The sequence below is a fragment of the Stenella coeruleoalba genome (assembly GCF_951394435.1).
Source record: "Stenella coeruleoalba genome assembly, chromosome: 1".
Taxonomy (NCBI): Eukaryota; Metazoa; Chordata; class Mammalia; order Artiodactyla; family Delphinidae; genus Stenella; species Stenella coeruleoalba.
The window spans coordinates 97408746-97550513 of record NC_137169.1 but is presented as its reverse complement, the minus strand read 5'-3'; the positions used below and the strand labels follow the sequence as shown (position 1 = coordinate 97550513).

The 141768-nt window shown below is 41.1% G+C and overlaps 4 protein-coding genes and 1 pseudogene across 5 annotated transcripts; 2 read left to right on the top strand and 3 right to left on the bottom strand.

Moving 5' to 3' along the window:
* Positions 1-11034: 11034 nt before the first annotated feature.
* OVGP1 (oviductal glycoprotein 1) lies at positions 11035-22133 on the top strand (the record flags this gene model as incomplete). Its single annotated transcript, XM_079940896.1, has 11 exons — positions 11035-11131; positions 11587-11616; positions 12025-12229; positions 13211-13267; positions 14939-15104; positions 15589-15713; positions 17000-17108; positions 17209-17394; positions 18963-19079; positions 20283-20418; positions 21405-22133. 11 exons carry the CDS (start codon positions 11035-11037, stop codon positions 21869-21871), a joined length of 1695 nt encoding a protein of 564 aa, XP_079797022.1. The 3' UTR covers positions 21872-22133.
* A 27477-nt stretch (positions 22134-49610) lies between these two features.
* On the top strand, positions 49611-100259 carry LOC307196073 (acidic mammalian chitinase-like; annotated as a pseudogene). Its single transcript has 7 exons — positions 49611-49670; positions 68565-68689; positions 69312-69433; positions 69600-69781; positions 70496-70612; positions 98678-98816; positions 100108-100259. The product of its transcript is annotated as an acidic mammalian chitinase-like (transcript).
* LOC307195943 (ciliary microtubule-associated protein 3-like) lies at positions 73263-77853 on the bottom strand (the record flags this gene model as incomplete). Its single annotated transcript, XM_079940590.1, has 6 exons — positions 73263-73331; positions 74362-74479; positions 75875-76005; positions 76739-76837; positions 77459-77601; positions 77835-77853. 6 exons carry the CDS (start codon positions 77851-77853, stop codon positions 73263-73265), a joined length of 579 nt encoding a protein of 192 aa, XP_079796716.1.
* Positions 100260-102514: 2255 nt separating the features above from the next.
* On the bottom strand, positions 102515-108406 carry LOC307193927 (ciliary microtubule-associated protein 3-like; the record flags this gene model as incomplete). The annotated part of the gene is made up of 6 exons (XM_079936537.1): positions 102515-102583; positions 103624-103741; positions 106364-106494; positions 107278-107376; positions 107994-108136; positions 108388-108406. 6 exons carry the CDS (start codon positions 108404-108406, stop codon positions 102515-102517), a joined length of 579 nt encoding a protein of 192 aa, XP_079792663.1.
* Positions 108407-131582: 23176 nt separating this feature from the next.
* On the bottom strand, positions 131583-137182 carry LOC307191420 (acidic mammalian chitinase-like). Its single transcript, XM_079931506.1, has 7 exons — positions 137017-137182; positions 134308-134432; positions 134003-134126; positions 133529-133714; positions 132897-133016; positions 132668-132809; positions 131583-131919 (listed from the first exon to the last, which is right to left on the bottom strand). The coding sequence occupies exons 1-7, from the start codon at positions 137170-137172 to the stop codon at positions 131678-131680; spliced, it is 1095 nt and encodes a 364-aa protein (XP_079787632.1). The 5' UTR covers positions 137173-137182; the 3' UTR covers positions 131583-131677.
* Between the last annotated feature and the right edge of the window lie 4586 nt (positions 137183-141768).

Here is a 141768-nt window from a genome sequence, read left to right as displayed (position 1 = left end):
ACCTAATGAGAGCTAACATACGTGAAAGAAGCTGAAAGAATTCATATCAAATCACCATTCATAGCAACTTTCTTACTGCCAATCTCTGGGTCACACTGAAATTTAGAATCACTTGTGCAGGGAACTGATTTTGTTTGGAAAAAGGGTGAGGAAGCTCTAGTCTCTATTTTGATGTAATTAAAATCTCTCAAGAGCATCAGCAGTCTATATAGCTTGATTTTGGAAAAGTAAAGGAAGCAGACCAGTTTTGAGCCCCAAACACATTTTCTTATTGAGTTCTCCATCAAAAACGGGCAGTTGTGGAGTTTTTCATCTTCATTACATGGTTGTAGGACTAGTGCAATCCAGGGAGTGAAGGAGGTGCAAAGATCAGGACAGGAAACGTTAACTCATTTTAAGTTATAGATACAGTCACTGATCGTAAAATCTTTTATCATCTAGAGTAAGGTTTAATGTAGTCCTCAACGTATTCTGGAAACTCTCCTTGTCTTGTAAATGATGTTCTGCTTCTTCAGTATATAAGAGATCGTCAGAATTCAAAAGGTCAGTAAGTAAAGGGTTTCACCCCCAAACACCATCCTTTCAACTTTCTGGTGGGAAAGCCAGTGCTACTGGGTGCAAGTTCCTTCAGTGAATGTAGACATTTCATTGTCACTGTGATGTTGGTTGTCAGATTCTGGTATATTTCACTTAGGGAGGCACCATGTTATAAGCATTAGGAACTTCAAACTAAAATTTTCCACTCCAATGGTAACCCTTATCTAGGATCTCAGCTGAAAGGAATGAAGCTTGTTTGAATCAGAAAATGTACTTTACATGTTTAAGTATATCACCTTCAAATTCTGCCAGATCTTTAACAAGCAACTTGTCTCTCACAGAAACCCTCTGATTAGGATAGAAACTGGCTCATGTACAGGCCCCTGACCATTATCCAATGTCAATTTGCCTGGCAGAGTTAGCATTAATGCTACCTTTGACCTCGGCACCCGGAGACACAGGCTGGGTGCCCCACACCATTCCTGGGCCCCTGTTGCAGTCTGTACTTGGCAGGGCCAACATGGGCCTTGTTTGTTTTTCTTAAGTTGTTTTTTAAAAAAACATATGGCAAAATATAAAATTTACCATTTTAACCATTTTAAGTGTACAGTTCCCTGGCATTAAGTACATTCACATTGTGCAACCACCATCCATCATCCCAAGTTGAAACTTTGTGCTCACTGAACAATAACTCTCCTTCTCCAAGACCTTGACGACCACCATTCTACTTTCAGGTCTATGAACTTGACTATTCTAGGTACCTCTATGAGTGGAATCGTACAGTGTTTGTGCTATGTGTCTGGCTTATCATTTGACTTCATAAGGTGTTGACTTGCTCCTCCAAGTGTGGTCTGTGCACCAGCAGCATTGGCATCACCTAGAACTTGTTAGAAGGGCAGAATGTTCAGACCTCCAAAATCAGAGTATATTTTCACAACTTCCCCAGTGACTCCTGCATGTTAAAGTTTGAGAAGCATTGGCTTTATCTACTGAGAATTCTAGATGGGTCAGGAACCAGGCAGGGAAGTCACCAGCCATTCAAGAGTGAGCAGCTGTGGTGTATCAGAAGCTTTTGGGCATTGTGTGTGGTAGCGAGCAAGACAGACATGGTCAGTCCACACTTCGGCAGCTTAGTCTAGAGAGAGAGACAGGAAGGGAATAATGTTTTAGTGCTAGCCAAAAGAAATAAAGGTTGCTAAACAGAAGGATGATAGCCAGACATGAAGAAGTGGCAAATCTTCCCTGATGAAGTGACATTTGGATTGAGTCCTAAAGGTTGGATGTGAGTTAGCTGATGCTTGGGGCTGGGGAAGAATTCCAGATGGAAGTGGCAGTGTGAGAGTCCTGCTGTGGAAGGAGCTTAGAGCTTTCTAGAGAAGGAGGTCACTGCAGCTAGGGCTAAATATGGAGGTGGGGGTGCAGGATAAAAGGAGATGAGGTTGGTTGCCACCGGATGGTGGGTGCTGTGAGCCATGCTGAAGATCTCAAACAGCGAAGTAACCTGTTGCATGCGCTTTTGAAATGGATTCCACTGATGTGCTTTGGAGGGGAGACTATGGAAGCTTAAAGGGGCCTAGGTTTTGTTTTTTTCTTTGACCTAAGCCACCAGGGTGTAGGCAGCTGAACTAGGCTTGGCCATTTGGCTGCTCCCATGTAGGACTTAAATCTGGAGGCAGTGCAGCAAAGATTCAAAGAATAGGTGTCTGGCAATGACGAGTGGACAGCCCAGTGGCGGCAGCACCAGTTCCACCAGTGGAACTTTCTAACCAGACTTCCCATGGCAGGACCCCGGCAGTCTTTTTTTTTTTTTTTATAAATAGTCTTTCTTGGATCCTGACTGTGTTTTAAGACTGGTTCTTGATACTGAGTTGTATGAGCTGTTTATAAATTTTGGAAATTGGCTCCTTATAGGTCATATCATTTGCAGGTATTTTCTTCCATTCAGTAAGATGTCCTTTCATTTTGTTGATGGTTTCCTTTGCTGTGCAAAAGCTTTTAAGTTTGATTAGGTCCCCTTTGTTTAATTTTGCTTTTAATTATTTTGCCTTAAGAGACAGATCTAAAAATATATTGTTATTTATGTCAAAGCGTGTTCTGCCTGTGTTCTCTTCTAGGAGTTTTATGGTTTCAAGGCTCACATATAGGTCTTTAATCCATTTTGAGTTTATTTTTGTATATGGTGTTAGAGAATGTTGTAATTTCATTCTTTTACATGTAGCTGTCCAGTTTTCCCAGCACCACTTATTGAAGAGACTGTCTTTTCTCCATTGTATATTCTTGCCTCCTTTGTCATAGATTAATTGACAATAAGTGTGTGGGTTTATTTCTGGGGTCTCTATCCTGTTCCATTGATTTATGTGTCTGATTTTTGTGCCAATACCATACTGATTTGATTAACATAGCTTTGTACTCAAGCTTTGTGGTATTATTGTTCTGAACACCTGAATTAAGGAAGTGTGATACCTCCAGCGCAGTTCTTTTTTCTCAAGGTTGCTTTGGCAATTTGGGGTCATTTGTGGTTCCATATAGATTTTAGGATTACTTGTTTTAGTCCTGTGAAAAATGTCATTGGTATTTCGATAGGTATTGCATTAAATCTGTAGATTGCTTTGGGTAGTATGGACATTTTAACAATGTTAATTCTTCTAATCCAAGAACATGGGATATCTTTCCATTTCTTTGTATCATTTTCAAATTCCTTCGTCAGTGTTTTGTAGCTTTCAGAGTATATGTCTTTCACATACCTGGTTAAGTTTATTCCTAAGTATTTTTTTATTTTTGATGTGATTGTAAATGGGATTGTTTCCTTAATTTCTCTTTCTCATAATTCATTATTACAAACAAAGAACCCAATAAAAAATGGGCAGAAGGCCTGAATAGACATTTTTACAAAGAAGATATATAGATGGCCAACAGACACATGAAAAACTGCTCAACATCACTAATCATCAGAGAAATGCAAATCAAAACCACAATGAGATACCACCTCACACCTGTTAGAATGGCTATCACCAAAAAGTCTACAAATAACAAATGTTGGTGAGGGTGTGGAGGAAAGGGAACCCTAGTACACTGTCAGTGTGAGATTGTGAATTGACGGAGCCACTATGGAAAACAGCATGCAGGTTTCTCAAAAAAACTAAAAATAGAAGTACCATATGATCCAGCAATTCCACTCCTGGGTATGTATCCGAAGAAAACAAAAACACTAATTTGAGAAGAATCTTGCACCCTAATGATCATAGCAGCATTATTTACAATAGCCAAGGTACGGAAGCAACTTAAGTGTCCATCAACAGATGATGGGTAAAGAAGATGTGATGTACGTACATACAATGGAATATTATTGAGCCATAAAATGAAATTCTGCCATTTACAACAATGTGGATGGACCTAGAGAGTATTATGCTTAGTGAAATAAATCAGACAGATAAAAATAAATATTCTGTGTTATCACTTATATGTGGAATCTAAAAAATAAAACAAATGAATGTATATATCAAAACAGAAACAGACTTGCAGATACAAAGAACAAACTAGTGGTTACCAGTGCAGAGGAGGAAGGGAGGGAGAGGTGAGATAGGGGTAAGGGATTAACAGACAGAAAAACTAAGTATAAAATAAATAATCAACAGGGGTATGTTGTACAGCACAGGGACATATAGCCATTCTTTTGTAATAACTTTAAATGGAGTTTATAAAAATAATGAATCACTGTGTTGTACACCTGAAACTAATATAATATTATAAATCAACTGTACCTCAATTAAAAACAACAGACTGATTCTACAACATGCCCATTGATTCTACAACATGCCCATTGATTCTAAGTTGCCTTACAGGCTTTCCTTTGAATTCCTGTTTTGATTGATTTAGCCAGAGCTGGTGTCTGTTGTTTGCAGCCTCACCACCCTGACAATTACTGTCTTGGTCCAGTGGGGAAAATGCTGCATGTTCTGTGAGGTTGGAAGTGAATAGAAGCTGTTGTCAGAGTTACGGGAATCTTCCAGCAAGGTCATCACTGTCATCAGGAATAACAGCCCCTCTTCGTTGATTTCTATGAAGGGTATTTTCTGTCTTGTTCTGACCCTGCTCTGCTGACTCCACCCCCGCCCCCTTCCCCAAGAGTCTTTCTGGGCCCCATCCACTCTCATGTGCCACCAAAGGTTGGGCAGCTGCTCATTAACATACACTTTAATAACAGTGTAGCAGGCGCAGTTGGCTGTCGAATAACTATTCTCCCTCCTTCCTCCATATTTACCAACAGGACTTTGATTTTGTTCAGATACAGGTGACCATGTCCTTTAGAGAAGAAACACATCAAGAACTTGGGTCCTGGATGATTGTGCTGAACACCTGAATTAAGCAGTGCTGATTAAGCCACCTCTTTTGGATTTCTTTTAATGTGAGTTAATAAGTTTTAATTTTGATTAAATTGCTTCTAGTTGAGTTTTCTGTTGCACCTAACAAATGCAAATAGTTAATAGTGCATTATATTTTTGAGTATTTACCTTTTAAACACTCTATTTAAAGTAATACTTTTAATCATCTGGATACTCTGAAAGGTAATTATTACTACTTTTGTTACGTTGATTCACTTTTTGTTTTTAGATTCCACATGTAAGTGAAAACATACAGTATTAGTCTTTCCTTATCTCACTTCACTAAGCATAATACCCTCCAGGTCCATCCATGTTGTTGCAGATGGCAACATTTCATTTTTTTTGATGGCAGAGTAACATTCCATTGTACATATATACCGCATCTTCTTTATCCATTCATCAGTTGATGGACACTTAGGTTGCTTCCAAATCATGGCTATTGTAAATAATGCTGCTATGAACATTGGGGTGCATGTATTTTTGTCAAATTAGTGTTTTCATTTTCTTTAGATACATACCCAGGAGTGGAATTGTTGGATCATATGGTAGTTCTATTTTTAATTTTGTGAACAACCTCCATACTGTTTTTCATGGTGGCTGTACTAATTTACATTCCCACCAAAAGTGTACTAGGGTTCCATTTTCTCCATATCCTTGCCAACATTTATTTTATTTTATTTTTATTTATTTTTTTCCAACATTTATTATTGTTGTATTTTTGGTGATAGCCATTCTGACAGGTGTGAGGTGATATCTCATTGTGGTTTTGATTTGCGTTTCCCTGATGATTAGCAATGTTGAGCATCTTTTCACGTGCCTGTTGGCCATCTGTATATCTTCTTTGGAAAAATGTCTATTGAGGTCTTCACCCATTTTTTAAATTGATTTGTTTGTTTTTTGAATTGGCTGAATTTTTTGTGTATTTTTGAATTTACTCCCTGGTCAGACATATCACTTGCAAATCTCTCTCCCATTCAGTAGGTTGTCTTTTCTGAAACATAATTATTAATATTTTAATGTTATAGGTGGGAAAACAGGCTCATAAAGATTAAGCAACATGATCCAAGATTATATGGTCTGTCAGTCAGGGTCCTAAGGAAAACAGGTGGTATACTCAAATTAAGATAATGTGAAGAGGGTTTATTTACAAAGAGACTAACTACAGAGTTTTGGGAGTGGTGTAGGGGAATCATAGAGCTAGTATAGGAAGCCAGGGCTAGAAGAGTGGAGCTGTTACAGGGCGAGGTTACCTGAAACTGGAAGAAGAGATAGTCAGGTCGAGCAGTCTTCCTTGAGAGGAGCAGTGAACCTCGAAGGAGGGTTATGGTCACCTTGATGTGACCTCACAGGGAGTGATCCTTAGGGGAATAAACACCCTGACCTCACTCTCCTTCCTCCCTCTACTCTTCTGTTAGGCAGAGCCCACTGAGCTATTGGATGTAGTCCAAACAGACTGACTTGCAGGGGCAGAGAGCAAGGTGGAGAAGGATGGGGAGTTAGAGGGACAATTGGAAAATATCTGTTGTGGTCCAGCCTGTTTGCCCCCTACTGTCCTCTCTTGTCCGAAATGCAGGTCAAATGTCGTGACCTCAACACAAGAGATGCCCAAAGTTCCATCAGCTATTTATCATCATGGGATGATGTTCATTTGTTCATACTTTCACGTTAAACCTAAACAATTAGCCATCAACAGTGCCCTCATATAAAGTAGCAGGAGGGAAATGGGAAGATAAAAACAAGTAATATAAAATATAGCTGTTACAATCCCTGCTTCTATAAGTGGACCCAATGCCAGTTGCCTCTTTCTAAGCCAGAGTGTGCTCCTTGGCTGTGCTTTTCCTTAGCTCATTCATTCCAAAGGCAGACCATTTAATTGCTGGTTCTGGAGCTACAAAGATAAATCAGTCACGTATTCTGACTAAAAGAGCTCACAATAGATGAAATAGTTATTTAATTTTAAATTTAGGGTAATAAGGGGTAAGTAGATACCTGATCTCTGGTTTGTGATGAAATTAAAAGAACAAGAACAACAATGAAAGCAACTCTGCTTTAACTGGGTTTTTTTTCACCCTTGGGATTATTAATTATCAATAATGGATTATTCTTTGCTGTGGGAGGCTGTCTTGTGCTCTGTAGGGTGTTTAGCATCATCCTCAGCTTCTCCCCACTAGGTACTAGTAGCACCCCGCCTCCATCGTGACAACCAAAATGTCTCCAGACTTTGCCAAGTGTCCCATGGGGAGCAAATTATTGCCCAATTGAGAACAACTGGCTTAAAAAGTAAAGAAAGAGGCCACTGCATGGATGTGTAGCAACATATTTATATGTCTCCAAATAATGGCTATTTAGTCAGTTGGGATTTCCCTTTTGTTTTGTTTGTCTTTTGTTGTTACAAGTAAACCTGCAGTGAACATACTTTCTTTGCGTACTTGGGCAGATATGTCTGCATGGCAGATTTCTAAGAGTGAAGTTTCTGGGTTATAGGATTGTGATGTTCTCAAAATGACTTCTAAGGGGATTGAATAAATAGTGTTACCTTTACTGCTTTATTAAAATATTCTTTTTCAAATTGCCTCAAGTTTTACACTTAAATAATATCTAAGAAATAATGGCGTTTTTGGATAATTACATTTTATAACACAAATTAAAATAAACACATAGGGGCTTCCCTGGTGGCGCAGTGGTTGAGAGTCCGCCTGCCGATGCAGGGGACACGGGTTTGTGACCCGGTCCGGGAGGATCTCACATGCCGCGGAGCGGCTGGGCCCGTGAGCCATGGCCGCTGAGCCTGCGCGTCCGGAGCCTGTGCTCCGCAACGGGAGAGGCCACAGCAGTGAGTGGCCCGTGTACTGCAAAAAAAACCCCAAAAAAACCCCAAAAAACCCACATAAATATTAAAAAATCCTAACGTACAACAAAAATCATCTTTTATATTAAATATTGGGAAACAATGCTCTAGTCTATCTCCTTCATTTTAGAGATGTGGTAAAGCTATTTCAAGTTTACACTGATCTGGAGTCAACACTCTTTGTGTTCTTATGTTATTCAACCAATTGCTTTTGTTCGAGTCATACTTCTCCAATTCTTCCACATGAGAATCATGAAAAGTTTGGTCAAATGCTTTGTTAAACCCACAGCCCTTCACGTCTGTGATCCTGCCTTCATCTAGTTGAGTGTGTAGAATGTGGAAGAGGTTGTGCTGCAGTGGGGATTTCTTCAGCAAGCCAGCTAAAAGGTATTGTACGTGCCTTTTCTCATTTCGTGAGAACAGGCTGAGCATTGGGAAGGAGTGTTTCCTAAGCATCTGGGTGGGTGTGTGAAAATACAAAGCAACGGTCATACTTTTGACAGCAGGAACCCAAGGAGGAGGATTGGGAGCGAGCAGTGCAACATGGCACAGTGACTTTCAACCTGACCCTCACTCAGCATTTCAGTGTTCATCATCTCCTACACACAGAGGCTTAGTTGCCAATTCTTTGGCACAGTCATCCCTGAATGAAGCAGATGTCATTCCTGGGCATCCATTGTTATATCTTGCCGTTCTTCTCAGCATCATTAGTCACTTTTGAAAGTATGGAAGAGGGAGGTCTGGGATCCAGCCTTGCCCACTGCAGCAGACTAGGAGCCCAGAACACTGAGCCAGGTGCAGGTGAAGGAGGTTCAGTTGGCAGGCAGATCTGGCCCTGTGATGGGTACAGCATGAACAGCTAGTGCCCCTGGCAGGAGTCTGGGTGGAAGGGCACAAACCTCGTGGGAAATCTCAGTGATGTGGTATCTGGGGAGCAGGAGGTGGGGTGAAGGGAGGCTTTGAAGCAGAGAGAAGCAGGCATTCACATCAGGGTGGTCTTAAAAGACAGGCAGTAAGGCCCCAGGAGCCTGGCAAGAATGAGTCAGGACCCAGGCCCTAGGAACCAACTGTGGTGCCTACAGTTATAAATCAGGAAGAGAAATCAAAGCAGAGACCCAGAAACAAGACTTAAGGCACATGGGCTGGGAATTGGGAAACAAGTAAGAGCTTGGTCACTAGAGTTAGAAACCGCACCAGGGGTGATCTACCAATGGTGCGAGATGTTGCCAGATCTGATCCAGCACTGCATTCAGGGACTTAATTATCTCCTGATTCAGGTTAATATTAGCTCAAGGTATGGAGGGTGGCATTGAACATGCAGGTGAGACCTAATGGTAGTACAGAGCGGGAATTGGATCTCAAGGTTGTTTGGAAACAAAACTCATGTGCTTTACTCTACACTCATCCGAGAGATACAAGAGAGGGACACACACTGGCTCTGAGGAGTGTGATTCATGTGTTCACTAAACTAGAAGCTTCTTGAGCAGAAACTGTCTTCATCACCACATACCCAGGGTGCCTATCAGGGCCTGGCCTGTGCTGAGTGAATATTCATTGAATACATAAAGGAAGGCAAAGAGGGCTGAACAAATGGAGACACAGCCTCTGTTGGGTGGGGTATTCTCTGGCTTTCCCAAGTTTCAGTGAAATATCCTTGCCCTAAACATTCTATACCAATTTATTGTTCTTATTCCATGATATCCAAGCAACCTGCTGATACAAGTTAAACTTTCCTAGTTTCTTCATATTGGAAATGAAGTGAGTTCAACCACTAGTCATTGTTACTTCCCAGTGTCATTTATTATATTGACATCTGGTTAGCACCTCAGTGGCACGTGGATTAGGTGAGCTGTGTAAGTCTCCAAGAGGATGAACATCGTGGATACATTGAGAACATCCAGTTTCTGGTTCCCCCTGATTGAGGTTCACACCCTGAAATATGGGACCTACTCATGATCTGAGAGCCTCGATAGCAGAAAAGAAAACTAGTAGATCATGCAAACACTGGAGTATAGATCTATGTTATTTATCCTTCATATTATTGTTATATTTTTAAAAAATTGGCTCCCAGGTGTCCAAAATTGGGTTCATTATATTGCTTAGGTTCATGACACCTCTCATGACAGTGTCACCATTGGCTCATATACTGGCTCAAACATTGTTGACTCAAACAAAAATTCAGATTTCTGTCTTCTCTTGAGAAATTGAAGAATCCTCCAAAAGATTGGTTCTATTTCACTGCAAGGCAGAAATTAGTGGCTACTCAGTGCTGTCCCTGTTCATACCAATCTCTGTTGTCTCCTGATAAGAGAAGTTGAAGTGTATCACTGGACTTGAACCGTTACTCTAATCAAGTGGAAAGTAAACTATTCTCTTGTGTCCACTTCACCGATTTACATTACCTGCCTGTCAGCATTTGAGTTTGAGAACCCTGCTCTGGGAGGAAACTCCTGTGCCATCCCTAATAACTACTACCATTCACTGAGCCCTTACTTATAGGCAAAGCACTGAACTAACAGTTTTTCACACATTATCTCTATTCATATAAAACCCTATGAGGTAAGATCAAGTGTTATCTCCATTTTACAGGTGTGGAAACTGAAGCTCAAAGAGCTAAATAACTGCCCAAGATGATAAAACTTCTAATTTTTGACACTGGAATTCAAACTTTGGCCTGCCTGAGTCCATAGCTGGGCCTTTTTTGTTTGTTTGTTAACATCTTTATTGGAGTATAATTGCCTTACAATGGTGTGTTAGTTTCTGCTTTATAACAAAGTGAATCAGTTATACATATGCATATGTTACTGGGCCTTTTAAACTTTACATTACACAGCTTTTCTAACCACTAATCTTATAACAATAGAATTACTGCTGCCCTTCAGTGTTTCTTCCTCATACTCAGTCCACATGGGGCTGAATTCCAGAAAGAGGGGCTGAGTGCCACCCTGCCCTCGCCAGGGCCCATGGTGGACACCCGCTCTGTGCCAGTGTCAGAGGGAGTTGTTGCTTTGTTGGATCGGAGAGCTATAGCTCTGCTGGACGGGAGGACGGGAGATGCTGGGGTCACTGTGACTCTGGGGCAGCTGCCCATTAATCACTGTTCCTGGTTTTGTGTGTGTTTAGCTGGGCTATCCCAGTGTTGTCCCAGGGTCATACCTGGGGAAGAGCATATAAAGGGGCTCGAGGTCTAGACCTGCAGCTCTCAGACCACGGAGATGGGGAAGCTGTTGCTTTGGGTTGGTGAGTGTGGTGGGTCCCAGCCCCACAATGTCTCTTAGTTCAGGAGGTGCCAGGCTTCATAAGCTCATTGTCTCGCTGGTTCCTGGGAAGCATTCTGCGACTCGGGGCCCTGGATTAGGTAGAGGTAGGACAGGACACAGTGAAGGGCCAGAGGGGCCCAGGGAGGAGAGATCAGAGCAGTGGTGGTACCCTGGCTGCACATTAAACATTTTTATGCCTGGCTTCCACCTCAGACCAGTTCATTCAGTATCTCTGGGGGAGGAGCCAGGATATCACTACTTTTAAATTAGCATCCAGGGTTGAGAACCATTGACCTAGCGCTTTTGCTGGGACTTCTAAATGTCATGGTTGTCCCTGTGCAAAGCATGTGTGTATACGTATGGTGTTTACTGAAGTGGAAAGGAGATCAGATAGATCTGGCTTCACCTGCTCAGTGCAGAGAAGAGGAAAGAGGGAAGGGTGTGTGTGTCTCCATTTGCTTGAGTTGGTGGGTGTACTCAGAACTGGAGGGTGTGCTGGGGTGTGTCACTCCGGGTGTGCCTGTGAATCTGCGTGTGATTCCTCCTTTGTGTCCTGCAGGGCTGGTTCTTGTGCTGAAACACCACAATGGTAAGGACCCTGTGTGGTCCTCTCCAGAGCCAGGGAGAGTGTCCACCTGAGAAGTGCTCCATGTCTAGCGCTCTTGCAGCCCCGCCCTGCCCTGGCTCCGTGTCAGGGATCGCTGACTCAATGCAGTTCAGCAGACGATTTTCAGTCACCTGCTGTTTGGCTCACTCCTTGTGCCAGGATCCAGACTCGAGGATCCATTCTGAACAGGGTTTCACAAGGCATTCTTCCCCCCGCCCCCGGGGACCCCAGCAGTGGGGGAGGGACCTGCCTTCAGTGCAGCTCTGGGGTGTGAGTGGGGGGGGTGTTACTGTGGCCTTGCCTCTTGAGCTGTGTCCACGCTGCTCTGTGGAAGCTGAGCTCCATCCCCACCTTGGTTTCTGCCAACAAATGCCTGCTCTCCCCTGCCAGGTGCTGCCCACAAACTGGTGTGTTATTTCACCAACTGGGCATTTAGTCGGCCCAGCCCTGCTTCGATCCTGCCCCGGGACCTGGACCCCTTTCTCTGCACCCACCTGGTATTTGCCTTTGCCTCAATGAACAACAATCAGATTGTTCCTAAGGATCCCCAGGATGAGAAAATCCTCTACCCAGAGTTCAACAAGCTCAAGGAGAGGTGTGTTCCCTTTGGATGTGGGGCTGTATTTTACAAATGGAAGAGAGTTAATCCTTTTCTGCTGTGAGTCGTCCACTTTCCTCTTATTCTTGTGTCCTAACCTCCTGTCCAGGGCTCTCCGGAGCTTCCCTGCCTTGGGAGCTCCCCACTGACCAGCCTTCTCAGCTCGTCCTTGCCTCCTTGCCTTCGTGGCTGCTGTGGCCCCTGCTTGGAATGCCCTCCTCTCTCTTCTCTGCCTGGCATCCCCCAACTCACCCTTCAAGCCCCGTGTTGAGGATTCTATGTGTTAATGCTGTTCAAGCGCTTCAGAGAGGGCTGTGCATCACAAATGCTTCACAAATGCTAGTGTTTCTGTTACCATGTATCACCTGCAAATGAGCCCCCCAAGGGAAGGGCCAATGTCTGTGATATCTTTGTTCACCAGTGGCTGGGTCAGTGCCCGGCAGAGAGCTGGTGCTCAGTACTCCCTCCCCAGGACTCCTGGGCTCTCCTGTCCAGGGGGTGGTCTGTCACTGCATGTGTGGTTATAGAAGGGTGGGGAGAATCCATGTCACTAGATTACACGCTCTGGAGAGGAGAGCAGGGAGCTTATCCTCTGTTCACTGCTGTATCTCAAGCACCTAAAGCAGTCAGTGGCAAATAATAATTGTTTAGTAAACGTCTGTTGACTAAGAAAGTGAGTGAAGAGAAATTTTAGGAGGCTTTTTCTTTTCCTTTTTATGGGACTGTCATGGGAGCGGGGAGTTTGGGGGCCTTTGGGCAGCCTTGGCGTTCCTGGGTGTGATGACTTTTGTGTGGGCTGGTTGTTCTCCCTCTTTTCCTTCTTCCCTTCTTGGGTTCTGCTGGGCTCTGCTCTTTTCTTCCTTAGGTTCTCCCACCCGTCTCCCGCCTTCCGTTCCTGTCCTCCCATCCCCCTTACTTGCCACAGTCCCCAAATAAATGAATGAGAACCCAGCTCACAGACTCTGTCCTGCATCACAGGAACAAGGAGCTGAAAACACTGCTGTCCATCGGGGGGTGGAACTTCGGCACATCGAGGTGAGACTGTGCTGTTAGGTCTTCTCTCTGGGGTGGGGGTGATGTATGGGGGAGGAGCAGGCAGGCCGGAGGTGAGGACAGAGTGGGGAGCCAGCTGGGCCGTGGGGAGACACGCTAGTACTCCCCCGAGTCCTGACCTGGCCCTGGAGTCCAGGGTCCCCCGACCTCTCCTCCATGGTGAGTGAGGGGAGACAAGGCAGGTTCAGGAGGTGGTGAGAAAGGGGCTGGAGGGAAATGAGGGGAAAATGGGGTGCTCACAGTTGTCCCCTCAATGCTTCAGAAGAGGCAGGGCTTTTGCCTCAGAGAGGGGAGGAGTCTTGTTTAGGACATGGATAAACCCCAAGCCTCCCAGGGCCTGGGTTTCCTCGCTTTATAAATAGAATCAGTGGTATCAACCTGAAAGGATGGGAGGAAAGAAAGTGATAGAAACCAGATGCTCAGCTGAGCACCTGGGCACATGGTCTGTGTCCAGTGCATGGTGGCTACTCTTCGTTACCCTCCACTAGGCAGTGTGGAGGTGACAAACTGCCTTCATGTTCTCTGAAGAAACTTTCCCCCTATTTCATGGCTGAGGCCAAGGGCAGAGAGTTGCCTCCCTTCCTGCCTTAGAGGAAGGAGCTGTAGGAGAGGGGCACCTGGAGGCCTGAGAGTGGGGGACTGTGAGGAAGCACCTGGCACAGAACCCAGGAGCAATGCAGGGAGGATGCAGGGAGCTGGGTGAGAACTGGCTCTGCCTGACCCCAGGCCTCGCCTCTCCCTGGGCCACGACTTCTTGAACATTCGCTGTGTACAAACGCTGGCCAGAGACTTTGCATGCATTATCTCATGGTTACTTGGGAGAGGTTTACAAAGTGGCTGTTTACATTCTAAATTTGCAGAGAAAAGCAGGAACACGAGCTTAAGAAACTTACCATATTTCACACAGGTGACCATGAGAGATGGCCCAGCTATGGGTGGAAACCAGATAATGGAACTAGGCCTGCCTAAGTCTGAATCTGGTTAATTTTCTAATCATTGCACTCAGGACTAGTCCCAAATTGCTTAACATTCAACTCCGATAAGTTACAAGTTTTCCAATAGTGTCTTCACTGTGGAAGAGAAAGCACTAGAAAAAAAAAAAGGAAAAGAAAGAAAGAAAACAATCAAACAGCCAAAGAACAAAAGAGCAAAGAGTACAGAACTCCTAGTCTGAGCATGGCCCTCCTGTGCCACGTTAGCTCAGAGGTCTTTCTGGAAATGCTGGCCCTTGGCTCATGTTCCCTCCGCTAATCTGTTCACGCAGAGAAAGTCAGTGCCAGGACAGGGTGTCAGGACTGAGCTGTTACCCACGAGGAAACAGCAGAGGGACAGTGCGTGGCTAGGGGCGGACCATGTTTTCAGAGGCCAAGCTGGCCTGAGCCTGCTCTCTCCACCCCAGGCTGTGTGCTTGTTTCCATCTGGCAGGGGAAGTTGTGGTTTGCAAATCCTCCCTGGAGCCTGAAGTCCCCATTCCTGGGTATTGGAGCCCCGTGCTGGGAGGGCTTTAAGAGGCTCTGAGAGTTTCAACGACCTGCCTTCCTTTCCTCAGTCATATCCACTGTGCCCTCCATGGGGTGCGAACCAAGGGGTCTTGTAAGGGAGGCTGAGGTTGTGCAGAAAACACTCCTGGCCTCACCTCTGGTCTCCCTGCAGGTTCACCACGATGCTGTCCACATTCGCCAACCGGCAGAAGTTTGTCACTTCAGTGATAGCCCTCCTGAGGACACATGGCTTTGATGGTCTGGACCTCTTCTTCTTGTACCCTGGACTCAGAGGCAGCCCCAGGCATGACCGCTGGACCTTTGTCTTCTTACTTGAAGTAAGGCCAGCCTGGCAGCTCCCGAATCCAGAAATGATTCTACTTTGATCATATCTGGGCTCAGGGCACAGGGGAAGCCTAAGGCCGGGGACAAGGGCAAGACAGCAGTAACAGAAGGTTGTTTACTGCCATCACCTGCAGGTGTTGGACAAAGAGCTGCCTAGCAAGGGCCCTATGGCGGCTCTTTCTCTCTGTCACATCCGGGCCTTGGCCCAGCCCTCCAGCCTGAGTGATGCCTTCTCTGTGCAGCCCCTGGACTCCCTCAGGTGGGCTGTCTGAACTCTGCTCCTGGGCCTGCTGCCAGCCTTCTGTTCAATGACTTACCACATTGGCTCACGTCCGCCTTTCTCACGAGCCAGTGGGCAGGGCCCGTATCTGACTCTCCTGGTTCAAGGGGCTCCGTAAATAAAGGTTTCTTGGATGAGTCTTGTTTTCCCAGACTCTGCTTTGTCTGGTTCTCGCGTCTGCCTCTCTTTCTTCCCAGGAGCTCCTGCTTGCTTTCAGGAAGGAGGCGCAGCTCACCATGCGTCCAAGGCTGCTGCTCTCCGCTGCTGTCTCTGGGGATCCCCGTGTCATCCAAAAAGCGTATGATGTGCACCTCCTGGGAAGGTGAGTGGGTGCTGCGTTGGTGGGCAGGACATTGGAGGGAAGGAAGACTCTCAAGCTCAGAACCCCAGAGGTGCCCAAGCACTGTCCTTGAGCTTTTCAAGTTCCTGCCCTGCTGTAAGTGCACCTTTGGGAGGTGGGCTGATCAGGAGCATAGGTGGGGACAAGGGTTTTTCCATTATATTCTGGGCTTTCCTTAGGAGATCAGAGGGAGGTGATGTAGTACCAGTCCACACCACAGCATCCTCTCGGGTAGAAATCTGTATCGCCTATCGCTGGGTCTCTAGGAGAAGAATCCAGGAGTCTGGCCTCTGCTGTCCCAGAGTCCCCTTAGACATACACTGTGCCAGATGGCTGATATCATAGAGATGGATTAATTACCAACTACTGCCACTGAAACAAAAATACGAATGCCCAGTCAGGCCCAGTTTTCAGAGCACAGGTCTTCATGCAAAAGTTACAAAATCAGGCAAAGAGAGCTCCTAACTTTCTGGACAGCTCTGGACTAATTTTCTCAAAGCTCAAGAATCGGGTATTCACAGATGTGATAACTGAGGTAGAGGCAGAACACAAGAAATCACACGCAATTTTTGCATGTGATTACACTTAAGGAGAGTGGTTCCATGGTGGCAGGAAAGGTGAGAGACATAGTGGGGCACAATTGGCTAGTGTTGGTCTTACAGCCAGGCAGGGTTGAGTGAGACCACCTTCACCTAGCTGGGTCACCTTAGACAAATTAGATAACGGTCTGAGTTTCAATTTCTTCATTTTAAAATGGAGACAATTGTAGTACTTAGGGCATTGGACAGATTAAAATTAAATTAGATAATCCATGTTAACCTGGACACCTGTGACCTGGTAGGGCTCAATTATACTTTGTCATTTGGAAAGCTTTCTGGAAGACATAGGTTTCAATGGTTCCTATAATGGTAGAAGGACAGAAGCTTTTTCATGCTGTGGGTCAGAACTGCTTACACATGACGATTTATGCAGACCTCTGTTGCACTTCTATCAGCCTGAATGCCTTTGTTTTCTGTTCTGACCCCTGCTCACTCCCTTGGTTACTCTCAGCATGGCATAGGTCCTGATGCACCACTGTCCCTAACCAGCTGTGTGTTCCAGGGGCAGCCTCTCAAGTGGAGGGCACAGCTTGGGCCGTCCCCACAGGCAGAAATGGCAGGGAAGTTGGGTGCCCAATTTACAGCTAGTTAGCTAGTCATCGCTGTGATGATCGGACTTGAAAATCTAGCTAGCACGATCTTCATATCTCCTCTTCCTGCCCCTTACAGACTACTGGATTTCATCAGCGTCTTGTCTTATGACTTACATGGAAGCTGGGAAAAGTTCACAGGACACAATAGCCCGCTGTTCTCTGTGCCCAAGGACCCCAAATCTTCGGTAAGAAAGAGAAAGCTCTCATGTGGCCCAGAAATCTGTCCCTGAGTCAGGCCATTGGCTCCTGGTAAGAAGGAGGGGTTTGTGTTCTTCCTGCCTGCAGGCATATGCCATGAACTACTGGCGAAAGCTTGGGGCAGCACCTGAGAAGCTCCTTATGGGGCTCCCCACCTATGGACGTACTTTTCGCCTCCTCAAAGCCTCTGAGAATGAGTTGTGGGCAGAAGCTGTGGGACCGGCATCTCCAGGGAAGTACACCAAGCAAGCTGGCTTCTTGGCTTATTATGAGGTGACAGGAATGGGGAGCTCTGTCTATTAGTTAGGGCTCTCACACCCCAGCCCAGGGCAAGAGCAAGGACAGGGAGAAAGGCAAGAGTGAGGGCTGGAGACAGGACAAGGAGGTGGTTTCCTGGGGCAAGGGAAACCCACTCTCTGGGATATTCTCTGTTTCTTCTGGGGAAGTTATTTGAGTCCTTTGTTAGGGGTGAGGGACTAGGTGGAGTCTGAATGGAGCAGGACAGATAATTTTACCCCTTAGAAGAATCTTAAAAGATATTTAAGTCAATCCTGACTTAATATATGGCCTAAACATAATTAATATTTGCTATATATATATATATATATATATATATATATATATGTCCTCTCACTCTCCCTGATTTCCAGATACCCCTCACCCAGCTTCAATCAATAACCACTCATGGCCAATCTTGTTTCTTCCCTGCTCCCTGAATCGCTCCCTCCCACTACTAGATAATTTTGAAGTAATTCAAGGCATCTCCCATCACAGATTCTTTCTCCTCTACCCTAATTCCACTCCCTAATCCCCATCTCAGCAAAGCTTACTGTTGACTGAAGGAAAGAGACATGGACCCAAGGGATGTGAAACAAAAGAGAAGACAGTAAGGGGCACTGAGTGGGTGGCTATATTACCTGTGAATGTCTTATGGCACAGGTGGATTTTGAGCAGATCTTTGAAGCACAGGTAGAGTCCTGATGGGCAGGAATGACAAGATGGGAAGGACCTCCTAGGCAGAGAACAGCAGGCACATAGACACAGGTGTGTAGGGGCACCAGGGGGTGAGCTGTGTCTTTACCTGAGGTAGTAGTGGAGATGCTGGTGTCTCTCCAATCTCTATTCTGTGCTGGCTGCCTGGAGATGTTTTCCTGCTAGTCCAATGAAGCATGGTTATGAGTGATAACATAGTTGAAGGAGTGTTCTTGAAAGACATTATGGGTCAAAGAAATTTTGGTAGACTAAACCTTTAATTAAAAAAACAAAAACAAACCTTATACATTAACTTCTGCAGCCCAACTTGAACACATCTACGTCTTTGCAGTCTATGGTCTCCAGCTCAGGGATGGGTACCCAGTCCACACTCAATGCTTCTTTGATTGTAATAACCTAGTTCTCCCTACCTTCGAGACCTTTATATTTATTATAGATTCGAAAGTTAGTTTGATAACTACCTAGATGGGGCAGTTTATGTTGGTTTTAATGAACAGAGGAGATACTTGTTCATGAAAATTCTTTGTAAAAGATACAGTTTGGTCCAGAGTCAAGTCTGTTACTGTAGTAGTTTGGTATTGACATTATTTACCAAACCCTGGTTTGGTTACTTAAGGATGTCAGCCACTCCTTGGTTCTCTCTCTGTTTATCCATCGCGGATGTCAGAGGAAGGAATGTGCAGTAGTAGGAATTTTGCAGAATAGAGAGAAGGTCCCTTGTGAGTGGCTTCCCCGCCCCCTCTTTGGTCTGCCTTCTTCTCACTCCCTGGTGGGGGATTCTTGGGTTCTTTATCCTTGCTGGCGCTTCCCTCCGTGGCACAGAACTGACCTGGTGATCTTCTTGGCAGATCTGCTCCTTCATCTGGAGAGCGAAGAAGCGCTGGATTGATGATCAGTATGTCCCATATGCCTACAAGGGGAAGGAGTGGGTTGGCTATGATGATGCCGTCAGCTTCAGTTACAAGGTGAGACCTTGTTCCTTTCTTGCTCCAGCATAGAGTTTCCCTCTGCTTCCATGAGGCCTTTGTCTGTACAGTGTGTGAGTGTATGTGTGTGTGTACCTATAAAACTGGCAGGTTAACTTGTTAGCCTGTAAGTAGAAAAAAATCTCAGAATCTTCAGTTTCAAACTTAACAATTATGGGGTTCATTCTTATTTTACATTTGGGAGAAGTAAAGCCCAGAAGGAGCCAACTGATTTGGCTTTGGAGCTGTTTGGATGTGACAGATTGTATCTTTTCCATCAGCCTTACAGAAAACACTCATAAAGTAATAATAAAACCTGGATTCAAGGCTAAACATCCTCCTTTCAGTTATATCTGAAGTTTAAAAAATCATGGATAAAAGCCTTTATTTTCTTATATGTGTAAAGGGTACAATATTATGTGCTCTACTCCTCCTTTCTAGCATCGCTACGGTATAAGGTATGTTGATGTGATTTTTAAAAACTAAAGCAATATCTATCGTTTAATATGATGATAGTGGTGATTAGCAGGCTGGGGAGCCAGACAGTATTTAACATTTATGAACATTTACTATGTGCAAAGCATTGCTTCAAATATTTTACATGTAGGAATTTAAAAATTGTTTTTCAAATCGTGGCAAATTATATACAACATAAAAGTCACCATTTTACCCATTTTGTTACAGTTCAGTAGCATTAAGTACATTCACATTGTTGTGTAACCATCACCCTTATCCATCTCAGAACTTTCTTGTCTTCCCAACTGAAACTCCACACCTATTAAACAACTGCCCGTTCCTCCCTCATGCAGCTCCTGCTAATCCCAGCTCTACCTTCCATCTCTATGAATTTAACTACTCTAAGTACTTCTGTGAGTGGAATCGTAGTATTTGTCTTTTTGTAACTGGCTCATTTCACTTACCATAATGTCTTCCAATTCCATCCATGTTGTAACATGTGCATGTAGGAGTTCTTTGGATCCTAAAAATGTTGGAAATGTTATTATCCATTTTTTTTTACACATGAGGCAACTAAGACACATAGCTTTATGTAACTTTTTCAAGATCCCATAGCTAATAAGCAGTAGAGGCTAGATTCAGATCCAGACTACATGCCTAACCATCCTGCCATATTGCCTTCTGAGAGCCCATCTGTTTTTGCCATTGTACCTAGTACAGTGGGTTGACTGACTACTGCTTTTTCAGGCATTTTTCATAATGAGAGAGCATTTTGGGGGGGCCATGGTGTGGACATTGGACCTGGATGACGTCAGGGGCACTTTCTGTGGAACTGGCCCTTTCCCCCTTGTCTACACGTTGAATAATCTCCTGGTGAAGGCTGGTGAGTAGCTATGACCTGGAAACTGGGGTTGGCTGTTGCACACCCAGCTACTGGTGCGTGCTTTCTGTTAGATCTAAAGGCTTTGGTGAGGCAACATGACACTGAAAGAGGAGAATAAACTTTGATGCCACGCTAGTCTGCTTTCTCATCTTGGTTTGAGTGCATGCTCTATTTGACCTCTGTGAGCTTTGTTTTCCCCATCTACAAAATGGGAGTAATCCTTACACTCAGGACATTATACAAACTAAATGAGATATGGAATGAAAACTTGCTGGCTCATAGTGAACACAATATATGTTAGTTTATTTCTCTATTTCTTTTTCCTGTTTTCATGGGACAAGAGCCAGAAAAGGAAATTAGGTTTCTTTTTGATATCTCTTTGATAGTAGAGACTGCCTTGGCAGTTAGGAGATGGAACCTGGCATGCTAGAGCTGCAACAATCTTGGAGGTGGTCTATAACCCTCATTTTGTGAGGAGACTAGGGCTCAGAAAGATAATACAGCCAGTCGGGGTGGAAATGGGACTCCAACCCAATTCTTTACAGCATGCTGTCTAGAGCAGCTTCCTGGCCCTCAGCCTTGTTCCTGGTGCCTCCCAGGATGGGGGGACACAAAAGGGTTCTCCTTGAGGATTCCACAAGTAAGAAATAGGCTTTGGGGGGCAAGGTCTTACTCAAGGTGCAAAGGTCAAATCAAGGGCTTAAGCATAGAGAACTGGCAGACTCATCCTTGGGGTTACTCACTGGAAATGTAACAGACCCACTGAGTGCCCATGGGTCCCTGGGATCATGTTAACATGATGAGATGGGGGAGCAGGGCTTCTATGTATTGAGATTTTGTCTATGTCCTCAAGTGGATACATTAGGAAATCCTCCAATTCTGGTTTGGGAGCAGGTACTTCAGCCCTGGAGTGGGTCTAGTCCTGCCAGTAATAGGATGGGAAGGAAGGGGTAGGAATCTCAACCTTTTCTGATGATTCCCTCTAGAGTTCAGCTCAACTCCTCCACCAAAATTTTGGCTCTCAACTGCTGTGAATTCTTCAGGAATTGGCCCAGAAAGGCTGAATGTGATCAAGGATTTGACCACTGATTTGGGGATCTTGCCCCCAGGAGGGGAGGCTGTGGCCACCGAGACCCATAGAAAGTCTGAAACTATGACCACAGTCCCCAGAGGTGGGCTTGTGACCCCTACAAGGGAAACTCTGTCCTTTGGAAAACACCCCCTAGCTCCAGAATGGAAGACTGAAACCCCTGGAGAGGAGACCATGACCCCTGTGGGCCACCAGGCTGTGACCCCCGGAGGGATAACTGTGGCTCCTATGCATCTTCAGACTGGAGAGAAAACCATGCCCCCAAGAAGGAAGGCTGAAGCCCCTGAGAAGATGACCATCCCCTCAGGAAAGATGACAGTCACCCCTGCTGGGCAGACTGAGACTCTTGAGAAGAGAATTTGACTTCTGAGGTGGACCCTGAACCCCTGGTGGGTTACTTTGGTCTTCACACAGAAGCTGAAAACTGGATGCTACTCTCTGGTCCTGTCATCTCACCCCCAGGACACACTCCTCTTGCTTTTGACAAGCCCTTTGTTCCCACTGATGGAATCATTCCTCTGATGACTCAGTAACCCTTCCAGTGAGTCCTCTCTCTCTAAAGAAAGAAAATCCAGAAAACTCTGCTGTGGACCGAGGATCTTAAGATCTGTTGTTGGCAGAAACTGGGGAAAGTCCTTGCCTTTTCTTCTAGGTCCCCTGACCAAAGCTGCCTGTGCCCAGCCATTCATAAACCATTCTTGGGGCAAAGCAGGCCCCAGGCCACACTGAGTTAATCTCTCTTCTGTTGAATAAACTGGAAGCATAAGAATTCATTTGAGTTCTCTGAAGTTCTTTTCTTGAAATGACCTGTGCTAGCCAGTTATCAGCTTCTCCCTTTCAAGGTCACTTTCCTCTCCTGTTATTTTTGGAAAGAGAGAGTTTGTGTCTAGCCTATGCTGATGTGGATTCCAGTGTCCATTATGTGCTTCCCTCTCTGCCATGAACAACTGCTGACTTCACTGTTGGTCAGAGCCAGAATCTCCTCTAGAGAAGTTTTCTATACTCCCCAAGGGGCCTGAGAGAAGGAGGAGGGGGTTGTGCCTTCCAATTATATTCCCTACTTTGTAAAGTCTTAGTTGTCTCTGAAAAAACACCCCCACCTATTCTCTCCATAAGAAGTGGTGGAGGGGAAGACAAAATCATTATTTTTTGTGTTACCTGCAAACTTCTAGGTCTTCTCCAGAAACACCAGTTCCTATACTACACACTGCAGTCCACCTACAGAGTATTTTCCTGGGCATGATTGACCCTCATAGTCAATATGGACACAGGACCAATTTCTAGCCCCCCTTTTCTGGGAAACAGTGATGCTAGTGAGTATCAGATCTACCACCAATATTACCTTTTCTTTTGCAAGTGCAGCCTCCCAAGACTTTAAGGTAAGGGTCTCATTAAAATACCTGTGGGAGCAGGCACCTATCATAAATGATTAAAGCAGGTGTAGTCTGTATCCACACATGTGTGGGCACATGTTCCCTGGACCATGTTGCCACACCATAAATCCCAAATCAGTTAAGCTGCGAAAGAAACCAACCTCAAAACTTAGTGGCTTACAAAACAGCTATTTATTTAGCTCATAGATCTAAAATTTGGTAACTTAGGCTGTGTTCAACTAGGTGGGTTTTTTTTTTTTTTTTGGATTGAAAAACCAGGTTGTTTTTATGGTCTGAACTGGTCTTGGCTGGAATGGCTCAGGCATCTTCAGTCAGCTAGTGGGTTGGGTTGGGGTGGACTGGTTTGTCATGGCCTCAGCTGGGCTGACTGAGGTCTCTTTGCATGAGAACTTGCATTCTTCAACTGGCTAGTTTACATGGTTGTGGTCTCATTGTTACTAGAAAGCAAGAGAGAAATCTCCAATAGACAATTTTTAAGTCTTTGCTTGAATCTTATTTACTGTAGTTCCATTGGCCAAAGCAAGTCAAATGACCAAACCCAGAGTTAGAATGGTAGGGAATTATCCAAGTGGATACAGGGAGGCAAAAATAAACTGGAGGATATTACCGCAGTAACCTACCATACAAGCTCAATATTCCTGTGTTTAAGAGAAGCTAAACTTACAGGTGTGTGTGTGTGTGTGTGTGTGTGTGTGTGTGTGTGTGTACACGTGCTTTGATAGCGCAATTGGATCAAAGGGTTCCATGTTCGTATTAAGGTTTGATGGAATAGAGGTGGGTTGTCATTTCATTCTGGACACCGGATTATCTTGTTTCTTCTTCTACTTTTTGTATAAACCCTATACTCATCTCCTTAAAGGTTAGGGCTTATATATTCAATTGGTCTTTCTTATAGTATAGAAAAGAGATAGAGGTGGAGCTTTTTCCACTAGCTCCTATATGGACAATAAATATTTCTGGTGAATCTTTGTGATTTTTTTTTCTGTCCCCTTTTCTACATTGTGCTTTATTCAAGGGTAATTTGTCTGGCCGTTTCTATTTATCTCTATATTTTAAAAATCTCACTTATAAGCTTCTGGGAACTTATCTTTTAGCTGTAAATTGGTTGGAACTTCCAACTTCATCATCTCTTTCAAAACATAGATCGGTGGGCAGTCAAGGTTCTACCCTGTACTGGTCACAAGTAAAGGGGAAGCGGGGAGTTCAATGTTGAGGTCACACATTCTCTTGTGAACTTGTTCTGAAAGTGAACTCATTCTGCAATGAAACCTGACAAATACTGGTTTTATTCTGGTAGGCCATGGACTCAGGTAAATATTAGATTTTTATACTATGACATATATAAAAGTAAGAACAGATATTGGGGGTAAATAGCAGTCTTTGCCATACATCTGCCCTTTTGGCCATTCAAATATCTGTGCAAACCCTTCTTTTATGTTTAGAACCACTTATTATCTTCCTGGAAATTGACTCCAAAGTCCCTTCAATTACTGCCTGCAGCTCAAAGGCCAAGGTTTTTGGGTGGTTCACAGTCCTCGTGATTATGTCCTAAGTTGACCCCCATGGCCTGATAACCTATAAACTACAAGGCAAGTTATTTTCATCTCGCCCAGTAAAAATTCCCTTTGGAAAAATAAAAGAATGGGAAACATTACAAAGTTCATATCCTGTTGACTATGAATTACAAAGACTCCCTCCTTGGCAGGGTGTGAGTTCTTTGGTTAGTTCACCTGCCAGCCCCTAGTTCTCTCTGATAGGAATCTCTTGTCCATTTCAGAGAAGAAGCAGAGTGTGTGGTTCATGTGTGTATCCAGGCTAGACTGTGTTTATTCTGATCTTTGCTTTTTTGTGACCTTGGGTAGGTTACTTACCTTCTTCAGGCTTCAGTTACCTTGTTGGTAAATGTGAGGACTCAGTGTGTGAATTAATATGCTTAAAACACTTAGAAGAGTGCCTGGCACGTGATACGCATGCCATGTTCCTGACTGCTGTCTCGGAGCCTTCTCTTGCCCATTTCCTTCATGACCGCTTCTGAAGCAGGCTGTGGAGAGTCTACACTTCCAATGGGCTGTGCAGTATTTGTAGCTTGTTTTTTTTTTTTTTTTTTTTTAACGTGTACAGCATTATTATTTCTACTTCTGTATACACTACAGTGTGCTTACCACCAAAAGTTTAGTTTCCATCCATCACCATGTAGCTTGTTTCTTGATGGTGCACTTTTGGGGGGTGAGGAGTTGTTTTAAGATTTGAAAAATCACAGAATTTTCAGGCTGAGCTAGAGTGCTTTAGAAATACAAATTCCCCAAAGCATGGCAGGGATAGAAATATACGAACGGAATCCAAATTTAAAGTAAGATGATGCTAATAATTGTCAGGCTGAGAAATCACACAACCCAAGATGAAGATGTTCATTTTCTGTTTTACCCCACTGTACCTGCTCTGGGGTGGTCAGTAGAGCTGGATCTCTCTCTCTCTCCTCTCTCTCTTACGCACACACACACACACACACACACACACACACAAAATCTCTGCCTGCTTTTATTTGCCTTAATTTTGCAGACAATTTTCTTCTTCATCTGATCAAGTCGATTGCTGCTGGAATCCCCAAAGTAATATCTTCCCAGTGGAAGGAATACTAATCTCACATGATAACTCTATGTCAATTGCAAGAAAGACCCTGGTGGCCTCATGAGGGTCATGTGCTAATCCTGGTATCAGTCATTGTTTCTAGGGAATGAGGCTCCAAAATTTTTCTGGGCCTAAATAATGTACCCATCACTGAGACCAGAAGTGGGAGAGGGAGCACTAACAAGGTTTACCTCTCTTGAAGGAAGTGGAGGTAGGGGAAGGGTGAATTCCTAGGGAAGGAGTTTGGAGCTGAAAAAATCTAATATAACTCATGGTATTGTTGTGAGTGCTTGTTGAACTATAGTATATAAATACTATATCTAAAATGAAAACAAAAACACTAATTTGAAAAGATACATGCACTCCAGTGTTCATAGCAGCATTATTTACAATTGCCAAGATATGGAAACAACCTAAGTGTCCATCAACAGATGAATGGATAAAGAATATGTGGTATATATATACACAATGGAATACTACTCAGCCGTAATAAAGAATAAAATTTTGCCATTTGCAGCAACATGAATGGACTTGGAGGGCATTATGCTATGTGAAATAAGTCCAACAGAGAAAGGCAAATACTGTATGATATCACTTATTATATGTGGAATCTAAAAAATACAACAAACTAGTGGATATAACAAAAAAGAAGTGGACTCACAATTATAGAGAACAAACTAATGCTTACCAGTTGGGGGTGAGGGAACAAAAAAGGGGTAGGAGAGTGGAGATACAAACTATTGGCTTAAGGATATATTGTGCAACACAGGAAATATAGCCAATATTTCACAATAACTGTAAATGGAAACCTTTAAAAATTATATTAAAAAATTAAAAATATTTAAAAAATTTAAAAAGTAAAGAATTATGGAGAGCAATCAATGAAATACCTTCTAACTACACTTAATATATGCAAAAAATAAAAATTATAAAAATACAAAGCCTATAAGTTATATAATCATGCTGGTCTATAAAGTTAATTAATATAGTCTATCCAATTATAAATAAAAATGTACCTCTAGAATTCTGAAAGTAAGCACGTATTTTAGCTGTTCCTCCAGAGGGTCATTTGTTCATTTATTAACAGCAGAGTCAATAGCACAATGCTTTAAATAAACATGTATCAATAGGCCTTACAATCATGCTTATATTGGTATCAAGTACCGTAGTCCAGTAGTGCCACACATGGTGCTCTGGTGTGGTAAGGCATGTCATAAATAATTTGACAGAATAATAGTTAAAATACTGAAGGTAGTGACTATGTACTGCTTTAATATAATTGAAGACTCAAGAGTTTTCCTATTTTACCATTATAGTCCTTTTCATTTCAAATGTTTTCTCGAGCAGAAAATAATTTTCATAGCTACAATTAGCATGATGAGAATTGCGCAGATCCAGTGCAGGTCCTTTGGTTGTGTCTTGGCTGGTGAGGAACCATGCTGAGAATTGCCCTTCTGGCTACATTCATTCGTCATAATGTTCTTTGAACTCATCACACAACTTACTTTCCTCTTTTATGCTATTGCTTAAGCTTTTCTTCTGCCTCCAATGGCTCTTCCACTTCCCTTACTTCCTCATCTAGCTTCCTGTAGGATTGTTACTCAAATGTTACCTCTTCTGTGAAGCCTTTTTATCCCACCAGGAGCTATCACTTCCTCTCTGCTTGCTTTATGAATACTCTTAATTTCACTCTCATTCATTCAACATCCATTTGAATGCCTAGAGTGATATTCAAGCCACATAGACTCCTAATTTGAATATGTTTCAGTCATTCCAGAAGGAATGCAGAGGTTTACATACAAGGACAATTTCTTAATTATCTTTGTACTCCCAGAGCTTAGTGCAGAGGTGAGCACAGAGTAGGCATTCAATAAATTCATGAACTAAAAAAAAAGAACATAGTGTGTCATGGACTATGAGAATCATATATGAAGGCTATAGGTGAGACTAATCAAAGCAAGAAGGAGGAAAAGGAGAAGCAGTAGAGAGTACACTGTAAATCTCAAAAAAGCACATACCTTCTGGAGCCAAAGAGCAAATTGTTCCATTGTTCTGGCATAAGTTGCCAGCAGCCATTTCCCAGTAGACAAGGGTGCCAGGATCCTTTGTCCCCAATGCATTTTACATTAGTTATCACATCTTAATCTTTAGTTTCCATCAGCAAAGCCATTAACTGCCTTTAAAATTGGCTACAAAGTGGATATTAAAGCCTGTGCACCACAATGAAGAGTAGGCCCCGCTCGCTGCAACTAGAGAAAGCAACGAAGACCCAACGCAGCCAAAAATAAATAAAAAATAAATAAATTTATAAACAAAAAAACATGCAGCAGTGTTAATTATATTTATCATGTTGTTACATGATATTTTTATCATTATATTACATCCCTAGTATTTATTTATCTTGTAACTGAAAGTGTATCTTTTGACCACCTTCATCGAATTCCCGCATCCCCCCACCCCTTACCTCTGGTAACCATAAATCTGACCTCTATTTCTATGAGTTTTTTATGTGTTCATTTATTTTTGAAGTATAATTGACCTACAACACTATGTTAGTTCCTGGTGCACAACATAGTGATTTGATATTTCTATATATTACAAAATGACCACCAATGATAAATCTAGTTACCATGTTTCACCACACAAAAATATTACATTATTATTGACAATATTTCTCACTCTGTACATTTCATCCTTGTGACTCATTTATTTTGTAACTAGAAGTTTGTACCTCTTAATCTTCCTTACATTTTTCACTCATTCCCCTATTCCCCTCCCCTCTGGCAAACACCTATTTGTTCTCTGTACCTATGACTCTGTTTCTATTTTGTTATGTTTGTTCATTTCTTTTGTTTTATAGATTACACATATAAATGAAATAATATTATATTTGTCTTTCTCTGACTTATTTCACTTAGCATAATACCCTCTAGGTCCTTCCATGTTGTTGCAAATAGCAAGATTTCATTGTTTTTTATGGCTGAGTAATATTCCATTATATATATATATATATATATATATAATATTTTCTTTATTCTTTCATCTACCAGTGGATACTTAGGTTGCTTCAACATCTTGGCTATTGTAAATAATGCTGCAATGAACATGGGGTACATATATCTTTTTGAATTAGTGTTATTGTTTTCTTTGGATAAATACCCAGGAGTGGAATTGCTGGATCATACGGAAGTTCTAATTTTAATTTTTTGAGGAACGCCCATACTGTTTTCTATAGTGGCTGCACCAATTTACATTCCCACCAACAGTGCACAGGGTTCCCTTTTCTCCATATCCTCTCCAACACTTGTTATTTGTTGCCTTTTTTATAATAGGCATTCTGACAGGTGTGAGGTGATATCTCATTGTGGTTTTCATTTGCATTTCCCCGACGATTAGTGATGTTGAGCACATTTTCATGTGTCTATTGACCATCTGTACATCTTTTGGAAAAATGTCTATTCAGGTCCTATGCCCATTTTAAAAATCGAGTTGTTTGTTTTTTGATGTTGAGTTCTATGAGTTCTTTGTATATTTTGGATTTTAACTCCTTACCAAATATATGGTTTGCAAATATCTTCTCACATTTAGTAAGTGGCTCTTTTGTTTTCTTGGTAGTTTCCTTTGCTGTGTAAAAGCTTTTCAGTTTAACGTAGTCCTATTTTTTTGGTTTGTTTTTGTTTTTGTTTCCCTTGCCTGAGGAGACATATCTGAATAAATACTGCTAAGAACAATGTCAAACATCATACTGCCTATGTTTTCTTCTAGTAGCTTTATGGTTCCAGGTCTTACATTAAGTCTTTAATCCATTTTGAGTTTATATTTGTATATGGTATGAGAAAGTAGTCCAGTTTGATTCCTTTGCACATAGCTGTCTATTTTTCCCAGCGCCATTAATTGAAGAGCCTGTTTTTTCTCCACTGTATAATCTTGCCTCCTTGTCATAGATTAAGTGACCATAAAAGTGTGGGTTTATTTTTGAGTGCTCTATTCTGTTCCATTGATCAATGTGTCTGTTTTTGTGCCAATACCATCAAATGATTACTGTAGCTTTGTAGTATAGTTTGAAATCAGGGTGCATGATATCTTCAGCTTTGTTTTTCTTTCTCCAGATTGTTTTGGTTATTTGGGGTCTTTTGTGTTTCCACACAAATTTTAGAATTATTTTTTCTAGTTCTTTGAAAAATGTCATTGGTATTTTGATAAGGATTGCATCGAATCTCTAGATAGTCTTGGATAGTGTGGTCTTTTTAACAATACTGATTCTTCCAGTCCATGACCTCGGTATACCTTTACCTTTGTTTGTGTTGCCTTCAATTTCTTTCATCAGTGTCATACAGTTCTCTGAGTACAGATCTTTTACCTCCTTGGTTAGATTTATTCCTAGGTATTTTTTCTTCTTGATGCAATTGTAAATGGGATTGATTCTTAATTTCTCTTTCTGATACTTTGTTGTTAGTATATAGAAATGCTACAGATTTCTGTATATTAAATTTGTATCCCGCTACTTTACTGAATTTATTTATTGGTTCTAATGATTTTTTAATGGCATTGTTGGGATTTTCTATATATGGTATCATGTCATCTGTAAACAGGGACAGTTTTATTTTTTCCTTTGCAATTTGGACTTTTTTTATTTATTTTTCTAATATGATTGCTGGGGCTAGGACTTCCAATACTATGCTGAATCAAGATGGTGAGTAGAGGCACCTTTGTCTTGTTCATTTTAGAGGAAAAGATTTCAGCTTTTCCTTATTGAGTATGATATTGGCTGAAGATTTGTCATAAATGGCCTTTATTATGTTGAGGTATGTTCCTTCTATATCCACTTGGTTGAGAGTTTTTAATCATAAATGGATGTTGAATTTTGTCAAAATCTTTTTCTGCATCTATTGAGATGAACATATATCTTTATTCTTCAATTTGTCAATGTGGTGTATCACACTGACTGAGTTGCAAATATTGAACCATACTTGCATCCATGGAATAAATCCCACTTGGTCATAGTGGATGATTCTTTTAATTTATTGTTGGATTTGGTTTGCTAATATTTTGTTGAGGATTTTTGCATCTATGTTCATCAATGATATTGGCCTGTAACTTTCTGTTTTTGTGGCATCTTTGTCTGGTTTAGGATCAGGTGATGCTTGCCGCATGGAATGAGTTTGGAAGCATACTTTCAGCTTCAGTTTTTAAAAAGAGTTTGAGAAGGGTAGGCATTAACTCTTCTTTAAATGGTTGGAAGAATTCACCTGTGAAGCTAACTGGTCCTGGACTTGTGTCTGTTTGGAAAATTTTTTTCTTATTCAATTTTCATACAGGTAATTGGTATTTCTTTCTGATTCAGTTTTGGGAGATTGTATGTTTCTAGGAATTTATCCATGTTTTCTAGGTTTGTCCATTTTATTGATATATAATTGTTTATAGAAATCTCTTATGATCCTTTGTTTTCCTGTGGTGTCAGTTGTAACTTTTCATCTTTTGTTTCTAATTTCATTTATTTAGTTCTTGTCTCTTTTTTTCTTGTTGAATCTGGCTAAAGGTTTATAAATTTTGTTTAACTTTTCAAAGAACCAGCTCTTAGTTTTATTGATTGTTTCTATTGTTTTTTGTCTCTATTTCATTTATTTCTGCTTTTATCTTTATTATTTATTTCCTTCTACTAACTTTGGGTTTGGTTGTTCTTCTTTAGTTCCTTTAGGTGTAGGGTTAGATTTTTCTTGTTTTCTAAGGTAAGCTCATATTGGTATAAACTTCCCTCTTAGAGATGTTTTTGCTGCATCCCATGGATTTAGGATCATTGTGTTTCTGTTTTCTTTTGTTCTCTAGATATTTTTTGATTTCCTCTTTGATTTCTTCAGTGACCCACTGGTTGTTTAGTAGTATATTGTTTAGTCTCTCTGCGTTTGTGTTTTATGCAGTTTTTTTTTCTCATAGGTGATTCCTAGTTTCATTTTGTTGTAGTCAGAAAAGATACTTGATATGATTTCAATTTTAAGTTTATTGAGACTTATTTTGTGGCCTAGCATGTGATCTATCCTGGAGAATGTTCATGTGCACTTGAAAAGAATGTGTATTCTGTTTCATATGGATTGAATATCTGTCTATCTATCTATCATCTATCTATCTATCTACCTATCTCTCTATCTATCTACCTATCTTATATATATATATCTATTATATATATAAAAATTCATCTGATCTAATGTGTTGTTTAAGGCCAGTGTTTCCTCATTGAATCTGTCTGGATGATCTTGACATTGATGTAAGTCAGGTGTTGCAGTCCCCTTCTATGATTGTGTTACTGTCAATTTCTCCCTTTACATTTGTTAATATTTGCTGTATGTATTTAGGTGCTCCAATGTTGGATGCATATATATTTATAATTGTTATATCTTCTTCCTGGATTGATCTTCTCATCATTATGTAATGTCCTTCTTTGTTATCATCTTCATTTTAAAGTCTATTTTGTCTGATATAAGTACTGATACTCCAGCTTTCTTTTCATTTCCATTTGCATGGAATCTTTTTCCATCCCATCACTTTCATTTTGTATGTGTCTTTAGATCTGAAGTGAGTCTCTTGTAGGCCACATATGTATGGGTCTTGTTTTTGTATCCATTCAGTCACTCTATGTCTTTTGATTAGAGAATTTAGTGCATTTACATTAGAAGAAATTATTGATATGTATGTATTTATTGCCATTTTGTTAATTGTTTTGGGGTTGGTTTTGTAGTTCTTGTTCCTTTCTTTTTCTTTTGCTCTCTTCCCTTGTTATTTGATAACTACCTTTAAGTTATGTTTGGATTTCTTTCTTTTTGTGTGTATGTGTGTCTATTATAGACCTTCAGATTTTGGATTGTGGTACCAATGGATTGTGGTACCAAAGTAATTTATATATATATATATATATCATGTAACATATATATAATATATATAATATATTTGTAATATATATATAACATCTATGGAAAAAACCAAATGAACTTTTTGGCCAGCCATATATATATATATATTTTATATATATAAAACAACCCTATATATATAAAACATAAGTAATATATATTATATATAAACATAAGTTATATATATAAAACAACCCTATATATGATATATATAAAACATAAGTAATATATATTCTCTCTATATATATGTATGCAATTATTTTAAGTTAATGATCTCTTTTTTTTTTTTAATTTTTGGCTGCATTGGGTCTTTGTTGCTGTGCATGGGCTTTCTCTAGTTGTGGCAAGCAGGGGCTACTCTTCATTGCGGTGCTCGGGCTTCTCATTGTGGTGGCTTCTCTTGTTGAGGAGCACGAGCTCTAGGCATGCAGGCTTGGTCCTGGGACCAAATCTAGCCCACTGGTAGCTGCAGCCAAGTCCTTGTGCAGCTGGCTGCAGGGCCTGGGTGTTATGGGTCTAGTGACAGCCACTGCTGGGTAGTTATGGGTTCTGGGGCAGCTTTATGGGGAGCCTGGGGGAGCTCAGGGCTGGTGCTGGTCGGCTGGTGTGTGAGGCTGAGTTCCCACGTGGCTGGCTCCTCAGTCTGTGTGGTTCTGGGACTGGTATCCACTGGCTGGTGGGCAGGTAAGCCCCTGGCACTAATTGGCTAGAGGAAGAACTCCAAAGCTAGTACCAGTGTCCTCATGGTAGAAGGAGCTCCACCAAATGGCTGCTGCTAGTGTCTGTGTCCACAGGGGGAGTCCCAGTTCCCTCCTGCCTCCCCAGGAGGCTCTCCAAGATCAACAAGTGGGTCAGACCCAGAATCCTTTCTAATTACTGTCTCTGCAGTGGGTCTCAGAGTGTGTGAGATTTTGCATGTGTTTTATAAGAGTGGAGTCTCTGCTTCCTACAGTCCTCTGATTCTCCTGTAGGCAAGTCCCACTGGCCTTCAAAGCCAGACATCCCGAGGGCTTGGCTTCCTGGTTACAGGATCCCCAGTCTGGGGAGCTCAATGTGGGCCTCGAACCCCTCACTTTTTGGGGGAGAATCTCTACAGTTGTGATTATCTTCCTGTTTGTGCGTCACCTTCATGGGTGTGTGAGTCTTGACTATACCACATCTCTGCTCCTCCTACCCATCTCATTGTGGTTCCTTCTTTATATTGTTAAATGTGGAAAATCTTTGCAACTAGTTTCCAGGTCATTCTCATCAATAGTTACTCTGTAAATAATTGTAATTTTGGTGTGCTCATGGGATGAGGTGAGCTCAGACTCAGAGTAGAGCTCCTACTCTACCATCTTAGCCACTCCCCCAATAGAGGATTTTACTTTTGAGCACTTTTCCTGTTTGAAGTAAGCCCAATAGCTGAATTTGCAACACACTGTTATCAGTAATCATCTGGAACAGGTTCTTCCCATGCAGAAATGCTGCCTCCAGGGAATTAAAAACTGTTATTGCTCTGGGACCTCAAAACTTCAACCAATATAATTAGGACATATCTGGAAAGAAAGATGCAAAGCATTATCAATTCAGATGTATGTGGGTTGGTAGTGGTGGATGTAGGTATGTATTTTTCTATGTCATTTCATCAGCGGTCTCTACTAACACATAGTGCATTGATTTTATTGAACTGAGTTGTCTCTGCACTTGAGTCATTCCTTCTTTCTTTTCTGCTGCATTTGTCTAATGGAAGAAATAGATTCTTTTTGTCAAAGGGAAGGGAGTTGCAGGTTAACCCCAATTCACCTCCATCCTCATCCCCTGCCTTGTCAGCCACTGTTCCTGCCTCAGTATCACTTCTATTCATGTTCTGGCCTTTGACCTCAACTATTCAAAGCAAAGATCTTGAGTTAGAGATATAATTTCTGGAAAGTTCTCAATACTGAGATACAACAAAATGCAAGTTATCTTGAGTCACCTGAAATTCATCAGCAGGAATCAGCCTGCTGGAACAACATATGAGGTATTGGTAAAGCCAGAGCTAGAAAATTCTATCTGCTCCTGGATTCTAGAAAATAACACCCAACAGAAACTACTCCACAAGTTAAAGTCTGTTCTGCCTTGACTATCACTGTGGAATGGGGACATGATTTATTAATATGTGACTGTTCCCTCACCTTTTACTAGCACCCCTCTGTCTCTACTACCCTAAATAAAGATCTTACCTGCCCAATTATCATATCTTCTGTGACAGAGAATTGGAGGACTGGGAAGAGAGGGAGAGAGAGAACAAGTCCAGAAAGGTAGGAAGATAGATGATAGTATTTAGATAGAAAGAACTGGGAGGTAACATGGAAGTGAGAAGGGATAGTAACTATGGAGGGTGGAGGTGAAGATAGAGCTCTGTTGGGGAAGATGTTCCAGAGCAACATCCCTGGAGGGGAACGTATGATGGAGATTTTGAGGAATGTTACCTATGCTTACAAATTCTAATTTTTAATGTTCTTCAAGAGCTATAAGTAGAGATTGGAATTCCCCTTTATTTATCATTGGCAGATGTAATGTGCTTTTTTTTTCATTTTTAAAAATTTTACTGAAGTATAGTTGATTTACAATGTTGTATTAATTTGTTTTGTACAGCGAAGTGACTCAGTTATACACACACACACACACACACACACACACACACACACATATATATATCCTTTTTCATATTCTTTTCCATTATGATTTATCACAGGGTACTGAATATAGTTCCCTGTGCTATATAGTAGGACATTGTTGTTTATCCATCCTATATATCACAGTTTGCATCTGCTAATCCCAAACTCCCAATCCATCCATCCCCCAACCCCTTCTCCTCCTTGGCAACCACAAGTCTGTTCTCTATATCTGTGAGTCTGTTTCTGTTTCATAGATAAGTTCATTTGTGTTATATTTTAGATTCCACATATAAGTGATATCATATGGTATTTGTCTTTCTCTTTCTGACTTACTTCACTTAGTATGATAATCTCTAGGTCCATGTTGCTGCAAATGACATTATTTCATTATTTTTATGGCTGAGTAATATTTCATTTTGTATATATATACCACATCTTCTTTATCCATTCATCTGTCAATGAACATTTAGGTTGTTTTCATGTCTTGGCTATTGTAAATAGTGCTGCTATGAACATAGGGGTGCATGTATCTTTTCAAGTTATAGTTTTGTCTGGATATATGCCCAGGAGTGGGATTGCTGGATCATATGGCAATTTTATTTTTAGTTTTTTGAGGAACCTCCATACTGTTCTCCATATGGCTGCACCAATTTACATTCCTACCAACAGTGTAAGAGGGTTCCCTTTTCTCCACACCCTCTCCAGCTAAATTGTCTTCATTTTTTCCCTCAAAATGCAAAAGTAACACACTAAAAGCATAACGTAAATATTCCATAATGTGGCCGATGGAATTTGCTATAGTTTCTGTCCACTGATTCTATAGTCAGCAAACACTGCTTGGACCCAGAGATGTGCCAGACAGAGGAGAACCCAGAAATAAAGCACATGGCCCTGGTAAAAACTGAATTCATGAAGACAATGGCCACTTGGGATGCTAGCTTATATTTTGGTTACACTTGTTATACTTAAAACAGGTTCTAGACATTTCTTTCTATTTAACTATTCCTCACGATGTCATCTCTGGTCAAATATCACTAATTCATAAATATTGATCAAAATCTCAGTTTATGTAAATAAAATTTTCCCTGATCTCTGACATTTTTCTCCCTTTCCTGTGCCTACTGTCCCACTCCCTATGAAGAGGTACAGCACTTGGTATCTCTGATAATGCATTACACAGTGCATTGGATTTTACCCATTTGCATGTATATCTCCACAACTAGATTATGATCTTCTAGAGGAAAGAGGCTGTGTTATTTTTCTCTTTAAATCACCAGATCTTAGGTGTCTTGCAGATAAGTACTTAGCAGACATCTGTTGTACTGCCAAATTAATGAAAATACAAGTGAGATAAATGCTGTTACAGTGAATTCTGCCTGAGAGTTTCAGGAAAGAAGAAGGTATCACAGAGGAAATTAACTTTGGGCCTTGAAGTGTAAGTAGGAACTCATCAGGTAGGGAAAGTAAAAAGGCATCTCATGCAGAAAAACAGCATAAGAACAACACAGAGGCTTGGAAGAGTTTGTGCCATTGTAGATCAGTGGGGACTCTGAATTGGCTGGAGCACACAGTACCTGGAAATGATAGCAGGGAATGAGACTGCCAGGTGGGTTGGATCAGATGGGCAGGGCCTTGCTAAAAGTCTGGACTTTATTATCTAATCGATGGGAAACACAGTGGGTTTAGAAGAAGAGAGAGAATGATCAGAACATTGTTTGAGGAAGAGAGGTCTGCTGGCAGGGCCCCCCTGTTCCACAGCCCTCAGTTGGGGTTCCTCAGGTTCCCGTACCTGGTGGAGACACAACTCCAGAGAGATGCATATTCTTCATTCCTGGTAGAGCTTCTGCCTTAGGACCCTAGCCATTTTCCTAGCTCATGGTCATGGCTGAGAGACCTAAACAGAAGTGAAAGACCCCAAAGCCCAGAATTTAGAGCCAACCCAAATCAGGGAGCTCTCAGCTTCCCTATTTCTTAGTTCCACTGTGACTCTTCACTTTACTATCCAAAAGTCACAGGAACCACAAAAACAGCTCCCCACAGTCCTGTTGGCATGTTGACCAAGGCCTCCTTCCCTGTCCCTCTCACAGTCAAAGACATGGCAAAAGGATTTTATCTTCTTGAGTTTTGACACATAATGAGTTCTCTGAACTTGGCCACAGCTGGTGAGGGGTTGACAACACAATAGGCTGCCCAGGGACCTTGGGAATGGGACAAGTGTGGAGCTGGATGCAGGCTCTGCAGCTGGATTCTGGTACAATGCCTTGTGCAGCTGTTCTACTGTCACAGGGATAACGAGACCCCTCTCAGCTCAGATCTTACACAGAGTGACGGGCCCCAGGTCTTTGTGTGGGGACTGTATTAGAGATGGGGAGGATGCTGCTTTGGGCTGGTAAGTAACACAGACCCACTCCCCTCTTCTCCTCTAAATCCAGAGAATCCTTTTCATCAAGGCATCAGAAAGCAGGGATCCAGCCCCTAGCTTCAATACAAAAAGGCTCTGTTTGGATTTTTCTATTGTCATTTCTCTCTTGTCCTGGCATGTGCCATCTCATCAAGCCCCTGCTTTGTTAGGCTATGGCTTTCTCTCTCTTTTGCATATGCTCAGGGCCCAGAATGAAAAGAGTGACATCCTCTGTGCATTGATAGAAAGTGCTAAAGCAGCAAAAAACTGCATTTCAAAGTCTAAGCAGGTGCGTCCCAGAAAGTCATCCATTCCCTGCATGTCTCTGGCTCCCCTGGGTGAAATGATTGTGCCTCAGAGCCATCCCTACGGACATATTAGGTGTTTCTTCCATTTTCTTTCCTCTTTCCTTCTCTCTTTCATCCCATTAATGATGTGCCACTTTATTCTGTTGCCTAAGTACAAGGAGGAGGCAAGTAGGGAGGGGGAAATATGGCTCCAAGGGAGTAGGAGATATCTGGAATGAGATTGGGGGATCTAGGTCAGGGCAGATTCATATTCCTATTCTAATCACACCACTCATTCAATCAATAAGTATTTATTAAGAAGTTACTATAGGACAGGTACTGGGCCATTTTTTAACCAAAAAACAAATCTCTATATTATCAGACAGTATTTGACTCCCGTTCAATCCCTTGTGTTTTTAGAGCTCTTTCACATTCATTATTTAATTTTATGGCATGAAAATCTAGAGTTGACAAAGGTCACAGTATTACTCCATCTCTGACAAGGGAGTGAAGACTTAGTCCAGGGCAGTGAATCTACTTGCCTGAGTGCTTGCCCTGAGCCCAAGCCCAAGCAGGGCCTGCATAATGGTCTCCTAGAGACAGGACATCTAAGCCAAGGCACTGCTTCTATAGCTTCCAATCCAAGTCCCATTTCCTCTCTCTCTCCAATATTTTACTTAATAGAATAATTTTTACAACTCCTAGTCTCCTTCATCCATCACCTCTCTCACCACCCATTTGTTGCCCAATGAGGCCTTCTGTAAAGGAAGAACTAATGCTACCCTCAGTGCTCAGATCCATGAGCTGGCAACACCCCACTCCCAAAGAGCCTTGGAAGGCTGTGGTCCATGAACACCTGAGGATGCTGAACACCACCAGGGGGAACAGCTCATCCAACAGGCTCTGGGGTGTCCTGGGCATCAGTGAGAATGCAGAGCTGTTCAGCTGTTGCCCTCACTGAACATTCAGCTGAGTTAAGACAAGAGCAGAGGGCTTCCCTGATGGCGCAGGGTTGAGAGTCCGCCTGCCGTTGCAGGGGACACGGGTTCATGCCCCAGTCTGGGAAGATCCCACATGCTGCAGAGCAGCTAGGCCCGTGAGCCATGGCCGCTGAACCTGCGCGTCCGGAGCCTGTGCTTCGCAACGGGAGAGGCCACAACAGTGAGAGGCCCGCGTACTGAAAAAAAAAAAAAGAAAGACAAGAGCAGATAAGCTGGATCTTGGCTTAAGGTCATTGTCGAAAGGTGAGAATCCAGTCCATTGGAGCCTTGATGAACACGCCAGGTAGATGGGCTAATGGTTTAATTAACACGCATTGGGAGAGACCTTCAAGTTGGTGGAAGAATAAGACGTGGAGATCACCTTCCTCCCCACAAATATATCAGAAATACATCTACATGTGGAACAACTCCTACAGAACACCTACTGAATGCTGGCAGAAGACCTCAGACTTCCCAAAAGGCAAGAAACTCCCCACATACCTGGGTAGGCCAAAAGAAAAAACAAAGACAAAAGAATAGGAACGGGACCTGCACCACTGGGAGGGAACTGTGAAGGAGGAAAAGTTTCCACACACTAGGAAGCCCCTTCACTGGCAGACATGGTGGGTGGCTGGGGGTAAGCTTCGGAGCCATGGAGGAAAGTGCAGCAACAGGGGTGCAGAGGGCAAAGCAGAGAGATTCCTGAACAGAGGATCAGTGCTGACCAACACTCACCAGCCTGAGAGGCTTATCTGCTCACCCACCAGGGCTGGTAGGGGCTGGGAACTGAGGCTCTGGCTTCGGAGGTCAGATCCCAAGGAGAGGACTGAAGCTGGCTGCGTGAGGACAGCCTGAAGGGGCTAATGCACCACTGCTAGCTGGGAGGGAGTCCGGGAAAAAGTCCACCTCTGGACCTGCCTAAGAGGCAAGAGACCATGGTTTCAGGGTGTGCAAGGAGAGGGGATTCAGAGCACCGCCTAAACGAGCTTCAGAGACGGGCGCGAGCTGTAGCTATCAGCACGGACACTAGAGAGAGACATGAAACGCTAAGGCTGCTGCTGCAGCCACCAAGAAGCCTGTGCGCAAGCACAGGTCACTATCCACACCTCCCCTCCCGGGAGCCTGTGTAGCCCGCCACTGCCAGGGTCCCGTGATCCAGGGACTATTTCCCCAGGAAACACACAGCTCACCTCAGGCTGTTGCATCGTCATGCTGGCCTCTGCTGTTGCAGGCTTGCCCCGCATTCCATAACCCTCCCTACCCCCAGCCTGAGTGAGCCAGAGCCCCCTAATCAGCTGCTACTTTAACCCATTCTGTCTGAGTGAAGAACAGACGCCCTCAGGTGACCTACACAAAGAGGCGGGGTCAAAGCCAATGCTGAACCCCAGAAGCTGTGCAAACAATGAAGAGAAAGGGAAATCTCTCCCAGCAGCCTCAGAAGCAGAGGCTTAAATCTCCATAATCAACTTGATGTACCCTGCATCTGTGGAACACCTGAATAGACAACGAATCATCCCAAAATTGAGGCAGTGGACTTTGGGAGCAACTATATATATATATATATATATATATATATATATATATATATATATATATATAAAATTCCTTTTTCTCTTTTTGTGAGTGTGTATGTGTATGCTTCTTTGTGTGATTTTGTCTGTATAACTTTGCTTTTACCATTTTTCCTAGGGTTCTATCTGTCCTTTTTTTTTTTTAATATAGTTTTTAGCGCTTGCTATCATTGGTGGATTTGTTTCTTGGTTACGTTGCTCTCTTCTCTCTTTCTTTTTTTTTTCTCTTTTAAATTACTTTTTAATTTAATTGTTTTAATTTTTAATAATTATTTTTTATTTTAATTATTTTATTTTTTCATTCTTTCTTTTTTTCTCTCTTTTCTTCTGAGCCATTTGGCTGACAGTGTCTTGGTGCCCTGGCTGGGTGTCAGGCCTGTGCCTCTGAGGTGGGAGAGCTGAGTTCAAGATACTAGTCCACTAGAGAACTCCCGGCTCCATCTAATATCAAATGGTGAAGGCTCTCCCAGAGGTCTCCATCTCAACGATAAGATCCAGCTCCACTCAATGACCAGCAAACTACAGTGCTGGACACCCTATGCCAAACAACTAGCAAGACAGGAACACAACCCCACTCATTAGCAGAGAGGTGGCCTAAAATCATAATAAGGTCACAGGCACCCCAAAACACACCACCAGGCATGGTCCTGCCCACCAGAAAGACAAGATCCAGCCTCATTCACTAGAACACAGGCACTAGTCCCCTCCACCAGGAAAACTACACAACCCACTGAACCAACCTTAGCCACTGGGGGCAGACACTAAAAGCAACAGGAACTATGAACATGCAGCCTGCGAAAAAGAGACCCCAAATACAGTAAGTTAACCAAAAGGAGAAGACAGAGAAACACACAGCAGATGAAGGAACAAGGTAAAAAGCTACAAGACCAAACATATGAAGAGGAAATAGGCAGTCTATCTGAAAAAGAATTCAGAGTAATGATAGTAAAGATGATCCAAAATCTTGGAAATAGAATGGAGAAAATAAAAGAAACGTTTAACAAGGACCTAGAAGAACTAAAGAGCAAACAAACAATGATGAACAATATGATAAATGAACTTAAAAATTCTTTAGAAGGAATCAGTAGCAGAATAACTGAGGCAGAAGAATGCATAAGTGACCTGGAAGATAAAATAGCGGAAATAACTACCACAGAGAAGAATAAAGAAAAAACAATGAAAAGAATTTACGACTGTCTCAGAGACCTCTGAGAAAACATGAAACTCACCAACATTTGAATTATAGGGGTCCCAGAAGAAGAGAAAAATAAAGGGACTGAGAAAATATTTGAAGAGATTATAGTTGAAAACTTCCCTAATATGGGAAAGGAAATAGTCAATCAAGTCCAGGAAGAATAGAGAGTCCCATACAGGATAAATCCCAGGAGAAACACACCAACACACATATTAATCAAACTATCAAAAATTAAATAAAAACAGGGATTCCCTGGTGGCGCAGCGGTTGAGATTCTGCCTACCGATGCAGGGGACATGGGTTCGTGCCCCACTCCGGGAAGATCCCACATGTCGTGGAGTGGCTGTCCCGTGAGCCATGACCGCTGAGCCTGCGCTCCACAACAGGAGAGGCCACAACAGTGAGAAGCCCGTGTACTGCAAAAAAAAAAAAAAAAATTAAATAAAAACAAAAAATATTAAAAGCAGCAAGGGAAAAACAAGTAACATACAAGGGAATCCCCATAAGGTTAACAGCTGATCTTTCAGCAGAAATTCTACAAGCCAGAAAGGAGTAGCAGGACATATTTAAAGCGATGAAAGGGAAAAACTTACAACCAAGATTACTCTACCCAGCAAGGATCTCATTCAGATTCAATGGAGAAATTAAAACCTTTACAGAAAAGCAAAAGCTAAGGGAATACAGCACCACCAAACCAGCTTTACAACCAATGCTAAAGGAACTTCCCTAGGCAGGAAACACAAGAGAAGGAAAACACCTACAATAGCAAACCCAAAACAATTAATAAAGTGATAATAGGAACATATATAATGATAATTGCCTTAAATGTAAATGGATTAAATGCTCCAACCAAAAGACCTAGAGTGGCTGAATGGATACAAAAACAAGATGCATATATATGCTGTCTACAAGAGACCAGCTTCAGACCTGGGGACACATACAGACTGAAAGTGAGGGGATGGAAAAAGATATTTCATGCAAATGGAAATTAAAAAAAGCTGGAGTAACAATTCTCATGTCAGACAAAATAGACTTTAAAATAAAGACTATTACAAGAGACAAAGAAGGAAACTACATAATATTCAAGGGATCAATCCAAGAAGAAGATATAACGATTGTAAATATTTATGCACCCAACATAGGAGCACCTCAATACATAAGGCAAATGCTAACAGCCATAAAAGGGGAAATTGACAGTAACACAATCATAGTAGGTGACTTTAACATCACACTTTCACCAATGGACAGATCATCCAAAATGAAAATAAATAAGGAAACACAAGCTTTAAATGATACATTAAACAAGATGGACTTAATTGATATTTATAGGACATTCCATCCAAAAACAATAAAATACACTTTCTTCTCAAGTGCTAATGGAACATTCTCCAGGATAGATCATATCTTGGGTCACAAATCAAGCCTTGTTAAATTTAAGATAATTGAAATTGTATCAAGTATCTTTTCTGACCACAATGCTACGAGACTAGATATCAATTACTGAAAAAAGATCTGTAAAAAATACAAACACATGGAGGCTAAACAATACACTACTTAATAACCAAGAGATCACTGAAGAAATCAAAGAGGAAATCAAAAAATACCTAGAAACAAATGACAATGAAAACACAATGACCCAAAACCTATGGGATGCAGCAAAAGCAGCTCTAAGAGGGAAGTTTATAGCAATATTTTCCTACTTCAAGAAAGAAGAAGCATCTCAAATAAACAAGCAAACCTTACACCTAAAGTAATTAGAGAAAGAAGAAGAAAAAAACCGCAAAGTTAGCAGAAGGAAAGGAATCATAAAGATCAGATGAGAAATAAATGCAAAAGAAATGAAGGAAACAGTAGCAAAGATCAATAAAACTAGAAGCTGGTTTTTTGAGAAGATAAAATTGATAAACCATTAGCCAGACTCATCAAGAAAAAAGGGAGAAGACTCAAATCAATAGAATTAGAAATGAAAAAGGAGAAGTAACAACTGAAACTGCAGAAATACAAAGGATCATGAGAGATTAATACAAGCAACTGTATGCCAATAAAATGGACAACCTGGAAGAAACGGACACATTCTTAGAAGAGCACAACCTTCCAAGACTGAACCAGGAAGAAATAGAAAATATAAACAGACCAATCACAGGCACTGAAATTGAGACTGTGATTAAAAATCTTCCAACAAACAAAAGCCTAGGACCAGATGGCTTCATAGGCAACTTCTATCAAACATTTAGAGAAGAGATAACACCTATCCTTCTCAAACTCTTCCAAAATATAGCAGAGGGAGGAACACTACAAAACTCATTCTATGTGGCCACCATCACCCTGATACCAAAACCAGACAAAGATGTCACAAAGAAAGAAAATTAGAAGCCAATATCACTGATGAACATAGATGCAAAACTCCTCAACAAAACACTAGCAAATAGAATCCAACAACACATTAAAAGGATCATACACCATGATCAATTGGGGTTTATCCCAGGAATGCAAAGATTCTTCAATATACGCAAATCAATCAATGTGATACACCATATTAACAAATTGTAGGATAAAAACCATATTGATCATCTCAACAGATGAAGAAAATGCTTTCAACAAAATTCAACACCTATTTATGATAAAAACACTCCAGAAAGTAGGCACAGGGAACTTACCTCGACATAATAAAGGCCATATATGACAAACCCACAGCCAACATCGTCCTCAATGGTGAAAAACTGAAAGCATTTCCACTAAGATGAGGAACAAGACAAGGTTGCCCACTCTCACCACTATTATTCAACCTAGTTTTGGAAGTTTTAGCCACAGCAATCAGAGAAGAAAAAGAAATAAAAGGAATCCAAATTGGAAATGAAGAAGTAAAACTGTCACTGTTTGCAGATGACATGATACTATACATAGAGAATCCTAAAGATGCTACCAGAAAACTACTAGAGCTAATCAATGAATTTGGTAAAGTTGCAGGATACAAAATTAATGCACAGAAATCACTTGCATTCCTATACACTAATAATGAAAAATCTGAAAGAGAAATTAAGGAAACACTCACATTTACCATTGCAACAAAAAGGATAAAATACCTAGGAATAAACCTATCTAGGGAGACAAAAGACCTGTATCCAGAAAACTATAACACACTGATGAAAGTAATTAAAGATGATACAAAAAGATGGAGAGATATACCATGTTCATGGATTGGAAGAATCAACATTGTGAAAATGACTATACTACCCAAAGCAATCTACAGATTCAATGCAATCACTATCAAACCACCAATGGCATTTTTCATAGAACTAGAACAAAAAATTTCACAAATTGCTAGGAAACATAAAAGCCCCTGAATAGCCAAAGCAATATTGACAAAGAAAAATGGAGCTGGAGGAATCAGGCTCCCTGACTTCAGACTATACTACAAAGCTACAGTAATCAAGACAGTATGGTACTGGCCAGAAACAGAAATATAGATCAATGCAACAGGATAGAAAGCCCAGAGATAAACCCACACACATATGGTCACCTTATCTTTGATAAAGGAGGCAAGAATATACAGTGGAGAAAAGACAGCCTCTTCAATAAGTGGTGCTGGGAAAACTGAACAGCTACATGTTAAAGAATGAAATTAGAACGTTCCCTAACACCATACACAAAAATAAACTGAAAATGGATTAAAGTCCTAAATGTAAGTCCAGACACTATAAAAGTCTTAGAGGAAAACATAGGCAGAACACTCCTTGACAAAAATCACAGCAAGATCCTTTTTGACCCACCTCCTAGAGAAATGGAAATAAAAACAAAAATAAACAAATGGGACCTAATGAAAATTAAAAGCTTTTGCACAGCAAAGGAAACCATAAACAAGATGAAAATACAACCCTCAGAGTGGGAGAAAATATTTGCCAATGAAGCAACTGACAAAAGGTTAATCTCCAAAGTTTACAAGCAGCTCATGCAGCTCAATATCACAAAAACATACAACCCAATCCAAAAATGGGCAGAAGACCTAAATAAACATTTCTCCAAAGAAGATATACAGACTGCCAACAAACACATGAAAGGATGCTCAACATCATTAATCATTAGAGAAATGCAAATCAACACTACAATGTGATATCTCTTACCGGTCAGAGTGGCCATCATCAAAAAATCTAGAAACAATAAATGCTGGAGAGGGTGTGGAGAAAAGGGAACCCTCTTGCACTGTTGGTGGGAATGTACATTGATACAGCCACTGTAGAGGACATTATGGAGGTTCCTTAGAAAACTAAAAATAGAACTACCATATGACCCAGCAATCCCACTACTGGCCATATACCCTGAGAAAACCATAATTCAAAAAGAGTCATGTACCACAATGTTCATTGCAGCTCTATTTACATTAGCCAGGACATGGGAGCAACCTAAGTGTCCATAGACAGATGAATGGATAAAGAAGATATGGCACATATATACAATGGAATATTACTCAGCCATAAAAAGATACGAAATTGAGTTTTTTGTAGTGAGGTAGATGGAACTAGAGCCTGTCATACAGAGTGATGTAAATCACAGAGAGAAAAACAAATACTGTATATGCTAACACATATATATGGAATCTAAAAAAAAAATGGTTCTGAAGAACCTAGGGGCATGACATGAATAAAGACGCAGACATAGAGAATGGACTTGAGGACACGGGGAGGGGGAAGGGTAAGGTGGGACGAAATGAGAGAGTGACATGGACATATATACACTACCAGATATAAAATCGATAGCTAGTGGGAAGCAGATGCATAGCACAGTGAGATCTGCTCTGTGCTTTGTGACCACCTAGAGGGGTGGGATAGGGAGAGTGAGAGTGAGAGGCAAGAGGGAGGAGATATGGTGATATATGTATATGTATAGCTGATTCACTTTGTTATACAGCAAAAACTATCACACCATTGTAAAGCAATTATACTCCAATAAAGATGTTAAGAAAAAAAAACACACACATTTATTTGATCCTCACTATAATGTCACTTCTGTAATGTTAGATAATGTCACTTCAGTTATCTAATACTCACAATATATTTTGAAGTGGGTTTTAATCTCCGCATTTCTGTCCGTAAGCAAATTGATATTAGGAGTCGTGTGACAAGGTATCCAGCATCCTGCAGCTGGAAGGAGAAGAGCCAGGCTTCAAGCACAGCAGTATCTGCTCAGAGCCCATGCTCTTTCCACTCACCACTCACTAGGTGGTGGGGAACCCAGGTCCAGGATCCCCTCCTCCCCAGGGTGGCTTAGGCACATGTTGTGAAGAAGAAGATCTGTGCAGGACTCACCAGGAGCTGACTGTTCATTGTTAGTTACCCAGCAGGGCAACAGGTCTGTAGCTTCCCCAGGAAGCCCGGAGCTGAGTCATGTATTTATTGCCTTTTTACAGGTCTGGCTGTGTTGCTGCAGCTGCAGCTTGGTAAGCATCATGAGTGTCTTTCCTTTTGACAGAGGAGTTTCCACCATCGGCAAACATACATATTTGAAAATCTGAGAGAGCTGGAATCTCCACCTCCTATAAGACACTTAAAATTGTTACAAAAAAGAAAGAGAGAAAGGAAAGAAGGAAGGAAGGAAGGAAGAAAAAAAGAGAGAGCTTCCTCAACTCTACCTCCTACACCCCCGTATCCACATTCCTATGAACTAGAGATGGGAATGAGAGTGTTGAGGCTCACGATGACCCTTGTCAGGGTAAGGAATTAAGATAGCAGTACAATGGGTTAGTTTAGAGTGGACCAGTCTTCAACTCCATAGAAATTAGAACTCTTCAGGGAAGGTGGTCCACTTTATCTTGTATTTGTTGTGACTCCATTCCCAGGCCTTTGAGAGGGGAATTTTAGCTTGTAGTCTTACCTCAGCAATCTGAGCCTTTCTCATGTCTTCCTCACACCCCCAGTGTACACAGCTCATCTATGTCTTCACCACTATGGTGTTGGGGTCCAGGGCAGGCCACCCCAAAACATGCCTCAATGGCATATTGACTATTTTGAATTAAATTTGCTTAAGAAATGGCTGCTGCAAGAGGAACACTTTGACCCTCCTTTCTGTCTCCCTGAAAGCAGGAAATAAATCTCTCATGTGAAAGGGCCACTCCCTGCATCTGGAGGTAGAAGGACACCCTTATCCCCAGAGACAAGGAATTCAGGACCAAGAAGTCTGCATAAACAAATTTTGTTACTTCTTCATTAGTCTGCTACCCCAAGCGCTCACCCCTTTGTTTTTTTAAATCTTCACAAGTAAATGTTTCTTTGTTTAAAAATGATATATAAACAGTCTTATTTGGTCACTTTGGGGGTCTGATTTCTTTGAAACCTCCATGTTTATGAATTAATTTTGTTTTTTACTCCTGTTAATATGTAGTGTGTCAATTTAATTATTAGACCAGCCAAAAGAATTCAAGAGGGGTAAAGGGGAAATTTCCCTTCTCCAAGAATGGTTCAAGATCAAGATGTCTCCCAGTGGAGTGATGATGCCATTTACCCCGTGTTCCAGGCCCTCAAGCAGCAGTGAGTACCTTGTCCTGGAATATCTGGGAGAGTCCTAGGACAGACATTCTGGGTGGACTTGAAACTCAAAGCTAGTTTTGGGAGCCATCTCCCAACTCAGGGCTAAATTATGCAATACGGACAGGGTGGCTCTGGTGGAGACAGGAATGAAAATGACAAGCCACTGTGACACAAATCAAAATGACTTCCCTTTCCTCAGCAGTAATTTTGCATGCCACAGTAACTGGCTTCATTGCTCTAATCTTCTCTTTCCCTTTCCTTAACCTTACTTCTGTGAAAATTAATAAAGACAAACTTCTTTTAAAATGGAATTGAGATGCCAGAAGGGGGAGTTCTCACACAGTACCCCTCAAGGTCAATAACAGGAAGGACAGTCGCTTAGAGACCCCAACAGGAAGAATCATCATCAGGAAAGAATCGTCAGTTACAGGACTCAACAGGAAAGATGTACTTGCATCTCCTACAGGAAATGGACAACCCCAGCTACCTGGCCTATGAGAACCCATCATCTCTCTGAACTCCCACTTTCCTCCTTTCCTTCAAAACAACCCCTCCCAACTTCCTCCTTTTTACTCTGTAAAATAACTTTCCTCTCCTTTGTTTGTTAGATTTCCCTTGGCTTTTGCTATAGCCTGCATATCCAAAATTGTAATTCTTTGCTGTTCCTGAATAAACCCATTTTGCTTGAAAAGTAACTGGCTGTTTTATTTTTTAAGTTCACACCTGTAAATTGGAAGGCCCTGTAGTGCTCCATCACGTGTCCCTTTGAAGCTACTTAGCTGAAGGCAGTGAGCAAGGGAAAGTCCAGAATTTCCAGAGGGAATTAACAGGAAAGTAATCTCAGAGACTGATTGAAATTAGCCTCAGTTAAAGAACTTTCTAAGTGAATTACCTTCCTACTGACATCAGGATGAGAGGAGTCAACCCAGTTTGGAAGATCCTCATTTTTTTCTGTTTTCAAATTGGTGAAGCAATTGATAATTTTGTGTGGTGATGTGGTGGTGGTGAGGATAACCTCTAGAGTCTCAGGGGTGCCTTTGGATAAATAGAGTTTATCCAGATCTAGGATAATAGGATGAAGAAAGGCAGAGAACTAGAGAAAGAGAACCAGCATGAAGGGTTACGCTGTGGAAGGAATCTGTCATATGACATACATATAGTATATGATAAGTTTATTTGCAGTGCTTCCATTTATTTCAATAAGTATTTACTGAGTCCGTTATTATGTGCTTAGTACCATGATAGGTACTAAGGATAAGATAGATGCAAGATATCCAAGGAAGAAGGAGCTATAAGAGAAGATATCTTAATACAATGTCTCCTACTATGTCAACTAGAGCAAAGAAGATAAATAGGGGAATATTGCCAGCCTGGGGAATGCATGAAGGATATTAAATATTGTTGGGATAACCCAAGGATATTAGATATCTGTTAATTAGCATAGAGCCAGAGCCTTTCAAGACACTATAGGAGAGAAAACGTGAATGAAAGAGTCCCAGGAAGCTTTTTGTCTAGTGGAGAAACAAACATGTATACACCCAGCTGAAAACTGCAATGGAGTGCCATGATGGAATTCGTAAAATGTCGTCAGAAAATGATGAGAAAGCAATGGTAAATTCTGCTTGGGTGAAGGATTTAACGGTAGGTAACATTTGAAAAAGGCAGTGAATAATAAGTAGAAATTTGTCAGAGAAGAATGGGAAGGACATTGCAAGAGAATGGAACTCCTCGAGCAAAGGAATAGAAGTGTGAGTGTATAAAACGAGTGTTTGGGTGAACTCTGAGCAATCGAGTAGCTGTAAAACCATATCCTAAAGAGAGGAAAAGAGAAAGAGGGAGGGAAGAGTGATAATGAATATTTTGTGAAGGGAGATGTCATTTTTCTTTCCCTACCGCTGTATTATGATGCCCTTGCTGAAGGGATTTGGGAGTTAATGAGAGGACATGGAGTGTGACTGGTAAGTGGCTTCAAGAAGACCCTAAATTAACTAAGGGATTGTTCATCTGCAAGCACCAAAAGGCCAGGTTAGCTATATTGTCTGCCTTATAGGCTCTATAGGAGGATTTTTTTTTTTTTTGGTATCCCTTCATCTATCGCTACTATAGGAGGATTTTTATAATATCAAACTACCAGGAGCAGATGCTGGAGATGAAGATGGATTGCTCAGGACAGGGCTGCATGGGCTGGTGATGATTCCTCTGATATTTCTTGGAGCTTGGACTAGATCAAATCCATATGAGTGAAAGAAGGAAAGGGAACAGATGATGGCATCTGAGTGCCACTCAAGATCATGCCTTCCCCAGGTTCACCTCCACAGTGGCCAAGACTGGCAACTGTAAGGTATTCATTGACTCAGTGATCACATACATCTGGCTGGATGAGTTTGATGGCATTGACCTTGACTTTGAGTACCTGGGCCCCCAGAGCAGGGGAAAATATTCCAGACACTTTGGTTTCAAGCCTTAACTCATTCACATACACACACACACACACACACACACACACACACACACATACACACACACATACCTGGTAAACATACATTCCAGTACACACAGGGAGATTTTTTTCCCTACCAAATATTGTTATATTTTATATATATAAAATTTTATTTTATACAAATTTATATTTATTTATGTATTTATATTTATTTATACTTGTATTTATATAAATTTATATTTAAATATAAAATTTTATATATTTAACTTAAAATTTGGTTCATGTATGAATACTGTATCTTCCCTAAAATTATTACTATTATAATCACCAATACTGTCCTATCTTTTCCAACAGGAAATGTTATCAGCTTTTTTTTAACAACTTTATTGGAGTATAATTGCTTTACAATGGTGTGTTAGTTTCTGCTTTATAACAAAGTGAATCAGCTATATATATACGTATATCCCCATATCTCCTCCCTCTTACGTCTCCCTCCCACGGTCCCTATCCCACCCCTCTAGGTGGTCACAAAGCACCGAGCTGATCTCCCTGTGCTATGTGGCTGCTTCCTACTAGCTATCTATTTTACATTTGGTAGTATATATAATACAATGGAATGTTAGCCATAAAAAGAAACGAAATTGAGTTATTTGTAGTGAGGTGGATGGACCTAGAGTCTGTCATACAGAGTGAAGTAAGTCAGAAAGAGAAAAACAAATACTGTATGCTAACACATATATATGGAATCAAAAAAAAAAAAAGGTTCTGAAGAACATAGGGGCAGGACGGGAATAAAGATGCAGACCTACTAGAGAATGGACTTGAGGACACAAGGAGGGGGAAAGGTAAGCTGGGGCGAAGTGAGAGAGTGGCATGGACTTATATATACTGCCAAATGTTATCAGCTTTTGAGGCTGAGGCTCAAGCCATCCCTGTCTAATGATCTTGGCAGTTATGTCTGCAGGCAAAGGAACTGTTGTTTTGTGTTATGAAATGGCCAAGATCAGAGCATGAGTCAGGTAGCAATACCCGAAGACCTGAACAGCAAGTCTCATTCCAGTGTGAAATTTAAACCTGAGGGACCCATGGAGCTGCAGTCAGACTAAACTTAACATAGTCTGTACATCTTTGCCTGGTGTTTGTGGGGTTTCCCCCCCTTCTCTTCCTCAAGTCTCTTGCTTGACAGCTGCTGTATGCTAACGACTCTCGTCTCCTGCTTAGGGCCTAGAGAGTGTTCCATGTGTCCTACATGACTTGAGGCTCTCCATGGGCTTGCATGAATGCATGTGGCCCAGCTACTGTACTGATCCAGGGAGAGGAAGGCTTGTTGCATCCACTGAAGGCATACCACTAGTGAGAGCAGAAGAGGAGAGTTAGAGAAAGTTCTTTATTCTGAGTGCAATCAAGCTTACTGTCAATGCCCACCTGAACAGTGATGGGGCAAGCTAGGTGTGTTGATAATTCCTCTGCTTGTATTTTCCCTAGGACCGTTCTGGGAAAATTTTTTTACATTATAACCTGACACTAGGCATGAAGAGGTGAAAGGGGTCTGGCTCCAGGGTATTCTTCCCAAGACTCCAGCAATAGCTAGTTCATCAGCCCCCTGATCTATCCACTGCATGAGAAACCAGAGGGGTCTCTGAGGTCATGGAGCATCATTATCTAGAGCTGAAGGAAGCCTACTTGGAATGGACCTGAATGGCACACTAGTTCATTGGAGATTTAAAGGAATAGAGAAGTTTTTTTCCTGGAAGAAATTCTGAGATCCAAGTTGACATATAATCAAAGTGCTTTGCAGAGTGACTGTAGTTAATACAGTGTTGCATATTTTTAAAAGTTGCTAAGAGAGTAGATCTTAAAAGTTCTTATGGGACTTCCCTGGTGGAGCAGTGGTTAAGAATCTGCTGCCAATGCAGGGTACATGGGTTCAAGCTCTGGTCCGGGAAGATCTCACATGCCACAGAGCAAGTAAACCCGTGTGCCACAGCTACTGAGCCAGCACTCCAGAGCCTGTGAGCCACAACTACTGAAGCCCGTGAGCCTAGAGCCCATACTCCACAACAAAGAGTAGCCTCCACTCACTGCAACTAGAGAGAAAGCCTGCATGCAGCAAGGAAGACCCAATACAGCCAAAAGTAAATAAATAATAAATTTTTAAAAATAATAATAACAGTTTGGTAATGATGTATAATAAAGTTAATCTAAAAAAATTAAAGTTCTCATCACAAGGAAAAAAATTGTAATGATGTAAGGTGATGGATATTAATGAAACTTACTTTGGAAATCATTTCATAGTGAATGCAAATATTGAATCATGTTGTATACCTGAAACGAATATAACATTCCATGTCAATTATTTTTTAAAATAAACTGCTGAGTATTTTGTTGTTGTTGTTGTTGTATGCGGGCCTCTCCTTGTTGTGGCCTCTCCCGTTGCAGAGCACAGGCTCCGGACGCGCAGGCTCAGCAGCCATGGCTCACGGGCCCAGCTGCTCTGTGGCATGTGGGATCTTCCCGGACCGGGACACGAACCTGCGTCCCCTGCATCAGCAGGCGGACTCTCAACCACTGCGCTACCAGGGAAGCCCTGCTGAGTTTTTTTTTTAATTAATGAAACTACCATATGATCCAGCAAAAAAAACCCCAACAAAACAAAAAGTGGGGTAGGGGAATCATGTACAATTACATCTGAGAGCACAGACTTGTTTTGTTGGTCCTAAATGAAAAGCTAGTGCCAACAGGAAGAAATTACAGGGAATCATTTTGCAGATCAATAAAACAATTAACTTTCTAGGGCCAGTTGTTAGACTGAGAGCCACATCATAATGGTATCAAATGCCTGATTAGGTGGTTAGCTCAAAAGTGTCCAGCAAAGGCTAAATGAACCTTTTTAATGCTCTGGTGGGAACTTACATCAAACCAGTGGCTTTAAAACTTTTGAAAAAGCATTGTAACTCTTTCTCAAATGAAATATTTGTCAGATCTCTAATCAGAAAAGATATAAAAGTGAAGGGATTCTGGTTGACATGGTTCATGCATCCTTGTCCAGGTTTCTAGGATTCTGTGGATCACCACTGGAAAACAAAACAAAAACCCACACCGCCAGATAATCCACTGGGTCCCTCAGAAATGTCTCAGCTGCAGGTATAGCCATGGCCGTGGCCCCTGTCTCAGCCATCATGACAATGACAGCTTCAGCGAACAACCCTCCTGTGCCATTTCCCTCCTAGGCTCCTGGGCTTCATCATGTGATGACCTATGATGTTCATGGAGGTTGGGACACTGGCACAGGACAAAACAGCCCCCTGCACAAGGATTCCACTGACCATGGAAATTTTGTCTATTTCAACACTGTAAAGTAGGAGCCATTGGTTAGGACTGGGAAGCAGAAATGGGGAGGAAGGTAGACAGGAACTGAATTTGAGCCTTAAGCTGAATATTCCCCCAGGAACTTGCCACAAGAATATTGGTGAGATGATGGAGTTCCTGATGAGAATCTCATCATGGGGTTCCCCATGTATGGACAGACCAAACACCTTACTTCTTCAAATGGTGGGCAGCACCCACCTCAGGACAGGGTCTATTGGGACCCACACCCAGGAGGCTGGCTTCCGATCTACCATGAGGTAACTCCTCCCAGGAGAGACTGCAGTGGAAACTCTGGTCAGTTAGGGAGTGAGATTAGATAAATTTGGGACCCTTTTGTTAATAAAATAACTCTTGTTGCATAATTGCTTATGTCTCTCCATATACCCCTATTGGAGATGAAAAACATTCTCCAGGAAGAGATGAATCACCTTGGAAATTGAAGTGGTCTTCCTATGTGTAAGATAACCTTAGTTTGACTTATAGGAGTGGTAAGCTCATTTTAATAGTAAGAGTTTAAACCCAAGTAAAAATGCAAAGTTTTAAAATCTCTGCTTTTTAATTTTTAGAATACAAAAGCTTTCAGGGAAATAACTCTTGTGAGCTCAATGTAATACTCAAGCTACTTCTGTTTAATAAGTATGTCTAAGATAACTTATTGGGCACTTATATATGTCAGGCAGTGTGCTGGACATTGGGAATATAGTTAAGACATAGTTTCTGCTCTCATGGAGCTCATAGCCCAAGTATAGGAAGCAAAAACACAAAGGAATAATTACAATAAAGTGTGATTTGTGCAACAGTAGAATTGTTCGTATGTGAACATCTAAGAAAAATATTCACCTTTCCTATTGACAACCCCATCACCATGATTTTGCTCACTTGGGTACCTCTGATTAGATATGCACATTTCTTTTTACCTCAAGCCACCATCTCATGGATTAAAGATGAGAAGCCCCCTTAAGACTACAAAGGAATGCATGGATTTGGTTTGACAATACTGAAAGCTATGAGCATAAGGTAAGTTTCAGACCATGGACCTTAAGACTATTTACATTATCTCTGCCCTTGAAAAATTCACTAAGTGGGAAGAGCCCTAGTTAAGGTGACAGGAAATAACAATTACAGTTACAGCTTTGTTATGGTCTCACTGTGATATTAAGCCAATAATTCCCATTATTAAGCCTGTTTCCTAATTTTTAAAACAAGGCCACTGGAATGGATAATTTCTGAGCTGCCTTTCCTATGTTCTTGGAACATAGGAAAGGCAGCTCAGAAACCAATGATTGAGATAGTCTTATACACCAGAGGGCAGACAGCAGAAACAAGAAAAACTACAATCCTGCAGCCTGTGGAACAAAAACCACACTCACAGAAAGATAGACAAGATGAAAAGGCAGAAGGCTATGTACCAGATGAAGGAACAAGATAAACCCCCAGAAAAAACAACTAAATGAAGTGAAGATAGGCAACATTCCAGAAAAAGAATTCAGAATAATGATAGTGAAGATAATCCAGGACCTGGGAAAGAGAATGGAGGCAAAGATCGAGAAGATGTAAGAAATGTTTAACAAAGACCTAGAAGAATTAAAGAACAAACACCTAGAAGATTTAAAGAACAAACAAACAGAGATGAACAATAAAATAACTGAAATGAAAACTACACTAGAAGGAATCAATAGCAGAATAACTGAGGCAGAAGAACGGATAAGTGACCTGGAAGACAGAATGGTGGAATTCACTGCTGTGAAACAGAATGAAGAAAAAAAAGAATGAAAAGAAATGAAGACAGCCTAAGAGACCTCTGGGACAACATTAAATGCAACAACATTCACATTATAGGGGTCCCAGAAGGAGAAGAGAGAGAGAAAGGACTAGATAAAATACTTTAAGAGATTATAGTCAAAAATTTCTCTAACATGGGAAAGGAAATAGCCACCCAAGTCAAGGAAGCACAGAGAGCACCATACAGGATAAACCCAGGGAGAAATATGCCAAGACACATAGTAATCAAATTGGCAAAAATTAAAGAAAATGAAAACTTATTGAAAGCAGCAAGGGAAAAAGGAAAAATAACATACAAAGGAACATCCATAAGGATAACAGCTGATTTCTCAGCAGAAACTCTACAAGCCAGAAGGGGGTGGCATGATATACTTAAAAGTGATGAAAGGGAAGAACCTACAACCAAGATTACTCTATCCAGCAAGGATTTCATTCAGATTCTATGGAGAAATCAAAAGCTTTACAGACAAGCAAAAGCTAAGAGAATTCAGCATCACCAAAATATCTCTAAACATATGCTAAGGGAACTTCTGTAAGTGGGAAACACAAGAGAAGAAAAGGACCTGCAAAAACAAACCCATAACAATTAAGAAAATGGTCATAGGAACATACATATGGATAATTACCTTAAACATGAATGGATTAAATGCTCCAAGCAAAAGACACAGGCTTGCTGAATAGATACAAAAACAAGACTCATATATATGCTGTCTACAAGAGACCCACTTCAGACCTAGGGACACATACAAACTGAAAGTGAGGGGATGGAAAAAGATATTCCATGCAAATGGAAATTAAAAGAAAGCTGGAGTAGCAATACTCATATCAGATAAAATAGACTTTAAAATAAAGACTATTACAAGAGACAAAGAAGGAAACTACATAATAATCAAGGGATCAACCCAAGACGAAGATGTAACAATAATTATATATGCACCCAACTTGGAGCACCTCAATACATAAGGCAACTGCTAACAGCTATAAAAGAGGAAATGGACAGCAGCACAATAATAGTGGGAGACTTTAACACCTCACTTACACCAATGGACAGATTATCCAAAACGGAAATAAATAAGGAAACAGAAGCTTTAAATGACACAACATATCAGATAGATTTAATTGATATTTATAGGACAATCCATCCAAAAACAACAGATTACACTTTCTTCTCAAGTGCACACAAAAGAGGATATATCACATCTTGGGTCAGAAATCAAGCCTCAGTAAATTTAAGAAAATTGAAATCATATCAAGCATCTTTTCTGACCACAACACTATGAGATTAGAAATGAATTACAGGGAAAAAAACACGTAAAAAACACAAACACATGAAGGCTAAAGAATATGTTACTAAATAACCAAGAGATCACTGAAGAAATCAAAGAGGAAATCAAAAAATACCTGGAGACAAAAGACAATGAAAACATGATGATCTAAAACCTATGGGATGCAGCAAGAGCAGTTCTAAGAGGGAAGTTTATAGCTATAAAAGCCTAGCTCAAGAAACAAGAAAAACCTCAAATAAACCATCTAACCTTACACTTAAGGGAACTAGAGAAAGAAGAACAAACAAACAAAACCCAAAGTTAGCAGAAGGAAAGAAATCATAAAAATCAGAGTGGAAAGAAATGAAGTAGAAACAAAGAAAACAATAGCAAAGATCAATAAAACTAAAAGCTGGTTCTTTGAGAAGATAAACAAAATTGATGAACCATTAGCCAGACTCAACAAGAAAAAGAGGGAGAGGACTCAAATCCATAAAATTAAAAATGAAAAAGGAGAAGTTAGAAGAGACACCACAAAAATACAAAGCATCCTAACAGACTACTACAAGCAACACTACGCCATTAAAATGGGCAACCTGGAAGAAACGGACAAATTCTTAGAACCGTATAACCTTCCAAGACTGAACCAGGAAGAAACAGAAAATATGAACAGACCAATCACAAATAATGAAAATGAAACTGTGATTAAACATCTTCCAACAAACAAAAGTCCAGGACCGGATGGCTTACAGGTGAATTCTATCAAACATTTAGAGAAGAGATAATACCCATTCTTCTCAAACTCTTCCAAAAAATTGTGGAGGAAAGAACACTCCCAAACACATTCTATGAGGCCACCATCACCCTGATAGCCACACCAGACAAAGATACTACAAAAAAAGAAAATTACAGACCAATATCACTGATGAATATAGATGCAAAAATCCTCAACAAAATACTAGCAAACAGAATCCAACAACACATTAAAAGGATCATACACCATGATCAATTGGGATTTATCTCAGGGATGCAAGGATTCTTCAATATACGCAAGTCAATCAATGTGATACACTATTTTAACAAATTGAAGAATAAAAACCATTTGATCATCTCAATAGATGCAGAAAAACTTTAGACAAAATTCAAAACCCATTTATGATAAAAACTCTCCAGAAAGTGGGCATAAAGGGAACCTAACTCAACATAATAAAGGCCATATACAACAAACCACAGCAAACATCATTCTCAAAGGTGAAAAACTGAAAGCATTCCCTCTAAGATCAGGAACAAGACAAGGATGTCCACTCTCACCACTATTATTCAACATAGTTTTGGAAGTCCTAGCCACAGCAATCAAAGAAGAAAAAGAAATAAAAGGAATCCAAATTGGAAATGAAGAAGTAAAACTGTCACTGTTTGCAGATGACATGATGCTATACATAGAGAATCCTAAAGATGCTACCAGAAAACTACTAGAGCTAATCAATGGATTTGGTAAAGTTGCAGGATACAAAATTAATGCACAGAAATCACTTGTATTCCTATACACTAATGATGAAAAATCTGAAAGAGAAATTAAGGAAACACTCACATTTACCATTGCAACAAAAAGAATAAAATACCTAGGAATAAACCTATCTAGGGAGACAAAAGACCTGTATCCAGAAAACTATAACACACTGATGAAAGAAATTAAAGATGATACCAACAGATGGAGAGATATACCATGTTCTTGGATTGGAAGAATCAATATTGTGAAAATGACTATACTACCCAAAGCAATCTACAGATTCAATACAATCCGTATCAAATTACCAATGGCATTTTTTATGGAACTAGAACAAAAATCTTTAAATTTGTATGGAGACACAAAAGACCCCGAATAGCCAAAGCAGTCTTGAGGGAATAAAATGGAGTGGGAGGAATCAGACTCCTTGACTTCAGACTATACTACAAAGCTACAGTAATCAAGACAATATGGTACTGGCACAAAAACAGAAACATAGATCAATGGAACAGGATAGAAAGCTTAGAGATAAACCCACGCACCTATGGTCAACTAGTCTATGACAAAGGAGGCAAGGGTATACAATGGAGAAAAGACAGTCTCTTCAATAAGTGGTGCTGGGAAAACTGACCAGCTACATGTAAAAGAATGAAATTAGAATACTCCCTAACACCATACAGAAAAATGAACTCAAAATGGATTCAAGACCTAAATGTAAGACCAGACACTATAAAACTCTTAGAGGAAAACATAGGAAGAACACTCTTTGACATAAATCTCAGCAATATCTTTTTTGATCCACCTCCTAGAGTAATGGAAATAAAAACAAAATAAACAAATGGGACCTAATGAAACTTCAAACCTTTTGCACAGCAAAGGAAACCATTAACAAGAAAAAATGACAACCCTCAGAATGGGAGAAAATATTTGTGAACGAATCAACAGACAAAGGAGTAATCTCCAAAATATATAAACAGTTCATGCAGCTCAATATTAATGAAACAAACAATGCAATGCATAAATGGGCAGGAGAGCTAAATAGACATTTCTCCAAAGAAGACATACAGATGGCCAAGAAGCACATGAAAAGCTGCTCAACATCACTAATTATTAGAGATATTCAAATCAAAACTTCAATGAGGTATCACCTCACACCAGTTAGAATGGGCATCATCAGAAAATCTACAAACAAAAAATGCTGGACATGGTGTGGAGAAAAGGGAACCCTCTTGTACTGTTGGTGGGAATGTAAATTGATACAGCCAGTATGGAGAACAGTATGGAGGTTCCTTAAACAACTACAAATAGAATTAACATATAATTCAGCTATCCCACTACTGGGCATATACCCAGAGAAATCCATAATTCAAAAAGACACATGTACCCCAATGTTAATTGCAGCACTATTTACAATAGCCAGGTCATGGAAGCAACCTAAATGCCCATTGACAGATGAATGGATAAAGAAGATGTGGTATATATATACAATGGAATATTACTCAGCCATAAAAAGGAACAAAATTGGGTCATTTGTTGAGACGTGGATGGATCTAGAGACTTTCATACAGAGTGAAGTAAGTCAGAAAGAGAAAAACAAATATCAGATATTAACGCATGTATGTGGAACATAGAAAAATGGTACAGATGAACCAGTTTGCAGGGCAGAAGTTGAGACACAGTTGTAGAGAACAAACGTATGGACACCAAACGGGGTAAGCTGTGGAGGGGGGTGGGGATGGTGGTGTGATGTATTGGACGATTGAGATTGACATGTATGCACTGATGTGTATAAAATTGATGACTAATATAACCTGCTGTATAAAAAAATAAATAAAATTAAATTTAAAAATTAAAAAAAGAAATCAATGATTTACATATATGTCAGGATTCATGTTTATGTATTATATATAATTTATATAACACATATATAATATATATATAATACATGAACATGAATCACTGACATTTACCTTCTTAGACATGTACACAGACACACATATACGCTAATACCCAAAAGACCTTTACAAATAAACACGCTCACTTCTTGTTCTTTGTAATCAAATCCAGGGGTTGTGGTAGAGAAGAAATTGAAACTGGAATATTTGTTTTTTCTTCACCAACTTTGACCAACTCTTTTATCTCTAACTGCATGTTCTGCCTTGCCTTTCTATCTCTGTTCTCCCTACTTCGATAAGTTTAGAGAAGAGTAAGCAAAGGTAAGACAAAGGAAGATGAGATTGTCCTGGGGCAGCAGGAAGGAGGTTCTGAGTGTTCATACCCCTTTGTTCATAAGAGAGGAGATAGAATTAAAGCTGCCAAGAGGAGGAACATTACCCCTTATATTGATGAGCAGGGTAATGATGCCATGGGGGGGGGTCACAGAGGGCCCAATAATTTTGCTGGCATAACTTTTAAGAAGGAGATGGTAAAGCTAACCATAATCAACCCTATTACCACTAATGCAAGTGTGTGAGAAGTGCGTAGCCTCAGTCTCTCAGACCTTGACGATTCATTGGTGACCAAAAGGGGACTTGATGGTTCCTGTAGGTGCATTTGCCAATAAAATCCTGGCCTCAGGACCATGTCTGCATGCTTGTTGGAGGCTGCTGGCACTCCATAAGCGTAACTGAAGACAAAGCTCTCTCTGCTTAGAGAGTTCTTTTTTGAGATTATGACAATTTTTTTTTATTCCATTGAAAGAGAAGGAAATGTACATGTTACTGGTTATTTACAATGTGCTAGCTTTTTAACATATGTTATTCCATTTAATTCTTATAATAAGCCTAGAGGCTGGATTACATGAAGAATGCATGATGAATGTATGCTCAACAAATGGAAGTGTTATTATTATGAAATATGTATTATAATTTTCATTTTCTAATAAGGAAATTGATGCTAAGAGAGGTTAATTTACTTTTGGAGGACATATAGTAAATGGTGTACTAGTATTTGGTTTACAGGTCTGAATAATTCCAAACTTATCCTCTATTCACCACACCTTAACAGACTCCCAGTTTGTAAGAACACTTGTCATTCCAAGAGCCTCTTGTATAGGGTTCGGTTGGCTTCCTCTTTTGGAAAACAATATGGCTGTATATAACAGGAATTGTGTAAATATGTATACTCTTTAGCCTCCAATTTCAATTCGTGGGTATTTTTGGAAAGACAATGTGATCAAAGCATTTATGTATTAAGGTATTTCTCAGAGTCTTGCTTATGATTGTAAAATATCACAAGAATAAATAATGGTGTATTAAATTATATTTCATAAACATGAAAAAGTATTTTAAATCATTAAAAATAAGTATAAAGATTAAGCAGAAACATGAGAAATGTTTATTTGTCATCCAAAGTGAAAACAAAGATAAAAAACAGGATTTTTATGCTGTGATGGTGACCTTGTAAATAATGATGGTGGGTGCATGAAGACTGTGATTAACATGCAAAAGTGATGAGGTACTTTACAGTAGTATGATGATGTTTTTCTTTATATTTTCTTTTTACAAAGGTATTGCATAATGCTTTCAATAATTTTATAGTGTTTTAAGAGACTTTGTGCTGGGTTGTTAGATGACACTCATATCACAAGTGAAGTTTCTGAAAGCCAATGGATTTGACGGATGGTGCCATGGTTTGGGGTCTTGGCTTAGATGACTTCTTGGGAAACTTCTGCAGTGAGGGTTTATACCTTCTGATCTCCAAGCTCAAGTCTCTGCTGGAGCTTTAGACACCAGGTAATTAGAGAAACACCTTGAACCAAAAAAACTATACTTCCATACACATTGGTTCACTTACTGATTCTCTAGGAAACAGAGACACAAGGCATAATTCCTGCTGTGGGGATTTAAATTTATTTTTGCAGAGAAAAATTTAAAATTCTAGCAAGGATGACCATATGCTTTACTTCCCAACCTGGGATACTTTTTTTCCCCTTCTCTAAAAACAACTTTATTGAGGTATAGTTTACATACCATGAACTTTACTCATTTTAACAATACAATTTTACAATTTCACTCATATTGCGATTCAAAGATTTTTGTAAAATTTACAGACCTGTCACCATAAATCAATTTTAGAACATTTTCATCATCCTAGAAAGATCTCTCAGTGAACTTTCCTGATGGTCCAGTGGGTAAGACTCCACGCTTCCACTGCAGCAGGTGTGGGTTTGATCCCTGGTCGGGGAACTGAGATCCCACATCCTGCGCAGTGTGGCCAAAAAAAAAAAAAAAAATCCCTCAAACAACCCATTTGCAGTCACTCCCCATTCCTGCTCAGCCCCAGGCAACACTAATCTGCTTTCTGTGTCTACAAATTTGTTTCTTCAGGATACTCATATGCATGGAATTGTAGTATTCATGTTGTAAATGTATCAGTACTGGGACATTTTTGAGTGAATAATAGTACAACCCTATAGAGTCCACAGAAATGTGGGATGGATGGTCATCCTATTTAGAGTAGGCCAGAGCCCATGAACCATTTCACCTAGGCATAGGACATTACAATTTAAATGATGTACCATGAGCGTCAGTACCTTGAACATCAAGACAACTTATGGTTTCTAACATTCAATAATTTCTCATCTGAGAGTTTGAGATGGGCTTTTGAGGTAAATTATTGAACAAAGCCCTAGAAAATATGCACTTTTCCATCTGTCAGTATGTTATATACAAAATTACTGCCTTGCTATGGTGAACTTGAGACTAATTCATTTTGCCTATCAAGAAACAGCTATTGCTGTGTAACCCAGCAAAGAAACTAAATACCAAATATTTCAAGACTATATATTTTCTCCAGTCTATCTAGTGAAAGGAATAAAACTAGCATTCTTTTCACTTTGAGCAAAGAATCCTGTGGTAATCTGCAACTCTGCTCTCATCTTTGGTGAAAAGCGTCCTCTTACCTCTAATCTGGATTGATTTGGATTTAAGAAGAGAAGACTTTTCTAATTTTGTATGTTTAGGGTATTGATCCCTCTATTATTCTAGTGAAGAGCTCACTTTAGACTTATCTGAATGTGGAATCAGTATGTTGTTTTCTTTCCAGAGATTACCATTGATAAAAAGATGATTCAAATTATAATAAACTAAAAGATCTAGCTGAACAAGTTGTAGGGAAACATGAACAAATCAAATTGACATAAAAAGAGGTAGAAAACTTAAAACAGACCAATAACCTTGGAAGATGTTGAAAGTGCTATTAAAAATTACCCCCAAAGCTACCAGGCCCAGACAGTCCTCAAACATTTAAGAAAGAATTAAGAACTTCCAGAGCTTAAAAAAATCTTTTCAATTTATTTACATTTCAACTAAACCTGATAGAGATAAAGAATAAGCATATATGTATTGAGCATCTATTATTTCCCAGGATTCTGCTAGGCCCTGGGGATCAGAAGCAAATAAAGTATATAAATTTCTTTTCTTCATGGCTTTTCTAATCCATCAGAATAAATCATATACCTATATGGGAAAACTCAACATTATAAATTTGTCATTTTTCACATACTAATTTCCAAATGTATCACAATGTAAAAATCCCAGAGCTCTGTGTGTGTGTGTGTGTGTGTGTGTGTGTGTGTGTTTTAATTGGATAAACTGATTATCAGGTTAATCAAGAAAAATACACTAGTGAAAGTGGTCAAGGAAATATTTCTTTAAAAATTTGGAATAAGGCTTCCAAATTGCCTTTCAGTGATTCTTGCCTCCTTGTCTTCATGCCCTTGTATCATCCCCTCCCACACTGAGAAGACTGGCCTGTGTAACCAATAAGGACACTGTGGATACGTTGGAGTGGGACTTCCGTCATGCTCTTTCTTGGTTCATTTACCCTGGGAGTATCAGCTGATATTCCCCCAGGCCCACAGGGAGGTACAGAGACCTCCTGCCAACAGCCAGCACCAGCTTGCCAGCCATGTGAGTGAGTCATTTTAGGAAGGGATCCTTCAGACGCAGTCAAGCCTTCAGTAACTGCTCCAGTCAACATCTTGACTGCAACCTGCAGTCCTCATCAGAGAACCCAATCCAGAACCACTCAGCCAAAGCTGCTCCTGAATTATAGACTCTATATGAAATAATACATATTTCTTATTGTTTTAAGTGGCTAAGTTTGGAGATAATTTGTTATACAGCAATAGATAACGAATAGAGTCAGGAATAGCTTGGTTGTTGATATTTGTCCATGAGACTGCCCAACACCAAAACTGTTGAAGAAGAGACATCCATTTATTCAACCAACTTGTATCAAGTGCCTAGTCTGTGTCAACTTCCAGGGATCCAAAGATGAACTCAAGAAGACTTAAAGGAGGCTAGATACACTGAAGAAATTCTTGGCTCAACCTGAGGACCTGCTTTAAGGCCAAGGCTGGCAGCTGCCCCTCCACCTGTGCCAACTCTTAACTGCCCGGTTGGCTTAGGGCCAGGTTTGAGAGATATGGCTGCTGGCAGTGGCAAATCTATGGCCTTGGGGCATCAGGTGAGATAAAACAAGCCCTGACCTCTGTAACTCCTGCCCGCCTTGTAGCACTGACTACTCTCCCAGGAACACCTCTCCTTCCTTCCCCCACACCTCTAAACCTCATCTGTTTTTCCTAAGGAGTCAAGCTCTAGCAAAAATAAGACACAATGTTCCTTGTACCCTAATACCCCCATCCCTCCAAGAATGAGGAGGAGGAGGCGGAGATACAAGGTCGATGTTTCTCTGGCAGCAGCTGCTTTCTTTCCATCTCTCCCCTGGGCTGGAATAAGAGGGGAGAGCTGGCAGCTGCAGCATCCTATGTCTGCCCCTGTCCTTTCCCTCCAGAACTATGACAGTAAAATCACTAGGGGACAAGGGGGAGAAGATGAGCAGGGCTAACACTTCCCTGAACCAGGTTCCTTCCAGGACCCTTGCCACTGGCCTTAAATGGTCCTATAGGAGGAAAATTACATGCCTTAAATGAATACTCAATATCGCAAATAACCGCCCCCTGCAATGTGTTTTCCTGGTTCTGGGCCCTTACCTTGGGACCCTCACTCCAGCATTGTGCCCTTCATTCCTTCCCTGGGCTTCCACATCCCCAGGGAGACTTGGCCTCAGTACTAAGCTAAGGCTTCCATTTGTAAGCAGTTCTTTCAAAGTAGCCAGGCCTGGGCTAGTGAGGGAACTCTCCTGGGATTCTCTTCCCCTTAGATTCTCATGAATCTGGGATGAAATGGGATGGGTGGAGATATGAATGTGACAGCCTCGGGCATCTGTGATCATAACGTGGCAGCTGTGCTGTTATCAGAATGATAAAAGGGGTCTTCTCTTTACATAAGGACTGCGCCAAGAGGCTGCCCAAGGTGGCCAGTGTGTAGGCATGGTGGGGAGGATGCTGCTCTGGGCTTGTGAGTCTCCTACTCTTTTTGCCCTTCTTCCTTCCCACAGGTCATGGGGTGTCCCTGGGAATGGGGAGGAGGGCAGGCTTCTGATTCAGTGAGGCTTCTACATGCCGCCCTCCCCCTCCCCCACCCCAATGCCTTGGGCTCTGAAAGGCCACTGATAAATCCAAAGGCCTTTGGGCCCTTGACATCCTGGAAGTCTCCTGGGTAGCAGCAGGTCCTAACTGGGAAACCCATTTGAGGACTCCTTGTTTTTGTATTTTGTTTCTTTGTTTGTTTCAGGCTTGGCTCTTCTGCTGCAGGTACAGCTAGGTAAGGAGTAACACAGCTTCCTGTCCACACTCCAGTTTTCCTGATCATTACTCCTTTTTCCCTCCTTCCTTCCAACTCTGCATTTCCTTCTCCTTTCGTGACGTCAGGACTAGAACCCCAGTGTGGGTTGGGGCGCAGGCTGCTGTGGTCCCAGCAGCGGTCAGCATCCCAGACTGATCCTGATCCACTGCCTCCTTAGGCTCCAACAATGGCTGCCCTTGCCCTGTTGAGATGCCTTCTGGGTCCAAGCCAGCTACATCCCTCACAACTACACGGTCCGCTGGGCCATAGCAGCCCTGGCCCTACTGCGGAGCTGCACTGCAGAGAAAGAGTAGCCAGAGCGGGTGCTCTACTGAGGCTGGGGCACGCACTGGGGCAGTGGTGGGAAACCGGTCTGAGTCCCAGGCAGTTTCAATCTGCTTCCTCCACCTTGTTTTGAGGATTAGCAAGTGTGTGTACACTCTTCAAGAGTGGAGTCTAGGCTTCTTATAGCTCCTTGCCAGTCCCACTAGTTTTCAAAGCACCTAAGGGGACTTATCCTCCTGGTGTTGGACCCCAGGGCTGGGACGTCCAATATGTAGCCCACCAGGGAGGATCTCTGAGCCCACATAATCCTCCTCCTCTTCTGTGTCCCCTCCCAGGGGTGCAGGTCCTGACCTGATCACTTCTCTTCCCTTCCTACCCGATTACATGTGGATCTTTCTTACAGCTTTGGTTGTATAAAAGTCATTCTGCCAGTCTCCAGTTTGTTTTCAGTGAGAATTGCTCCACATGTAGTTGTGTTTTTGATATGTTCATGGTGGGAGGTGAGCTCCACGTCCTCTCACTCCGTCATATTGATCTCCCCTCTGAGGGTGTATAAACATGTGTTTATAGACTATAAAACTGCTGACTATGGCAGAGGATCTAAATTTTCTAGATATTAAGACACCTTCAAATACAGGATTCAGAAAATATTTAATAGCATATTCTTTGTGGTGTCAGAAGTGCCTCATTAAATGTATTCACAGATTGTAAATCACATCTTAATTTGGGAGCAGTAAATATAAAAAACAAACATCATAGAATCAAAGAAATATAGTTATCTAAACCACTGCCCTTGAAAGATCTCACTACAAAAGAAAATGTACATGTACCTTTGATCTTATGAATAAGTAGAAAAATACTATTCAATGGGTATACCAAAGAAAAAAAAGTTTAAATTAAAAATCCATTAATTAACATTAACATTTTTGAGTTCATCTTAACTGTAAAAATACAACAGGGGTTATTATAAAATGCAAATTAAAAATTAATATTAGAATGGTGTGGGGAGGATTCCTGGATCTGTGATGTTAATACAGATAAACTCTCTGCCTAGATTCACCACCATGGTCTCCACAGCTGTCAAAAGCAAAATCTTCATCTGTCCTGTCATTGACTTCCTTTGTCAACATGGATTTGATGACATTGACTTGGATATAGAATATCCAGGGATATAGAATATCCCAGGGAATATCCCTCCCACCTGAGGACAAACAGTGATTTACCATCTTGATTAAGGTGGGAATGAAGCACTAGCTCTGTGTCCTCTTGTAGGGAGGCTGGTGCCTTAGTAGATTTTCTGTAAGAGTTGCATTTCCTGGGGATAGCAAAGGATGCTGCCCTCGGAAGTACACTAGTGAAGGTGTTTGTGGTTTGCAGGCAACAGAAACAGACTAGCTAACTCAAGCCAAAAGAGGATTTATTGAAAAGATACTGGTATCTGAAGGAACCCAAGGAGGACATTCTTGAGTTGAGGAGGTGGAACCATTTGTTATATCATTTGTTCAGTAAGTATTTATTAAGCATCTACTGTGATCCAGACATTGTGCTTTTCAGTAGAGATAGAGCAGTGAACAAGACAAGCATGATCCCTGCTCTTGTGGGGTTACAGCATAGTGGAGGATACAGAGGGGGAAAAAAAAAAGAAAAGAAAGAAAAATAAAATGAAAAAAGAAAAAATCAAATAATTGCAAATGGTGATAATAGCAGTGATAGCAGCAAATAGGATGGTCGGGACAGGGGGCCTTCCCAGAGGAAGTGATATTTAAGCTGCAATGTGAAGAGTTAAAAGGAGCCAGGCATACAAAAGATAGGAAGAAGAATTTTCTAAGGAAGTGGTAACAGCATTAGCAAAGCACTGAAGGCAGGAAAGAGGCATGGCTATTAAAAATTGAGAGACTAGAGCTTTAAAAGGGAGAGTGAAGTCACAGCAGGCAAGATAGCTCCTAGACTCTCTGCCAGGAGTTCCTGGGCTTTTTCTTTAGAATTGTCATAAAGTGTGACTTGGATTCAAGGACTGTTAGTGTCCTTGTACCTCTTTGGTCCAAGTTACACCTTGCCAGAACCTATCCCTATATCTCAGGGGTTATTTCCAGAAATAAGGGAATAGCTACAAGCTGGAAAGCAGCCCCAAATGTACATACTATTGGACAGAGATAATGAAGACAACCGCAAAAATTCACCCTTTGTTCTCTCCAGGAAATGCTACGGGCTTTTGAAGAAGAAGCTAAGGAAACAGGATACCCAAGACTACTGATCACAGCAGCTGTATCTGCTGGCAAAGGGACCATTGACACAGGATATGAAATTGCAGAGGTTGGGAAGTGAGTGTGATGAACTTCCCAGGGCCCCCAAATCCTAGAGCAGAGATTTGTAAACTTTTTGATGGAGAGCATCCCAAGTAGTTATGTAAACATAATGTTGAGAAAGCTGGTACCTTCAATTGCCAAAGAAGTTTGGGGAATTAATGGCTTCGGGATAAAGAGCTGACTCCTTTAAATTGCCACTATGATGGGTGCTGGGGAAAAGAGGAACAAGATTCAAGACCTTGGCAAATCCTTATGTGTAATAGAAATTACCATTAGCAGTTCCTTTTGGAAAAGGTTGTAAAATCAGGAGAACTATTATTGACAAAGCTACTCATTTGTGCTTACCATGGCCCTGGAGATGTGTATTTCTAAAACACACTCTTCTAACAACATATCTTTCCCTCTTCTCTGGGTTTGCCCTTAATCTTTCAAGGAAGTAAAGGAGACTTTCTGTCTAGTCCTATGGGAGTCACAGAAGATAATCTGCTCCCTGGAGACACCAAGGAAGCCACATTAGTGGGGCCATATGGACATCTACTTGACATCATGAATTTCCACAGCTACCATTTCTTGCTCTTAAATTGTCTATAAGAAAATGCTCCCAGGATCTTGATGGCTCAAAAATCTCTTGTTCCAGGCTCCTTGATCCCATCAGTGTGATGACCTATGACTTCCATGTTATCTGGGGCACATATACAGGACACAACATTTTCCTGCATGTAGGAAGCAAGGATGGAGGTGACGTGTTATTGCAACTGTGTAAGAAAGAAAAGACTCAAATCATATGCAGAAGGGAGATGGGGAAGGGATTGGGAGTCTTGGTTGTTGGAAAACAGGGTTTCTCTTTGGGGGACAATTAGCTAGACTTTGTTGATCATATGGAACAAACACTGGTGAGGAATAATGTCTGTGTCGCCTTCTGCAGGAATATGCCATGAAGCCCTGGAGAGACAGTGGGGTCCCTTCGGAGAAGCTCATCATGGGTTTCCCCACCTATGGGAGGACTTTCCGGCTCAGCACTTCTGACACCTCAGTCTGTGCCCAGTCTCTGGAGCAGGGTCATCTGGTCCTTACACAGGTGAGGCTGGCTTCTGGGCTTACTATGAGGTAACTAACACAGCTAATTCAGGCTAAAATGCCCTGGGGAAAATTCTTCCACTCTCCAAGTCATCTTGCTACCCTTCTGCTCTTGAGATCCTATATCCATCCCAGCTTTCACAGATCTGACAGCTCTGAGCATAGCAGCCTGTGGAAAGGCAGGTTGATGGCTGTAATACTTTTCACTTAAAAAAATCAATCTGAATTTCCTTTTTGGGTTTTGAAGTGTATAGCACCATCTTTGCCACAGCCCAAAGCAATACTGAATTTTAGTACGCCCGCGTAAATAGGTGGAGAAGGATTTCAACAGACTAGCCTGGGGATGGCAAATATTTTGATCTCCCTGCCAATCTGAATTGATTGATTTTACTCAAATTCTATGCTGAAAATCCAGGGAATGATTAGCAGTGTTTGCCAAAGACTAGAGTGTTTGTGGAAGAATGATCTCAGCACATATGGTCATGCTTACCATTTCTCAACCTCTGGGTACAGAATTAGAATTTCACTTGTTCATAGCCTGTTTTCATAGAAATTTGTGTTCATTTTATGAAACAAAATCACTTTTGAGAGAAATATGTGAAATTAATGGTGATATTTCATAACGTCCCCTTTTCTATCCCCCTCCCATTTCTTACTATTTTTCTCCCATTTAAGTCCTTTTTCTTCCAATATATGACATAATCTGTGACGTGTTCAATGTTGCCTTCTTCATTCCCCGCATAGATCTGCATATTCCTAAATAAAGCCACAAATGCCTGGACTGAAGACCAAAAAGTCCTATATGCTTATAAAAACACTGAATGGTTTGGTTATGACAATATTGAGAGCTATGGATATAATGCATGAACAGTGTAAAAAAATTACAATTCTAGCTTTGAATCTTAAGCTCATCAGGAGCCCATTTCACTAAGATCTATGGTTTCAAAGTTTTAAATATGCACAAAGTGGAGTAGACACCAGGCAATGTCTAGATAAGTACTTCGAATGTGGCTCCTATGAGGTCTGACCTTGACACACCTACAGTAACTTGTGAGACTTCAGGGCATCATTACAACTGGGAGTGGAGGACAGATACAATCCACTAGCCTCCCTGGGGAGTCCTTCTCATACTTCAGCCAGGCCCAAGGAGCCAGTAGATGAGTTTATTTTGATTCCTGCTGTATCCCCAGTGCTTGCCACTACCTGATCCATGGTAGGAACTCAATATGATGATGACTGACAGACTAAATAGATGATGTAATGGTAAAGGAGGATTTTTAATTTATATATTTATTTATTTATTTGGCTGCATGTGGTCTTAGTGGTGGCAGGCAGGCTCCTTAGTTGCAGCTCCAGGGCTCCTTAGTTGAAGCTCACCGGCTCCTTAGCTGGAGCACGTGGGCTCCTTAGTTGCAGCTCACCGGCTCCCTCGTTGCAGCACGTGGGCTCCTCAGTTGTGGCAGGCAAACTCTTAGTTGCGGCATGTATGTGGGATCTAGTTCCCTGACCAGGGGTCGAACCCAGGCCCCCTGCGTTGGGAGTGCAGAGTCCTATCCACTGTGCCACCAGGGAAGTCCCTGAAAGGGGCGATTTTTGACTCTGTGAGTTTTACATGAATATGGGAAAGGCAATCAAATCAGGACATTCCCACTCCATGCCAGGGAACTCAGACACTTGGAAGAGCTCCTTTTCAGTTATTGTATTCTTCAACTCTGTTTGGTTGTTCTTTATATTTTCTAACTCTTTGTTAGAAACTTCTTGTAACTTCTCACTCTGTGCATCCATTCTTTTCTCAAGTTCTTGGATCATCTTTACAATCATTACTTTGAACTCTTTCTCAGGTAGATTGGCTCTCTCCACTTCACTTTGCTGTTCTTCTGGGGTTTTATCTTGTTCTTTCATCTGAAAATATTCCTCTGCCATCTCATTTTGTCTAAACTTCTATTTGTATTTTTATGTATGTGGAAGCTTAGTTATATTTCTCAGCCTTGGAGAAGTGGCCCTCTGTAGGGGATGTCTTATGTATCCCAGGAGTACACTCCCCTCTCATCTCCCAAGGACCAGGAACCAGCTGGTCCCAGGGTGGGTTCTGAACTGTGTTTGAAGACTCAGTTCCACAGGCTGCAGGACTGTAGTTTCCTTGTTTCTGGTGTCTGCCCCCTGGTGGGTGAGGCTGGTCTAGAGGGTTGTGCAGGCTTCCTGGTGGGAGGGGTCAGTACCTGCCCACTGGTGAGTGGAGCTGGGAGTCTTGGCCCTCCGGTGGGTAAGGCCATGTCAAGGGGCATGTCTAGAGGTCGCTGTGGGCTCAGGAAGTCTTTTGACAGCCTGTCTGCTGATGGGTGGGGCTGTATCCCCATCCAGTTTGTTGTTTGGCCTGAGGCGTCCCAGCACTGGAGCCTAGAGGCTGTTGGATGGGGCCAGGTCTTGGTGCTAATGACCCAAGCAAGATGTCAGCCTCCAGCAAGAGTTCATGCAGATGAACACTCCCCAATACTTTCACCAGCACGGTCTCTGTCCCCAGGATGAGCTGCCCTCACCCCCCCCAGGAGAACCTCAAATACCAGCAGGTAGGTCATGCCCAGGCTCCTATGAAGTTACTGCCTTTGCTCTGAGACCTGGTGTGTGTGAGATTTTGTGTGCACCCTTTAAGTGAGGTCTCTGTTTCCCCCAGTCCTGTGGAGCTCCTGCAATTAAGCCCCACTGGCCTTCAAAGCCAGATGCTCTGGGGGCTCTTCTTGATGCCGGACCTGCAGGCTGGGAGCCTGATGTGTGGTTCAGAACTCTTACACCTGTGGAAAAACTTCTGTGATATTATTCTTCAGTTTGTGGGTCACCCACCCAGGGTGTATGGGATTTGATTATAACATGAGTGTGCCCCTCCTACTGTCTTGTTGTGGTTACTTCTTTATGTCTTTGGATGTAGAATATTTTTTGGTAGTTTCCAGTCTTTTTTTATCGATGGTTGTTCAGCAGTTAGTCGTGGTTTTGGTGTGCTTATGAGAAGAGGTGAGCTCAAGGTCCTTCTACTCTGCCATCTTGTCCAGGAATTGGAAGAGCTCCTAAAACATTATTTATTCTGCCTTAAGAATCCTCTACATACAGCAAGCCCAAATACAAGGCCAAGCAAGCCATCCAAATCCATGATATGTGTAGACCAACAGTCTCCTATCACCAGGACTAGTGGTAGAAAACATAAAACTCGTGCCTGGGAATTAGAGCTAAAGGGCAGGGACCCACAAGTATTTCAGTAAAGTAAAGCCACCCCCCTGAGCACTCAGTAGAAACCCCCCTGACCCATCTACATGTATATACAACAAACCAGCACATGGAGAGAGAGATCTCTGAACTAATCTTTATGCTGTTATATAGTAGTTATGAGCCCCTTGCCCCTCCCTGTGCCCCATGCTGGCAGACAGGCAGGCCAGAGCAATGCAGAAGGACAAAAGCAGCTCTGTCCTCAATCCTGGAGAGTCTGTGGTCAGGAGGAACACGTGAAGGTAGTCACAGCTTTTCAGTTGTAATACAGGCTTAGGTAGGCCACAAGGTTCCGATGCTTTCTAAAGTCTTTGTCTGTGGGCAGCTGCAATGGAAGAATGCTGTCTAGGTTAATATTAGAATGAGAACCCTCTGCCTCTGGTCTTCTTGGCTGTGCAAAATAGAACTGTATGTTAAGAGCTGTTGTGGCCTAGCTGAATCCCAACCCATAGGATCCTAGCCTTAGTGAGTCTCTCAACATTGCTATATACATCTACTCTTTGTCATCTTACTCTAGGATATATCATAGGAATTATTTTCTCTTGATAACTACCCAAGTATAGCTGGTAAATTTCTTGAAAACAAAGATTATGTGTTTAGTTCTTGAATGTTACCCAACGGCCCTATCACAATTATGTTAATTCATTTGGCATTTAATAAATACTTGTAGAATTAATCCAAAGTTCCACTAGGGGAAAAAAGGGCACTTCTGGAATTATGATAGCTGACACGGATTGAGTATTTATTATGTTACAGGTACGGTGCTAAACACTTTTCTATGACTTCTCAATCTTCACAACTTTATCAGATTGAGTCTATTATTACATCCATTTTAAAGACAAGCAAACCGAGACTTAGAAAAGTTAGAGGACACACAGCAAGCAAATATAAAAGTTAGAAGACACACAGCAAGCAAATATGCAATTCGTATTTGAACCCACTCAGTCTGTTCCTGGTATCCATGTTCTTGCCAGAATGATCTACAGCCGTTTGTAGATCAAGTATTGTAATGGAAAGAGCAGTGGCTTAGGAGTCACAGCTACAAGCTGCTTAATCCATCCGAGCTTCAGTTTACTCCTCAATCATAGAGGAGAATTATCTTGGACTACCATAAAAGATTGTTTGATGTTTAAGTAAGAAAATGTGACTTTTGTTCAGCACACACACCTTTAAAAGTCAAGTGAAATGGTGCAACTCTCCAAAAAGATCCCCATATCCATATACACACAAAATTGTGCAAGTAATTTCAGGGGAACAAGGACTTCTTGAAGCTTATTCACGGACTCCTGGTTAAGAATCACTGATACATGTGGAAGTATTAAATACAGGGCTCCACAGACGTCCAATCTTATTACCTCAGCTTTCAGGGTTCTTTTCTGTAGACATGGAATCTGGGCCCAGTCTGGAGATCCAAATTTCATTGGCCAGGTGACTTTTTTGGGTGCCTTTATCTCTGGGTTATATGTGTCAGGGCTAGACATAAAAATATAAAATATTATGTTGAATGAGTTAGTGACCATATACAAACCTCATCAGTACCACATGTGCACCTGAGCTAGTCCTCACTCCTTTGGAAAAGGCAACAGACTGATTAGATCTTAATGTCAGGCAAGCATAGTGTTCCTTTGCCTGTTAATGTATTTCTAAATAGGTGTTAGTGTTCAAGATTTCTAGTCTTGACATGCAGTGAGGGTAAAAATCGACTCTAGTTTAAAATATTTCTGAACCTCAGTATTCTTAGCTGAGAGACCAAAAGATCCCAGAAATGGTGGAGGATAAAAGAAATCTTCCACAGTGATGCTTAAGTTCTGCCCATGATGTGAAATTTCCTGACAATGGGATATTTTGTATTGCCTTTGTTCATAACACTTTGTCTTTTGGTGTAGACTCTTTGCTGTGGAAATAACACATAGAGTGGTCATGGGAATCAAGATTTAACACTTCTACTCCTTTACTGAAACCTTGAGAGAGTTATACTCACTCTCTGATCCTTGGAATGCTCACCAGTAAAAGAAAGACCTTGACCCTGTGCCATACAATTCCGCATACTCTGAATGGCTTCCTAAAGCACTTAGAACGCATTCCTTGGTCTACTAGGCCTATATACTCTAGCCCCTCCTCCTCCTCTGTTCTCATTTCCTCCTTGCCCACTACACTGTAGCCATACTAGCCTTTTTTCTTTTTTCCTCACACCAAATTCTTCCCAATTTACAGCCTTTGTACTTGCAGCTCCTCCTGCCTGGGAAGCTCTAGGCCTAGGTCTTCACAGGGCCATTTTAGTCTTATCACTGTGATTTCAGATCAGGTGTCATTTCCATAGAAAGACCTATCTTGACAGTCCTTGCCAAAATAGATTCCAGCCATCACTCCATATCATATCATCTTGTTTGGTTTTATTAAGCACATCACTAGGTCACTATACTTCCTGGTGTGCTCATGACAGCCCTAGCTTATGGCTACAGTCTTGGTATAATTATTAATAAGATCCTCTTTCACTCTCGGAAGTGACACACTAGCTAATAAATTATATGGTCACTCTCTTTATTACCACTGATATTTTCTTGTTTATTTGCTTCTCACCTGTCTGGACTCTAGAGTGTAAGCTCCAAGAAATCAGGAACCTTGCATGGTGGGTTTAGTGCAAAATCTTCAGAGCCTACAAAACTGCTTGGCCATTTATAAATATTTATTGAATGAATCACTATCCTCTATAATAATTTTGTAATTCTAGAGATCTGGAAGGCAAGAGGTTGAATCTTTAAAGATAGATAGTTCCTTATTTAGAGGGCATAGTTGGGATGTAACCCCTTTTTGTACTTCCTTTCCTATTGCTCTTTGTTGAAGTGCACCAGAAAGAGGGGCACTTACCCAGGATAACAAGTGTCCTTAGAGTATGTCCTAAATCGAGGCAACAAGGCATTAAATGGAGCAAAATTTTGTTTGTGTGTTTGCTCCTGAGGACCGACTGTTTGGTACATGCCTGGGTAAGGTGTCATATCCTATTTCCAAGAAAAAGATCAATAGTTTAGAGGGTAATATATATACATGTAAAGGCTTCTAAGTAGAAAAAACAACATCATCCTCTCCCTGTTCATGTTATCAGCTATGATTGAACCACCTCAAGCTATAGAAATAGACCTACAATAAGTAGAAAACCAAGATAATGGTATGGTTCAGCTACCTAAAGGTACCTAATGCTTAGGTTGTAGAAATAAACCTATGGTGGGTAGAGAGCCAAGGTAACTATTGCAGCTACTACCCCCACCATCCCACCATCCCACTCAGAGATTCTTTTAGAGCCAGTATCCCTCTCGAGCTTAATTGTCAAGAAAATGTCCAACAAGCGGTTAGGAGCCTATACTGAAGACTTGAAGTCCAATCACACAAAAGGGTGAAGAAGTTCGATTTTATTTTTAACTGACAAGATAATATGATGCATATAAACAAAGCTTCTGGTACTTTAACATCAGGTATCTCAGGACTGAAGCCCTGCCTTGGTACCATTCCTTCTGAGAATTATATTCCACTCTCCCAGGACACTCACACATACACATTTGCAATGTTAATATCTAAGCTTTTCATATAGGCTTCTTAGTAGCTTTCTTCTAAATGACATTTTTTCTTGAATTTCAGGGCATGTCCTTTAGGTAACCTCTAGCTTTGCTCCCCAATGCAAATACATGCAGCATCATGGATCACACTAAACTCTAAGTACATTCAGCCATTTCTAACCTTGCTGATTGGCTTAAACCTCACGGCTGTTCTGGCTCCCAAAGCATATCCTTTTGTACTGGTCGGGATCTTAGAGAGGTTGTATGCCAAGCCATACCTCTTCCGGTAGTATATAGAAAACAAAGAAAAAACATACATAGAGAACATTATAGTTATTAAAACAGAATGAACTTAGAGTATTCCTGAATCTTCTCTGCCACAGTTGCTCTTTCTTTCTTGATTCCTCTGCATCAAGACCATACAAGCAATCACATAAGTAACCCAGGCAACTCTACAAAGGAATGTGGCTGGATAGGTAGAGTGAATGACATTTCTATGCATTCCAGTGAATCCAGTTTTCTAAGGCCCACAGAGCTGAATCTGCTCTAATGCAATTGTCAGTCTGATTATATGATTTCATAAACTGACCTACCAGCACAGCCACAGTCCAGGTTTGGATTAAGGGGAGCTATTGATTCCTTTGTAGGTGGGAATGGTGTGGGAACTATACTGGGGGCCGCATAAGGCCAAGGCTTGCATTTGGTGGGGATTCAAAGGGGAGCAATGCAAGCAATGCAATTTCTGATATTGGCCCTGACAGCTGGTTGCAGAGGACCAGGTCACTTTCTCATGTTGGGACCCTGAAGGTCACAAATCTCACAGGGCTTTTCTTGCAGGAAACTCAAGCACCCTTAGATAGTCTGGAAACTGAGATCTACTTAAAGGAAAGTGAATACTCACATCTTCTGCTATGTAACATCCAGGCCCTCTGTGGGGCACTCCCCTAAGAGGGAGAAACTTGTTCCCCAACAAGTTTGGGGGGTGGAAGTGAGGAAAGAGCTTCCTCCGTTGACATGTTCCAAAGGAGCAGTTAACCAGCGTCTCTGGAGAGCAAGAAAGAGGAGAAACTCCACATGAGGGAAGGCCCCATGGTCTAAGTGAGAGCCTGGAGGCAGGTGGGGTGTGGGGAGGGGGAGCAGAGACCTGGGCAGATAGTACTCTGAACAAAACAGTGACGAGTCCAAGGACGGGGGTGAACAAATTTCCCTCCTTTCCCCCTCTTTCCCAGTCTCCCCACTCTTCCTCCTGCCTCTACTCTTGACTCATCCCTCCTCACCTGCTTTGTTGAAGCACATTGTGCCAGTGCCACTAAGACCAGCGTTTGTGTATTGCGTTGCCTAGGAAACAGAAGCTGGCCGGCAGCTCCAGCTCTGTTGCTCCTTGAGGGGAGTGGCTCCTAGTACACATGCGCGGCAAGCGGAGCTGCCCCGGAGCTGTCCCGGAGCCACGTTGGGTGGGAACATGCACCTCCAGGGCCAGGAGCCCAGGAGAGTGTGAACTAGCAAAAACAAAGTGACTGTATGTGTACCAAGGATATGAGGGGCATAAAAAGGCTGAGGAATTACTTCAGACTGAGGGATATTGATGAAACATGAAAATCTAATGCAACACGTATTCCTGAATGAATGAGATAAGAAAGATGTGTTGTTGTGACAATTGCCAAATTTGAATAGGGTCTGTGGATTTAATGATAGTGTTTATCACTGTTGATTTTCACGTTGGTAGGGGTGTATGGTCATAATGTTTGAGAGAATCTCTGGGAGATTAACAGTAGAGTTTTTAGGATGGTTGGGGAATCATGACAGAAAAATTATCTATACGTGGGGCGGGGGTGGGGGCGGGGGGAGGGAGAGAGAAGTAACATTTAACAGTAAGAAATAGAACCTAATTTTAAAAATGGGTAAAAATTTGAATGGGCACCTCAGAGAAAAGAATGTCCAATCTGTACTACCTGTATCTTTCCGTTTCTTCCCATTTTGCTTTCTTTGTTTTGAATGTCAGGCTCAGCAATGGAGACTCTGGAATTTTAAAAAAAAAAAACATCATTTGGGTGTTGGCAGACATTGCATGGAACGTAAAAGTGGGACATTAAAGGTTGAGTCTCTCTGGCAGTTGAGCTTGAACACTACTTATTCAGGACAGCTATGTGTAGGGTTTTTGAACTTAGCCAGTCACTGAGAAGACACTGAGAAGACAACATATTTTTTTACGACTCTGTAAGACATTTATTCAAATTGTTCAACCAATATTTATTAGTGTCCAAATAACAGAGAAGATTTAACCATACTGGACTGTATGCTGCGCAGATCATTGTGGCGATTCATCTTTGTTTGCAATGTTTTCTTACTGGAAGCAGGATAATGGATTTTACTAGCCATTCCATCTTTCTCTGTCTTTTTCTAGAAGTTTTCCCCACCTAATTTTCTGGACTGTTAGTAGGACATCAGTAATGCCAGAATAAAGTCAAATGGCTTGAGAGTTAGTTAAACCTTCTAAAGATGCAGACTTTGCTTTTATAGGAATAACTTAATTTGTTAGTTTATTGACAATGGACTACTTGAATCCTAGAAGTGAATTGCTGTCTTGGCATAATCCAAGCTTGTTTTCCTCACCCTCTTCCCCACTCCCAACAGGTGCTGTTGAATTGTGGGAGCTGGATGAGAATGAGACACTCATTGTCAGCAAGTTCTGCAAGTATAAGCATTATGACATCATGTCTACAGTCAGTGTGCTGAGCTCTGACACACAAGCTGTCAGTGGTAGGAAAGACTTCTGGTGAGTCCCTGCTCCCATAGAGTCTCTAGGCCTCCTTTGTGTGTCTTTAGTGTCATACTGACCTCATTAAGTAATGTTTTGGACTTATTATAAGAACCCAGTGACTAATTATGACATGTCTATAAGGTTTCCTTAGAGATTTTGCAATCTACTGTAAAAACAGGCTATATCAGCTGTCCAGTAGACAAAGACATAAGATGTGTCTGTTAAAGGAATTTCTTGTTTGAACACATGTTTTTATGTAGACAGTGTAGGTCAACATTAAGTTTCTGCTTCATTTTGCTTCTTAGCATCAAGGTTTGGGACCTTGCTCAGCAAATGGTTCTGAATTCATACCAAGGTGAGTGCATGCTCTTTCTTTATCAGTCCTAGCCTTGGCTGTTTTGTTTTTAGATGGTACTAGGAATCCACCTGGAAGAGGCTTTCCTTGGCTAGAGTCAAAGGTGAAGGTGCCAGATGCCCAGTCACTCTGACACAAGTGACAAAATTGTTTTCTTCCCACTAAAGTTCTGCTGACCCCATTTCATGCAGAGGGTCCCAAGAGGAAGGGCTGATTCCTGGGTGGGTCATTTACATTTCCTGGATGGGTGAACAAAAGGGCCAGAGTTGTTATCTTCATGCTTTGTTTTGAAACTTGCCCGTGACTCACATCTGGAAAGGGCGAGTGGCTGATGGGTAGATGTAGGTTGTGAGGGTCAAGGATGAGGACAGGACTGCCTTAGCAGGGCTTGGGACACTGAATAAAGGTGCTCCTGGGATTGCGAGTGACTTCACCTGGGAAACTTCGGCTCAGAACTGGGCTTGGAGTCTTGTTCCAGACCCCTCTTCTTCCCTTTGCAGGCTGCAGTGCCTCTGGCTACCTTCCCGCCTCCCTGGCTTGGCATCCTCAGCAGAGTGAAGTCTTTGTCTTTGGTAAGGCAGCATGGCGAACTGTGTCTTGACTCTGGGGAGGGGAGTTTGAATGAGAGAGCTGACCCCATAAGTCGAGAGACTGGCTGCTCAGTCTCATCAGCACACCTGGGCGCAAGGTGAATTATATTAATGGGGGTGTAGGGAGGTGGGATGATCCAAAAGTGGTTTCAGTTTAGCTTTGGAGAACATGATGATTTTTGTCCTAGTAGATTTGATTCCTGACTGTTTGCTGTGGCTCTTGTATTCATGGCTAGAAGTCAGTGGGCCAGAAAGCAAGTGGATTGTTACATAGGGAATATGGTTGTATAGTAGGGACAGTTGTGTTAACCGTGATATGGCTGGGTATATGGTGACATAGTTTGTGATAACAATTATGTCATCCATTAATTTAATTTCCACAACCCCCAAATGACCAGTTATTCCTACTTTACCAAAGTGGAAACTGATGCTCAGAGTGGTTAACTTGTTCATGATGGAGGGCATTCAAATCCAGATCTGGCTGAGTCCAAAGCTCTTGCTTGTAACCTCTGTGATGTACTCTCTCTTTCCTTCAGGTGATGAGAATGGGACTGTCTCCCTTGTGGACACCAAGAGTGCAAGCTGTGCCCTCAGCTCAGCTGTGCACTCCCAGTGTGTCACTGGGCTGGTGTTCTCCCCGCACAGGTTCTGTTCTTTGTCATCAAGGGCCTGGTGGGTATGAATAGGAAGAATGAGGGGGGATCCTTGCGTTGACGTAGCATTAGCTGATTGGGTATCTCCTTAAAGCAGGCACTGTTGTAGCTGAGGTTTTGGAATGTGAAAGATCTCTTAAGACTGTAGTCCATTTTTGGGGTTGTATGGTCTCTGACTGCAAATGGCTAAAATATGGTCTTGTTCCTGCTTGACATCCAAAATGATTAATACTGTGGGCTTGTAGGGCTGTGTGGTTGGAAAGCCTGTGTTTCTGGCTTTTTGCCAAAGCTACAGGGAGGGACCAGATGGGATGGTTAGTTGCCAGGATGGCTTTCAACCCTGGCTTCCCTCCATTTCCTTTATCTTTCCTTGGAACTTGTACTGTAGACTTGAGTGGTAGCCAGACTTTAACCCACAGTGGGGATCAAGCCACCTTCTCTGATCATTTTAAAATGGGCTTTGGGGATTGCCCAGTCAGGTTTTGTCTTGAGACCCATGGGCTTTACCTTTCTCAACCTTCTTCTTCTCTCTTAATGCTCCCCTCCTGGTCTCTGTTAGTGAAGACTGCTCACTTCCTGTGCTTGACTCAGGCTTTTCTGAGCTGTAAGTGTGATGTAGAACCCTGTGATCAGGAATTAGGGAGGGGAGCAGCAAATTGCTGGGTCCTTTTTCTCTTCTGAAAAATATTATCTCTTTCAAGGGGACTGGGTGATTGAAGCAAGCAAACTGTTGACTGTCTCCCTGTTCTGGGGGGCTGACTCAAAACCAGCTCTGTCCCTGGTAGAGGAGGAATGTGGTGGTGGGTGTGAATTCTAAGTCTGATATTCCAGGGGTCAGTGCTGTCCAGAAGTGTGCTTTCAATGTTGCAGCTGCACCCTGAGTCAGCTCCCCAGAGCCAGCTCTGCCCACCAGTACACCTACAGCAGCTGTTTCTAAGCTTCACTTTCAGCCAGGTTGGAGGCTAGTCCCACCTACCAGCACACCCACAACTGTCATAGAACCACCACAACAGGAAGGCCCATGCAGGGTACACCTCTAGAGTGCCTGGCTTTGGTGACCAGAAGTGATTGCTCTCTGGTCCCCATAGGAATTCTTCTACATAAAGCCACTCCTTCAAGACTGGGAGATGTAGGTGATCTATCTAATATATAGAAACAAACAGAGAGTTAGAAAAAATGAGGAGACAGAGGAATATGTTCCAACGAAAGAACAAGACTAAACCTCAAAAGAATAATTGAACAAAATGGAGATATGTAATCTACTGATAAGGAGTTCAAAGTAATGGTCATAGAGTAATGATCATAGAGTATGAAAGGGTGAACACAGTGAGAATTTCAACAAAGAGATAGAAAATATATAAAAGAACAAATCGGGAAGAATACAATAACTGAAGTAAAAAATACACTAGATGGAATCAACATCAGATTAGATGACAGAGAAGAAGAGATCAGTAATCTGAAAGACATAGCAATGGAAATCATACAATTGGAACAGCAAAAAGAAAAAATAATTTTTAAAATGAGGAGAGTTTAACAAACTTTGGGAACAACATTACATTGTAGTAACATTCATATTATAGGAGTCTGAGAAGGAGGAGTGAGGGAAAGGGACAGAAAGCTTATTTGAAGAAATGATAGCAGAAAACTTCCCTAACCTGGTAAAGAAAACAGACATCAAAGACCAGGAATCACAAAGAGTCCCAAGCAAGATGAACTAGAAGAGACCCACACCAAGACATAATTAAAATGTCTAAAAGTTAAAGATAAAATAAATCTTAAAAGAAGCAAGAGAAAATCAACTAGTTACAGGCAAGAGAACCCCATAAGACTATCAGCTCATTTTTCAGCAGAAAGTTTACAGGCCAGAAGGGAGTGGCATGATATATTAAAGGTGGTGAAAGAAAAAAAAAAAAGCAAGACTACTCTACCTAGCAAAGTTATCATTCATAATTGAGGGAGAGAAAAGAGTTTCCCAGCTAAGCAACTGTAAAAGAAGTTCATCACCAGTAAATTGGCCCTGTAAGGAATGTTAAGGGATTTCTTCAAATGGAAAAGAAAAGGCCACAACTAGATACAAAAAAATTATGAAAGAAAACTCTCACTGGTAAATGGAAACATAAAGTAAAAAGCAGTGGATCAAGCACCTATAGCTAGTATGAAGGCTAAAGGACAAAAGTAGTAAAATAATCTACATCTAAAATGGTTAGTTAAGGGTATGCAAAATAAAAATATGTAAAACATGACACCAAAACTATGATTCTCCCACAAAAACAGACACATAGCTCAATGGACCAGAATAGAGAGCTGAGAAATAAATCCATGCTCATATGGTCAATTAAGCTATGACAAAGGAGGCAAGAATACAGAACAGGGGAGAAAAGAGAGTCTCCTCAATAAATAGTGTTGGGAATATTGCACAGCTATATGTGAAAGAATGAATTGGGCCACACTATCTTACAGCATATACAAAGCTGAGTTCAAATTGGTTTCAAACACTTGAATGTAAGAATGTAAGACCTGAAACCATAAAACTCCTAGAAGAAAGCATAGGCAGTCAGATCTTTGACTTAGATCTTAGCAATATTGTTTTGGATCTGCCTCCTCAGGCAAGGACAACAAAATGGGGGGGAGGAAGAAAGAAAGGAAGAAAGAAACAAAGAAAGAAAGAAAGAAATAAAAGAGAGAAAGAAACAAAAGAGAGAAAAAAAGAAAAATGGAGCTATAGCAAATTAAAAAGCTTTTGCAAGGAGAAAGAAACCAGCAACAAAACAGAAAGGCAACCTATGGAATGAGAGAAGACACTTGCAAATCATATATTCAATAAGGGGTTAATATCTAGAAAAATAAAGCACTCATATAATTTAATATCAAAAAACCCAAACAACTGGATTAAAAATGAACAGAAGACCTGAAATACACTTTTCCAAATGTAAATAAATAAATAAATATGGCCACCAGACACCTGAAAAAATGCTCAACATCACTAATCATCAGGAAAATGCAAATCAAAACTACAGTGAAATAACACCTCACACCTATCAGAATGACTATTATCAAAAACCAAAACATAAACAGGACAACTCCATGTAAAAGAATGAAATCAGAACACTCCCTAACACCATACACAAAAATAAACTAAAAATGGACTAAAGACCTAAATATAAGGCCAGACACTATAAAAGTCTTAGAGGAAAACATAGGCAGAACACTCTATGACATAAATCACAGCAAGATCCTTTTTGACCCACCTCCTAGAGAAATGGAAACAAAAACAAAAATAAACAATTGGAACCTAATGAAACTTAAAAGCTTTTGCACAGCAAAGGAAACCATAAACAAGACGAAAAGGCAACCCTCAGAATGGGAGAAAATATTTGCAAATGAAGCCACTGACAAAAGGTTAATCTCCAAAATTTACAAGCAGCTCATGCAGCTCAATATCAAAAAAACAAACAACCCAATCCAAAAATGGGCAGAAGACCTAAACAGACATTTCTCCAAAGAAGATATACAGATTGCCAACAAACACATGAAAGAATGCTCAACATCATTACATCATTAATCATTAGAGAAATGCAAATCAAAACTACAATGAGATATCATCTCACACCGGTCAGAATGGCCATCATCAAAAAATCAACAAACAATAAATACTTGAGAGGGTGTGGAGAAAAGGGAACCCTCTCACACTGTTGGTGGGAATGTAAATTGATACAGCCACTATGGAGAACAGTACAGAGGTTCCTTAAAAAACTAAAAACAGAACTACCATACAACCCAGCAATCCCACTACTGGGCATATACCCTGAGAAAACCATAATGCCAAGAGTCATGTACCACAATGTTCATTGCAGCTCTATTTACAATAGCCAGGACATGGAAGCAACCTAAGTGTCCATCGACAGATGAATGGATAAAGAAGATGTGGCACATATATACAACAAAATTTTACTCAGCCATAAAAAGAAATGAAATTGAGTTATTTGTAGTGAGGTGGATGGACCTAGAGTCTGTCCTACAGAGTGAAGTAAGTCAGAAAGAGAAAAACAAATACTGTATGCTAACACATATATATGGAATCTAAAAAATAAATAAATAAAAGTGGTCATGAAGAACCTAGGGGCAAGACGGGAATAAAGACACAGACCTGTTAGAGAATGGACATATATACACTGCCTGTGTTTCAAGACTATTCTACAACATGCTCATTGATTGTAAGTTGCCTTACAGGCTTTCCTTTGAATTCCTGTTTTGATTGATTTAGCCAGAGCTGGTGTCTGTTGTTTGCAACCCCACAACTCCAACAATTACTTGGTCAGTGGGGAAAATGCTGCATGTTCTGTGAGGTTGGAAGTGAATAGAAGCTGTTGTCAGAGTTATGGGAATCTTTCTGTGAAGTCATCACTGTCATCAGGAATAACAGTCCCTCTTCATTGGTTTCTGTGAAGGGTATTGTCTTTCTTGTTCTGACCCTGCTCTTCTGACTGCAACGCCCCAAGAGTCTTTCTGGGCCCCATGCACTCTGGTGTGCCACCGAAGGTTGGGCAGCTGCTCATTAACATACACTTTAATAACAGTGTAGCCTGCATAGTTGGCTGTCTAATAACTATTCTCCCTCCTTCCTCCATAATTACCAACAGGACTTTGATTTTGTTCAGGTATGGGTGGCCATGTCCTTTAGAGAAGAAACACATCAAGAACTTGGGTCCTGGATGATTCTGCTAAACACCTGAATTAAGCAGTGCTGATTCAGCCATCTCTTCTGGACTTCTTTTAATGAGTGTAAATAAGTTTTCATTTTGGTTAAATTGCTTCTAGTTGAGTGTTCTGTTGCACCTAAAAAATGCAAATAGTTAATAGTCATTATATTTTTGAGTACTTACCCTTTAAACGCTCTATTTAAAGTAAGACTTTTAATAATCTGAACACTCAGAAAGATAATTATTAATATTTTAACATTATAGGCGGGAAAACAGACTCATAAAGATTAAGCAACATGATCCAAGATTATATGGTCTGTCAGTCAGGGTCCTAAGGAAAACAGGTGGTATACTCAAATTAAGATAATGTGAGGAAGGTTCATTTACAAAGAGAGTAACTACAGAGTTTGGGGAATGGCGTAGGGGAATCATAGAGCTAGTGTAGGAAGCCAGGGCTAGAAGAGTGGAACTGTTACAGGGAGAGGTTACCTGAAACTGGAAGAAGAGATAGTCAGGTCGAGCAGTCTTCCTTGAGTGGAGCAGTGAACCTCGAAGGAGGGTTATGGTCATCTTGATGTGACCTCACAGGGAGTGATCCTTACCCTGACCTCACTCTCCTTCCTCCCTCTACTCTTTTGTCAGGCAGAGCCCACTGAGCTATTGGATGTAGTCCAAACAGACTAACTTGCAGGGGCAGAGAGCAAGGTGGAGAAAGATAGGGAGGTAGAGGGACAATTGGAAAATATCTGTTGTGGTCCAGCCTGTTTGCCCCCTACTGTCCTCTCTTGTCTGAAATGCAGGTCAAATGTCATGACCTCAACACAAGAGATGCCCAAAGTTCCATCAGCTATTTATCATCATGGGATGATGTTCGTTTGTTCATAATTTCACTTTAAACCTAAACAATTAGCCATCAACAGTGCCCTCATATAAAGTAACAGGAGGGAAATGGGAAGATAAAAACAAGTAATATAAAATATAGCTGTTACAATCCCTGCTTCTATAACTGGACCCAATGCCAGTTGCCTCTTTCTAAGCCAGAGTGTGCTCCTTGGCTGTGCTTTTCCTTAGCTCATTCATTCCAAAGGCAGACTATTTAATTATTGGTTCTGGGGCTACAAAGATAAATCAATCACTTATCCTCACTAAAAGAGTTCAGGTTTGCAATAGTTGAAACAGTTGTTTAATTTTAAATCTAGGGTAATAAGGGGTAAGTATATACGTGATCTCAGGTTTGTGATGGCATTAAAAGAACAAGAACAATAATGAAAGCAACTCTGCTTTAACTGGGTTTTTTTTCACCCTTGAGATTATTAATTATCAATAATGGATAATTCTTTGCTGTTGGAGGCTGTCTTGTGCCTTGTAGGGTGTTTAGCACCATCCCTGTCTTCTACCCACTAGGTACTAGTAGCACCCCGTCCCCATCGTGACAAGCAAAAACGTCTCCAGACATTGCCAAGTGTCCCATGGGGGTGATTTATTGCCCAGTAGAAAACCACTGGCTTAAAAGGTAAAGAAAGAGGTCATTGCGTGTATGTGCAATAACATATTTATCTGTCTCCAAGTAATGGTCATTTAGTTAGATGGGAATTCTCTTTTTTGTTGTTGTTACAAATAAACCTGCAGTGAACATACTCTCTTTGTGTACTTGGGCAGATATGTCTGCATGGTAAATTTCTAAAAGTGAACTTGCTGGGTTATAAAATGCGTTTAGGATTGTGGTGTTCTCAAAGTGTCTTCTAAGGAGATTGAATGAATAGTGTTACCTTTACGACTTTATTAAAATATTCTTTTTTGAATTGCCTCAAGTTTTACACTTAAATAATATCTAAGAAATCATGGGGTTTTTGGATAATTACATTTTCTAACACATTAAAAATAAGCACATAAATATTAAAATTAAAAAATCCTAATGTACAGCCAAAAATCATCTTTTATATTAAATATTGGGAAACTATGCTCTAGTCTATCTCCTTCATTTTAGAGATGTGGTAAAGCTATTTCAAGTTTACACTGATCTGGAGTCAACGCTCTTTGTGTTCTTGTGTTATTCAACCAGTTGCTTTTGTTTGAGTCATACTTCTCCAGTTCTTCCGCATGAGAATCATGAAAAGTTTGGTCAAATGCTTTGTTAAACCCACAGCCCTTCACGTCTGTGATCTTGCCTTCATCTAGTTGAGTGTGTAGAATGTGGAAAAGGTTGTGCTGCAGTGGGAATTTCTTCAGCAAGCCAACTAAAAGGTATTGTACGTGCCTTTTCTCATTTCGTGAGAACAGGCTGAACATTGGGAAGGAGTGTTTCCTAAGCATCTGGGTGGGTGTGTGAAAATACAAAGCAACGGTCATACTTTTGACAGCAGGAACCCAAGGAGGAGGATCGGGAGCGAGCAGTGCAACGTGGCACAGTGACTTTCAACCTGACCCTCACTCAGCATTTCACTGTTCATCATCTCCTACACACAGAGGCTTAGTTGCCAATTCTTTGGCACAGTCATCCCGGAATGAAGCAGACGTCACTCCTGGGCATCCATTGTTATATCTTGCCGTTCTTCTCAGCATCATTAGTCACTTTTGAAAGTATGGAAGAGGGAGGTCTGGGATCCAGCCTTGCCCACTGCAGCAGACTAGGAGCCCAGAACACTGAGCCAGGTTCAAACGAAGGAGGTTCAGTTGGCAGGCAGATCTGGCCCTGTGATGGGTACAGCATGAACAGCTAGTGCCCCTGGCAGGAGTCTGGGTGGAAGGGCACAAACCTCGTGGGAAATCTCAGTGATGTGGTATCTGGGGAGCAGGAGGTGGGGTGAAGGGAGGCTTAGAAGCAGAGAGAAGCAGGCATTCACATCAGGGTGGTCTTAAAAGACAGGCAGTAAGGCCCCAGGAGCCTGGCAAGAATGAGTCAGGACCCAGGCCCTAGGAACCAACTGTGGTGCCTACAGTTATAAACCAGGGAGAGAAATCAAAGCAGAGACCCAGAAACAAGACTTAAGGCACATGGGCTGGGAATTGGGAAACAAGTAAGAGCTTGGTCACTAGAGTTAGAAACCGCACCAGGGGTGATCTACCAATGGTGCGAGATGTTGCCAGATCTAATCCAGCACTGCATTCAGGGACTTAATTATCTCCTGATTCAGGTTAATATTAGCTCAAGGTATGGAGGGTGGCATTGAACATGCAGGTGGGACGTAATGACAGTGCAAAGCAGGAACTGAATCTCAATCCTGTTTAGAAACAAAACTCATGTGATTTCCACTGCACTTATCCAAGAGATACAAGAGAGAGACACACACTAGCTCTGGAGGATGTGATCCATGTGCTCACTAGACTAGAAGCTCCTTGAGCAGAAACTATGCCTTCATCATCACAAACATAGGGTGGCTATCAGGGCCTGGCCTGTGCTCAGTGAATATTCATTGAATACATGAAGGAAGGCGAAGAGGGCTGAACGAATGGAGACACAGCCTCTGTTGGGTGGGGTATTCTCTGGCTTTCCCAAGTTTCAGTGAAATATCCTTGCCCTAAACATTCTATGCCATTGTTTATACTTATTGTTTTTATTCCACGATATGCAAGCAACCTGCTGATACAAATGAAACTCTCCTAGTTTCCTCATATTGGAAATGAAGTGAATTCAACCACTAGCCATTGTTATTTGCCAGGGTCATTTATTATATTGACATCTGGTTAGCACCTCAATGGCGTGTGGATTAGGTGAGCTGTGTGAGTCCCCAAGAGGATGGGCATAGTGGATACACTGAGAACATCCAGTTTCTGGTCCCCCATGATTGAGGTTCAGACCCTGAAATATGGGAATTCTCATGGTCTGAGAGCCTCTGTAGCAGAAAAAAAGCTGATGGATCATTGGAGTATAGACTTATGTTATTTATTCTTCATAAATTGTTGTACCCTTCATATTATTGCTGTATTATTGTTGTATATTTTAAAAATTCAGGTGTCCAGAATTGGGTTCATTATATTACTTAGGTTCATGACACTCCTCATGACAGTGTCACCATTGGCTCTTATACTGGCTCAAACATTGTTGACTCAAACAAAAATTCAGATTTTTTTTTTATTGAGAAATTGAAGAATCCTCCAAAAGATTGGTTCTATTTCACTGCAAGGCAGAAATTAGTGGCTACTCAGTGCTGTCCCTGTTCATACCAATCTCTGCTGCCTCCTCATGTTAGTTGAAGTGTATCACTGAGCTTGAACTGTTATTCTTCCAATTAAGTGAAAGTGAACTATTCTATTGTGTCCACTACACTGATTTACATTATCTGCCTGTCAGCATTTGAGTTTGAGAACCCTGCTCTCGGGGAAACTCTTATGGTATCACTAATACCTGCTGCCATTGACTGAGCCCTTACTATATGCAAAGCACTGAATTAACAGTTTTTCACACATTATCTCTCTTTTTTTTAAACATCTTTATTGGAGTATGATTGCTTTACAATGTTGTGTTAGTTTCTGCTGTATAACAAAGTGAATCAGCTATATATATGCATATATCCCCATATCCCCTCCCTCTTGCATCTCCCTCCCACCCTCTCCATCCCACCCCTCTAGGTGGTCACAAAGCACCGAGCTGATCTACCCTTGTGATGCTGCTGCTTCCCACTAGCTGTCTATTTTACATTTGGTAGTGTGTATATGTCAATGTTGGGACGAAGTGACACATTATCTCTTTAATATGTATAAAACCCTATGAGGTAAGTTCAAGTGTTATCTCCGTTTTACAAGTGTGGAAGCTGGAGCTCAAAGAGCCAAGTAACTGTCCAAGATGATAAAACTTCTACTTTTTTTTTAATATAAATTTATTTAATTTTTATTTTTGGCTGCGTTGGGTCTTCGTTGCTGGGCACGGGCTTTCTCTAGCTGTGGCGAGCAGGGGCTGCTCTTTGTTGCAGTGCGCAGGCTTCTCATTGCAGTGGCTTCTCTTGTTGCGGAGCACGGGCTCTAGGTGCGTGGACTTCAGTAGTTGTGGCACGCGGGCTTAGTAGTTGTGGCTCATGGGCTCTAGAGCGCAGGCTCAGTAGTTGTGGCACACAGGCTTAGTTGCTCCGCGGCATGTGGGATCTTCCCGAACCAGGGCTCGAACCCGAGTCCCCTGCATTGGCAGGCAGATTCTCAACCACTGTGCCACTAGGGAAGCCCTAAAACTTCTAATTTTTGACACTAGGATTCAGACTTTGTCCTGCCTGAGTCCATGTCTGGTGCTTTTTAACTTTACATTACACAGCTTTCCTAAACCACTAATCTTAAAACAATAGAATTACTGCTGCCCTTCAGTGTTTCTTCCTCATACTCAGTCCACATGGGGCTGAATTCCAGAAAGAGGGGCTGAGTGCCACCCTGCCCTCGCTAGGGCCCATGGTGGACACCCGCTCTGTGCCAGTGTCAGAGGGAGTTGTTGCTTTGTTGGATCTGAGAGCTATAGCTCTGCTGGGTGGGAAGACAGGAGATGCTGGGGTCGCTGTGACTCTGGGGCAGCTGCCCATTAATCATTGTCCCTGGTTTTGTGTGTATTTAGCTGGGCTATCCCAGTGTTGTCCCAGGGTCATACCTGGGGAAGCACATATAAAGGGGTTCCATGTCTAAGCCTACAGATCTCACAACATGGAGATGGAGAAGCTGTTGCTATGGGGTGGTGACTGTGGTGGGTTCCAGCCCTGCAATGTCTCTCAGTCCAGGGGTGCCAGGCTTCATAAACTTGTTGTCTCTCTGGTGCCTGAGAAGCATTCTGGGACTCAGGGACCTGGATTAGGTAGAGGTAGGACAGGACACAGTGAAGGGCCAGAGGGGCCAAGGGAGGAGAGATCAGAGCAGTGGTGGTGCTCTGGCTACACGTTAAACATTTTTATACCTGGCATCCACCTCAGACCTATTCAATCAGAATCTCTGGGGGAGGACCCAAGATAACACGACTTTTATTTTATTTATTTATTGAAACATCTTTATTGGAGTATAATTGCTTTACAATGATGTGTTAGTTTCTGCTTTATAACAAAGTGAATCAGCTATACATATACATATGTCCCCATATCTCTTCCTTCTTGCGTCTCCCTCCCTCCCACCCTCCTTATCCCACCCCTCTATGTGGTCACAAAGCACCGAGCTGCTCTCCCTGTGCTATGCGGCTGCTTCCCACTAGCTATCTATTTTATGTTTGGTAGTGTATATTTGTCCATGCTACTCTCTCACTTTGTCCCAGCTTACCCTTCCCCCTCCCTGTATCCTCAAGTCCATTCTCTAGTAGGTCTGTGTCTTTATTTCCATCTTGCCCCTAGGTTCTTCATGACCTTTTTTTTTTTTGATTCCATATATATGTGTTAGTATATGGTATTTGTTTTTCTCTTTCTGACTTACTTCACTCTATATGATAGGCTCCAGGTCCATCCACCTCACGAAAAATAACTCAATTTCGTTTCTTTTTATGGCTGAGTAATATTCCATTGTATATATGTGCCACATCTTCTTTATCCATTCATCTGTCCATGGACACTTAGGTTGCCTCCACGTCCTGGCTATTGTAAATAGTGCTGCAGTGAACATTGTGGTACATGACTCTTTTTGAATGATGGTTTTCTCAGGGTATATGGCCAGTAGTGGGATTGCTGGGTCGTATGGTAGTTCTATTTTTAGTTTTTTTTTTCTTTTTTTGCGGTATGAGGCCCTCTCACTGTTGTGGCCTCTCCCATTGTGGAGCACAGGCTCCAGATGCACAGGCTCCGGATGCGCAGGCTCAGTGGCCATGGCTCACGGGCCCAGCTGCTCCGTGGCATGTGGGATCTTCCCGGACCGGGGCACGAACCCGTGGCTTCTGCATTGGCAGGCAGACTCTCAACCACTGTGCCACCTGGGAAGCCCTATTTTTAGTTTTTTAAGGAACCTCTATACTGTTCTCCATAGTGGCTGTATCAATTTACATTCCCACCAACAGTGCAAGAGGGTTCCCTTTTCTCCACACCCTCTCAAGCATTTATTGTTTGTATATTTTTTGATGATGGCCATTCTGACTGGTGTGAGATGGTATCACATTGTAGTTTTGATTGGCGTTTTTCTAATGATTAATTATGTTGAGCATTCTTTCATGTGTTTGTTGGCAATCTATATATCTTTTTTGGAGAAATGTCTATTTAGGTCTTCTGCCCATCTTTGGATTGGGTAGGTTTTTTTTTGTTTTTCTTTTTTGGTTTTTTTTTTTGTATTAGTGAGCTGCATGAGCTCCTTGTAAATTTTGGAGATTAATCTTTTGTCAGTTGCTTCATTTGCAAATATTTTCTCCCATTCTGAGGGTTGCCTTTTCGTCTTGTTTATGGTTTCCTTTGCTGTGCAAAAGCTTTTAAATTTCATTAGGTCCCATTTGTTTATTTTTGTTTTTATTTCCATTTCTCTAGGAGGTGGGTCAAAAAGGATCTTGCTGTCATTTATGTCATAGAGTGTTCTGCTATGTTTTCCTTTAAGAGTTTTATAGTGTCTGGCCTTTCATTTAGGTGTTTAATCCATTTTGAGTTTATTTTTGTGTGTGGTGTTAGGGAGTGTTGTCATTTCATTCTTTTACATGTAGCTGTCCAGTTTTCCCAGCACCACTTATTGAAGAGGCTGTCTTTTCTCCACTGTACATTCTTGCCTCCTTTATCGAAGATAAGGTGACCATATGTGTGTGGGTTTATCTCTGGACTTTCTATCCTGCTCCATTGATCTATATTTCTGTTTTTGTGCCAGTACCATACTGTCTGACTATTGTAGCTTTGTAGTATAGTCTGATGTCTGGGAGCCTGATTCCTCCAGCTCCGTTTTTCTTTCTCAAGATTGCTTTGGCTATTCGGGGTCTTTTGTGTTTCCATACAAATTGTGGAATTTTTTGTTCTACTTCTGTGAAAATTGCTATTCGTAGTTTGATGGGGATTGCATTGAATCTGTAGATTGCTTTGGGTAGTATAGTCATTTTCACAATGTTGATTCTTCCGGTCCAAGAACATGGTATATCTCTCCAACTATCTGTATCATCTTCAACTTCTTTCATCAGTGTCTTACAATTTTCTGCATACAGGTCTTTTGTCTCCTTAGGTAGATTTATTCCTAGATATTTTATTCTTTTTGGTACAATGGTAAATGCGAGTGTTTTCTTAATTTCAGTTTCAGATTTTTCATCATTAGTGTATAGGAATGCCAGAGATTTCTGTGCATTGATTTTGTATCCTGCTACTTTATCAAATTCATTGATTAGCTCTAGTAGTTTTTTGGTAGCATCTTTAGGACTCTCTATGTATAGTATCATGTCATCTGCAAACAGTGACAGCCTTACTTCTTCTTTTCTAATTTGGATTCCTTTTATTTCTTTTTCTTCTCTGATTGCTGTGGTTAAAACTTGCAAAACTATGTTGAATAATAGGATAACACTACTTTTAAATTAGCATCCAGGGTTGAGAACCACTGACCTTGAGCTTTTGCTGGGACTTCTAAATGTCATGGTTGTCCCTGTGCAAAGCATGTGTGTATATATGTGGTGTTTACTGAAGTGGTGTTTATTTTTTTAGGTAGATCTGGCTTTGTCTGCTCAGGGTAGAGAAGAGGAAAGAGGGAAGGGTGTGTCTGTCTCCATTTGTGTTAGTTTGTGGATGTACTCAGAACTGGAGAGTGTGCTGGGACTTGTCACTCTGGGTGTGCCTGTGAATCTGTGTTTGATTCCTCCTTTGTGTCCTGCAGGGCTGGTTCTTGTGCTGAAACACCACAATGGTAAGGACCCTGTGTGGTCCTCTCCAGAGCCAGGGAGAGTGTCCACCTGAGAAGTGCTCCAGGTCCAGGGCCCCTGCAGCCCCACCCTGCCCTGGCTCCGTGTCAGGAATCGCTGACCCAATGCAGTTCAGCAGAGGATTTTCAGTCACCTGCTGTTTGGCTCACTCTCTGTGCCAGGATCCAGACTCGAGGATCTATTCTGACCAGGGTTTCACAAGGCATCCTTCCCCCGCCCCCGGGGACCCCAGCAGTGGGGGAGGGACCTGCCTTCAGTGTAGCTTTGGGGTGTGAGTGGGGATGTGTTACTGTGGCCTTGCCTCTTGAGCTGTGTCCATGCTGCTCTGTGGAAGCTGAGCTCTATCCCCACCTTGGTTTCAGCCAACAAATGCCTGCTCTCCCCTGCCAGGTGCTGCCCACAAACTGGCGTGTTATTTCACCAACTGGGCATTTAGTCGGCCCAGCCCTGCTTCGATCCTGCCCCGGGACCTGGACCCCTTTCTCTGCACCCACCTGGTATTTGCCTTTGCCTCAATGAACAACAATCAGATTGTTCCTAAGGATCCCCAGGATGAGAAAATCCTCTATCCAGAGTTCAACAAGCTCAAGGAGAGGTGCGTTCACTTTGGATGTGGGGCTGTAGTTTACAAATGGAAGAGAGTTAATCCTTTTCTGCTGTGAGTCATCAACTTTCCTCTGATTCTTGTGTCCTAACCTCCTGTCCAGGGCTCTCCGGAGCTTCCCTGCCTTGGGAGCTCCCCACTGACCAGCACTCTCAGCTCGTTCTTGCCTCCTTGCCTTCGTGGCTGCTGTGGCCCCTGCTTGGAATGCCCTCCTCTCTCTTCTCTGCCTGGCATCCCCCAACTCACCCTTCAAGCCCCGTGTTGAGGATTCTATGTGTTAATGCTGTTCAAGCGCTTCAGAGAGGGCTGTGCATCACAAATGCTTCACAAATGCTAGTGTTTCTGTTACCATGTATCACCTGCAAATGAGCCCCCCAAGGGAAGGGCCAATGTCTGTGATATCTTTGTTCACCAGTGGCTGGGTCAGTGCCCAGCAGAGAGCTGGTGCTCAGTACTCCCTCCCCAGGACTCCTGAGCTCTCCTGTCCCTGGGGGTAGTCTGTCACTGCATCCATGGTATAGAAGGGTAGGAAAAATCCATGTTACTAGATTATAAGCTCTGGAGAGGAGAGCAGGGAGCTTATCCTCTGTTCACTGCTGTATCTCAAGCACCTAAAGCAGTCAGTGGCAAATAATAATTGCTCAGTAAACGTTTGTGACTAAGAAAGTGAGTGAAGAGAAATTTTAGGAGGCTTTTTCTTTTCCTTTTTATGGGACTGTCATGGGAGTGGGGAGTTTGGGGGCCTTTGGGCAGCCTTGGCGTTCCTGGGTGTGATGACTTTTGTGTGGGCTGGTTGTTCTCCCTCTTTTCCTTCTTCCCTTCTTGGGTTCTGCTGGGCTCTGCTCTTTTCTTCCTTAGGTTCCCCCACCCATCTCCCCGCTTCCGTTCCTGTCCTCCCATCCCCCCAACTTCCCACTCACCAAATGAATGAATGAGAACCCAGCTCACAGACTCTGTCCTGCATCACAGGAACAAGGAGCTGAAAACAATGCTGTCCATTGGGGGGTGGAACTTCAGCACATCGAGGTGAGACTGTGCTGTCAGGTCTTCTCTCTGGGGTGGGGGCGGTGTATAGGGGAGGAGCAGGCAGGCCAGAGGTGAGGACAGGCCAGCTGGGCTCTGGGGAGACATGCTAGTACTCCCCCGAGTCCTGACCTGTCCCTGGAGTCCAGGGTCCCCCGACCTCTCCTCCATGGTGAGTGAGGGGAGACAAGGCAGGTTCAGGAGATGGTGGGAAAGGGGCTGGAGGGAAATGAGGGGAAAATGGGGTGCTCACAGTTGTCCCCTCAATGCTTCAGAAGAGGCAGGGCTTTTGCCTCAGAGAGGGGAGGAGTCTTGTTTAGGACATGGATAAACCCCAAGCCTCCCAGGGCCTGGGTTTCCTCGCTTTATAAATGGAGCCAGAGGTATCAACCTGAAAGGATGGGAGGAAAGAAAGTAATATAAACCAGATGCTCAGCTGAGCACCTGGGCACATGGTCTGTGTCCAGTGCATGGTGGCTACTCTTCGTTACCCTCCACTAGGCAGTGTGGAAGTGACAAACTGCCTTCATGTTCTCTGAAGAAATTTTCCCCTATTTCATGGCTGAGGCCAAGGGTAAAGAGTTGCCTCCCTTCCTGCCTTAGAGGAAGGAGCTGTAGGAGAGGGGCACCTGGAGGCCTGAGAGTGGGGGACTGTGAGGAAGCACCTGGCACAGAACCCAGGAGCAATGCAGGGAGGATGCAGGGAGCTGGGTGAGAACTGGCTCTGCCTGACCCCAGGCCTCGCCTCTCCCTGGGCCACGACTTCTTGAACATTCGCTGTGTACAAACGCTGGCCAGAGGCTTTGCATGCATTATCTCGTGGTTACTTGGGAGAGGCTTACAAAGTGGCTGTTTACATTCTAAATTTGCAGAGAAAAGCAGGAACACGAGCTTAAGAAACGTACCATATTTCACACAGGTGACCATGAGAGATCGCTCAGCTATGGGTGGAAACCAGATAATGGAACTAGGCCTGCCTAAGTCTGAATCTGGTTAATTTTCTAATCATTGCACTCAGGACTAGTCCCAAATTGCTTAAAGTTCAACTCCGATAAGTTACAAGTTTTCCAATAGTGTCTTCACTGTGGAAGAGAAAGCACTAGAAAAAAAAAAAAAAAAAAGAAAGAAAACAATCAAACAGCCAGAGAACAAAAGAGCAAAGAGTACAAAACTCCTAGTCTGAGCATGGCCCTCCTGTGCCACGTTAGCTCAGAGGTCTTTCTGGAAATGCTGGCCCTTAGCTCATGTTCCCTCCGCTAATCTGTTCAGGCAGAGAAAGTCAGTGCCAGGACAGGGTGTCAGGGCTGAGTTGTTACCCACGAGGAAACAGCAGAGGGACAATGCGTGGCTAGGGGCGGACCATGTTTTCAGAGGCCAAGCTGGCCTGAGCCTGCTCTCTCCACCCCAGGCTGTGTGCTTGTTTCCATCTGGCAGGGAAAGTTGTGGTTTGCAAATCCTCCCTGGAGCCTGAAGTCCCCATTCCTGGGTATTGGAGCCCCATGCTGGGAGGGGCTTTAAGAAGCTCTGAGAGTTTCAACGACCTGCCTTCCTTTCCTCAGTCACATCCACTGTGCCCTCCGTGGGGTGCGAACCAAGGGGTCTTGTAAAGGAGGCTGAGGTTGTGCAGAAAACACTCCTGGCCTCACCTCTGGTCTCCCTGCAGGTTCACCACAATGCTGTCCACATTCGCCAACCGGCAGAAGTTTGTCAATTCAGTGATAGCCCTCCTGAGGACACATGGCTTTGATGGTCTGGACCTCTTCTTCTTGTACCCTGGACTCAGAGGCAGCCCCAGGCATGACCGCTGGACCTTTGTCTTCTTACTTGAAGTAAGGCCAGCCTGGCAGCTCCCGAATCCAGAAATGATTCTACTTTGATCATATCTGGGCTCAGGGCACAGGGGAAGCCTAAGGCCGGGGACAAGGGCAAGACAGTGGTAGCAGAAGGTTGTTTACTGCCATCAGCTGCAGGTGTTGGACAAAGAGCTGCCTAGCAAGGGCCCTATGGCGGCTCTTTCTCTCTGTCACATCCGGGCCTTGGCCCAGCCCTCCAGCCTGAGTGATGCCTTCTCTGTGCAGCTCCTAGACTCCCTCAGGTGGGCTGTCTGAACTCTGCTCCTGGGCCTGCTGCCAGCCTTCTGTTTAATGACTTACCACATTGGCTCACGTCCAGCTCTTTCCATCGCACTGCTCGGTCAGTTCATCTTTACAGAATCCTGGTCAGGAGAAAGGGGCTGTATGGTGCAGTGGTTAACAGTCTAGACTTTGGTGTCAGATATACCTGATTCTCAAGTCCTGATCTAAGACTGGGTGACTTCCCAGAAACCTGTGAAAGAGTAATAATAATAGGATCTACCTAGTAGTTCCTGTGAAGATTAAGCAAGTAATGAATGTTAAAATGTAACTTAGCTTGGAATACTAGTATTAAATAAATATTAGCTTTGTTTATATTAATACCCAAGAGTTTATTAACTGGAGCAAGAAAACAAAAATAGAACTGAGTTAGACAATCATACCTTGAATTCACAAAGCACATATCCTTTCATAAAAGAAAAATTCATAGGGTTTCAACCCACTTGCATTTTTCTTCCTAATATCCCCTTGTCACCCTGTACTCCATCCTTTGTTGTGTGGATGCCATTCGATTCTGGCTGCCAAGTGCTCTTTGTGTCTGCAGGTTGACTTTCTTAAGGAGAACAATTTTGGTGCGGTCATGATTTGGGCCATTGATCTGGATGACTTCTTAGGCTCCTTCTGCAATAAGGACAAATATTCACTCACAATCAAGCTGAAGTCACTCCTGGGCTTGTCCTCAGGTGCATCACTACTAAGTTCACCACATTGTTCTAAAGATGATGTAGGTCAAGCTGCAAGAATGGCAACTGCAGAGGGGCAAGAGTGCATGGAGGTAGCCACAGAGCATCATGTGAAAAAGGGACAGATTTACAGGAAGAGGTTTTTTAGAAATACTTTTTTCAACCAAGAGGCCAGTCTAAGTTCAGTAGCTATGTGGGCAAAGATTTGAATATACCTTATACCCTAGAGGTGGGCCTTTCTTCTCAGGAAAATTTTGTCTGGGAGGAAGAATCTGATATCTTGAAAGTGAGTCTGATGCATGTGCTGACATTTTCTCTAAACTAGACAGCTCCCCTGTCAGTGCAGTGCACCATATCCTAACTTAGACATAAGCAGGCCAGCTTAGCCATTACCCACCTGCCTTAGTTACAGCTTTTGTCTTTGGGTGCTAGTGGGGAGGGTTGGAGGTAGGTCTTGAAGAAGAGCAGGCACAAAGGCTCACATTGCTGATTGGTCCATGACTCAGCAGTGTGAGGAGAGAAACCCCTGCTCTTCACATGCTTTGTATGTTCCTTGGTTAAGCATCCCTGGGGTAAGGCTACAGATGGAGGTAGAGAAGTAGAAGATATAAGGGTTCTGTATGTCTCTATTCTCAGGATATTGACAGAATAATTGATTTTTTAAAATTGTAAAACCTGTTAAGAGATGATTATAAAAAGATGGGCTCAAATTATAGAGTGAGGGAGTAAGAGGCAGCAAATTCTAGTGGTGGAGAGGGTTCTAGTAATACAGTAAAATTAAATATAAAATGTCTGAATTGCCAGGGGGAGAAAAAGGGGATAAAAAGCAATGTTGAAAGGAAACAAGCAAAAATAAAGTATAAGAAACAAAACATAACAAGATGAAAAATCTAAGTATAATACGGCTAACAAGATGACAAAATGCAGATGTATTACTTATGACAGAAATATGGATAAGCCTCCTCTACGAAAACACAAGTATTAATTAGTCCCCCACATAAAATCCTTGGTCTAATCACGGTAGGGTTGGGTTCACTTCTCCCTGAGTAGAAACGTAGCATAAGCCTAGGGCTGACATCCTGCTAGGACTCCAGTGGCCCTTGTTCTCCCTTCCTCCTTGCTTTGGACATCTGTCCCCTTATAACATTCTTCCCAACCATAGCTTGGGAACTCTCACAGGGCTCAAGTTCTTGGAGAGCAAAACTGATATAAGAGGATATCTATAGCTTTTGCTTCTAGGTTCAAAAACAGCTTATGATGATGTTCTGAAATGGCCTTTTTGTTCTTTTAGAATGCACTCCACCAGCCACCAAGACCTGGTACAACCCACCAGTGACACACGGAAATGAAGTTTCCTGTGCCAGTATCGGTGGAGACAACCCACCAGGGACACCGGAAGTGGAGGTTTCTGTGCCAATATCAGTGGAGACAACCCACCAGTGACACCCGGAAGTGAAGGTTTCTGTGCCAATATCAATGGAGACAACCCACCAGTGACATCCGGAAGTGAAGGTTTCTGTGCCAATATCAGTGGAGATAGCGGCAGTGGTGGAGAAGGTGGTGGTGATGGAGGAAGTTGTGGAGGTGACGGTGATGGGGGCAGTGGAGGAGATGAAGGTTTCTGCACTGGTAAAGCAGATGGCATTTATAGCAATCCTAAAGACACCACCAAGTTCCACCAGTGTGTTGGAGGCAAGACCTTCCACTCCCAGTGTGCTCAGGGTCTGGTGTTCCACCAGAACTGCAAGTGTCGTAATTGGCCTTCAATTTAAAATGTTGGAAAAATTCTACTTTGTCACAAATTCTCTTGTGCTGCATGTCAAACTTAATCTTCCAATACTCCATGTAGTCTACATATTATATCAATCTATCTGTCAATTTGGAAGCCCTACCTTACTAAAACAGAATTATAATTAGGTTTTACTCCATTAAGATCTAAAAAAACTGTAAACCCCTTGAACAAAATCCATATGTAAAATAAATGACACTGTATGCTTTATGTTTTGTACTCATTTGTATTTTTTCTTAAGTACTTGTATATACAATTAAGCATTTCAAGGGACCCTGGAGGTTAACTGAAGCTATAGTAAAATTTTTACTTTTTGTCAAATCAGATTACTATTTTAGAAAGGGGAGTTGCCTTCCCTGGCAAAAGCCTTGAGAGTATGAACCAAAAAACAGTGTGAAAGATGTTCTCTCATCCCTGTCAATATCATCGAAAGAAGGGGCCCAAGACCCTAAGTCAGAAAAAATAATGAATGCTAAATTACCACCTCTGGAAAAAGCAGCATGTGTGTGGATCCAGAGGAGAAAAGGGAGGGAGGTGTGCAAAAGCGGTGAGAAATGTTAATCTTGATTTATCTCAAGTCATAAAAATACTTCTTGACAAGATAAGAGAAATCTTTAAATGATCGGATTAAAGGAAGTAAAAGTTTTTAGACTGAGGTATATTTAACATTATCTCAATATTCTAATTTGATTTCCAGTGGACTTGTCTTTCACCATTTTCCTTCAGAAGATCTTGGCCCCTAAGGAATTAGGCCTCTCAGCATCATACTCCCAATAGGTTTCAACTCCTAGTGCTTCTTTCACCAGCTAACACGTATCATACGTTGACCCTGAAGAGTACATCAGGCTACAGCTTTTTGAGGCACTAGCAGCATCTCACTCTTTGGTATCCAGACACATGAAGACTTGCCTTCGGTCTGATAATTACTAAGAAGGCTAAGTAGGCACAAAAGGACCTTCCCATTAAAAGATAAGGTAGACTATACTTAATGTCCTTTCTGAAGGAACCATACTTGAGTTATTTCAGTTTGTGCTGGAAGGAAAAGGCCTGTCTCCCAGGCCAGTGTCTAGATAAGTACATTGAATGTGGCTGCTCTGAGTTCTGACCTTAACACACCTAGAGTAACGTGTAAGGCTTCAGGACATCATTCAAACTGGGAGTGGGGAACAGATCCAATCCATTAGCCTCCCTGGGGAGTCCTTCTCATACTTCAGTCCAGGCTCAAGAAGCCAGTAAGTGAGTTTATTTTGATTCTTGCTGTATCCCCAGTGTTTGTCACTCTGCCTGATGCATGGTAGGAACTCAATATGATGATGACTGAAAGACTAAATAGATGATGTAATGGGAAATGGGGGATATTTTGATTCTGTGAGTTTTACACAAATCTGGGAAAGGCAATCGAATCAGGACCTCCCCAATCCATGCTGGGGAACTCAGACACTTGGAAGAGCTCCTAAAACCTAAACATTAACACTGCCTTTAAGTATCCTCTGCTTCTAGCAAGCCCAAATACAAAGCCAAGCAAGCCATCCAAATCCTTGATATGTATAGACTAACAGTCACCTATCACGAGGGCTAGTGGTATAAAACATAAAACTTGTGCCTGGGAATTAGAGCTAGAGGGCAGGGACCCACAGGTATTTCAGTAAAGTGAAGCCACCCCACTGAACACTCAGTAGAAACCCCCTTGACCCATCTACATGTATATACAACAAACCAGCACATGGAGAGAGAGCCCTCTGAACTAGTCTTTATGCTGTCATATAGGAGTTATGAGTCCCTTGCCCCTCCCTGTGCCCCATGCTGGCAGACTGGCGGGCCAGAGCAATGCAGAAGGACAAGAGCAGCTCTGTCCTCAATCCTGGAGAGTCTGTGGTCAGGAGGAACACGTGAAGGTAGTCACAGCTTTTCAGTTGTAATACAGGCTTAGGTAGGCCACACGGTTCCGATGCTTTCTGAAGTCTTTGTCTGTGGGCAGCTGCAGTGAAAGAATATTTTCTAGGTCAATATTCGAATGAGAACCCTCTGCCTCTAGTCTTCCTGGCTGTGCAAAACAGAACTGTACGTTATAGCTGTTGTGGCCTAGCTGAACCCCAACTGCATAGTAACCTAGCCTTAGTGAGTCTCTCAACATTGCTTTGTACATGTATTCTTTGTCATCTTACTCTGGAATATATCATTCTAGGAATTATTTTCTACTTGGTAAATTGTCAAGTATAGCTGGTAAACTTCTTGAAAATGACGATTATGTGTTTAATACTTGAATGTTACCCATAGGCACAATGATGTTAATACGTTTGGCGTTTAATAAATATTTGTAGAATTAATCCAAAGTTCCACTAGGGGAAAAAAGGCACCTCCTGAATTATGATAGCTGACACGGATTGAGAGCATTTATTATGTTACAGGTACTGTGCTATATGCTTTTCTACAATATCTCAATCTTTACTACTTTATCAGATTGAGTCTATTATTATATCCATTTTAAAGATAAGCAAACTGAGGCTTAGAGTAGTTAGAGGACTTGGACAGGATCACAAAGCAAGCAAATATGGAACTAGTATTTGAATCCAGGCAGTCTGTCCCTGAAATTCATGTTCTTGCCAGAATGATCCACAGCCCCTTGATGATCTAATAAGCAAGTGGTGTGATGGAAAGAACACTGGCTTAGGACTCACAAGACCTAGATTCAAGTTGAGTAACTTCTACAAGCCACTTAATTCATCTGAGCCTCAGTTTTCTCCTCAGTCATAGAGGGATAAGTATCTCGGACTACTATAGATTACTTGAGAACTAAATAAGAAAATGTGACTTGTTTGCTCACACGCACATTTAAAAATCAAGTGAAATTGTGTAACTCTCCAAAAAGATGCCCATATGCATATACACACAAAACTGTGCAAGTAATTTCAGGGGGACAATGATTTCTTGAAGCTTATTCACAGACTCCTGGTTAAGAGTCACTGATATACATGGAAGTGTTGGGTAAAGAGCTCCGTAGAAGTCCAATCCTATTACCTCTGCTCTCAGTGTTCTTTTCTGTAGACATGGAACCTGAGCCCAGTCTGGAGATCCAAATTTCATTGGCCAGGTGACTTTTTTGGGTGGCTTTATCTCTGGGTTGTATGTGGTCGGGCTAGAAACAAAAACACAAAACATCATATGTAATGAGTTAGTGGCCATATATGAATTTCTACCTCTGATCTAGAGTCCTAACTTTTTGGGGAAAGGCAGCCAACTGATTAACATAGGATTCCTTTACCTTTTAATGTATTTCTAACTAAGTTTTAGCGTTCAAGATATCTAGTCTTGACAAAGTAAAAATCAACTCTATTTTAAAATATTTCCGGAACTTCAGTATCCTTAGCTGAGAGACCATAAGTTCCCAGAAATGGTGGGTAATAAAAGACAGCTAACACAGTGATGCATAAGTACTGCTCATGATATAAAATTGAGGATAAAAGTGCAGTGCTAATTTAAAGTTATCAGTAATCTAGGGACAGCAAAGCAGAACCAGGTGAAATTTCTTGATAATGGGATTATTTAATAATTGCCTTTGTTCATAACACTTTGTCTTTTGGTGTAGACTCTTTGCTGTGGAAATAACACATAGAATGGACAAGGGAATCAAGATTCAACATCTCCACTTCCTTACTACAACCTTGAGAAAGTTACACTCACTCTCTGATCCTTGGATTTCTCACCAGTAAAAGAAAGACCTTGTGGCTGTATCAATTTACATTCCCACCAACAGTGCAAGAGTGTTCCCTTTTCTCCACACCCTCTCCAGCATTTATTGTTTCTAGAAATTTTGATGATGGCCATTCTGACCTGTGTGAGACGATATCTCATTGTAGTTTTGATTTGCATTTCTCTAATGATTAATGATGTAATGATGTTGAGCATTCTTTCATGTGTTTGTTGGCAATCTGTATATCTTCTTTGGAGAAATGTCTATTTAGGTCTTCTGCCCATTTTTGGATTGGATTGTTTTATTGTTATTGAGCTGCCTGTAAATCTTAGAGATTAATCATTTGTCAGTTGCTTCATTTGCAAATATTTTCTCCCATTCTGAGGGTTGGTGGAATGTAAATTGATACAGCCACTATGGAGAACAGTATGGAGGTTCCTTAAAAAACTACAAATAGAAATACCATACGACCCGGCAATCTCACTACTGGTCATATACCCTGAGAAAACCATAATTCAAAAAGAGTCATGTACCAAAATGTTCATTGCAGCTCTATTTATAATAGCCAGGACATGGAAGCAACCTAAGTGTCCATCATCAAATGAATGGATAAAAAAGATGTGGCACATATATACAATGGAATATTACTCAGCCATAAAAAGAAACAAAATTGAGATATTTGTAGTGAGGTGGATGGACCTAGAGTCTGTCATACAGAGTGAAGTAAGTCAGAAAGAAAAAAACAAATACCGTATGCTACCACATATATATGGAATCTAAGGAAAAAAAAAAGGTCATGAAGAACCTAGGGGTATAGGAATAAAGACACAGACCTACTAGAGAATGGACTTGAGGATATGGGGAGGGGGAAGGGTAAGCTGTGACAAAGTGAGAGAGTGGCATGGACATATATACACTACCAAACATAAAATAGATAGCTAGTGGGAAGCAGCCGCATAGCACAGGGAGATCAGCTCGGTGGTTTGTGACCACCTAGAGGTGTGGGATAGGGAGGGTGGGGAGGGAGGGAGATGCAAGAGGGAAGAGATATGGGAACGTGTGTATGTGTATAGCTGATTCACTTTGTTATAGAGCAGAAACTAACACACCATTGTAAAGCAATTATACTCCAATAAAGATGTTAAAAAAATAAATTAAATTAAATTAAAAAAAAAAGAAAGAAAGTCCTTGACCCTTTGCCCTACAATTCCACACATTCTGAAAGCCTTCCTAAAGCACTTAGAATGCCTCCCTTGGTCTACTAGGCCTACATATTCTAACCCCACCCCTCCTCCTATGTTTTCATTTCCTCCTTGCTCACTGCACTCTAGCCAAACTAATCTTCTTTCTTTTTTCCTCACACCAAATTCCGTCCCAGCTTATAGCATTCACACTTGCTATTCCTCCTCTCTGAGAAGTTCTGGGCCCAGATCTTCACAGGGCCAGCTCAGTCTTGTCATTGTGATTTCAGATAGTGTCATTTCCCCCAAAAGACCTATCTTGACAATCCTTGCCAAAGTAGATTCCAGTGCACCACTCTGTATGATATCATCATCCTGTTTGATTTTATTCAGCACATCACCAGGTCAGCAGACTTCCTGATGCACCCATGACAGCCCTAGTTTATGGCTACCATCTTGGTATAATTGACACCCTTTCATTCTGAGAAGTGTCACTGTCTGACTAACAACTAATATGGTCACTCTCCTTAATACCATTGATATTTTCTTTTTTATTTGCTTCTCATTGTTTGGACTCTAGAATATAAGCTCTAGAATATAAGAATAAGAATATAAGAATCTAGAATATAAGACATTAGGAATCTTGTGTGATGGGTTTAATGCAAAATCTCTGAACCCTACAAATCTGCCTGGCCATTTATAAATATTTATTGAATGAATCACTATACTCTACAATTTTATAATTCTAGAGACCTGGAAGGCAAGAGGTTGAATCTTTAAAGATAGATGATTTCTTATTTAGAGGGCATGGTTGGGATGAAACCCCTTTTTGTACTTCCTTTCCTATTGCTATTTGTTGAAGTGCACCAGAAAAAGGGACACATACCCAGGATAACAAGAGTCCTTTAAGTATGTCCTAAATTGAGGCAGTGAAGAATTAAATGGAGCAAAATTGTGTTTGTGTTTTTGCTCTCGAGGATTGACTGTCTGGTACATGCCTGGGTAAGGTGTCATATCCTGTTTCCAAGAAAAAGACCAATATGTTAGAGGGTGATATATATATATATATATATATATATATATATATATATATATATATATACATACACACACACACAGACACACACACACATGAAAAGCCTTCTAAGTAGAGAAAACAAAATCATCTTTTTCCTGTTCATGTATCAGCTATGGTTTAGAAACAAGCCTATAGTAGGTAGAAAACTAAGGTAAGGGTATGGTTCAGCTACCTAAATGTACCTAGGCTTAGGGTGTGGGTAGACAGCCAAGGTAACTTATTGCAGCTACTACCCCCACTATCTCACCATCCCACCATGCCACCATCCCACTCAGAGATTCTTTTAGAGCCAGTATCCCTCTCCTTGAGCTTAATTGTCAAGAAAATGTCCAACAAGAGATTAGGAGCCTATACTGAAGACTTGAAGTCCAATCACACAAAAGGGTGAAGAAGTTCTATTTTATTTTTAACTGACAAGATAATATGATGCATATAAACAAAGCTTCCAGTATTTTAACATCAGGTGTCTCAAGACTGAAGCCTTGCCTTGGTACCATTCATTCTGATAATTGTTATCTACTCTCCCAGGATATTCACACACACATTTGAAATGCTAACATCCAAGCTTTTCTGATAGGCTTCTTAGTAGCTTTTGCCCAAATGACTTTTTTTCTTGAATTTCAGGGCATATTCTTACATAACCTCCAGCTTTGTTCCCCAGTGCAAATACACACAGCAATACGGATCACACTAAAATCTAAGCACATTCAGCCATTTCTCACCTTGTTAATTGGCTTAAACCTCACGGCTGTTCTGGCTCCCAAAGCATATCCTTTTGTACTGGTCGGGATCTTAGAGAGGTTGTATGCCAAGCCATACCTCTTCCGGTAGTATATAGAAAACAAAGAAAAAACATACATAGAGAACATTATAGTTATTAAAACAGAGCGAACTTAAGAGTATTCCTGAATCTTCTCTGCCACAGTTGCTCTTTCTTGATTCCTCTTCATCAAGACCATACAAGCAATTACATAAGTAACCCAGGCAATTCTACAAAGGAATGTGGCTGGATAGGTAGAGTGAATGACATTTCTCTACTTCCAGTGAATCCACTCCTCTGAGCCCCACAGAGATGAATCTGCTGTAATGCAACTGTCAGTCTGATTATATGATTTCATAAACTGACCTACCAGCACAGCCACAGTCCAGATTTGGACTAAGGGGAGCTATTGAGTCACTTGCCTTTGGAGGTAGGAATAGAGTCTCTTTTGGTGAGGACTGTACTGGGGGCCGCATGAGGCCAAGGCTTGCATTTGGTGGGAAGCAAAAAGGGAGCAACTGTCCTTTGATTTCTGATATTGGCCCTGACAGCTGGTTTCAGAGGGCATTTTCTCATGTTGGGACCCTGAAGGTCACAAATCCCATAGAGTTTTTCTTCCAGGAAACTTGGGTATCCTTGGATACCTTGAGACCCACCTAAGGGAAGGTGAATACTCACATCTTCTGCTATGTAACATCCAGGCCCTCTGTTGGGCTCTCCCCTAAAAGGGAGAAACTTGTTCCTCAACAAGCTTGGGGGACAGGAGTGAGGAAAGACCTTCCTCTGTTGACATGTTCCAAAGGAGTAGTTAACCAGTGGCTCTGAAGATCAAGAAAGAGGAGAAACTCCACATGAGGGAAGACTCCTGGTCTAAGTGAGAGCTCGTGGGTGGGTGGGGTGTAGGGAGGCGGGGCAGAGCTCTTAAGAGCAGGCCCAGCTCTTAACAAAAACCAGATCAACTCCATGTAAGGGGGTGAAGCGCATTTTCCTTCCCTTCGCCCTTCTTCTTTCACAGCCTCCCTACTCTTCTTCTTACCTCTACTCTTGACTCCTCCATTACAGCCCTCCTTACCTGCTTTATTGAAGCACATCTCAGCAGTGCCACCAGGGCCAGAGTTTGTGTACTGCATTGCCTAGGAAACAGAGGCGGGGCTGGGCAGCCCCAGCTGCCAAGCTCCCAGAGAGGAGCGGCTCTGAGCTAGCCTACTCAGCAAGTGGGGAATCCTGCAGAGCCACCCTTGGGGCAGGAAATGCACCTCCAAGTCCAGGAGCCTAGGGGAGTGAAAACTCTGCAGCTGGGCAAGAGGTAGGGGGTTTGCTGGATCTGAGGTTGTAGTCTGAAAAGCTTTGGAAGCTGGGCCACCAGAAATGCACTGCTGAGGAAGGAGGGACCCCCATGTTCAGGATGCCCTGAAATCCAGGCTACTAGGTTCAGGGATGTAGGAAAACACAGCCTCTGCAGTGGTGGCCTATGGGGGTGGGATTCCTGGGAAATGCCCAGAAGAGAGGAGTTGGGGACCTAATGGAGCCCAGAAAGTTCTGTATTAGGCCTCTCTTAGACACATTTTCCCTTTTCTTCAAGCAATTCCCATCAGGTTACCCCCTTCTACCCCTAAGTGGTGCTCGAGGCTTTAAAAGGTCTGGAATCCTTAGGGGAACAGTAAGAGTGCAGTGGAATCACAGAAGTGCTTAATAGTTTAAATTTGGAGGTAGTTACTTAAGTCACAGTTTCCTCATCTCTAAATTGGGAATAATAATTCCTCTTTATAAGGTTGTTGAGAAGATTAAGATAACAGGATTAAAGCAGTTCATTGCCTGGTGCTTGGTAGGTGACAATGCAAGAGACTATTATTACTGAAATAGTATCTAGCTAGCTTAGGAGCACTCCCATCCTAACCCAAGAAGAAATATCAGAGTGTATGATGACTTCTTTACCTTTGTCCTAGATATTAACACTAACTTGTTATCACTTGATTTTAGGATAACTTTAGGAGTTGTCAGGTGTGAGAGGCAACAGGATGCAGTGTGATTGGTACATTCTACCTTTGGCTTCTAAGGATGATCTTGGGATCCACACATACCCAAGGCTAGCACAGTCTACAGGATGATTTTATAGCTCTAATATAGGGGTTCCAAAAGAGGTAATACTGAGTCCTAGAGGATATTTTGGAAACTTGTAGAAGTGTTTTGCTTGTTAAAAATTACTGAGGTAATGCTCCTGGTCAATGGGACAGGGAGGCTGAATACCTGTAGCTCATTGCCCAGTTACACAGTGAATTGTGTCAAGTCGTATATAACATTCAAATGTCTTCCTGGCCTCTACAAAAATAACTGATTGTATCTGACATATATAGCAACATTGAAGAAGGTTTTTTTTTTTTTTTAAACCAAATAATGCAGAAAGCCCAGTAATATAGGAGAAGGTCTTATGAGAAACAAAGCTTAATTGGAATAAAAATATGGTCTCAACATTATTGCACAATTTGCTTCAAGCCTCCTTTCCACTCAAAATATAATTACAGTAAAAATTATGGTAAACAAAATGTAAAGAGATGTAGTATTAACTTGATAATTTTCACTTTCTTTAATATTTTAAGGAATATTAACATTTTTAATACTCATAGTGTTTTTTGAAAATTAGTGTTTACATTATTAGTGACATGAAACATGTCTCACAAAGTACTTTGAAATTATGGCAACATATTCCCTCATTGGTAGATTGGTTTGCTTCAAGATAATCCTCCAGGTGAGAAGAGGTAGAAAAAACAGACTCAGTAAAGCATATATATTTCAAGACATCAGAGATATACCAAAGAACAAAGAACCTGCAGGACCAAGATCCCGGAGAAAGGGGTAGCCCAAAGTGGTGAGCCCAACAGTTGATGCTCCTGTTCCCTTTGAACATTCACTAATTAAAAAGTTGACTGACATAAAAAGGAACGAAATTGGGTCATTTGTAGAGATGTGGATGGGTTTAGAGACTGTCATACAGAGTGAGGTAAGTCAGAAAGAGAAAAGCAAATATCGTATATTAACACATATATGTGGAACCTAGAAAAATGGTACAGATGAACCAGTTTTCAGGGCAGAAATAGAGACACAGATGCAGAGAACAAATATATGGACACCAAGGGGGAAATGCGGTGGGGTGGGGGGTGGGGGTGGTATGATGAATTGGGAGATTGGGATTGACATATATACACTAATATGCATAAAATAGATAATTAATAAGAACCTGTTGTATAAAAATATAAATTAAAATAATAAATAAAATAAATTTAAAAAATAATAATTTTTTAAAAACCTGGTGGAGAAGCAGAGGATTTGAGCAGAAACTTGAGCAGACAGTCTCTGAAAGATGGGGAGCAAAAATTAGGCTGACCATGGGGGAGAGGAGACTGGAAAACACCCTGGACTTTTAGTTATAACTCTAAAGAAATACACCTCAGGAATAAAAGTAAGTAAGAACTAGAGCAGCTCTCAAAAAATTCTGAAATTCAGCTTTGTATCAACTCAGTCCCCAGTTGCATTAAGATGATCTATTTCTACCCTTACTGCATACCAGAAACAAAAGTAATTCATCTATTAGCATAACATCATCCGAGCCTCAAATAATTTTTATAATTTTTTTATGCAAAATGTTTGGCATTCAATATAAAACAACCACTCCTACAAAAAAGAAAAAAGAGAAAAAAGAAAAAAAGTAGAAATAAACCCAAAGGAAATCCAGAGATTAGTGTGGACTTTAAGATCAAGTGCGGACTTTAAAATACCCGTACTTGGCTTCAGATTTTAGAAGAAGGCTGAAGATTGCAGCATGAACATAGGAAGCAAAAGAAAACAAGGAAATTTGTGATCATGAAGCAAATTCTTGGTTTCTGAGGTAAGAAGCTAAAAGAAAAAGATAGATTAGACCCTAAAAACAAAACCAATAGAGATCCCAGTGTACTCAGGGAAAGATAAAATTTCCCCATCAGTCTTTATGTTTATGTTACTCATATAACACACAACAGAGCCCACCTTCATCCAGACTGATGCAAATGTATCAACTCTTCACTAAAGCCAATCCAGACATAGAACAGTCAAAGATAGACTGTCTATATGTTATGTATATCTCCTGTATTACTCTTTGTGGAATGGTAAAATTCAGAAGCTAAGCAGAATTTCAGGTAGCTCCAAGGATTGTCAAGAATCATTGAATCTTTAAATGATGGATTATTTTGAATGATGATAATGTGTAAAGGAAACTTTGCAGATGACCCCTTAGAACAGAAGAATAGTTAGACAAAGTTTTATATGTAGCCACTTTTGATGAAGACCTTAAAGAATTCAGCAGTTCTTGTCATATACATTTCTAACCATAGTGATAGCATAAAGAGGATGCCTGATATTTATGGAGACTATCTGTTACAGATTTATGAGATAATTATCTGCTTTCCTCATTTGACTATGTATGAGGCCATTGTAAGAATTATGATTCTAGGGAACCATTTGCTCTGTTTCAGTGGTCTAATTGAATGGGGATAAGTAGACTCAACATTTTGTATAATGTTTTAAATAGATTTTTGTCTCATTTCACATATATACAATGGAATATTACTCAGCCATAAAAAGAAACGAAATTGAGTTATTTGTAGTGAGGTGGATGGACCTAGAGTCTGTCATACAGAGTGAAGTAAGTCAGAAAGAGAAATACAAATACCATATGTTAACACATATATATGGAATCTAAGAAAAAAAATGTCATGAAGAACCTAGGGGTAAGACAGGAATAAAGACACAGACCTACTAGAGAATGGACTTGAGGATATGGGGAGGGGGAATGGTAAGCTGTGACAAAGTAAGAGAGTGGCATGGACATATATACACTACCAAACGTAAAATAGATAGCTAGTGGGAAGCAGCCACATAGCACAGGGAGATCAACTCGGTGCTTTGTGACCATCTAGAGGTGTGGGATAGGGAGAGTGGGAAGGAGGGAGCTGCAAGAGGGAAGAGATATGGGAACATATGTATATGTATAACTGATTCACTTTGTTATAAAGCAGAAACTAACACACCATTGTAAAGCAATTATACTCCAATAAAGATGTTAAAAAAATAAAAATAAAAATGTATTGGATTTAACAGTAATATGTCAATATACAGCAAATGGTAAAAGCTGATAATTGTATTTAAGAGACTAAATGAAAAGATGGAGAATTTTAGAAGTAAAAAAAGAAGCAAATAAAAATTGTAGAAATTAAAAGTGCTGTCACCAAAAGTAATAACTGAATGCATGAAGAACAGAAGATTATAAAAGGTGAAAAAAATTAATGAAATGGAAAATAAATCAAAAGAATGTACTCAGACTGAAGCTTGGAGAGGCAAAGACAGAATATACAGAGGCAGATGAGAAACAATGAAAAGTTCTAACACAGATGTATTTGGAGTTCCACAAGGAATGGAGAGAAAAAGAATGTGGCAGATGCAAGAGTTGAAGAGATAATGGTTAAGAATATTTCTGAACTGATGAAAAACATTGAACCAGAGATTAACAAATGCTACAATCTTAAGCAAGACAAATACAAGGAAAACTTCATTTGGTCATATAGTAAAACTGATGAAAACCTAAAAAGAAAGATTTGAAATTGGCCAGATAAAAAAGGCAGGTTACTTTTAAAGAAGCAACAAGAAGCCTGGAGGGTAACTCTTCAATAGAAAAAAAGAGAAGCCAGGAGACAATGGAATTGTATTTTTAAGTGCTAAAGAAATAACAGTAAAAGGATGGAATATATATCCCATATGAAAACTAACAGAAACAAAGTTAATGTATGCGTACCAAGAGTATGAGGGACATAGAAAGGCTGAGGAATTACTTCAGACTGAGGGATACTGATGAACATAATGTAATGCAACATTTATTCCTGGATAGGATCCTGAATGAGATAGGAAAAATATGTAGTTGGGACAGTTGGCAAATCTGAATAGGGTCTGTGGATTTAATGATAGTGTTTATCAGTGTTGATTTTCAGATTGGTACGGTTGTATGATCATAATTTATGAGAGAATCTCTGGGAGAGTAACAGTAGAGTTTTTAGGGAGAAGGGGGAATCATTTCAGAAAAAATATGTATATATGGAAAGAGAGAGAGAGAGAAGTAACATTTAACAGTTGAGGAATTTGGGTGAAGGGGATAAGGAGATTCTTTGTACTGTTTTTGTAGCTTTTCTTTAAATTTGAAACTTGCAAAATAATAATTTAAAAAAATATATGTATCAGGTATCATTATGAGAGTGAACAACAAAGCCAAGATATGGGAGAAGATATAAGCAAAAAAGCATCTGAACCTGCAATAGGCAATAAAGTATCCACTACCCATATGTAGCTATTGAGCACTTGAAATGTGGTTTGTCCAAATTGGGATGTATATAAGTGAAAAATGCACACTAGATTTTAAAAACTTAGAATGAAAACAAAGTGTACAAATTATGTCTTTAATAATGTTATATTGGTTACATGTTGAATCAATGATATTTAGATATAATTGGTTAAATAAAACATACAGTAAAATTAACTTCATATGCCACTTTTTACTCTTTTTAATGTAGCTATTGGAAAGTTTAAAATTAAGCACATTTGTTCAAATCGTATTTCCATTGGATAGTGCTGATCTAGAAGATATAAAGCTCTCTTACAGATCAATAAGGAAAAACAACTAATTTTAAAAATTGGTAAAAAACTTGAATGCGCACCACAGAAAAAAGAACATCCAAATGACCAGTAAACGTATAAAAAGTGCTCTACGTCAGTAGTCAAAAGGAAATGAAAATTAAAATCATAATGATGTACCCACCTGATGGCTAAAACTATAAAGATGCAGAATAGTGCTAATGATGTGAAATAACTGGAAAGCTTTAATACACTTTTAATAAAAGGGTAAATTGATACATTCACTTTGGAGAACTGATAGTATTTACTGAAGCTGGGCATAGACATCTCTGTGACCTAATAATTTCTACTCCTTGATATCTACTTAGCAGCAATGAATACAGTTGTGTTCCAAAAACATGTATTGATACAAGAACATTGAAAGCAATGTTACCCATAATAGTCCCCAAACTGGAACAAGTGAACGTCCATTAGCATTAAAAAGGGACCTTCAAGATGGCGGAGGAGTAAGACACGGAGATCACCTTCCTCCCCCAAAATACGTCAGAAATACATCGACATGTGGAACAACTCCTACAGAACACCTACTGAATGCTAGCAGAAGACCTCAGACTTCCCAAAAGGCAAGAAACTCCCTAGTACCTGGGTAGGAAAAAGAAAAAAGAAAAACCAGAGACAAAAGAATAGGGACAGGACCTGCACCTCTGGGAGGGAGCTGTGAAGGAGGAAAGGTTTCCACACACTAGGAAGCCCCTTCACTGGCAGAGCCAGGGGGTGGGTGGGCGGGGGGGAGGTTGGGAAGCTTCGGAGCCATGGAGGAGAGCGCAGCAACAGGGGTGCAGAGGGCAAAGTGGAGAGATTCCCGCACAGAGGATCGGTGCCGACCGGCACTCACCAGCCTGAGAGGCTTGTCTGCTCACCTGCTGGGGCGGGTGGGGGCTGGGAGCTGAGGCTCAGGCTTCGGAGGTCAGATCTCAGGGAGACGACTGAGGTTGGCTGCGTCAACACAGACTGAAGGGGACTAGTGCACCACTGCTAGCCGGGAGGGAGTCCGGGAAAAAGTAAGGACCTGCCTAAGAGGCAAGAGAACATTGTTTCCGGGTGCACGAGGAGAGGGGATTCAGAGCACTGCCTAAATGAGCTCCAGAGATGGGCATGAGCCACGGCTATCAGCGCAGACACCAAAGAAGGGCCTGAAACACTAAAGCTGCTGCTGCAGCCACCAAGAAGCCTATGTGCAAGCACAGGTCACTATCCACACCTCCCCTCCTGGGAGCCTGTGCTGCCTGCCACTGCCAGGGTCCCGTGGTCCAGGAACAACTTCCCTGGGAGAACACATGGCACGCCTCAGACTGTTGCAATGTCATGCTAGCTTCTGCCACCGCAGGCTTGCCCCGCATTCCATACCCCTCCCTCCCCTCTGCCTGAGTGAGCCAGAGCCCCCTAATCAGCCACTACTTTAACCCCGTCCTGTCTGGGCAGGAAAAAGACACCATCAGGCAACCTACACACATAGGCAGGGCCAAATTCAAAGCTGAACCCCAGGAGCTGTGCGAACAAAGAACAGAAAGGGAAATTTCTCCCAGCAGCCTCAGGAGCAGCAAATTAAATCTCCAGAGTCAACCTGATGTACCCTGCATCTGTGGAAAACCTGAATAGAAAATGAATCATCCCAATATCGAGGTGGTGGACTTTGGCAGCAACTGTAGACTTGGGGTTTGCTTTCTGCATCTAGTTTGTTTCTGGTTTGATATTTATCTTAGTTTATTATTTAGAGGTTATTATCACTGGTAGAATTATTTATTGATTTAGTTGCTCTCTTCCTTTATTTTTTTAATATATAAATATATATATATATTTCCTCTTTCTCTTTTTGGGAGTGTGTATGTGCATGCTTCTTTGTGTGATGTTGTCCATATAACTTTCCTTTTACCATTTGTCTTAGGGTTCTACCTGTCCTTTTATTTGTTGTGTTTTTTTGTATACTTTTTAGCACTTGTTATTGGTGGATTTGTTTTATTTTTTGGTTTTGTTGCTCTATTCTTTCTTTATTATTTTAAATGACTTTTTAATATTTTTATTTTTAATAGTTTTTTCTTTATGTTATAACTTTCTTTTCTTTCTTTCCTTCTTTCTTTTTCTTTCTTTTTCTTTCTTTTTCTTTCTTTTCTTTCTTTCTTTTCTTTCTTTCTTTCTTTCTTTCTTTCTTTCTTTCTTTCTTTCTTTCTTTCTTTCTTTCTTTCTTTCTTTCTTTCTTTCTTTCTTTCTTTTTTCTCTCCCTTTTCTTCTGAGCCATATGGCTCACAGGTTCTTGGTGCTCTGGCTAGGTGTCAGGCCTCTGCTTCTGCGGTGGGAGAGCCGAGTTCCGGACATTGGTCCACCAGAGACCTCCTGCTCCACGTAATATCAAATGGTGAAAGACGTCCCAGAGATCTCCATCTCAATGCTAAGACCCAGCTCCACTCAACGACCAGCAAGCTACAGTGCCAAACAACTCGCAAGGCAGGAACACAACACCACCCATTAGCAGAGAGGCTGCCTAAAATCATAATAAGGTCACAGACACCCAAAAACACATCACTGGACATGGTCCTGCCCATCAGAAAGACAAGATCCAGCCTCATCCACCAGAACACAGGCACCAGTCCACTCCATCAGAAGCTTACCCAACCTACTGAACCAACCTTAGCCAGTGGGGGCAGACACCAAAAACAACGGGAACTACAAACGTGCAGCCTGTGAAAAGGAGACCCCAAAGACAGTAAGTTAAGCAAAATAGGAGACACAGAAACACACAGAAGATAAAGAAGCAAGGTAAAATCCCATCAGACCAAACAAATGAAGAGGAAATAGGCAGTCAACCTGAAAAATAATTCAGAGTAATGATAGTAAAGATGATCCACAATCTTGGAAAAAGCAGGGAGAAAATAAAAGAAACGTTTAACAAGGACCTAGAAGAACTAAAGAGCAAACAAACAATGATGAACAACACAATAAATGAAATAAAAAATTCTCTAGAAGGAATCAATAGCAGAATAACTGATGTATAAGAACAGATAAGTCACCTGGAAGATAAAATAGTGGAAATAACTACCACAGAGCAGAATAAAGAAAAAAGAATGAAAAGAATACAGGATAGAGCAGAAGCAAGAAGAACTACAATCCTGAAGCCTGTGGAACAAAAACCACATTCACAGAAAGATGGACAAGATGAAAAGGCAGAGGGCTATATACCAGATGAAGGAACAAGATAAAACTGCAGAAAAACAACTAAATGAAGTGGAGATAGGCAACCTTCCAGAAAAGGAATTCAGAATAATGATAGTGAAGATGATCCAGGATCTCGGAAAAAGAATGGAGGTAAAGATCGAGAAGTTGCAAGAAATGTTTAACAAAGACCTAGAAGAATTAAAGAACAAACAAAGAGAGATGAACAATACAATAACTGAAATGAAAACTACACTAGAAGGAATCAATAGCAGAATAACTGAGGCAGAAAAATGGATAAGTGACCTGGAAAACAGAATGGTGAAATTCACTGCTGTGGAACAGATTAAAGAAAAAAGAATGAAAAGAAATGAAAACAGCCTAAGAGACCTCTGGGACAACATTAAATGCAACAACATTCGCATTATAGGGGTCCCAGAAGGAGAAGAGAGAGAGAAAGGACCAGAGAAAATATTTGAAGAGATTATAGTCGAAAACTTCCCTAACATGGGAAAGGAAATAGCCACACAAGTCCAGGAAGTGTAGCGAGTCCCATACAGGATAAACCCAAGGAGAAACACACTGAGACACATAGTAATCAAATAGGCAAAAGTTAAAGACAACGAAAAATTATTGAAAGCAGCAAGGGAAAAACGACAAATAACATACAAGGGAACTCCCATAAGGTTAACAGCTGATTTCTCAGCACAAACTCTACAAGCCAGAAGGGAGTGGCATGACATATTTAAAGTGAAGAAAGGGAAGAACCTACAACCAAGATTACTCTACCCAGCAAGGATCTCATTCAGATTTGATGGAGAAATCAAAAGCTTTACAGACAAGCAAAAGCTAAGAGAATTCAGCACCACCAAACCAGCTCTACAACAAATGGTAAAGGAACTTCTCTAAGTGGGAAACACAAGAGAAGAAAAGGACGTACAAAAACAAACCCAAAACAATTAAGAAAATAGTCATAGGAACATACAAATCAATAATAACCTTAAATGTGAATGGATTAAATACTCCAACCAAAAGTCCAGGATGAGATGTCTTCACAGGTGAATTCTATCAAACATTTAGAGAAGAGCTAACACCCCTCCTCCTCAAACTCTTTCAAAAAATTGCAAAGGAAGGAACACTCCCAAACACATTCTATGAGGCCACCATCACCCTGAAAGCCACACCAGAAAAAGATACTACAAAAAAAGAAAATTACAGACCAATATCACCAATGAATATACATGCAAAAATCCTCAACAAAATACTAGCAACCAGAATCCAACAACACATTAAAAGGATCATATGCCACGACCAAGTGGGATTTATCCCAGGGATGTGAGGATTCTTTAATATAAACAAATCAATCAATGTGATACACCATAGTAACAAACTTAAGGATAAAAGCCATGTGATCATCTCAATAGATGCAGAAAAAGCTTTCAACAAAATTCAACATCATTTATGATAAAAAAAAAAAAACACTCCAGAAAGTAGGTATAGAGGGACCTTACTTCAACATAATAAAGGCCATATATGAAAAACCCACAGCCAACATAGTTCTCAATGGTGAAAAACTGAAACCCTTTCCTATAAGATCAGGAACAAGAAAATGTTGTCCATTCTCACCACTATTATTCAACATGGTTTTGGAAGTTTTAGCCACAGCAATCAGAGAAGAAAAAGAAATAAAAGGAATCCAAATCAGATATGAAGAATTAAAGTTGTCACTGTTTGCAGATGACATGACACTACACATAGAAAATCCTAAATATGGCACCAGAAAACTGCTAGTGGTAATCAATGAATTTGGTAAAGTAGCAGGATACAAAATTAATGCACAGAAGTCTCTTGCATTCCTATACACTAATGATGAAACATCTGAAAGAGAAATTAAGGAAACACTCCCATTTACCATTGCAACAAAAAGGATAAAATACCTAGGAATAAGCCTACCTAAGGAGACAAAATACTTGTATGCAGAAAACTATGACACTGATGAAGGAAATTAAAGATGATACAAAGAGATTGAGAGATATTCCACATTCTTGGATTAGAAGAATCAACATTGTGAAAATTACTATACTCCCCAAAGCAATCTACAGATGAAATGCAATCCCTATCAAACTACCAATGGCATTTTTCACAGAGCTAGAACAAAAAATTTCACAATTTGTATGGAAACACAAAAGACCTTGAACAGCCAAAGCAATCTTGAGAAAGAAAAATGGAGCTGGAGGAATCAGGCTCCTGGAAATCAGAGTATACTACAAAGCTACAATAATCAAGACAGTATGGTACTGATGCAAAAACAGAAATATAGATGAATGGAACAGGATAGAAATCCCAGAGATAAACCCATGTATATATGGTCTCCTTATTTTTGACAAAGGAGGCAAGGATATATAATGGAGAAAAGTCAGCCTCTTCATTAAGTAGTGCTGGGAAAACGGGACAGCTACATGTAAAAGGATGAAATTAGAACAATCCCTAACACCTTACACAAAAATAAACTCAAAATGGATTAAAGACCTAAATATAAGGCCAGACACTATAATACTCTTAAAGGAAAACATAGGCAGAACACTCTATGACATAAATCACAGCAAGATCCTTTTTGACCCACCTCTTGGAGAAATGGAAATAAAAAGAAAAATAAACAAATGGGACCTAATGAAACTTAAAAGTTTTTGCACGGCAAAGGAAAACATAAACAAGATGAAAAGACAACACTCAGAATGGGAGAAAATATTTGCAAATGAAGCAACTGACAAAGGATTAATCTCCAAAATTTATAAGCATCTCATACAGCTCTATATCAAAAAAAAATCCAATCTAAAAATGGGCTGAAGACCTAAATCAACTCTTTTCCAAAGAAGATATACAGATTACCAACAAACACATGAAAGGATGCTCAACATCACTAATCATTAGAGAAATGAAAATCAAAACTACAATGAGGTATCCTCTCACACCAGTCAGAATTGCCATCATCAAAAAATCTACAAACAATAAATTCTGGAGAAGGTGTGAAGAAAAAGGTACCCTCTTGCACTGTTGGTGGGAATGTAAATTCATACAGCCACTATGGAGAACAGTATGGCGGTTCCTTAAAAAACTAAAAATAGACCTACCATACAACCCAGCAATCCCACTACTGGGCATATATTCTGAGAAAACCATAATTTAAAGAGTCATGTACAAAAATGTTCATTGCAACTCTATTTACAATAGTCAGGACATGGAAGCAACCTAAGTGTCCATCATCGGATGAATGGATAAAGAAGATGTGGCACATATATACAATGGAATATTACTCAGCCATAGAAAGAAACGAAATTGAGCTATTTGTAATGAGGTGGATAGACCTAGAATCTGTCATACAGAGTGAAGTAAGTCAGAAAGAGAGAGACAAATACCATATGCTAACACATATATATGGAAACTAAAAAAAAAAAAAAGTGGTTATGAAGTACCTAGGGGCAGCACAGAAATAAAGACACAGACATAGAGAGTGGACTTGAGGACACAGGGAGTGGAAAGGGTAAGTTGGGACGAAGTGAGAGAGTGGCATGGACTTATATATACTACCAAATGTAAAGTAGATAGCTAGTGGGAAGCAGCCGCATAGCACAGGGGATCAGCTCAGTGCTCTGTGACCACCTGGAGGGGTGGTATAGGGAGGTCCAGAGGGAGCTGCAAGTGGGAGTAGTAATGGGGATATATGCATATGTATAGCTGATTCACTTTGTTATAGAGCAGAAACTAACACACCATTGTAAAGCAATTATACTCAACAAAGGTGTTAAAAATAATAATAAAAGGGGTTCTATTGAAAAGATTTTTTTAAAAGTTAAAAAAAAGTAAAAAATAAAGGTATTCATTATTTACTTTATGTTGTAGATTCCACATATAAGTGATGACATACAGTATTTGTCTGTCTCTGTCTGACTTATCGCACTTACCATAATAACCCCCAGCTCCATCCATGTTGTTGCAAATAACAACAATAACAATAGCAGTTGTTGCTTCTCATGGTTGAATAATATTCCATTGTGTGTATGTGTGTGTGTGTGTGTATATATATATATATATATATATATATATATATATATATATATATATATATCACATCTTCTTTATCCATTCATCTGTTGATGGAAACTTAGGTTGCTTCCATACCTTGGTTATTGTAAATAATTCTGCTATGAACATTGGGGTGCATGTATCCCTTCAAATTAGTGTTTTTGTTTTCTTTGGATATATACACAGAAGTGGAATTACTGGATCATATGGTAGTCTTATTTTTAGCTTTTAAAAGAACTTCCATACTGTTTTCCATAGTGGCTGCACCAATTACACTCTCACCAACAGTGTGTAAGTGTTCCCTTTTCTCCATATCCTCACCAACATTTGTTATTTGTGGTCTTTTTGATGACAGTCCTTCTGACAGATGTGAGGTGAACTCTCATTGTGGTTTTCATTTGCAGTTCTCTGATGATTAGCAACATTGAGCATCTCTTCATGTGCCTGTTGGCGATCTACATGTCTTCTTTGGAAAAATATCTCTTCAGGTCTTCTCCCCTTTTTCTAATAGGGCTGGGTTTTTTTGATGTTGAATTGTATGAGCTGTTTATATATGATGGATATTAACCCCTTACTAGTCATATTATTTGGAATATTTTCTCCCATTCAGTATGTTACCTTTTCATTTTGTTGATGATATCCTTTGCTGTGCAAAAGTTTTTAGATTTCATAAGGTCCCATTTGTTTATTTTTGCTTTTGTTTACTTCACCTTAGGAGACAAAGCCAAAAAAGTATTACTACTATTTATGCCAAAGTGTGTTCCACCTTTGCTTTCTTCTAGGAGATTCATGATTTCAGGCCTTACATTTAGGTCTTTAATCCATTTTAAGTTTATTTTTGTACATGGTGTGAAAAATGTTCTAATTTCATTCTTTTACATGTAGTTGTCCAGTTTTCTCAGCATCACTTATTGAAGAGATTGTCTTTTCTCCATTGTATATTCTTGGGTCCTATGTTATAGATTAATTGACCATACATGTGTGGGTTTCTTTCTGAGCTCTCTATTCTGTTCCATTGGGCATGTGTCTGTTTTTGTGCCTGATCATACTGTTTTGATCACTGTAGCTTTGTAGTATAGTCTGAAGCCAGGGAGCATGATACCTCCAGCTCTGTTCTTTCCCAAGATTGTTTGGAGTATTCAGGGTCTTTTGTGTTTCCATACAATTTTTTTTTTTTTTTTTTTTTTTTGTGGTACACGGGACTCTCAGTGTTGTGGCCTCTCCCATTGTGGAGCACAGGCTCCGGATGCACAGGCTCAGTGGCCATGGCTCACAGGCCTAGCCGCTCCGTGGCATGTGGGATCTTCCTGAACTGGGACATGAACCCATGTCCCCTGCATCGGCAGGCGGACTCTCAACCACTGCACCACTAGGGAAGCCCCTCCATACAAATTTTTAAATTGTTTGTTCTAGTTTTGTGAAAATTGCCCTTGGTTTTTTGATAGGGATTGCATTGAATCTGTAGATTGCCTTGGGTAGTATGGACGTTTTAACAATATTAATCATTCCAATCCATGAACATGGTGTATCTTTCCATCTGTCTGTTTCATCTTCAGTTTCTTTCATCAGTGTCTTATAGTTTTCCAAGTACAGGTCCTTTATGTCCTTTAGTAGGTTTATTCCTAGGTATTTTATTCTTTTTGATATAATTGTTAATGGAATTTTTTCCTTAATATTTCTTTTTGATAGTTTGCTGTTTGTTTATAGAAATGCAATAGATTTCTGTATATTAATTTTGTCTCCTGCAACTTTACCAAATCATTGATGAGCTCTAGTTTTCTGGTGGCATCTTTAGGATTTTCTATGTATAGTATCATGTCATCTGCAAACAGTAAGAGTTTTACTTCTTTTCCAATTTGGATTCCTTTTATTTCTTTTTCTTCTCTGATTGCTGTGGCTAGAACATCCAATATGATGTTGAATAATAGTGGTGAGAGTGGACATCCTTGTCTTGTTCCTGATCTTAGAGGAAATGTTTTCAGCTTTTCACCATTGAGTATGATATTAGCTGTGGGTTTGTCATATATGGCCTTTATTACACTAAGATATGTTCTCTCTATGCCCACTTTCTGGAGAGTTTTTATCATAAATAGATGTTGAATTTTGTCAAAAGATTTTTCTGCACCTATTGAGAAGATCATATGGTTTTTATTCTTCAGTTTGTTCATGTGGTGTATCACATTGATTGATTCGTGGATACTGAAAAATCCTTGCATCCCTGGGATAAAACCCACTTGATCACAGTGTATGATCCTTTTAATGTATTGTCAGATTCAGTTTGCTAATATTTTGCTGAGGATTTTTGCATCTATGTTCATTGGTGATATTGGCCTGTAATTTTCTTTTTTTTGTGATATGTTTGTCTGGTCTTGGTATCAGAGTGCTGCTGGACTCATAGAATGAGTTTAGAAGCATTCCTTCCTCTGTAATTATTTTGGAATAGTTTGAGAAGGATAATTATTAACCCATCCCCAAATATTTGGTAAAATTCACCTGTGAAGCCATTTGATCTTGGACTTTTGTTTTTTGGGAGTTTTTACATTACTGGTTCAATTTCATTAATGGTAATTGGTTTGTTCATACTTTCTATTTTTTCCTGGTTCAGCCTTCAGAGATTGGGAGATTGTACATTTCTAGGAATTTGTCCATTTCTTCTAGGTTGTCCATTGTATTGGCATATAGTTACTTGTAGTAGTCTCTTATGCTCCTTTGTATTTCTGTGGTGTCAGTTGTCATTTCTTTTTCCCACCTAATTTTATTGATTTGGGCCCTCTCTTTTTGTCTTGATGAGTCTGGCTATCAATTTTGTTTATCTTTTCAAAGTACCAGCTCTTAGCTTCATTGATCTTTCCTATTTTTAAGTCTCTGTTTCATTTATTTCTTCTCTGATCTTTATGACTTCTATCCTCCTGCTATCTTTGGGATTTATTTACTCTTCTTTTCTAGTTCCTTTAGGTGTAAGTTTAGATTGTTCATTTGAGATTTTTTGTTTTGTTCCTGAGGTTAGCTTGTATCACTATAAACTTCCCTCTTGGAATTGCTTTTGCTGTGTTCCATAGATTTTGAATTATGTTTTTATGTTCATTTGTCTCTGGGTATTATTTTTTATTTCCTCTTTGATTTCTTCAGTGATCCTTTGGTTGTTTAATAGCATATCATATAGCCTCCACGTGTTTATGTTTTTGTCCAGTTTTTTCTTGTTGATTTTTAGTTTCATTGCACTGTGTTTGGAAAAGATGCTTGATATGATTTTAATTTTCTTAAATTTATCAAGGTTTGTTTTGTAGCCTAGCATATGATCTGTCCTGGAGAATATTCCATTTGCACTTGAAAAACATGTGTTTTCTGCTGCTTTTAGAGGAGATATTCTTTATACATCCATTAAGTTCATCTGGTCTAATGTGTTAATTAGGTCCCATGTTTCCTTATTGATTTTCTGTCTGAATTATCTGTCCATTGATGTAAATGGGGTGTTACAAGTCCCTATTATTATTGTTTTACTGTCAATTTCTCCCTTTATGTCTGTTAATATTTGCTTTATGTATTTAGGGGATCCTATGCTGGGTGCATATATATTTACAATTGTTATGTCTTCTTCTTAGAAGAAGACACCATTGTGTGGGGCCTGGTCTTGGGTCCTCTGATGGGCAGAGCCATGTCCAGGGGTGGCTATAGGCTCAGGGGATCTTAAGGCAGTCTTTCTGCTGGTGGATGGGGTTGTGTCCCCACTTAGTTGCTTGGCCCGAGTCAAGCCAGTACTGGTGCCTACGAGCCGGTGAGTGTGGGCGGGCTGGGTCCTGAGGCTAATTAGCTCGGAGGAGAATTCCAAAATGGTGCTTGCCAGCACCAGTGTCCACGTGGTAGAATGAGCACCCCAAAATGCTGCTGCCAATGTCTAGGTCCCCAGGGTGAGCTTCAGTTCTCTCCTGTGTCTCCCAGAGGCTCTCCAAGATCAGTAGGTAGGTCTGACCCAGGGTCCTTTCAAATTACTGCTTCTCCCTTGGTCCTGAAGAATGTGAGATTTATGTGAGCCCTTTAAGAATGGAGTCTCTATTTCCCACAATGCTCTGAGTCTCTTGAAAGTAAGCCCTGCTGGCATTCAAAGCCAAATGTTCTATGGGCTCGTCTTCTTGGTGCAGGACTCCCAGGCTGTGGAACCTGTTGTGGGTCTCAGACCCCTCTCTCCTTGAGAAGAAACTCTGCATTTGTAATTATTCTCCTGTTTGTAGGTCACTCACCCAGGGGTATCAGTCTTAACTATACTGCAACTCCACCCCTCCTACTCATCTCTTGTAGTTCCTCCTTTATATCTTTAGTTGTAGAAGATCTTTTCTGGTAAGCCCTTTTCTTTTTCATTGATAGCTGTTCTGTAAATTGTTGTAATTTTCATGTGCCCGTGAAAGAAGGTGAGCTCAGGGTATTTCTACTCCTCCATCTTGGCTAACTCTCCCTATTTCTTGAACTGGATACTGCTTAAACCAATGAGTTCACCTTGAATATTTCATTAATCTGTTCAGTTATGATTTGGACCTTTTTTGGTATGTAAGATAGACCAATAAAATAGCTTATTTAAAAAAATCTGGCACATTAACATTATTTACTCACTTCTTTTCAAGAATAACATAGTCACACCCACTTCACTTTTTTTTTTTACTTCAATGATTTGTAATTTGAGTATTATCCTTCTTCTAACTAAAGCTATTTACCTTCTTCTGTTACCAGAAACCAGTAAGTCTAGAGTGTTATTAATTCTCCTAACATTAGTTTTTGTTCTGATGTCCACTTATAACACTGCTCTTTTACTTTCCTAAACTACTTGTATGAAATGACATTTAACCTTCTCTCTTAATTCTAGACTTACTCATTATTCATTATATGGTGCAAGAGCCTGACTACTCTATTCTTCTAAAGTAGTTGTATCTGAGCATTTATATATTGCAATATTATTATTTTATTAGGAATTATTTTTCCTCCTTTACAATTATAGCATAATATTAGTAGGTTATGCTATCCATGAAGTTAATCTTAGGATAATAAAGAGAGAGTTACAAAATAATTAGTTACTCAAAGCAGGACTTGGGTCTAAACAGAATTGAGAACCTCTGATCAAAATAATAGGGATTCTGCTGGAGGATGGATGTGTCTTGAGAAGGGAAACAAAGGAGAGGATAATAGACTTTCTAAATCCCACTTTCCTGACTTCCTTAAACACAAGTCTCTTTCATTTATTGGTAGAAGAACAAACACAGGCTTTGAAGCCCCTCAGAACTGGTTTCTAATAGGTACAGGTCTGTTATTTACTAGCTACATGACCTTGTAGAAGTTACTTAAACCACCTAAGCCTTGGTTCATCTATAAAATAGCACTAATCATTTCTTGCTTCTTAGGGTTGCCATGAGAATTTAGGAGTTAACACAGACAAATCTTGCACAGCAAGTGACTAACCTATAATTGACATTGAACAAATATTAATGCACTTCCAATCTACCAACTCCATGCCCAGGACTATAGCTAATTCCAAGGGTACCTTTGTGCAAATTTTAAAATTGTATCCTTTCATCTGGATGGGTGTCACTCCCAGTCAAGGCTCATGACTTGGTGAGTGGAGCACTGCGCCTATCCCCACGAGGATCAAGGTCCTTCCCCTACCTCTCTCCAATTAGACTCCAATACTGAAGGAATGAGTTTTCATACATGTGCTGGAGTCCAAGGATATGATTACCATGATCAAAGTCCCAAAGGAATGGCTGGGTGATCTGTAGCATAATTTTGTTTCCCTTCATGTTCCTGGATAGACCAGATGGCATGAAGATCTACCAGATCTTCAAAGTAGATCTCTGAGAAGATCTCTGAGAAGCTCTGAACCAGAGCTCTCTATCAAAGGGACTTTTAAAAACCCTGACTCTCTTGTATACCATCTCCATGAGTGACTACTCTTACAAGTGGACTTTAACCAAGAATTTGATGGGTGTAACTCAGACTGGCTGCTAAGCAACAGCCCCTCCCTGCTTGAAGTCATTGTGACATTGCTTTCTACAAGGCAACATTATGATGTAGAAGGAGCCAGAAAAGCCCAACTTTGAAAATAAGCTCTGCTAACTATTAACTTCATAATCTTGGGCAAATTTTCCTCACAATATCTCAGTTTCTTCACCTGTAGCACAAGGACAATACTCACCATGTAGGAGATAACTTATATAAAGTCCAATGCTTGGCTTACTCAACTTGTTCATCATTTCCCTTCCTGCCCTCATTGATTTATTCATTCAACAGGTACTTATTAAACTCTTATAATATGTCAGGTACTGCTCTAGGCTTTGGGAATATAGCAGTGAACAGAAATCCTTGTTCTTCTAGAGGTTAATTCTAGCAGGGGAGGCAATAAAAATGGTAAATACATAAAATGTATGGGATGTCAGGTATTGATTTTGCCAAGGAAAAACAAAGGAATCACAGACAGGGAAGAAGGGAAAAGGGAGTTTCATGGCCAGGAAGGGGCCCACTAGAAGGTGGCTTCAAGGAAAGGCCTACAGGAAGTGAGGCAGAAAGTCAAATGGAAATCTTGGGGAAGAGTATTCTAGCTTGTGCAAAAGCCCCGAGGCAGTAACATGCCTGGACTATTGGAGAAACAGCAAAGACACCAACGTAGTTGAAATAGAGGTAGTGAGAAGTGTTTTCAACATTTCTTTTAAGGCAGGTTTAGTGGTGATGAACTCCCTCAGGTTCTGTTTGTCTAGGAAAGCCTTTATTCCTTCATTATAATTAAGTATAAATTTGCTGGGTAGAGTATTCTCAGCTGACAGTTTTTAATTTTTCAATATTATGAGTATGTCATCCCACTTTCTCCTGGGCTGTAGAGTTTCTGCTAAGGAATCTACTGATAGTCTAATGGGGGCTCCTTGTAGGTTACTGTCTTTATTTTCCCCCTGGCTGCCTTTAAATTTCTTTCTTTGTCATTGACATTTTTTTTTTTTTTTTTTTTTGTGGTACGCGGGCCTCTCACTGTTGTGGCCTCTCCCGTTGCGGAGCACAGGATCCAGACGCGCAGGCTCAGCGGCCATGGCTCACGGGCCCAGCCACTCCACGGCACGTGGGATCTTCCCGGACCAGGGCACGAACCCATGTCCCCTGCATCGGCAGGCGGACTCTCAACCACTGCGCCACCAGGGAAGCCCTGTCATTGACTTTTGACAGTTTTAATATAATGTGTCTTGGAAAAGGTCTTCTTGCACTGAGATAATTATGTGTTCTCTTATCTTTGTGAACTTGTATACCCAGTTCCTTCCCAGGCTTGGGAGTTCTAACCTATTATTTCTTTAAATAAACTCTCTGTTCCTTTCTCCCTCTCTTCTCCTTCTGGGATAGCCATTAGGCTTATGTTGCCTTTCCTAATGGAATTGGGTAGTTCTCATAGAATTTATTCGTTAAAAAAAAATCGTAGTTGTCTTTTCTCTTCTGCCTGAATCATTCGTAGATTTTGAACCTACGAGCTCTCTTTTGCTTATGGTCTGCTCTATTTCCAATGCTTTTAATGCTTTCTTCATCTAATTTATTGAGTTCTTCAGCTCCAGAATTTCTGTTTTGTTCTTCTTTAGAGTTTCAGTCTCTTCAGTAAAGCATTCCTTCTGTTCATTAATTTTATTCCTGAGCTCATTGAACTGTCTTTCTGAGTTTTCTTGTAGCTCATTGAGTTCTTTCATAACAGATATTTTCAATTCTCTATCAGTTAGTTCACACTCTTTCATGACTTTAAGTTTGGTTTCCTGAGAATTGCCGTTTTCTTTTTGTGATACCATATTACCATGGTTTTTCATGGTGCTTAATGAGTTGTTCCTCTGCTGGCACTTTTGAAGTAGCAAACACCTTTTTTAATTAGGTAAAACTCTTTTCACTTTGATTTTAACAATTCAACATGTTGGTTATTAGAGGCCTTTTTTTTTTTTTTTCCCAGTAGGTAGTGCTATAACACAGTTTTTGTTTCTCTTACCTGAAATGTCTCTGGCTATATTTGAAAATTGACTTTCCACCCTCCACCGCCTCTGCCAGAGGTGTCACTTATGCCCTTGCTGCTTTGCCTCCAGAATCTCTGGTGCCTTGCTGTTGTCAATGTTGCCATTGTTGCTAGGGTCACTGCCAAGGGCATCAAGATGGTGGGCACCTCCACTGGGTCCAGGGATGCTTAGGTGGTGGGCAACTCTGCCACAGCAAGGGCAGAGGGAGGGTGGGGTAGGAAGGGGGTCATGGGTGCCTTTGATGCATCTAGGATTGTCAGATGCAAGAGTGCCAGAGTCCAGGCACCACCAGAACTGGAGGGACTGAGGTCATGGGCCTTGTCACTGCTGATGCCTGGTTCCCTGTGTCTGGGGTATTGCTGCAGTCTGGAGGCCTACTTTGTGTGTGCTGCCTCCCCTATTACTACTGGGTCCTCTGGAACTGTTGGCTCAGTACTGTCGTGGCCACGGAGTCCAGATTGCAAGTACCGCCTCTCCTGTTCTCCCAATTCCATCTCCTCTATTTATTCCAGTCTACTTATCTTCAGATGTACAGATGTGTGGATCTCTCCAGAATCCTAGTGTGTTGGACCAGAGGAACCTTTGTTGAGTTATGAACGTTTTACTCATTGTAGATTGAAGAGGAGAGACCAACAGACTGTCTCATACTACCATGATATTGACATCACCACTGATCTTCTTTTTCCCAACATGCCATGTTCATTCCACCTCAAGGACTTTGTACTTGCTGCACCTCTGCACTTTTCCCAGATCTCAGAATGACTGATTCCTCTCTAATATCAAGGATCATCTCATATGGGATCTCTCCAGAAATGCCTTCCTGCACTGCTCAAACTAAAATAGGCTCCTCCCTTGGTCACTTTCTATCACTGATTCACTTTGCTCATTTCTTTTTTCTTTTTCTTTTTTTTTTTTTTTTTTTTTGCTAATTTATTGCTTAACACTCCCATCAGCAAAATATAATCCCCATAAGGGTGAACTCTTTATGTTATTCACCACTATGTCTTTAGTACCTAGAACATTATCTGGCACATAATAATCAAGAAATGTTGTGGGCTCATGAATAAATAGTCATTACCCAGAAAGCTGCATGTGCCTCATCATTACCACCAGTGCTGCCATCTACCATGAGAACACTGAGATCTGTGTCAAAGGAGGCAGTAAAACATAATAGTTAGGACTGTGACCTCTTTTGGATCTGGCTCTGCAACTTATAGCTGTGAGATGTCGGGCAGGTTATTCAGTTTCTTGGGTTAATGTTATCTTCCTCACAAAGTTGCTGAGCGAATTAAATAACAAAACACATGTAAAACACTTAAAATGGAGTTTGACATACAGTAAGCATGCCAGAAAATAGGAGCCATTATATTCTTATTACTTAGGATTCTTTCAGTTGAAAATAAAAGAAACAAACTTAAGCCAGCTTATGTAGCAAAGAGGAGGTTATTACATACTTATAGGGGTGTTTCACAGAACCCAAAGGCAGAAATGCATCTGGGCCTCAGGAAGGAGCTAGAATGAAGAGTTGGAAAGCTATTGATAAATGTTCTCTCTGCATCTTTAATCGTGGCTTTTCTCCACTGCTCCCCTTTAGTCTTCTTGCTCTGCATCCAGGGCAACTTTCCCTTCTCTTCAGTTTCTCACTACAGATCCTAAGCTTATATATTATAGGCAAAGCCAGTCTCAGGGACTGTTTGCCATTCCTTGTTCTCTGTTGCAGATTCCAAGGGGTGATAATCTGATAAGCCCTCTTGAATCTGATGTCTACGCCAGTCAATCAGCCAAGCCAGGGGAGGAGATAATGCAGTAAAACCACAGCTGCTAGTGACCACAGCTATGGTTTCAAGGAAAGGACCTCTGCTTTCACTCCTGAGAAAGGCAGACATCCCCAAAGGAGCCCACTGCAAAGACCTTCCCGATGGTGCCAATTCAGGGGAGCTGGACCAGCTCTGGGACCTCAGCAGACACGGAAAGAATGTCCTGGCCTTCTGTTCCTTGAGCATGCCAAACAGGCCTGTGCCCCCGAGTCTCCCAGAATCACTTTGGTTCCCTACTGAGAACAGTCACCAAGATGCAGACCTATCTTCTTCATGTCCTCATCCCATGCCAACACCGAACATTCAGATGTTTCCTCCTACAACATCCAACCTTTATGCAGATCAACCTAAGCCAGTAGAAGGCTTGTGGGTTTGTTGGTGTCATCACTTCTTCACACACTCTCTTCTGCCACTCCACCCCCATGCACAACCTGTATTTTCAAATCTAGAAGGGTCTCCACCCAAATCACTTAAAACCAAGGACACTCATGTTTTGACTGATGGGTTTTATTGCAGCACTCTAGGTAGGAGCAAGGTGTGCTAAACAAAGGAGACTGTTCAGTACATTAGGGAATGGAGACACAGGTCAGATTTATGCCAACTTGCAGCACTGACAGCTGGTGTCAAAGACAAGCCCAACCGGGCAATACTGCTCGTATGTGATTCCATTTGCGCAGTTCACGAAGGCATTTCTGTTATTTGCCACAGGGTAGAGGCCATTGGCTTTGCCGGCACAGTATCCACTACCCACAGAGCTGCTACTCCCACTTCCACTTCCACTCCCACTTCCGGTACGACTGTTGGGCTCACTGGACTGAGTGGAGGTGGTGCAACCTGAAACAGCATGAAGAGCGTACTAGTGGACCTGGCAGAAGCTCTCAGATTCACCTAGAGGTGAAGAACTAGCAGACCTGGGGTGAGGTCTGGAGGTGGAGTGCAGTTCGCTCTGGGTCCCTGTAACTGAGGAGCTCACAAGATAACTCCATCTTAGGAATTAGGAACAGCTATAATTTCAAGCCAGCCCAGTTTTAAATTTTAAAAGTTCTCTCTTATGATGTTAAAATCATTTTTAAAAAATTTTACTGAGCACCCAATATATGCGAAATGCTTTTCCAGGATCTGGTTATAAGCAGTAAGCAAATAAACTGTAAGAGAAAATCTGGACAAATTTTAGGGAATTGGTACTTCCTCTGAATTATAGATTAGAAATATTTCAGTACTGCTTAGGGTTTTTTGTTCAATCTCCCCAAGCAGGCTGAAGGAGACTTTTAATAAGGGGTTCATAGAAAAATAAATGCTTATATTGAAGGTCAGCCTAATTTCTTGAGGCTTTTCCACACCTTTAAGAATTAGTAGACCTGGAAAACCCACCCAGTAAGCCTGGTTTCTCATAAGAACATAAAATTCCTGATGTGGACATTCAAGGGTAAGGAAAGAATATAGCACTTCTCTCTCAGGCAGGCAAGAACAGTGAGGTAAAATGGGAAGAGACTCCTGGGGCAAAGGGGGAAGATGTTAGGCTGTCTTTTGAGTTGGAAAAGGAGCATTTATACACCATGGGCATCCCCCTGCTGTCACTTACTTGCACTCTTCAGGCCAAGAACATCCTTCAAGGTGTTGATCAGGGGGAACTTGCCCTGGTTACAGAATGTGCCTGTGAAGTCATCCATGTCAATGGCCCAGACCATGGCACCTCCAAAGTTGTTCTGTTTAAGCCACTCAGCCTGTTTAAGGATAGAGGACACCAGCAGTCATTTTATTTCGGGGGACTCAGGGCTGAGCTCACAGCACATTGGAGGGGCTGACCTTACCTTGATATTAAAGCTCTTGACGTTGTCATAGCCAACCCACTCATTGCCCTCATAGGTGTAGGGCACGTACTGAGAGGCATCCCATGCCTGAGTGGCTCCATCTTTCAGGAAGGTGCAGATCTTTAAAAAGTCAAGAGATTCAAATTCTTTAAGTATGACTCCCCAAAAAGAGAAAACATACAATTTCCTCTTTGATTTTTTTTTTCTGTCATGCCTGCAATAGGGGATTTCCTCAGATTTCTAATTATAGGTTTTTGTTTGCAGTAAATAAGATCAAGTTGTTTTTGAAATACTCAGACGTTATCCCTATTTTTAGTGCTTGATTTTGAGAACCCATGTTAGTATGGGAGACACAGTTATTTAATTCCCTTAAGTGCTAATATAAATGACCTTAAGTATGTAGTCTGTTGTTTGAAGGGATATTGCACACTACAAATGTTCTTCATACTGGATTAGGTAAATGAATAGGTTACTTAAACACCTGAAGCATTTGGAGTAATATCTGTGTTACAGTAGGTAAGTAGTGGACAAAATGAACATTCAAGCTTTACACAGATTCTAGCCCTAAGGCTACTGTGCAGCACAGGGCATGAAATTCACAGAATTTCAACTGTAAAGCCCAGGTTACCTACCTCATAGTAGGCCAGGAACCCAGCCTGCCTGGTGTAGGGCCCAGCAGGACCAGCACCAGAAGTGGGGGCACCAATGCCATTGTTGGAAGGGTTGCTTAGGATGTAGTTGTGTCCATAGGCAGGGAATCCAACGATGAGCTTCTCAGCTGGGGCCCCATTGTTCTTCCAGTAGTTCATGGCATAATCCTGAAGATGTAGCAGGTGAGTTAGAGGCCCACCCAGCTGATGACCCATTGCTTAGTTATGCTGGTCCACTGTCCTAAAAGGTAAAATTGAATGATGCTAATAACAGATAGGTTAGTTGGTATTTTTGGAAATATTTTGGTGAGGTTATAGTTAATGAAATATGATCAGCCACTTAAGAAGAGAGTTGCCCAAATGAGACTTTTGCAGAATTTATATTTCTTTTGTCTCTGAATCTCCATGTGATTTACAACATCTCTGGTCTGAACCTGCATCTGTGTGGGTACTCACCACATTGAGGTAAGCATTGTTGCCAGTGTCAGTTGGGTATTTGTAGAGGGGGCTGTTCTCTCCAGTGTAGCCCTCCCATGGGCCATAGAAGTCATAAGTCATGACATGGATGTAGTCTAGGTACCTGAGGTGGGATAAAGCGTTTAAAAGCATTTCCAACTTTTATTTCCCACACCTGTGCAGACAAAAGATACCACTTCCAATGCCTCTTAAACAAAGTCCCTGAGTGGCAAGACAGACTAAGGACAAGTCTGCTTTGCAGAACTGATACCTATAGGAGTTTGAGGATAAGGTGAGTCACTCACTGGGACAGCTGAGGAATCTCATAGCCAGACTGGATGTTGGAGATGCCAGCAGCTACTGCAGCAGTGACCAGCAGCCTGGGCTTGTTGGTTTGGATGGCCTCCTGCTCAAAAGCTTCACGCATTTCCTATAGAATAATCAAGTATAGTAGGACATCTATGAAACTGATTTCACCTCCTTAAATATTAATAAATATATGTTTGTATAATGCTTTTCTTTTTCAGAGTGCTTTCACATATTTTATCTTTAGTTTCTGCATATCCCTATAAAGTAGACAGAATTGATGGTATTCATTTTATAGCTAATATGCATAGAAGTTAGACAATTTCACCAAAGTCTCACAGCAAGTGAGTATCCAGGTCATGACGAGAACCCAGGTTCCAGATGACCAGTCAGAGCTCTACTTATATCACTACACTTTGAAGTTATACTTGCTACAGTAACCCATATCCAGCTTTTAGCAATATAGAGATTTGCTTCGCTTTGTCCAGTAAATGAGCTACTTTATAGGACTGACATCCCATCAAATGAAATGCTGAATTGGCCAGTGAGGAAGGTGGTAACAGCCAGGTGATAGATTCCCGTTCAATGCTAGAGGTTAATCCACTGTTATTTTGTGACTCTAATCTTACCCAGAGCACTGGATTCAGTTTTTTTTTTTTTTTTTTTTTTGCGGTACGCGGGCCTCTCACTGTTGTGGCCTCTCCCATTGCAAAGCACAGGCTCCGGACGCGCAGGCTCAGCGGCCATGGCTCACGGGCTCAGCCACTCCACGGCATGTGGGATCTTCCCAGACCAGGGCACGAACCAGCGCCCCCTGCATCGGCAGGCAGACTCTCAAGCCCTGCGCCACCAGGGAATCCATGGATTTAGTTTTTATAACTGCATTATTAGGGTGTACCAGAGTGTGTTCCAGTGAAGAGTGGGTCTGAAAATTGTTGTATGGGTACTTGTTAAAGGAACTAGGTTATTTAACTGGAAGGAGAAAAATTATAGGCAAGATATAGCTGTCTTCAGATATCGAACTAATATATTGCAAAAGGTGCAGCTTTATTCTATGTTACTTCAGTGGGCAGAGCTAGAACCACTAATTGGAAGTTATTAATTATGACTGGACGCATGTATTGACTAAGAATACAGATGTTCTTTTTGATCTCTAGAGCTGTTCAACAAGTAAGTAGGTTTATTTTTCAACCAGTGAATTACTTAATATTGAAACTATCGGAGGCTGCCTGACAATCTGGTATACCAGATGGTATAGGAAAAAACCCTGTCTTGGGGGAGAGTAAATCTAAAAGCCATCCTTGGCTTTTCTCACTCCATTCATTTTTCCTTGGTGATCTCTTAGTTATCTACCTTTGCTGATGACGTCAATACAGTATATCAAATCAAGTCCTTTGTTCTGAACTCCAGCTTGGCATTCACCCAATATCTATTCATCCAGTGTCTATTAGGCAAAACTATAGGATGTCCTACAGATTCCTCTCACTCAGCATGTTCAAAGGCAAATTAATGAGCCCTTTTTCTTGCTCCAAATCTACCTTTTTTCCTGTATTTACCATCTTAGTTAACAGGACCATAGTCAAACTAGTTCTCAAGGTCAGAAAACTGGACGTTCTCTCTTTTTCCACTTCCAATTGGTCTCCAAATCCTATTGATTCTACCCTCCTAATATCTCTTATATACTTCCTTTTTCCGTTCTCACTGTTAGGGTATTCGTTCAGACCCTCAGCATCTCTTGCTCGATTTATTGCAATAGCCTCCTAACTCTATCCCTGACTCCTTACCTTCTAATTCATCCGCCGTGGTTAAAGCCAGAGTGATCCTTCTAAAACATGAGCTTTGTCATATCTTTCCATTACTTAAAAATCCTTCAAAGTTGTCTTGAACATAATGTCCAAATTACTTAACATAATATACAAATCCTACATGATCTGATTCTTGTCTCTGGTGCAGCCTCATAATCCATTACTCACATACCTGCTCACACATATCCACATGTCTTCATTTGTGCAATCCCATCGTCACTTAATTGGTTAACACCACTTTTAAGACTAAGCTCTTCTTGATCCTGCCCCAGAGCAGAATTAGGTACCTTCTCTCTGTGCTACTTTTGCACTCTGAATACCTCTATCATGACATTTACCTAAGTGTACTGTAATTGTTGGTTATTTTTCAGGCTTCCACCTAAGATGGTGTAGTTTTTAAAGCCAAGGATTGTGTCTTATTCTTATCTTTAGCCTGACACTTAATGCAGTGTCTGGGATGGTGTAAGTGCTCAGTGATAATAGGCAGTCTAGTATAAAGGTTAGAAGCAATGGGCTCTGTAGTCAGACTACTTGGGTAGTTATGACACCTATTAGTTGTGTGATATTAGGCAAGTTACTTAAACCCGCTATATATTAGCTTCCTCGTCTGTAAAATAAAGATTATGGTACTTACAGTACCTATATCATAGAGTAGATACGAAGATGAAATGAGTTATGATTCTAGAAACAGCTTGTAGAATTGTGCCTGACACAGAGCACACATCATAATATTATTATTATTAAAGGCTGTTGAGTGTAGGCATGATATCTAAGAATCTTTGCAATGTAAAGTTTCCAAAATTCTAAATTCCAGTTTTGTTTCACTCTGGAACCACCAGGTTCTCCTTGAAAAGAACGGGCTTTGAATTTTCTTGGGCTAAACACTGCCACCTCCCTCCTCACCTGCACCAGGACAGTGAAGAGGTGCTTGTCCTGAGAAGGGCTTCCACGAGAGCCAGGGTACTCCCAATCGAAGTCCAGCCCATCAAATCCATACTGACGCAGGAATTTGATGACTGAAGAAATGAAAGTCTTGCGATTCTCTGGAGTGGAAACCATGGCAGTGAAACTGAAGGAGATCCAAAGAAGGCAGGGTGAGGCCTCGGTAGTCCCAACACCTTGTAACGAAGTCAAACTCCTATATTTCTGCCTCAGAGCTTTACACCAAGACCCACATCCCAGATAAAACTATGTTCCTGGCTTTCTCCTGTGCTTGCTTTGTAATCACTGCTCTGTCAGCCATGGTACCCCAGTGTTCTCTTTGTTTTGTTATCCACCCAACTCTGATCTTTCTCCCAAATTGTACCTGTTGCTTTGAACACCTGGCTACCTTGGCCCACTGTGTTGTCTCTCTAGATAGTCCCTGATGTTCGCATACCCTCAAGAAATTCTTCTTGTTTATTTGCATGACTTTCTCTTCCCTTCTCCCAGAAGGTAAATAGACAGAAGTGCTATAACACTCTCCTCAGGGGTTGTACTTCTGAAACATTTTGAGAAGAGGTTGTTTTGAAATCTCAGTAACTAAGCTTCTGTGAATGTAGTCCCAGAATATCCAACTAAATGTAAACGTACAAAATAAATGGTGTTCTAATTAATACTGAGATTCTGGTGTAGTAATTTATTTAAGTAGCATATTTGTTTAATGTATATCCTTAATATCCTGTCTTAAGATGTGAAATCTGAAGGGACATAGGTCACATTGGGCTAACTTGTTTTCTGTAACAAATGAACACCAGGCTCTCTTGTAGAGGACTTACGGGGCAGTTCCAAAATTCCAGCCTCCAATGGCCAGGAGAGTTTTCAGCTGGCTGTTCCTTTAAAGCAAAGGATAGAAAAGAAAAACTTCAAAATCCATGAGTCCCTCAATTTAAAATAACATTGCTTCGGTATTGGGCCTGGTCAGAAACTTTGATGTTGCCTTGATAAAATATTCTGTATAATAATTTTCCTTCACTACTGAACACTTTATAAAAATTATTTGTGTTATCATTATGAATGCACTCAGAGTTCTTTAGAAAAATCTAAATTAAGCAACCGGGTTTTTTAAAAATTGGAATGTATTGGCAATTCTTACATTCTACTCTATCAGATGAAATGGTAAATATTGCTTGAACATAATTACTTTCTCAGACTTTATGATAATGAATATAAATCAGTTGGCTTAAAATCATGCACATTTTCTGGAATAGTGGTTCTCAAACATCAGTTTATATAAGAATGAAGTACAAGGACCAGAGTTGGAGGACAACATTAAAATTCCAGGGTTTTAACCCCTTTCTCAGAGATTGTGATTCAGTTGGATTAGGGATTGAGATTTTTATCAAGTGACTCATGTGATTTTGTTGCATGGTCAATGGATCACACTTTGAGAAATACCACTCTGAAGGGGTTTATTTCTTCTTAGGTATCATAACTCAAATTCTAGTGGCTGCATTCAAGATACTGCCACTACTGAAGGTAGCAATGGCCTGTAGCCTTACTTCTCCTGGATGTAACTAACTGAACAAATTAGAAATTAAAAGATACCAGGGTTTTTGTTTGTTTTGTTTATTTTTACACAGAACAGAACTCTATTAAAATACAGCAAACTCTTCTGATTTCTTGGGCTCTGTTATGTCTAATCTTTGGTATCCTCTGCCTCCTGTTCTCTGATGCAAGTAGCTAAGATGGTTTGCAGTTTCCTGAGTCATAAAAAAGATAATTACAGTGAAAGGAAGATACAGAACTATTTTTTAATACTAGCTAGAGCAGGCAACGTGCTACGTTATCTATATCCTCAATACTTAAAGCGTAGCTCCTGGACCAGAAGCATCAGCATCATAGGGAAGCTTGTTAGAAATAACAGAGTCTTGGTTCCCACCTCAGACTCACTGAACCTGAACTGCAGAGATACCAACTTAGATATCTTCCCGTTCTCTTACTTGTTTTTCAGGCTATTGAAAGATTGGTAGAGAGTCACATCATTCCATTCAATGGTGGTGATCTCGTTGTTTCTCATCCCAGCAAAGGCATAAATCAGGTGAGTACAGAGGCAGGGGTCGATGTCATCAGGCTTGAAACTTCCCAGGCCTGGTCGGTACTGGGACCAGTTGGTGAAGTAGCACATCAGCTGGTAGGCAGAACCTGAGAGTAGTAAGAAGTAAGAAAAATGGCCTGACTTAGGTGCCACTGAAATGTGCTGTAAGTTTTAGCCCTGCTTCTGTTTCCCTCCCTTTGCCTCAGATACCTGATCTCTGTGTAAGGGTGGTTAATAGGAACAATCTTGGAAATGATTTCAAAGCTTCAAACTTGGGAACTAGTCACTGACTTTCAAGTTGGTTATTTTTAACTTTGACAGATTCACTTTGGGATCTTGGTGGAGCCTAGGAACCACTGAAGAAAAAATGCCCAGTAGTCCTATGAAGCCCAGTGAATACCAACTTACAACTCTCAGGTGGTCATGCTGAAGAGAATAACAGTGGCAGCCAATAAAAAATAACAGGTTCTCCCAACATCAAATCCATCTGTCTGTAAAGAAGACAGTAGCTTTCTTTCCTAGCATAGCTTTTCTATCTCTTGATATGCTTTTATTTTTATTTATTTATTTTTTGGGTGGTACGCGGACCTCTCACTGTTGTGGCCTCTTCCGTTGTGGAGCACAGGCTCCGGACGCTCAGGCTCAGTGGCCATGGCTCACGGGCCTAACCGCTCCGCAGCATGTGGGATCTTCCCGGACCGGGGCACGAACATATGTCCCCTGCATCGGCAGGCGGACTCTCAACCACTGCGCCACCAGGGAAGCCCTTGATATGCTTTTTAAAAAGTAATATTAGAATATGAAAAAATCACATTTAATACATTAAGCAGACAATTGCATTATGAGTAATTTATAAAGATTTTAGGTTTATTGTAGGAAAAAATTATGTCAAGGATATAATACAGAGTCCATGACTTACCTAGCTGAGCATTCAGCAGAAGGGCCAGACCTAAGAGAAAGAAAACACATGTATTCTGAACCAATTGTCTATATCTTGTAGAATATAATTCTGAGGCCTTCGGTACCATCCTATGGGTCATAGGTTTTTATAGCCCAAGTGGCACTTAGGGGTTATGCCAAAGAGTAGGCTTTTCAGTGAAGGCACCAATAAATCTGTACTTCCCTTCTCTTAGTCAAAAATGAGCATGGCTCTCTCTTCTTCCTTCTTCCATGTCAGTAACAAATGTTACGGAAGACAGAGTTGGAAGTCTACTACCTATGGGAGATCTACGTACTGAAACTACCCAAAATTTACTCTACTCAATGACTACACACCCATCCATGCTTCACTACCCTTAACTGGGATGAATACAGCTTCACACACAAAGCATCCTCTAAATCAGTGAATTCAGTATCTCTTGGGGCCTTCAAGTTTTTTTATACCAACTTTAAGAGCCCTTACGGTAGAAGAGAACTAGAAACTGTTAGACAAGGCTCCAGATGCTGTTCCCTGGCTTCTACCAGGACACTTTTGACCTGATTGCTTTATAAATTGAGCTAGAGGTTTCATTTGGAAAAGGTTCTGAAGCTATAAAAAGTTTGTAAATCTCAGCTCTAGGGCAACTAATAAGCTATGGATATAAATTGGCTCTAAACAATGTACTGAATCAACCCCTTTAAATGATTGAATTATAACTGATATTTTTATAATACATCAGCAACTCAGTAAGACAGTAAGGGATTAAAGAGAAATAATTCTGAAAACAGTAGATCAAAGATAACTTGCATAACTCTGTCTCAGTTCCCACTGATTTTCATCTCTGAAAAAGATAGACCAAAAACACAAACATGTAAATTAAAATAAGATCAATTAAAATGAGGTGGTGCAGGAAGATGAATAGAGAAATGGGAACAACCCAACAAGGAATGGGAGTGTAAGACAAGCATTGGAAGAAAACTAGCCTTTCTTTTAGGACCATGCTTTTGGCATCAACAAAGGTAGAAATGCTGCCAGAGTCAATTGAGATTAAAAGAATCAGAAGTAGACTCATTTGTGTATGTCTGGATTCTCTTGGAAATTTGAAATAATGAAAGAACAACAGAAAAACATAGAGGTGTGTGTGAAGACTATTTCATGCCTGTCAGATGCAGAGAGAAAAAGAAATCAGGTAAAAACAAGGCTTTATCTCCAATTACAGACTCACCTGTGAGAATAAGCTTTGCCATGGTTGCCATTGGCTCTGGTCTAGCAGAGACTGGATTTTCTTTTTATACCATCTGAGTACCAGGTTATCACAAAGGATATCTTCCAAGTGGAGAGCATTTAACCCAAATGTGTATATAGCTAATCAGTAAGTCAACAGATCTCCTCCCCTACAAACACCACTTTGTGTACCTCCAACCTGCACTCCCCTCACCACCACCTTCTCTGCTCAATAAGGACAAAATGTCATGGCTCCTAACAGGGTGGTAGAGATCATCACCATGAAAAGCACCGGCTTATTAGCTTTTTTGGCAGTTCTCAGGGCTGATAAGCATCTGTTTAAACATTGTGGTTTTCATGAGGTGGACATTTTGTGCCTGGCATCAAAGCATGTTTTTATTGGAAAATAAACAGTAAAAACCCTTGGAAGGTATTAGCTGTTCTTAAAACTTTTTTTAACCCTCAGAATGGGAGAAAATATTTGCAAATGAAGCAA

Excerpts from the sequence above, each read along its gene's own strand:
- LOC307191420 (XM_079931506.1), bottom strand. The coding sequence starts at position 137,172 with ATGGTTTCCACTCCAGAGAATCGCAAGACTTTCATTTCTTCAGTCATC. Across the intron at positions 133,715-134,002 it reads ACAATGCTTACCTCAATGTG|GATTATGCCATGAACTACTG; the intron begins GTGAGTACCCAC and ends CTACATCTTCAG. Across the intron at positions 133,017-133,528 it reads GGTTCCTGGCCTACTATGAG|ATCTGCACCTTCCTGAAAGA; the intron begins GTAGGTAACCTG and ends GACTTTTTAAAG.